Genomic DNA, 144,179 nt, shown 5'->3' on the forward strand with positions numbered 1-144,179 from the left:
ATAAATTTACTGTTATAATTATTGTTAAAATTTGTACAGAATTCAATTTTTAAAGAAAAGTATGCTAGAATGCCTTGATTTTAAATAGTTCCCTCCCTGAAATTCAACATAGTTTCACTTAGTAAATTTTTGAAATATTGCTATTAAGAAGTATTTTAACACTATTATTTTAACATGGGGAAAACAGGCAAATGACTTGCCAAATTCATTTAATTTTTAAGGTATAGGGATAGGACCACGTTATTAATTTATTTTTCAATTAGTTTACTTTCAATTTTATTTTGTATTGGTTTCAGATGTACAATGCTGTACAATCACACACTTTAGACAATCACACACTTTACAAAATGATTCCGATATTTCCAGTGCTCACCTGGCACCATACAGAATTATTACATTATTGACTATATTCCCTAGGTTGTATTTTACATCCCCTTGACTATTTTCTAACTACTAATTTGTACCTTTTCTTTAATTTTTTTTGACAGAAAGAGAGAGTCAGAGAGAGGGACAGCTAGGGACAGACAGGAAGGGAGAGAAATGAGAAGCATCACTTCTTTGTTGCGGCACCTTAGTTTTTCAATGATTGCTTTCTTATATGTGCCTTGATTGGGGGTTACAGCAGAGCGAGTGATCCCTTGCTCAAGCGAGCACCTTGTATTCAAGCCAGAGACCTTAGGCTTCAAGCCACTGACCTTTGGGCTCAAGCCAGAGACCATGGGGTCATGTCTGTGATCCCATGCTGAAGCCAGTGACCCTGCGCTCAAGCTGGTGAGCCTGCACTTAAGCCGGAGACCTCAGGGTTTGGACCTGGGTCCTCTGCGTACCAGTCTGAAGCTCTATCCACTGCGCCACCTCCTGGTCAGGTACCTTGTCCTTAATTTTTAAGCTCTTATCCCAATACTTTTTTTTTTTTTTTGTATTTTACTGAAGCTGGAAACGGGGAGAGACAAACAGACTCCCGCATGCACCGGACTGGGATCCACCCGGCACGCCCACCAGGGGCGATGCTCTGCCCACCAGGGGGCGATGCTCTGCCCCTCCGGGGGCGTCGCCCTGCCACGACCAGAGCCACTCCAGCGCCTGGGGCAGAGGCCAAGGAGCCATCCCCAGCGCCCGGGCCATCTTTGCTCCAATGGAGCCTCGGCTGCGGGAGGGGAAGAGAGAGACAGAGAGGAAGGAGGGGGGGGGTGGAGAAGCAAATGGGCGCCTCTCCTATGTGCCCTGGCCGGGAATCGAACCCGGGTCCCCCGCACGCCAGGCCGACGCTCTACCGCTGAGCCAACCGGCCAGGGCCTCTTATCCCAATACTTTTAAAAACTACTTGCATTCAGACTGTCAGCCATGTTCTCATGGCGTGGAAAACAAAATACTTAATTCTTTTCAAAGCAGAAACAATTATATTTAAAAAGTATAAATAGTGCTGAGTACTCAGTACAAATATAGAGTTACTTTGTCTAATCAGTGTCAACTTGATTCCTTTTCCCCACTATAACCTGTCTTCTGTCACAGCGCTTTTACTTTTGATGCCTATTCCACTTCTAGAGAATTTCAGACCTTCCCTTTGCAATTCACTCTCAAATGTAAGTGAGCTCATACTTCAATGATTCCTCACTTGATCTTGAGAATTATGAACTACTTCCTCAAAATATTCACACGAAACATTTACAAGTTTGAGTTTGCTAAGCAATCTGCCTTCTCAAGGTCATTTGTGTACCCCAGATTATGAACCCCTGATCTCTGTGTCAGTCACCGATTATCTCAGTTTCATTTCCATGACCACCCTATGTGAAGGTTCTGTTATCACCATCACCCAGCAAAGGAAACTGGGCCATATCAAGTAGTAAAGCTCGAATCTAGTCAATGTGTCTTACCACCCCTAGATTCTTTCACTTACATATTCTCACAAAATAGCCTCCAGTCCCTTTCTCCTGCCCAAACCTGGGGCTTAAGCCACTCAATCAGCTTCCTCCACATGCCAAAACTTTTTACCATTTTCCTACTCACCTAAGACAAATCAAGTCTAGGAAAGCTGCCAACCCCTCAGGAGGCCTATAGAATTTTTTTAATTGCCCTCTTGCTATATGGTTCTGGAGGCAGCTTCCTAAAAACCAGCCTAACTTCTAGGGTCACTGGTGAGGACAGGTTCCTTTTTCCACAGCTTCTGTGAAAGTCAGGCTGATGACAATCAGCCTTGTGGCTGAGCAAGGCTTTCTAAGTTCTCAGCCTCCTCCTGGTTCATCTACCTTCCAGGTGACAGTCTCCTCATGTCTAGAACTATTCCTGTGCCGTTCATCCTCTCTCAGCACCAAACAAAAAATGAACTATATTATATAGTAATCAGACAGAATTTGGAACAACTAGTTATACATAACAAACTCAGGCAGGTAAAAACATTACTTAAACCAGGCAGTTACTTTTTAAAGATCTGTATGTCTAAACGTGAAATAAAAAATTTACCTCCTTGTACTTCAATGTACCAGCAGCCAGATGGACCAATTTATTCTTGTTTGTCTGTTTGCTCAACTGATTATTGAAGCAGACGGGAGAATGAATTAAAGTCCCATTAGATGAATTAAACATGGGCACATTAAGATTTTGTGGATCCTGAAACAAATAATTGGTGACTCCTTCTAAGAAAAATATGTAACCATATATATAAAATTAGGTTAAAAATGAGCAGTAGAACTTAAAAGCAACATTGAAAACACACCAATATCACAAAACCCAGAAAAATAACATATTTTTATTAAGTGACACATCTCTGGCCCAGTACCTCGTGACATGATGCTGGATGAGTCAACACAGTGGGAGTTAGGTATATTCCAGAAGCCAGTACAATACATGAGTGACAGAAAAATACTTCACATGCTCCATAAAACCTGAACGACATTATCTGTAATTCAACTTCCCTGCAGCTGGATAGCCCAGCCACTCCCAAACCACCCTAGAAGCAGTGCAAGCGAGGGGAAGTCTGAGTTTGAGTCTGCCATTGTAACAACTGCCAATTTTGCAGAGAATGTTAAGATTGAAAGAGATCCAGGAAAACAGTGGCGACACTTTCCTTCCTTTTACCTAGTAGCAAATACCGGTTTCCCCCACGTGTAAGACACTCCCATGTATAACACGCACCTTAATTTTGGGGCCCGAAACTTGAAAAAAAAAGTATTACATAAAGTTATTGAACTCAAGTGTTATTCATCATAAAATTCATACAACTCCTCATCCACGCAAGAAAGCGGGAAATGCAAGGAAAAATATCTTCAACCATTGTATAAGATGCACCCAGTTTTTAGACCCCAAAGTTTTTGAAAAAGGGTGCATCTTATACGTTGAGAAATACGTTAATTACCTTCTGAGACCATCACGTGGCATCTGCCATGGGCCTCAGTGTGGACCTGCTTTTAGACTGTCACTCCCTGCAGGACAGAACTCATCCCTTCCTCTACTCTCTATAAAGCCTATCTCCGGCTCCTCCAGCTTAGTCTCTGGAGAAATGTACACTCTATACCAGGGGTCTCAAACTCAACTCAGCATGTGGGTGGGCCGCAGAGCAAGATCACAGCCTTTGGGCGGGCCGCACTAGGTCTACAAAAGGCAACTGTTACGCAACACTTTTCTCACTGCAGTTGAAAACAAAAAAAATCAGTACAACAAGCATAATCGTACATGCAGTTTACTCAGTGTCACAAAACGACCAGAAACTGTAGTTCGCATCACAACTGCTGTTAACTAAGCTAATATCTAGCTAGGATGCTAGAGAAATGAAAAATACAAGTAGGCCCCTAGGCTTACTTAATTTTATCCAAAATATTTTGAACTTCGTGGATTAGTCTGCGGGCCACATAAAATTGTTAGGCGGGCCGCATGCGGCCCGCGGGCCACGAGTTTGAGACCCCTGCTCTATACGTTTAATGCTTTCTGCTTTGTGTTTCATTAGCAACTACAAAGATAAAGAGTTTTAGCAACAAGACTCTCAGACAGACAATCTATTTTTTTTCCTTCATTTTATGAAGAACCTGCTCAAAGGAAGTATATAATCCAGATCATCAGACTTCTGAAATAGTGGTGTAAACAGTGTTTCTTTCATACTGCTATTCACATATCTAGGATTTCTAGAGTATCTCTTTTCCCTTCAATGTTATTCAAACTGCTAAGTTTGAAGTTTCTCCCTTGTTACTCTTAACATTAAGAGTATTGATAACTTCTAACATCGTGATTTCTTAACATTCAGCCACTCAGGTATAGAAACTCCAACTTTCAAGGCAGCTTTTGTCCTTCATAAAGTTCTCTCTATAAATCAAATTTGCATTAATCCTTAACAAAGCATTTACCACACTGTATGACTGAGTCAATTTAGGGCACAGACTCTCTTGTTCACAGCACCCATTACAGTGGCAAACAGTAACCACTAAATGTTTGCTGGGAAAACTAATGCCCATTTGAATGAAGAATACACATCACTAACAGTTAGTTTACGTAGGTATGACTATCAATAAGAACACGTGGAACTTTGCCTTGCTTTTTAAATGCAACTGTTACAAGGCAATAGCAGTTGCAGAAGTTGATGGAGGTTTAAATTACTTCCTATAACCTCAAAAGTTGAGTCAGTGGAACTTCTCTTGTAATCTAGAAAACACCCCAACTCACTTTCCCCTAAAATAAAAACCCATGATGAACTCTTTGGGGTTCCATTATGAATAGATTTCTCCCCAACTTCTGAATCCATTGCCCTGAGGGTGCCTTACTCTCCTGGGTCTTTTTTTTTTTTTTTTTTTTTTTTACCTCACTGATAAGAAAACATTGATGGTTCTTTTCTTGTATTCAAACTTCGGAAGCTACTAGCACTTCCCTTTGCCCTGGATGCCAGAGGAGGCTGGGAAACTTTCGCCTTCATTTTACTCGGTTGTTCTGTTTTTACTGCCTATGCCCGTGGATGCCAGTTAGTATCAGGAACCTATGTAGACTTTAAAAAATATGTGGAGGTAGATTTAAGAGAAACACCATAAAACAATATTGTTTTGGCTCTACTCACCAGGAGTAGCAAATTTCTGAAAGTTTTCAGAAACTGAATTGGTAAAGCTGTGGTTCTCAGGCTTTTTTGATTTCAGGACTCAATAATCAACTTATTATTGTAGTATAGTAGTCGAACAAATCTACTATTAAGAACATTTCAAAGCAAAAGACATTTTAACATCACAAACTCCAGAAACAACCTTAGTGTAAAAGAACAATCCTTCCAATTGTATCAATTTAGCTTCATGAAAACATGTCCTATTCTCCTTATCTTGCTACAGAAGAGCAAATATTCCATTACATTCAGAACCTAAGAGCTCTATTCTATCTCACTGAGCATTTCAGGAGGCTAATATTTACACAGTTTTAATAACCTGTAGATAAACTTCTCATGCATTTTTAAAATAAACTTTTCCGTTTAGAATAGCTTTAGATTTACAGAAACATCGCATAGTCCAAATAGCTCTATGTACCCATTGTCATTGCTCCTACTAACATCTTACACTAGTATAGCACTTTTATCACTAATAACCCAATATTTTGTTTGGATTTCCTTAAAATTGACCTAATGTCCTTCTTCTTTCAGGATCCCATCTAGGCCCATTTAGGGTACCACATTAGATTAGTCATGTTTTCTTACTCTGCGCTAGGCTGTTTCTCAGAATTTCCTTTTTGTTTTAATATAAAAAGTTCTGAGAAGTACTGGTCAGATACTTGGTAAAATGTCTCTCGACTGTCATTTTCCTAACACTTCTCTCATGATTTGACTGGTGTTAAGGGTTTGGGGCAGATAAACCACTGTGGTAAAGGGGCGTTCTCACAGTGTATTAACATAACTTACTGTCAATGCTAATCTGATCACCTGAGGTCAGGTTTGTCAGATTAACTATTTCTTTCCCTTTCCATGCTGTTCGCTTTGTAATAAAGTCACTATGCATGTATTATTATCCTGAGTCGCAGTCCATCATATACACCTACCAGTGTGTTTATCTATTGCTGACGGGACGCTTGGGCTGCTTCTAGTCTGGGGCTGTTATGAATAAAACTGATATAAATATTCTTAACAAGCCCTTTTGTGAATGTTTTTTTTTTTTTTTACTTGTAAACAAGTCTAGAATTGCTGGGTTCTAGGCTTAAGTGTATTTTTAGTTTCATAAGAAACTACTAAGAACTTTTTATAAAATAATTTTTATCATTTCCAATGATAAAATGAAGTGAAATTCCAAGTTTGAGAGTTCTAGTTTCCTCAAATCCTCGTCAACATTTTGGTGTAAATTTTATTTTTAGGCATTCCAGTGGGTATAAAGTGGTACCTTGTGGTTGTAATTAGCGTGTTTCCCTGGTAAATAATGTTCAGTGACACATCTAAAACAGTGCATGGAAACCTGTCTCTGAACTGACTCTTGGTGGGGAACGAAAAGTCTCTAGTCAATTAATACCCAGAGCTGCGGCCTTCCACTTCTAGCCAAGGTGAAGTTAATAGGGACCATCTAATAGAACTAAAAAATGGAACAAAATGTAAGGAACAAGTTTTCAGATAATGAACAGGCAGCACAGAACAGTGATGCCTGAAAGAAGGGAAACTGAAGTGAAGTCTTGATTTCTCCAGCTTACTGACTGAAGTATCCAGGCCATAGCACAGAGAACTGCAATCGAGCCCAGTGTCCTCTTGAGTTGAGAGCCCAGTTGAGAAGAGAGATCAGAAAGGGGACTCAGAGAGAGAGAGCTCTGAGATGCAACTGCAACTCCAATGCTGGGAAAAGAACCTCCAGGAAGGAACAGGTAGAACAATCCTGGGAATGAGGTGGGGAGAGGCACCAGGCAGAATGAGAAAACTTGTCAATACATGGGGCAGTGGTGGAATACTCAGAAGGGCATTTCTTCAGTAGTGGGCAATACTTAACTCAATTAAAAGCTGCTCTCATCTTCAGAGCAAGCCTCGAGGGAATCAAAACTCTTTCATATGTAACCTAACTGTATTACAGAACAAAGCTCAGGAATATTTTAAAAAAATACAAAAATATCCAGTACCTAACAAGGCAAACTTCAGTGCCTAGCATACAAAGGTTTTCAGGAATACAAAAAAGCAGGAAAATAAAACCCACAATGAGAAGAAAAATCTGTCAATAGACACAGTTCCAAAATGACAGAGAAGATAAAATTGGTAGACAAGGACAATGTATCAGCTATTATACATATATATCTTCTATTGAATATGTTCAAGAAAGTAAAGAAAAGTATAAACATGTTAAGGAGAAAGATGAGTAAATAAAGACATAAATTGAACTACTAGCAATTAAAAATAAAGGTCTCAGATAAAAAATACACTGGATAAAATGACCACCAGATTTGATACTGTTAAAAAAAAAGAGTGACTTTCAAGATATAGCAATAAAAACTATCCAAAATGAAACAGGGAGGAGAAAAACAGAAAAAAAAGGTGAATAGATTCTTAATGAGTTGTGGTAGAAATTAAATTTAGTGAGATAAAAATCTTTTAAATGACAAGACCAGAAAGTGCTAAAATGCCACCTAAAATGCTAAACTAAAACCCACTGCTTCGGCCAAGCCCTTTTGATATTCTCAAGCATAATCAAAAAAAATTTTTTTTTTTTAATGAAGCTGGAAACGGGGAGAGACAGTCAGACAGACTCCCGCACGCGCCCGACCGGGATCCACCCGGCACGCCCACCAGGGGGCGATGCTCTGCCCCTCCAGGGTGTCGCTCTGTCGAGACCAGAGCCACTCTAGTGCCTGGGGCAGAGGCCAAGGAGCCATCCCCAGCGCCCGGGCCATCTCTGCTCCAATGGAGCCTCGCTGCAGGAGGGGAAGAGAGAGACAGAGAGGAAGGAGAGGGGGAGGGGTGGAGAAGCAGATGGGCGCCTCTCCTGTGTGCCCTGGCCGGGAATCGAACCCGGGACTTCTGCACGCCAGGCCGACGCTCTACCACTGAGCCAACTGGCCAGGGCCAAGCATAATCAACATTTAAAGAGGCAAAAAAACCTACTATCAAATTTATTGTATGTCTGATTATGTAATTAGAAAGCTTTCTATGTTTAATCTAGTTAATTCTATCATTTAACATTTTATGTAACCATCTAACTTTTAAAAATCTAGCACCCTTGGCCCTGGCCAGTTGGCTCAGCAGTAGAGCATCGGCCTGGAGTGCGGGGGACCTGGGTTCGATTCCCGGCCAGGGCACATAGGAGAAGCGCCCATTTGCTTCTCCACCCCCCTCTCCCTCCTTCCTCTCTGTCTCTCTTCCCCTCCCGCAGCCAAGGCTCCATTGGAACAAAGATGGCCCAGGCGCTGGGGATGGCTCCTTGGCCTCTGCCCCAGGTGCTATAGTGGCTCTGGTCACGGCAGAGCATCGCCCCCTGGTGGGCAGAGCGTGGCCCCTGGTGGGCGTGCCGGGTGGATCCCGGTCGGGCGCATGCGGGAGTCTGTCTGACTGTCTCTCCCCGTTTCCAGCTTCAGAAAAATACAAAAAAAAAAAAAAAAAAAAAAAAATCTAGCACCCTTCTCTTTCACCACATTTTTCTATAGAAAGAGCTGTCAAAAAATCCAAGAATGCATTGCAACTGCATTTTTACTTCTTTCCTCAGAATGGAAAAATTAGTCTTTCATGCAACCTGAGATAAAAACCAAATAATCTAAGAACTTCAATGAACTTCTACACGAATAAAAGAAAACTGTAATAAGAAGGATCACTGTATTAAAATTACTGGAGGCCGAGCACCTTGTATTGGGCTTTTTGGTCAACTGTGAACTATCTATTTAAATTTTTTGCTCATTCTTTAATTTGTTTTTGGTAGCTCTTTGTATATCCAGAACAAGTTTTTTTTCTCTCATGTTTTCCAAGTATTTTATCCAAAAAAATGACATCTTATTTTCTTAACAGCTTTATTAATGAGCAGAAGTTTTTAATTTCTATGAAATCATTTATTATTAAATTTCAGAATTATTGCTGTGTCTGAAGATACCTTTGTCAATGCCTAAAGTTACCCAATATTCTCTTATAATCTCTAAAAACTCTACAGGTTTAGCTTTTGCAATGAGATATATGGTCTTCACCCTTGAATTAATTTTTGTGTATAGTATGATTTAGGGATTATTGGAGGTCAGAGCTGGGGGGTTGGGGATGGTGGTGAGATTGGCAAAAAAAGGAAAGATAAAAACTCATGGACACAGACAACAGTGTAGTGGCTGCGAAGAGGGGTGCGAGGGGCCGTGGGGAGGGGGTGGAAGGGGGGAGGAAGGTAAAGGGTTTAAGTGGTGATGGACAGACTTGACTTGAGGTGGTGAACATGCAATACAGTGTACAGATGAAGTGTTGTGGAATTCTACGTCTGAAACCTGTATGTTAACCAGTGTCGCCCAAAAATTCAATAAAAAGGAGAAATAAATTAAAAGAAAAGTAAATAGTTTGTGAGTACTCCTTAATTTAATAATATACGATAGTTGAGAGCACCAATAAATGTTCAATAAAGAAAAAATACTGTGAATGTCCAACTAGTCTTGTGCCAATAGTTAAGATGACTCTGTTGCAATGCTGTTTTTAAAATTTTATTACTAAATTTAAAAAATTTTAATAATTAAAAATTTTAAATAAAGCTTTTTGGTTTGTATCTATAATTCAGTTCTTTCCCGAATGTTGTTATTTGGTTTCAACAGACTATTCAGTTGACAGATTATCAATTTCAGACATCAGCCACTTACCCAAAACAGGTATGCTAACCACTTACTATAATAATAAAAATTTAAGTATGTGGAAAAAAAATCCACTTCATGCTCCAAGAAACTGTTAAAAATAGAAAAAAAGAACAAATAAATATATATAAACATAATTACAGTAATTCCTATCTATATCTTATCATTGCTATTTATCTGAAGTAATTCCAATGTGTGTTCACTCCCCCAAGTCAAGTCTCCATCCATCCCCATTTACCCCCATCCCTCCTCCGTCGCCCTCCACCCCTCATCACACCGCTGTCCATATCCATGAGTATGTTGTTCTTTTTTACTCCATCCCTCCACCCCTCCATGCCCTCATACCCCCCCAACAGACAGCAATCGGCCTGCTCTCTATGGGTCTGTCTCATTTTTAACGTTTCAGTAATGGGTACTTAATATACTAAAACTGTCACAGAGTTAAACTGTTGACGTTATCATAATTTGTCCTCAGCCATGTTATCCTTTGTGTAATTATCTTTGCATAACAGATTATTTGACAGATTAAAGAGCAGTAGGAAAAATCTGTCTGCCAAATAGACATATCATATTAACCTAGGTGTTACAACTCTTTTAAAACTGTTTGAGTCTTTCAACTTTCTACTGAAATAAAATAAAATGTAAACATGTCCAAATAAATTTAAAAAGTGAGATTATACTTGTTGAACGTTTTAGCAACCAAACAGCACTTAATTCAAAGGTTCTCATCCTTCCTGTCCAATAACCCAACCGAACAGAGGATCATACATGGGTGGGCAAAAGCAGGTTTACAGTTGTGAATGCATGAAACACAGAATTTATTCTTGTATTATTATTTATTATTGTAGTATCTTCCAAACAAATAACTACGAACCTACTTATGCTAATCCTGTATATCATTTATCTTTTAAAAAAGTCCTTTTGTGACTTCAAACTAGCAGATTCCAAGCAATTCAGGGTATTCTGTTGACCAGTGAACTACCCTATATTTCACTCACATATATTTTTGTTTAGTATCTGCATTCACTCACTAGATTTTTAGTTCCTGGAGGGCAGGAATTTTCATGTTTTATTTATTGTTATATCTAGGGAAGTTTCTGGAACATGATAGGTACTCAAATATTTACTGAACAATGATAAAATGAGTACAAACAAAAATATTCCTTGAAAAAACTCTTTGTGAAGTTATTTTATTTTATTAAAAATAAATGTCTTTAACGTGATCTATAACCATTCCTGAAGCCAAAAATAGTTATTCCATTTTTCTCATGGTAACACAAGGAGAAATCAACAGCTAATATTGAAATATATACCCTTATATTTAATGAAAACTGTATTTTAACATGATGAAACTGAGGCAATAGTGATAATTCACTTCTATTTAATTAGTATAGGTTGAATACCTAGTAAGTGCAAAAAGTAGCTAATTGCAGGCAGAAATGAGATACCTGAGTCTTAACATTGTCTACAAAATTATCCTGCTACTTAGTTTTATAAAATGTAGTATTTTGCCAAATGAGAGAAAAGAAGGGAATAACCATATAGAGACAAAAAACCAACCAACCAATCAACCAACCAGCCAATGGAATAAAAAAATACAAATTCTCTGACCCACTAAAGACAGGCCCATCCAACATAAACAGTTTATAATTAAAAGGAGTCTCTCAGCAAGAGAAGACAAGCATATATACAAGCTATGTCTGGAAAAGAAGAAGTAAAGGTATCACTTTTTGCAGATGATATGATCCTATACATCGAAACCCCCAAAGAATCCACAAAAAGACTACTAGAAACAATAAGCCAATACAGTAAGGTTGCAGGATACAAAATTTACAGAAGTCAATAGCCTTTCTATATGCCAACAATGAAACAACTGAGAACGAACTCAAAAGAATAATCCCCTTCACGATTGCAACAAAAAAAATAAAATACTTAGGAATAATCATAACAAAGAATGTAAAGGACTTATATAATGAAAACTATAAACCATTGTTAAGGAAAATCGAAAAAGATATAATGAGATGGAAGAATATACCTTGTTCTTGGTTAGGAAGAATAAATATAATCAAGATGGCCATATTACCCAAAGCAATATACAAATTTAATGCAATTCCCATCAAAATTCCAATGACATTTTTTAAAGAAATAGAGCAAAAAATCATCAGATTTATTTGGAACTATAAAAAACCCTGAATAGCCAAAGCAATCCTAAAGAAAAAGAATGAAGCTGGGGGCATTACAATACCTGACTTCAAACTATATTATAGGGCCACGACAATAAAAACAGCATGGTATTGGCAGAAAAATAGACACTAAGACCAATGGAACAGAATAGAAAGTCCAGAAATAAAACCACATATATATAGTCAAATAATTTTTGATAAAGGGGCCAACAACACACAATGGAGAAAAGAAAGCCTCTTCAATAAATGGTGCTGGGAAAACTGGAAAGCCACATGCAAAAGAATGAAACTGGACTACAGTTTGTCCCCCTGTACTAAAATTAACTCAAAATGGATCAAAGATCTAAACATAAGACCTGAAACAATAAAGTACATAGAAGAAGACATAGGTACTCAACTCATGGACCTGGGTTTTAAAGAGCATTTTATGAATTTGACTCCAAAGGCAAGAGAAGTGAAGGCAAAAATTAATGACTGGGACTACATCAGACTAAGAAGTTTTTGCTCAGCAAGAGAAACTGATAACAAAATAAACAGAAAGCCAACTAAATGGGAAATGATATTTTCAAACAACAGCTCAGATAAGGGTATAATACCCAAAATATACAAAGAACTCATAAAACTCAACAACAAACAAACAATCCAATAAAAAAATGGGAAGAGGACATGAACAGACACTTCTCCCAGGAAGAAATACAAATGGCCAACAGATATATGAAAAGATGCTCATCTTCGTTAGTTATTAGAGAAATGCAAATCAAAACTGCAATGTGATACCACCTCACACCTGTTAGATTAGCTGTTATTAGCAAGACAGGTAATAGCAAATGTTGGAGAGGCTGTGGAGAAAAAGGAACCCTCATACACTGTTGGTGGGAATGTAAAGTAGTACAACCATTATGCAAGAAAGTATGGTGGTTTCTTTTTTCTTATAAAACAAACAAACAAACAAACAAGAAAAGTGAGAACCTTTACCATTTGAAAGAAGAGAAAGATTTGCATTAGCCTTTTCACTATCCTTAGAGCAGGGGTCCCCAAACTATGGCCAGCGGGCCGCATGTGGCCCCCTGAGGCCATTTATCCGGCCCCTGCCACACTTCTGGAAGGGGCACCTCTTTCATTGGTGGTCAGTGAGAGGAGCATAGTTCCCATTGAAATACTGGTCAGTTTGTTGATTTAAATTTACTTGTTCTTTATTTTAAATATTGTATTTGTTCCTGTTTTGTTTTTTTCACTTTAAAATAAGATATGTGCAATGTGCATAGGGATTTGTTCATAGTTTTTTTTTTTATAGTCCGGCCCTCCGACGGTCTGAGGGACAGTGAACTGGCCCCCTGTGTAAAAAGTTTGGGGACCTCTGCCTTAGAGTATCCATGTCAGAGTACTCATGGCATACAACCAGCTCAACTATAAACCCAAGGTACAGACATAATGAGATGAGGGGAGTTAAAAGATGACAAGATATTGGGTTCAAGCTCTAGGATCACAAGTGTGTTTAAGTCTGATTCTTTAAGTCAGCTGGAGCTCTGTGAGGACACAAGATGATACACATTCAAAATCACTTAGTTTTCTTTTGCTGAATAGAGCCATATACCATGGTAGACCATTTTCAATTATGAGATGGCTCAGAAAGTGTGTATGAATTCAGAGAATGTTGAGACCATATGCTTTCCAGTACTGAGAATTTAATCTTTCACTTGAAAGAATAAACTCTATCCACTAAAGTTCCATTTATATTTCATAATGAATTCTAGTTATTGCTTCTTGGACCTATCAATTCCATTAATGGATGAATATCTTTCTGAATCATAAGTCAAGAAAAAATGTCGGTATTTTATCAATGACACTTATATCAGAAACATTAATAAGACAATGAGCCCATTCTACCTAAATGCACTGGTCGTTTAGATATAGCAATTGGAATTCTGAGGAAAATACCAAAGATAATCCATATGCATACAGATATTAGGGTAAAATTATATGCTTTTCATTTCAGACAAACCAGGGGGTTGGAGGGAGAACAGAGCTCAGATTTTTATAGTGAAATGGGCAGGGAGGGGGAAGAAAACTAACAAATTATCAAATAAAATTCCATAAATCATATGAAATAAGATTATAAAGATTCTTAGTTAATTTGGGAAAAAAGTATATACTAAAAGTAACTCTCTGTTGAAGCATATTACATTGACTAGAGCCTGATATAAAAAAATTCTACTAAATTCTAATTTAGGCTATTAAAATATTTGGAATAATTTTGCAATACACATACATATATCAAATCATCATGTTGTAGACCCAAAACTAATACAATATTATATGTCAATTATATCTCAATTAAAATATATTATTTTATTTACACAAAGTACAAACCCTTTTATACTTAACATCATTATTGGTGCAAAGGCTAAATGCATATAAACAAACAAGTTAGTAGCTATAACCATCATTCTCTTCAATTTGCTTTGAAAGGCTAATAAAAAAGAAAGAAAACTAAACCAAACCCATTACTTAATGTCCAGCTTATATAAAATCAGTATAGTCAGGGAGAATTCAAACTTAAAAAGAGTATATGAATAGTATTTTAGCCTGGCCTGATCAGGTGGTGGCTCAGTGGATAGAGCGTTGGACTGGAACTTGGAGGAACCGGGTTTGAAGCTGTGAGGTTGCCAGCTTGAGCGCAGGCTCACCAAGCTTGAGTCACTGGCTAGAGCCCAATGGTCTCTGGCTTGAAGTCCAAGGTCGCTGGCTGGCTTGAGCAAAGGGTCATTTGTTCTGCTGTAGACCCCTACCCCCGTCAAGGCACATATGAGAAAACAACCAAGGAACAACTAAGGAGCCACAACAAAGAACTGATGCTTCTCATCTCTCTCCCTTCCTGCCTATCTGTCCCTCTCTCTGTCTCTCTTGCTAAAAAAAAAATTGTATTTTAGCCTGACCCATGGTGGCATAGTGTATAAAGTGTTGACATGGGATTCTGAGGTCCCAGGTTCGAAACCCTGAGGTCGCCAGCTTGAGTGCAGGCTTATCCTGCTTGAGTGCAGGATTGCCAGCTTGAGCATGGGATCAATTGATGAACAACTAAAGTGCCGCAACTATGAGCTGATGCTTCTCATCTCTCTCTTCCAGTTTCTCTCTCATACAAAAAGAAAGAAAAGAAACAAAAAAGAAAATAGTATTTTAGAAACACGTTATTCCACCCAATAATGAATGCTATGTCTTTTTTACCACATAAATCCATTGTACAATCTTTGAAACTCAAAATAATAACTTTAGTAACAATTTTTAAGATCTAGTTCTTTAATAAAAATGGCTATTTATACCAGGTGAGATTCAAGTCCAACATGTGAGAACTTTCACTACAAAATAAATGTTATACTTCGTTGTAATATTATTATAAGATACTTCTTTTAGTGATGCTAATATATCTCAAGGTACATGTGGAATGCTTCTTTTAGAAATACAAATTAAGTCATTAGGCTATATCCACAATTTATGTCAACTAAAGAGTTTTATCCAACTTAAGCACTTCTTATTCAGTCTTTTAAAATATCAGCTATTTCCAAAGTATTTTTTTAAGATTTTATTTCTTTCTTTCTTTATTTATTTTTTACAGAGACAGAGAGTGAGTCAGAGAGAGGGATAGACAGGGACAGACAGACAGGAACGGAGAGAGATGAGATAAGCATCAATCATTAGTTTTTCATTGCGCGTTGCAACACCTTAGTTGTTCATTGATTGCTTTCTCACATGTGCCTTGACCGCAGGCCTTCATCAGACCGAGCAACCCCTTGCTGGAGCCAGCGACCTTGGATCCAAGCTTGTGAGCCTCGCTCAAACCAGATGAGCCCGCACTCAAGCTGGCGACCTCGGGGTCTCGAACCTGGGTCCTTCCGCATCCCAGTCCGACGCTCTATCCACTGCGCCACCACCAGGTCAGGCTATTTCTAAAGTATTTAATCTACACTAAAATACAGAATTTTTCTGTACTGAGATTATTCAAATGAAAGTGAACTATAAACTTTGAGAGTTATTCCAGCCTGACCAGACAGTGGCGCAGTGGATAGAGCGTCAAACTGGGATGCGGAGGACCCAGGTTCGAGACCCCGAGGTCTCCAGCTTGAGCATGGGCTCATCTGGTTTGAGCAAAAGCTCACCAGCTTGGACCCAAGGTCGCTGGCTTGAGCAAGGGGTTACTCGGTCTGCTGTAGCCCCATAGTCAAGGCACATATGAGAAAGCAATCAATGAACAACTAAGATGTCGCAACAAAAAACTAATGATTGATGCTTCTCATCTCTCTCTGTTCCTGTCTGTCTGTCCCTAACTATCCCTCTCTCTGTCTCTGTAAAAAAAAAAAAAAATTCCAAAAGAAGTTTCAAAATTGCTTTCAATAGTAACAACAGAACTGAAACATAATATATAGCCTCTAAAGACAATTATGTGAAAGAATATTTATTTATAAATTCTACTATTTGTTAGAAAAAAACAAATCTATTTATCTCATATTCATTCCCTTTATAACTATCAATATAACACTTCATTTTGGGTTTTAGACATAAAAAGCATTAAAAATAACATTATTATATATTATTTTCATTTTGTTTAAATTTTCAATCAAATCACCCCACTTTTTGATCTATAAACTATAAAATAAAAATTTAACATTTCTAAACATTTCTAATTCTGGACACTAAAAATGTAAAAGAAGTCCCATTTAACACAGATTTAATTCTAGACTTGTTTAGAGTGGGAAAGATTTTGAAAATGACAGAAAAAGAAATTTTCATTTGGGAGAAATCTCCTAAATATTTATAAAATATAACTACCCTCATACAGACAAAATAAATAAATTGCTTGCTCTAATCAACTTTCAAAATGAATTTTAATCTCATTCCAAAAAGATAATTTCTAGATACAAATACATCTTATTCAATAAGGTTTTAATATACATTCAGCAACTTAAAATATTATAAGGATCCAATATTTTCATCTTTTATAATTTCAATATATTATATATTTAATATATAATATATATAATACATACAGGGTAGTCAGTAGGATTACAAAGTAAATTTTTAAAGTCTGGTCAATATTGATAAATATATTTAGATTATTATACAGAACCATTTAGGATCATAAAATAAAATATGGGATGCCCAAACCTAACAGCAAGATTGCAAATGTTCATTACAGCCAGTCCTTTTAAAAGATACCTCAAGTTGGATAAAATACATTTGAAAACAATACTCTTGCTACTCTCAAGCAGCAGTACTTGTAGCTATCAAGCATGTACATCTCCATTAAATTTAAAATTACTATGCAGCTTTCTTTACTGTAATATACAGCAGCAATTTCTTCCTTTCTGTTGGATTTTTCTGTTACTGTTGTTTGAAGAGTGACTAATATTATTACCAACAGAAGCAACCTTAGCTCCTTTACATCCTCTAAAACATGGCTCAGTTTGAAGAATGTTCTATAGGCAGCCACATGAACAGTAACAGTACCTTAATGCCATTAAGAGCAATCAATAACAAGTCACGTGAAAAGTTTCAAAGACTGTCTCAGAGGTTTCTGTAAACCAAGGTAATCAGAAGTATTATCCTTGTAGATAGCCCTCTCATATCAGTTAATACAAGGAGTTAAAATTTCCAATGCCACAGTATAGCAGTTAACAATCTATTGTGTAATTTTACATAGTATACCATTAATTCACCCTGAGAATACAGAGGAAGCATTTCAAGCAAGATATTCTGATATGTTTCCTTTTCCTTTGTATTGGCTTTCTTCTGTTTTATTTTATTTTTTTATTTTTATTTTTTGTCAGTCCTTCAAGGGCACAACCATTTGAATCCAAAGTGTGGCTTGGATATCCTTTTTTTCTTAACCGAGATTCATGCCACAGTGAGATACTGGTGATAGAAAAGCCCAAAAAGGCTTGTAGAAAAGAGGCAAGCAGCAATCCACCAGGTTAGAAAAGACAGAAGTCCTCGAAAAAGCAGGGGAGTGAAAATGTTCTTTAAGCTGCTCAGTGCCACTGTGATTTGTGTAACAGTTACCTTCATCTTCCCGTCAGCAGATGGCAATTCCGAATGAACCGAATTGGAGGGTACATTATTATCCACTGGCAAGGCAGAGAGAGATTCTGGATAAACACCCCAGGAATGATTACCTAGAAATTCAAGACACAAATAAAAGTTGAAGAGCAACTGAGTCCAAAGCTTCTTCTTAAAAATAATAAATTCTTTAACTTACATTTGGAATTAAAAACAAGAATTTTAGTGACACAATAAAATATTTTGTTAAAAATACAGTAAAAAATAATCTTTTGACATACCTAATAAAAATTTTATTTAACTTGACCAGATTATAATCTGCCCTCATCATTAAAGGTACACATAAAAGCTACAAGTCTAATTTACTTTTAATAATTGCTCTAAAATCTTCTAAAATAATAAAAGCAATTTTTCCTTTATATAATACATGAATCAACTATCTCCATGGAGTGAGAGGGACAGACTTAATAACTTCTTAGAAATCTTTTCTTCCTCTAGAATATCAAAATAAATTTCTCAGAAATTATCTATGATTTCAATGTGAGAGGCTATATTAATAGCTTCAAGAAATGTTTTCATCATATACTGTCCAATGCTGAATACGATCTGAATCACATCATCTACAACTGAGCTATTCTGCCATGTTCCATAGGTTCCTAAAGGGCACTTCCATCTCTCAGCTCTATGGCATCTACTAAGCCACCCAAATACTTTTAGTTCCTTTAGTTTCTTACATCCTCACACTGGCACCAAGGAAGAGGGTCGATACAATAATGGGTAATAATGTTCTTGAACAGCACCGCACAGGGACTGGGCACCATAGTAAACAGACTTATAGAACTTTGTTCTTCCATGCAGAACATAAGCTAAGTTTCAACATAAGTTATCTATAAAATAGACTCACCAAAAGGATTCTGTAATTCATGTAAGTTTACAAGTATCCTGTAATAATTTCAATGTTAGGCACTAAAAAAACCTTAAAGAGTCCTTTCATAACACAAAATAACTAAGATCAGCAGTGCTCACTCAAGTTATTCAGTAAATTTGGGAATTAACCTTTAGTAAACAGTTTTTATAAGTAAAGCATAACATAAAACCATATGGGCCTCAGTTTTCATAATAAAAATGAGAAATCCAGTTCTAAAGCTAAGTTTCCCATGTTTCCTCTTCAAACTTTTAAAGAGAGAAACAATTTTAAGAATATTTCTTTGTTGGTACTAGAAGCATTAGTTACAGGTAGAAGGTAAAACGACCCTCCCAGTTGCCAGGGCATGCCTACCTAGTGTTTTCAAAAGCAGAGTTGTGTGGAGCAGCATGACCAGAGGTGCCACATACTGCAGCGCAATGACACAAAGGTAATAAAAGACTCGAGCCACCTGCAACCAACAACATTCTTAAGTGTCTAATATGGCTGACATATTATGAATGAAAAAAACTTTCAAATAATTGTCAAACTGAACTGTTTAAGAGTAAGTAATCCTTTCATGGAAAAGAAATTAAATAGTAAGTTTGTAAATTATAAATGCCCCTAAACTGACTTCAAAAAGGCTCAATTTAAATATAAGTATTTTGAAATGTGAAAATATTAAATAATTTCCTTTATAAAACTCTTGTGATAAATATAAATTAGAAAAATAACCACTAAAATTCAAATGGTATATATTCACATACATTCCAAATATGTATAAAACAAAATGATAAAATAAAGACAGACATCTAAAAAAAAAAACTAACAATAGCAGGTGGGTCACATAAGTGCATAAACCCTGAATAAATAGAAGTATTAACTCCCCATCTATATGAACATATTCAACTGAGGTCATACTATAGAGTATGAAAATATGTAAGAGGAAAAAGAAAAAAAGTTGAATCTTGATAAACACTCCTGATTTATAAATCAGAGTAAAAAATAGGGGACCTAATACCAAATCTCTAAAAAAATATGAAATAAAAAATAAAGACATGATCAGGTGCCCTGGCTGGATAGCTTGGTTGGTTAGAGCATTGTCCCAAAGCACAGAGATTGCTGGGTTAGGGCCCACTCAGTAACATTTTGATGTTCCCATCTCTCTCTCTCTCTCTCTCTCTCTCCCTTCCTCTCTCTAAAATCAATAAAATAAACATTAAAAAAATAAAAGACATGGCCAGGCTAGGTCCAGTCCACTACAATGGTGTATGGATTCCTAGCACTTTCTTTCTCTGTAATCCCCATTAAGTTAAATATTCATTTTTCATGTTCAATTCTTAAAATAATATTAAATAGAATAAATGTAGTCACTAAAATCAATAATTCCTACTCCTTAATTCATAAGGGCTGGACAACGTATTGTAATGTCTTTCAAATCAATCAGGGGTCTCATTTTAGCAACAGCAGGCATACCACAGCTTCACACCACACAACTTTATGAGACTTAAAGTACTGAAGGCAGGAAGAAGAACTAAGATTTTTTCTTCATTTAGCACCAAAATCAGATCAAGGGCTCTTTGATGTCTGTATAAAATTATCCCATTTACTTACAATAAGAAATAGAAAATAAAATTACAATCTGTTAAAGAAAAACCAAATTCTTTTTTGTCTTACAGCACATTATTTACCATTTTTCATTTTAACTACAGTATAAACTTACCATTTTCTGTAATTCAACCATACTTATGCGCCCTGCTTCTTTCTTCATCTGATCCACACATTTCTGGGCTAAGTTTAAGTAAGCTTGCAGGTGACTACGCATCATGGCCAACCGTAATGCACACAGCAGGATTATTAACCAGAGTCGAAGAGTATCAAATGTAGCTTCTGTCATTCTACAGATCAAAAAGTTGACACAGTCCTCTCAAAGATCATATTATGCTAGCAAGCTAGTTATATGCGCTAATGTTCACCATATACACTATATTTAGCTACAGCTGGAGTTATATAGCAAAAGTACCCCACTCTGCCATAGACAAACCTATGTAATACTTTGATTTGCACAGTAGGACCAGATAAACAAATGCATCATGAAAAGCAAAGTAGTAACAGCTATCTAGAAGAAAAAAAAGTAGAGCAAAGTTGGCATCTTTTCCTCTATCTTCCCGCCTCCACGGGGAAAAAAATGGCTGTGAAATAAAAAGAGAAGTTGGGTCCTCTCAACCTGGACGCTAGGAGAGAGCAAGGAGGAGACCACTGGAGACTGACTGCCTGTGGAGCCAGCAAGTCACGACTGTGCACGGGGTGCAAAAGCAGAGTTACAGTTATTCACATGGAAATAACAAGTACTGTAATTAGTGATGTAAGAATAAATTGTTTCATGTACGCACAACTGTAAACCTACTTTGTCCCACCCTGTATTATTGGCTGAGTTTCCTCTGATATATTTGAATAAGATCTTTCACTCTGCTGAGTTCGTGTTTGAAATCACTAAAAAAATCAAGGTTCTGATACATTATGAAGCAATCAGATGCCTCAGATTCCTCTCCAATAAGCCATTTTACCAGCTATATGCTGAAGCTGGCTCAGTTTCTAAGCAATTCCTCAAGGCTAAGGTTAGAACTCCAGTTCAGATGAACCCTTAGGACATTTTTTTCAAGAAATTAGGCTACTGGTGAGGGTTCCTTAAAAGATTTTAAAAAGAAGGGGTAATTTCTGATGGACTTTTGGGGTTTACTATTTATAAAAGACCATGATTTCTGCTTTGATAAAGGATCACATTGTAAATAACCTCAAAGCAATGACTAGAGCATACTGGGCATCTATTCTAATCTCTAGGACATACTGGGCATTAATCCATGACTGTTGAAATGTGTGGAGTGATCTTCAAGGTAGACTCTGGACTGTACAAGAGTCCCCCTCCAATGTTATGATGATGGAGGTCGAATAAATGACTGTTAAACAAAGCACCTTATAAAACTTTCCCCCCAAAACAGATTCCTATACCACCCCTTCCATCCAGTTTAAACACCTAGAATAGGAACCAAAACTGCAATATGGGAGAAGTTGCCTGGGGAAATAAGTTAAAGAACAGTACAGGAAACAGAAAAGGCACAGATGTGTAAGTGTACAGTTTTGTTTGAAAATTGATGAAATGGAGATCATAAGTGGGGATGGAACAAAGGCATTATGTATGCTCTCTTTTGGTTTCCTCTTAACAAGGTCATAAGTGCACTTGGATATAAAAATCCCAGTGGAAAAGATTAGGAAGAATAAAGGAATAACATTTTATCTACAAATTTCCATTACTATGAACAATGAGAGTAAGAAGACAGTCATCTGAAACTGACAGAACACAAGATGCAAGCCCATTCACAGCCTTGAACCTTTCCAGGGGGCCAACAGACAGCACTCTGCTCCCTGAAGTTCTGCAACAAGGAGGCTTGACTTGTAGCATCCTGAAGACAGCTACTGCACAGACTTTCAGGGGGACAGATAATGGGAATGAAGGGCATACAATAAAGCAGTGAATCAAAAAAATATTTGCTCAGTTTATGAGTTCAGTATTTAGGGTAACAGTCATTAAGTAGTACCTCCTTCTTCAGATTATTTGACTTCATAAAGCTCTGGTAAGTTGATCTAATGGGGTCAGGAAGAACCCAGAGATGGGATAAAATATAATATATAGGTAAATAACAGGCAGAAGACATTTCTCCAAATTCCTGCAGTTATTCTAAATTTCACTGTATATAGTCTCCTGGTTTTCTTACAAGGTCACAGCTACACACAAACTGTTTGCTTGCATCTTATTTTTATTTATTTTTTTATGTTAAATCAGAAAACATGGGTGAATTTAAATACATTTCTGGAATGAAACTGCATTATAACCATTTTTGCTTCTGATTACAAATAAAGACCTTTCCATAACAATTTAGTCCCTATAACAGGTAAAATACCTGTCACTTGCTTTCTTCTTTGTCACGTTTTCTTCAATTGATAGGCAGACATTCTTTCTCAATCTATCACATACATTTTGAATTTTAAACAAAAATTAAAAATTTTTTTATTTTTGTTTGTCAGACCATAACATTAAATGAGATGTTACAGTCTGACAAATAGAAAATAAGATGGAGTAGAAACAAAGCTGCAATTCTGTTTGAATTACTTAAAAATGGGTAGAAATGGGGTGGAACAAAGGGAAAAAAGCTATAGGAAGAAGATCTTTGGTCATCATGCATAACACATTTTTCCTATAATTTAATATACATACAAGAAAAAATTCTTTATCTCCATTTTTTTTGTATTTTTCTGACATGAAAAGCAGAGGCAGAGAGACTCGCAGCCCGACCGTGATCCACTCGGCAAGCCCACTAGGGGGCAATGCTCTACCCATCTTGGGCGTTGCTCCATTACAACCAGAGCCATTCTAGTGCCTGAGGTGGAGGCCATGGAGCCGTCCTCAGTGCTTGGGCCAACTTTGCTCCAGTGGAGCCTTGGCTGCGGGAGGGGAAGAGAAAGAGAGAGAGAAAAGGGAGGCAGAAGGGTGGAGAAGAAGATGGGTGCTTCTTCTTGGTGCCCTGACTGGGAATCGAACCTGGGATGTCCACATGCCGGGTCGACACTCTACTACTGAGCCAACCAGCCAGGGCCTATTTCCATTTCTTTTAAGCATGGTATTTGCTACTAACCTGCACCAAGTTTAGTTAAGCTAAAAGTGACACATGAATGTTGGCATAACCACTAACTGCTTTATATACACCAAACTGACTGAATAACCTTAGCCAAATTATTTAACTTCTAAGTCTATTACTTCATCTATAAAATGAGATGAGAACAGCAATCACAACAAAATTATTGTAACAGTAAGAGATAAAATATGTAAAAGTATCAATACTTAACATAATAACTAATATTTGATGGATACATCAAAAATGCCAGTTTCCTGATTCCTAATTAAATTAAGAAAATGTAAAATCAGAGAACATAGTAACAGAAATTTAAAATCAAACTTCTTTGACCAAATTTTAAAGAAAGACCCGGAATGCTTTCAGCATAAATGACATGAGTTAGAAGTTTCTCTCAGATTCTGTCTAGAACCCTAGATCTTAAGATATATACCCCCCTCCACCAAATACAAGCGAAGTTTATTTAGAAAGACACAGAGGTAGAAGTGAACCATGGAAGAAGTGAGCCAGCTGGGCTGAAAGCGCTCAGGGAGTAATTTACAGAGGCACATCTCCTTTAGACTTAGAGCTTAGGAGGCATGCCTGGGGGAAGAAGGAAGGAAACTGGAAAGGCTCAAGCACGCTCCAGAGAGAGAATGAGTCAGTTTTAAGTACTGAGTGAATCTGTTATGTTAAAAATTACCACTGAGGCTTACTTCTGCGGGGGAGAAAAAAACATTGTAACTTCTGTGGATACTTCCCTAGCTTAATAAGATTGATTAACTCTTTTAAAAAAGTTATGGTCATCAATGGTTATATAATTCCAAGACAAATATGTACCAGGATGTGAAAGAAATAGATAAAATACATACTGTGGAGTCAATGACTAGTCAAGGTTTTCTATTTTACTTTTGATGAAACAAAACAATGAAAGGAACATTTATTAAGCACTTAATTCATCTAGCTGCATTACATGTGTTTTCATTTAATTCTAATGATAACTTTATGAGATAGATGCTATTATCTTCATTTTCCAGATGGGGAAATTGAGGCTCAGGGAAGTTAAATAATCTCCCTCAAGTGACAGTTTTAGTGGAGATCAGAACTGGGGTTGAAACCAACTCTGTATAAATCTTTCTATTACTGTTAACATCATTTTGCAAGGCTGATAATGAGTTAATATATCAAGTACAGTTATTAATGCCTTTTAATAAATTGTTTCTATGTCTTCCTGCCATCTTCTTCTGTTAAAATATATTTGTCTAACTATGGAAATGACTTTATAGTAGTTAAAATGTTAAAAAATTATTTTTAAATTTTGATAGGTATGATGATAATATTGTTATATAGAAAAATGTCCTTACTTTTAGGTGTACACAGCACATAGGAAAAAATGTTATGCTTCTAATTTACTTGAAAAACCACATAAAAAAACCCAAAACAAAACAAACAAAAAAAGGTGAAGCAAACATGGAAAATGTCAAATAAAATAGAAGCTTCATATATGAATTTCAACTTATACTTAAAAGAATTGCACAAGTTATCTTAACAGAAACAATGACACGGCAATAGAAAAATGTCAGAAAACTGGACAGTAAGTGAAAAAGGAGAAAAACCTACCTGTATATAAAATAATTTTAATGCAGGGTAATAATCATTCATATTCATTAATAAAGATCACAAGAGATTAAATGATAACCTATAGCTTCAATTTTATAACACCTTTTAGCATTTCTATTGTTTTAAAAATAGCGTCCTGATATTCTCCTTAAAAACTTAAATACAGTAGATAGCATTTTTGATTGTATAATAAAATAAAAATTTTACCCCCAAAATACCCATACTTACAAAGGGACACTTTCTTTCCCCAATGGTGGGTTCATAATGTAGTCTTTGGTGATTGGTTTTACCCAGAGCAGAACCATAAACAAAGGTGCCAAGAAGTTGATATGAAGTAATGTTCTGAAAGAATGTAAGAAATAAATATAAAAAACCAGAAACAAAATACTCCGATAAACTACAGAAAATTAGACTTACAAAATGAAGACAAAACTTATTTGCAATATTCTATGTACTTAAGATTATTTTATATTTATCATGATCGCTTATCACTGATTTGAGCCCTTGCAAAACTACTTCATTTTCTTAATTTTTCAGATAAGAAAATTTAGATCCAGGCAAATTGAATGACTTGCTCATGGCAATATTACTGACAAGAGGCAGAACTAGCACTAAAATCTAATTCTGTTCACTTCTAGTGTTAACAATCCCCTCCTACCTTCCTGATTTAATACAGTTACTTAAATGATTCTCTGACTACATAGTCATGAATTCAAAGAATTTTCAGTATGCAGTGGTCATCTTTTGATACTTGCAGTGTAGGTGAAACAAAATGCCTCATTATTTCCAAGTAAGAGATAGTGATTAGCAATGTCCATAATACCAGAAGGCACATGGCAGATGAAACATATTGCAACAACCAATAACTGAGGAAACTTTCAATATGTAATGATCATGTATATTGTTCTGATTACATTGTTAAAATCATAAATGAATCACATATTTTTATTTCTTCTTGGAGTATTATAAACATACATGAAGTTAATTTTCCTATCCTTTACTAACTAAAAAAATTTACATCACTCCTAACAAGGAAATATACCTCAATACAGCAAAATGTTTCAGGTATGAGTTATTACTTCACTGTCACCTACTGTCTCAAGTTTGTTCCTTACAGAGATAGATGACTAGTAGGGATTTTTCTTATTTTAGAAAAAAGACAAAGCCTTCAGATTATTTAATTACCATGTACTGCTTTCATTATTTACCAGACTGAAGGTTAAACTGGAGGATTTTAAACACACATACACACGCACACACACACACACACTTGAATATACCACTGCAGTGAAAATGACAGTAATGTATGTGTGGAAGCAGGGCTGGGGCTGGGAACCATGAACACCCAACACGGAGAGGTGGAACTCGGGCTCTGAGCTCTGGCGTGTAAACAAATACTAGTAGGTGGCCACCGGTGTGAGGAGAATGCTGCTCTTTGGGCCAGTCATGCTACTCTTACAACAGAACTCGACTGCCCACACCCCTGTATGTGGTGAGCGCTACAACACAATGCGGGAGAGCGGGTGCTACAATAAAATGAAAATAAAACTCCAAATCACCAAAGTTAAAAAATCTTAAAGAGAAGCCATGCTTTAGTGAAAAGGAAACTAAAATGTGCCTCCACCGACCCCAAACCAGAAGGAAATGTTTTAAATGCTTTTATAAAGTGATTCGTCCATCCCACAGGCTGGGTAAGCCACTGGGGATGGGGGAAGAAAGCAGCAGTACTAACATGCAGTGTTGCTAGGGAACACTCTAGTAGTCAGGAACAGCCCACAGCAGTCTCAGTAGCTAATGAAGAATCCCCATCCACCCACCCTGTCAGCTTATTTAAATCATTAAGACTGGGGGGTTAGTGGACTGAAGTGTAAGTGTTGAGAAGGGGAGAGAGCCAGGTTTTGTTTTAAAATAAGCCATTAGAGAGACTGATGGTGGGAGAAAGGCAGGATGTAGCCAAGAGCATGCTGAGTAAGAGGAGGGAAAAGAGAAATGAAGGAGAGTGGACTGGGAGGTGAGAATAAGTAAACACACACGGTACTATGCAAAAAATGGAGTTGAGGAAACCAGAGTCTCTCAAAAGTAAATAAAAATGACACAGGTAAGAGAGCTATAAATGTAAAAGGACTAGAGAATCAGCATCATTATGTTTGGGTTTTTAAAGGCAGAAATGTTAGAAAATTATCACTCAGAACTTAATGCCTATATATGCATATATCAATAAGGGCTATTCTTATGAAAACATATAAGGACCATACATCAACATGGGCTTCTCCTGCAAAGCAGAAAGATGAGATGGGAATCTGGATGTAGGTATGTCCTGGAAATATAACCCTGTCATTCTGGCAAGGTGTTGACATCAACAAAAAACCATTGATGACAACCACAAAGAATACAGTAAATGGCCTTTGAACTTTATCTATATTTTCAAGTATGATTTCTCCATTTGAGAATTAAAATAGAATTTGATCGTTAAAAGCAGTCTATGATATTTGACACTATACAGTACTAACAATCCCAAAATAAAACAATGCATCATTTTAACAAGTTGTACAAATACTTACATGTGCAGATTTTACTTTCAAAACTTTTTAAAAAATTTTAAATAATATTAAATTTTAAATAAAATTATTTATACAAAATTTAAATAAAATATTCCATAGATTCTTTGGTTCAGTTTTAGAGATTACAGTATCATAAATTGACCTGAGTTAAAAAGAATTAACATAAATAATGACATTTCCATTTTAAGTAGGTAAAACAATTTAGCAACTGATGTTAAATTTTTTTAAACCAGGACTTAAAAACTAGAAGTGAATAAAAAAAATTTGCTTATAGTAGAAAGAGGAAGTAATGTAATATCAAATGGTTATTTATTAATTTTCAATATAATATGATTTCATTACAATAATATACCTTCATTAAGATGAAAAACATATATTTATCTGCATGTGCTTATGTACATTTTCCGCTTACTGTGTAATTTTTTCTGTTGCCAAATTCAGTGCATCCAGATGCATTTGAGCCAGCCGTAATCCCGGAAATGTCAAAAAAGCCCCAATGAGTGAACAGATAATAGCCAGGAAAAATTTGAAAGTAAGTTTTGAAACAGGACCCCTAAAAAATAAAAATTGTTTTAAAAACTCTTAAGTTTTTAAAGTTAACTTTCTAGGAATATTTATTTTCTGTAATCAACCATTTAAATAGCCACAGTAACAACAGTAATGCACAAAGAGTAAACTTCTACAAAAAAGACTGTGGTTATTCAATTATCTATAATAGATTTTAGCAAAATAAAAATTAAATCAGGATCTCTTTAGCCACATTTGTAACAATCCAACCTACATTCAACTTAGAATTTGATATGTGACTCAGATATAAACTTGGTTTAATTTCTGGTGACAGAAGAAATAAGTCAAGTCCAATTAAAAAATAAAAAATTCTATGTAAGATAGTAATTTTATACAAATGTAATAATTATAAGAATATTTCTAAAAGTGATGGTCCTACTTAAAAATAAAAACCTCTTTTCATTGATTAAAAAACAAAGAACCGGCCCTGGCCAGTTGGCTCAATGGTAGAGCGTCAGCCTGGCGTGCAGGAGTCCCGGGGTTTGATTCCCAGCCAGGGCACACAGGAGAAGCGCTCATCTGCTTCTCCACCCCTCTCCCTCTCCTTCCTCTCTGTCTCTCTCTTCCGCTCCTGCAGCCAAGGCTCCATGGAGCAAAGTTGGCCTGGGCGCTGAGGATGGCTCCATGGCCTCTGCTTCAGGTGCTAGAATGGCCCTGGTTGCAATAGAGCAATGCCCCAGATGGGCAAAGCATCGCCCCCTGGTGGACACGCCGGGTGGATCCCAGTCGGGCGCATGCGGGAGTCCGTCTGACTGCCTCCCCGTATCCAACTTCAGAAAAATACAAAAAACAAAAACAACAAAAAAACAAAAACAACAACAAAGAACCTCTTATAATGCTTGATTGAAAAAAACTTACTGAGATTCTAAACCTTGCTTTTCAAGAAACTGCATCGCACTGTCTGAAAAATTTGTAAACCCTGTAGGGAAAGAAAATTACTCTTATCAGTGGGGTAAAATACAGTATATTTCTTTGGAAATAAAATGCTAGAAAACAGAGCATTTTAGATTTTGAAGTGACTAGTTTTGCTGTTTCATGTGCTAATTAGTATGCCCTAATGCAATAAAATTTGGTTATTAGCAGGAACAGTCTTTGGAAACATCCCTTTGATATCTGTATATTCCATAAGTGTGCATAAAATTTGCATTAAGATTTGCATCTTTATGGATATGAGTAAACTTTAGCATTACAGAAACTCATTTAACTATAAGAAAAAATGGGGAAAGAGTAGCATTTCTAGAGAAAGGTAACAAAATACTTAACTAAAGCAAAAAACAAAATAGAAGATCTTACTTTGGAATAATAAAGTTAATTATTTAGGACATTACAGAATATGCACCTCTAACATAATTTTAAAAACTTATCTGATGTAAAACATATTTAAATATTAAATTAAAAATATTAACACTAGATAAAACTGATTTTTGAAGTTGTATAAAATTTTTACCTGTTTCGAGTCCAAATTCCAGATAGTTTTCTGTTACAATCAAGACTGCCATTGCTTTAACGAAGAAAAAAAATCCAAAGGTAACACAGACTGATTTTTCACCACCATCTTTTACTTTAAAATAGTGTGTAGTTAATGAAAATAGAACTTTGCTGCAGAAGGAAAAGTTCAGGAAAAAACCACAAATAACTTTGTGGGAGTTAAACACAACCCATCTTTACAGAACTTGAATTCCAATAAAATTTGACTACATTTATTTTGATTTTTTTTTTGACTACATGCTTATATACAAGGTGCCCTCTGGAAAGAGATAAAAAAAAATAATGAAAATCTGAATAGTCCTCTAGGATATAGTATTTAAAAATATAAAGCAAATTTAAGTGAAGTTCATAACTAATGAAAAATGCATATACACACATTAAGTTGTAATTAGAAAAAGATGTATTTCTAGTTTTTCTGACTCAAATTTTACGAGGAAGTTATTATAATAATTTTATGACAGGTTCTCAGTGACATGAAAAGCCAAGATAGAGGTTATATTAGGGAACTATCTTTTATTGGACATGTTTATTAAGTAGTTTATATTTAGAATTATACACAGAAACACAAATCACAGGAATCAGCTGTAAGTCACTCAATAACTCAAAATTTGAGAATTCCTAATGCCCACTGATAAGCTGTGGTACAAAACTAAGTATCAGGTTCAACATATCACTGTTTGATTACACAAGAAAATTCTAGAAAACAAGTTCCAGTTGAGTACTCAAAAACAGACCTATTAAAAATATTAAAATATTTTCATTTTATATGAAAAAAATAAAGAGATTTTATCTGAATTCCCCCTCACTAATTAGTCAAATCAAGATTATATCAAAGGACAATCCAAACTAGACTGCAGATTTCCATTATACCAAATCAATCTCCTTGAAAGCATAAACCCAACAAACAAAATAGGTGCTTGGCAAAAAAATATAGAAGAGCATCTATTACATAAATGATAAGTCAAGCACGGAAAACAGTAACAACTGTCACATAGTACTTGCTAAGTGTGAGGCATTACCAGTTAACTCATTCCATCCTCACTTTAGCTAGCTATTATCACTACTTGACAGATAAAAAAAAAAAAAAACCCAAAACTGGAACAGATAGGTGAAGTAACTTGCCCAAAATCACACAGCTAGATTAGAGGCAGTTGGGTTTTTTTTATCTAGGCAGTCTGCATCCAGAGTCTGTTCACTTAACAACTTATTATACAGCTTCTTCCAAACTGTATGCAGCATATAAGTAATAATGATAATTTAGCAGTCACACATGAAATCTTTTAAAATAGAGCTCCATGACAGAAGCAAACAGTTCAAATATTCTCATAATCAGAAGAATCCTTATTCAGGAAAGGCTGGGCAAGAATAAGGTCGCTCACCCTTACTCTTTAAAAGAAAGCTGTCCTTTGTTGCTGTATTTAAAAACCACTAATATAGTTATTCCCATTCTCCATTATTAGATACTATGTAGGATACTGGATATAAATCTAGAATCCCAGCTTATCCAAGCTAGCACCTACCCTAAGTTAGCCAACTTGAAGGTTTTAAAGGTGGATGACTTTTTGGCATCTTTCAAATGGAACATAAAAACAGAAATAAATCACTACTAGAATGTAAACTCCACTATATCAAGAATTCTTGTCTCTTATTCACTGCTGTAGTTAGAGCACCAAGAAGAGTGCCCGTCACTCAATTGGTGAATAAATTTTGCCACACAAATAATGTTTTACACAGTAGTTTTAGGTAAGCTTAAAGAGTCCTAATTATATGCTTTAATGGTAAATAGACCTTTTTAAGAACAATATAAAAAACTGTTTCTCTGGGACAATATACTCAAAGTAGAAAACAATATAGAAAACATTTTTGTCTAAGATCTTTTATCGTTGGTAATAAAAATACAAATTATTTTCCACTCATAGTTATACATTTAAAAGATTTTCTGAGTTTTATAAAGACTAAAACTTGGATAGATAGTTCCCCCTTTAAAATGTCAACGACAAAAATTCAAAGTACAGGAATAGCTCTTCCTGACCCACCTATTCCTGGGGCATCCAGGACCTCAGAACCCTGTGTGACTGTGATAAGAAGATCTTCACTAACCTCTGTTAGTCAAGTACGTGATTTTTTTTTAATTGAGAGAAAGGGAGGCTGAGAGACAGACTCTCGTATGTGCCCCAACCTGGATCCACCTGGCATGACCCCAATGGGGTGATGCTCTGCCCATCTGGGGCTGTAGCTGTGTTGCTCAGCAACAGAGCTATTTTTAGCATTTAAAGTGAAGGCTACTGGAACCATCCTCGGCACCCAGGGCCAACTCACTCAAACCAAAAGAGCCATGGCTGCAGGAGAGAAAGAGAATGATAGAGAGAAAGAAAGAGAGAGTGAGAGAGAAGGGAGAGGGGTAGAGAAGCAGATGGTAGTTGCTTCTCCTGTGTGCCCCGATTGGGAAATTGAACCCAGGACATCCACATACCAGGTGATGCTCTACCACTGAACCAACTGGCCAGGGCCAACACCTCAATTTTCAGTGAGTATCATCATTTACCTGCCTTTCAATTTCCTCGCCTTGTTTAATTCCACTCTAATTAAGCTCTCTATCACACAAATATCTCTACTTTTTCAGATACCATGATCTAAGATAGATACTTTCTCAAGTTTGTTTTCATAATTAGTATGATGTTCTTTGAAAAAAATATGATCTTGTATGCTACATTATAGACCAAATAAACTTTCATGGGCTAAGGGGGTCATTTATAGAATTATTTTTCTAAGAAGAAAAAAATCATTTAATTTCCAAGCATTTCAAAATATAACCTAAATCTCACTCATTGCCTGAGGGCCCAAAACCCAGGTTGAGAAACCACTGCTCCATTTTTACTAAATATTGATAACAGAATCTATAAATGTACAATTCCCAACTCATTTACTTACACTAAAAAGCAAAATAACATCTTTAGACAAAACTGGTATCAAAAGACCAAAATGAAATTTCTCAAAGATGATACCCACTACCAAACTTTGTTACTACAGTAAAAATTTTAGGCTTTGCGGGCCATATACAGGCTCTGTAGCATATACTTCTGTTTTTTAATTTCTCTAAACAATTAAAAATTTTAAAAACCATTCTCAGCTCAAGAGCTGTACAAAAACAGAATGCAGTTCACAGCAAGCCAGTTTACCAACCCCTGTACGAAAGCCTAGCCTCTTATATAAAGGACGAGACAAAGGGCAAGGGGGGAAAGTCACTTCGAGAAAAGAAGGATGATAAAGACAGCAGAATTTATCTCCCATATATATAGATATACATGTCTTTTGATACATAAGCTATCTACATGTTATACAGGAGGTCCTTGGGTTACAACAGTCTTGACATAATGATGTTTCGAGTTTACAACGCTCACTCTCATAGAAACTTATAAAAATTTGAGACGTGTTTCCGTTTACGCTGTTACCGTTGTACTTACAGACTAAGTGGGTGAACTAGTTTGGTTGTGTGTGGTAGAAGAATATGCTGTAATGCGACGTATGAGTGAGGAAGCTGGCGTCCCCTAGTACACTTACCTACACCATCCGTTTGTGTTGTTTTGTTTGGCAACTTTTTGGCCCTTATCATGGCTCCTAAACTAAAGTCAGAGTCTTCAGATGGTAGTGCTTTGAAGAGGAAAGCCATCACGATGGAAGTGAAATGAGATATTTTAAAGAGATCAGAAAAAGGAGAATCAGCCACATGCTAGGCTTTAGCTGCCCTACCGTAGCCACAATGATCAAGGATAAAGACCATATATATCCTAGAGCATGTAAAGGGATCAGTCCCTATGAAATCAACTGCAATTAGTAAACAGCCAAGTGGCATAATGATTGAGATGACAAGATTGCTAGTTTTCTGGCTGGAAGACCAGCATCAGTGGCATATGTTAGTTTAATGTTGATTCAGGAGAAGGCTAAAAGATATTTGAGGCAAAAAAAGTTAAAAGGGGGAAGAGTGAACAGGGGGAAGAGAGTGAAGAGTTTGTAGTGAGTAGGGGTTGGTTCATGTGTTTCAAAGCTCATGCCAGCTTGCATAACCTGGCATGAGGTGCAGGGTGAAGCTAGTGGGGATGAGAAAGCAGCAAGCGAATTTCCTAATAGGTTGGCTGAATTAACCAAAGAGGGGGGTTTCTGTGCTAAACAAATGTGGAATGTTGACGAGAGGCCTTTTTTGGAAGCGTCTGCCTAACAGGACCTACATCACCAAGGAGAGGACAGCACCAGGCCATAATGGTGGCAAGGAGAGGTTGACTTTGCTTCTCGGAGGGAATGCTGAAGGGGATTTCGAACTCAAGCTGCTGTTGGTGTACCAGGCAGAGAATCTAAGGGCACTACAGGGCAATTTGGAAGGGTCCACTGCCTGTCGTCTGGAGGTCTAACAAGAAGGCATGGGTGACGCTTCAGATTTTTGAGTAGTGGTTTCCCAGACATTTTGTGTCAGCACTGTTAGCAAGAGCCAACCTTTTAAGGTATTGCTAGTGCTGGACAATACCCCTGGTCACCCTTCCCACATGAATGATTTTAACCCTACTGTCAAGGTCGTTTACCTTCCACCTAATACACTGCCCTTTTACAGCCCATGGACCAAGGTGTCATTGCCTCTTCAAGGCCTGCTACCTCTGGAGGACATTTTCTGTGGCCCTTAATGCAATTGAAAAGGATAAGAACACTCAAAGACTTTCGGAAGTCTTAAAACATTTACAATGCTGTACAAAACATTGCTTTTGCCTGGAATGAAGTGAGGTGAACAAACTTAAATGGTGTGTGGAAAAAACTGTGTCCCCAGTTTCTGTATGACTTCCATGGCTTTGAGGAGTGGTGGAGGCTGTTACAGAGGAGGCTGTTGCCATGGGTGACAGCTTAATTTGGAGGTAGAGGCTGAAGATGTCAGAGCTCCTGGCGTCAAATGGAGAGGAGTTATCTGCTGAGAACCTCATTCAGCTGGTGAAGCAGCTGATTGAATAGGAAGAGACAGAAATCCAAGAACCCAAGAGATTTACTACCAAGGGTTTGGCAGAAGGATTTTCTAAGGTAGAGGATGGGTTGGCAATATTTCAGGCTGAGGACCTCAGCAATGACAGACTCAGTAAGGTCTACAGAGCTGTATGGATGCCTTGCAATGCTATAGGCAGATTTTGGAAGAGAAGAAGTCATTAACCTTCCAGACTAACTTGGACCAATTCTTTAAGAAGGTAGAGAGGCCTGCATCAGATCCTGTACCCTCTATATCAGCTGCTTCTCGAGATGAAACACCTGTAGTACAGGTAGAATCATCTCCAGCATCTCCTACATATTCTTTAGGCAATCCTGATTCCCCTGACCCAGTATCCCCAGCTCCTTCTGCAGGTTCTCCTGCCTCTCCAGCTTCCTCCTCCCAATAGGCCACTCTCTCCCACCTTGCAATGCCCCTTCCAGTGTGCAAGCCAGCCACAAGAATAAAGCTTTTTTTTTTACACTTTTTTTGTAATTTTTTTGTTATTACAGTACAGTATACTTGTCCTTTTCCTTTTCCTGTGGCTTAGTTGTGTTTTTATGTTCTAGATAATGATTTTACAACTGTGTTAGTTAAGATAGGTAAGTGACTTAGGCTAGGGTGTGTTTTGACTTACACCAAAATTCAGGTTATGTCACTGTTGTAGGAATGGAACTATGTCGTAACCTGAGGACCCCCTGTGCATCTATATTTCATAAAACTAAAGATAAATTTATCTTTCACACAAGCAAGATGCTACAAAAAATAAATGGTTAGATATAAAAAATAAGCTCAAAAATTAAGAATAGAATAGGCAAAATTTTTTAAACTAGATTTGAAATATACACTTGAGCAGAAGTTCCATCAAGCACAAAGGGTATTAAAATGAGAGGACCAGTCCGGGGAGTTAAACTATCTGACTATCAAGAAAGAGTAAGAGAAGTGGAGTGGGTGAGATTACAGAAGGAAAGAAATTATCAGACATGAAAAGAAACAATTTCCAAACTCAAAGTTTCCAAATTAAAAGAGCCTACCAAAAGCCCAACACAAAGAATGAAAAAAAATTTCCAACAAGGTACATAATCATGAACCTTGAGAAACTAGATAGTTAAAAACTTCCTGAGAAGGAAAACAATGCAAAACAAGTCACACGCAAAAGATTAAATATCATGACATTGTATTTTTTTTCTTTAAAAAATTTTTTTAATCAGTTTTATTTATTAAGTATTCAATTTTCAGAGAGGAGAGAGAGAGAGAGAGAGAGAGAGAGAGAGAAGGAAAGGGGGAGGAGCAGGAAGTGTCAACTCCCATATGTGCCTTGACCAGCCAAGCCCAGGGTTTCGAACCGGCAACCTCAGTGGTCCAGTTCGACGCTTTATCCCACTGCGCCACCACAGGTCAGGCTATGACACTGTATTTTTTAAGAGACACTTTTGAGGTAGAAAACATTGGAGCAATATCTTCAAAATTATGAAGAAAAGTATTGACAACTTAGAATTACTGATGCAATAAATGAAAGTACGTAGAGCATTTAGGCATTTTCAAAACTGTGAAGTCTAAAGCTAGTTAGTTACCTTACTTGCACACTTTGGCCGAAAGCTCCAAAACATTTGAACAAACCAAGATACAGAAAAACACTGAATCCTGAATAAGGCTATTGGAGACTGAACTTGGAAGAAAAAGAAAGAAAGTCCTACACTGACAACAAAAGTCAGCCCCAGGAGGACAGTTGTAGAGCAGGCCCAAAGAGCAACCAGTCCAGATAAAAGTCAGAGAAATTGAGGTCTCTAAGAAAAGTACCTCAATAAAAATTAAAAAATAAAACTAATCCAAGCTATAAGTGACTTTGAGAAAAATTTATTGAAAAGCTAGTGGAATTAATAACAGTAAAAAAAATAAGTAAATTTATAAAAACCATTAATTAATGAAAAAATTGCAGAAGCTATAATAATACCTTATACTGCTCACATATATATTTATGTAGGGATAGATTACTAAATACTGATTTTAGAAAAAATTGTGAACTAACTACATTAAAAACATAAAGGAAAAGAAGCAGAGGATGGCACTGTTTAAGAAAGAAAAATCCTGTGCTGTTCAGGTAGCTCAGTTGGGTAGACTAGAGCATCATCCCAATATGCCAAGATGGCGAGTTTGATCCTCGGTTAGAATCAACCAAAGAATGTATAAATAAGTGAACAAATCGATGTGTTCCTCTCTACCATAATTGATGAATTAGTAGTATAAGTATTATATTTTACTTATATTTTTTTATTGATTTTAGAGATAGGGGAGAGAGAGAGAAATACTGATTTCTTGTTCACTTCCTCATGCTTTCATTGTTTGATTCTTGTATGTACCCTGACAGGGGATCAAACCCACAACCTTGGCATATGAGGACAACACTCTGACCAACTGAGATACCCAGCCAAGGCAAACATTACATTTCAAAATATGTAGATTTTTAAAAAGATATTATTTATTCATTTTAGAGAAGGGGGAGAGAGAGAGAGAAAGAAAGAGAGAGAGAGAGAGAGAGAGACAGAGAGAGAGAAGGTGGGGAGGAGCGAGAGAGAAGGTGGGGAGGAGCAGGAAGCATCAACTCCCATATGTGCCTTGACCAGGCAAGCCCAGGGCTTGCTTGCATTTTTTTTTCTTTTTTTACAGAGACAGAGAGAGGGATAGATAGGGACAGACAGACAGGAACGGAGAGAGATGAGAAGCATCAATCATTAGTTTTTCGTTGCGACACCTTAGTTGTTCATTGATTGGTTTTGCATATGTGCCTTGACTGTGGGGCTACAGCAGACCGAGTAACCCCTTGCTTGAGCCAGCGACCCTGGGTCCAAACCAGATGAGCCTGCGCTCAAACTGGCAACCTTGGGGTCTCAAACCTGGATCCTCTGCATCCCAGTCTGACACTCTATCCACTGTGCCACCACCTAGTCAGGCAAGCCCAGGGCTTTGAACTAGTGACCTCAGTATTCCAAGTTAATGCTTTATCCACTGTGCCACGACAGGTCAGGCTAAAACATAGATTTTTAAAAGCTAGCTAAACAGGATCGGAAGTAGCAAGGGGGTAGAGAAGGAAACTTTAAAATTTTAATATAGCCCTTTCAGTACTTTTGTCTACATAAGCTATATATACACATTATTTAATAAAAGATACCATTTTAGAAAATTCAAAACTTATATTATAATAAAGTTTTGCTTTACAATGTTCCCTGCAATCTGGATAAAAGTACATTATATCCTGGAGTTTAACAGAACCTAAAGTATGTACAAATTCACTAAGTATAAAGTACGTCTGTATCTCATACTAATCTTTTCAAACATATGTACTGAGATTTCCACATCCTAAGAATTAAAAGATTGAAATGTTAATGACAATTAATGTTAACCACCTACTAGAACTGTGTTTTATGCTTGTGAAACACTACTAACATAAAAATGTAGTATTTCAATACAGTTTAATCTTCCACTTGCAAAGACCTGATCTATAATACGCCCAGAACAGAATAGAACAAGTATTTAATCTATTTTATAGAGAAGTAAACAAGCAGTTCTTCCAAGAGTTATATTCTCCCACCAGAAGGGAAAAAATCTGAGTATTTTTCAGCAATAACCCTAGTGCCTAAAGGATTATTCCTAGCCAAGAAGTTAAACAAAGATTTACTGAACCAATTGAAGTCTACTTTGGGATTTTATTTTGCAGAACTGTCATCACATTTCAACTCAAAACTCAACTACTTGCTCTACCAAACTTTTAGAGCAACATGTATATTATTCCATCTATATGAAGCCCAAATATATAGTAGTACATGCGGTGGACTTCTAAAAAAAATTGACTTTTTTTAAAAATTATGTGAGAGACTGGGAGGCAGAGAGACTGACTACACCCAGACTGGGATCCACCCAGCAAGCCCCATACCGAGATATGCTCTGCCCATCTGGAACCGCAGCTCTGTTGCTAAGCAACCAAGCCATTTCAGCGCCTGAGGTGAGCCCATGGAGCCATTCTCAGTGCCAGGGCAACTTTGCTCAAACAATTTGAGCTATGGCTGCAGGAGGGGAGAGAGAGAGAAAGAGAGAGAAAAAGAGAGGAGGAGGAGGAGTGGAGAAGATGGTCACTTCTCCTGTGTGCCCTGACGGGGAATCGAACCTGGGACTTTCACACGCAGGCTGGCGTTCCACCGCTGAGCCAACTAGCCAGGGCCAAAATAACTTTCATTAGCATTAGATATATCATATTATAATCTGGCTCCCTTTTTTACTCTTTTTTAAATGTTTATTTATTTTTATTGATTTTAAAGAGAGAAAGGGAAAGAACAGGAGAGAGACAGGGACATCTGTTCCTGCATGTACCCTGACCAGGATTGAACAAACAACCTCTGTGCTTCAGGATAATGCTCTAAGCAACTGAGCTATCCAGCCAGGGCTAATCCGGCTTCCTTTTTAAGAAACAAGAGAAATAACCACACTGTGGTATCCCATCTGGAGTCACTCACTGACAACTATGGTTAACTTTATTTTGAAATCACTTGTTGAGACTTCCTGTACTAGCTAAGATAGTAACACAGTTTCTTGTTGAGCTATTTATTCAATTTCTCTAATACCTACATAAGAATTTTTTTTTTTTTTGTATTTTTCTGAAGCTAGAAACGGGGAGAGACAGTCAGACAGACTCCCGCATGCGCCCGACCGTGATCCACCCAGCACGCCCACCAGGGGGCTACGCTCTACCCACCAGAGGGCGATGCTCTGCCCCTCCGGGGCGTCGCTCTGTCGCGACCAGAGCCACTCTAGCGCCTGGGGCAGAGGCCAAGGAGCCATCCCCAGCGCCGGGACATCTTTGCTCCAATGGAGCCTCGGCTGCAGGAGGGGAAGAGAGAGACAGAGAGGAAGGAGAGGGGGAGGGGTGGAGAAGCAGATGGGCGCTTCTCCTGTGTGCCCTGGCCGGGAATCGAACCTGGGACTTCTGCACGCCAGGCTGACGCTCTACCACTGAGCCAACCAGCCAGGGCCAAGAAATTGTTTTGAAATAATCAAAATTCTTTTATGTTCTAATATCATAAATATGCTTACTAACAGTAATAAGTTATTCACATAGAAAAATAAACTATACCTGAAATACTATAGGAATTGATTTCTAAATAAAATTTCTCTGGCAGCTATTTCCTTTGAATGTGTTTCTTAAAAATCTGTCCACAATTTCCAAATAAATTAGACAGGATCTTTTCCCTCTTATACATAAATATAACATGATAATGTTAACATTTGATAATATACCAAACTAAGGCTTCTATATTTACAGACATGTATAACAAAAAAACACTAAGTAAAATTATGGAATTTTTTTATTTATGCCTTTGTGGAAATAATGGACAAGTAAGTACCTTCACTATGAGTAAACTCTCCCCCCACCTTTATCCTTCTATTATTATTTTCATAGATCATTCCTAAAGAACATACTAGTAAATATTCAAAATTGCATATGCAAATAGTCATTTTCTTTTTAATAATTTTCCCCTTTATTAACTCTTCAGTCCTAGTTGAATGGACCACCTACTTTAAGTGCTAACTTATTTTGCTTTATATTACAAAATCTCAATCTTTAAAGTAAATGGAATGTTAGGGGTAAAATTAATTTTTTCTTCTACATGGCTAATATTTTTAAAGTTCTAATATATCAATGTATTTTTGCAATTTGAATTTAGCCATAAAATACAAAAACTATAATAGAAAAAAAATCATGGACAGTCATTCATTAAAAAGTACTTTAAGTTTATTTATCTTTGAGGTGGAAATAAAAGCTCTCAAATCATCAACAGGATTAATTTTTAGTTCTAAAATGGCAAATTTCTCTCAAATCTAGAATAACAAATAAAAAATACTTATGAAAGCATTAATATATTTTAACTTAGTATTTACATTGCTTGAGAGACCCAATTCTTGTATTAAGAAACTGTCTTCTATACCTCAATATTTTGAAATTATTCAAGATATTTTATCAATGCTTTTTTGAGAAAGAAACAGAACAAGATAATATTCTAAGAAATATTTTGTTGCCAATAGACAAATCTATAGTCTCCTAAGGAATAAACACAGAGGTTTTCAGAAGTTTCTCAAAATTGCACAAAATTATCATTAAAATAGATCACGTTTTGACTCATCTAAGTGATATTCATGTAAACTGAAAGTTTTTCTACAGTTAAAACTTATATGCTTGTTTTTGCTACTACTAACAATAAAGAACCTGTTTAACCTATTCAAATGGTTAAACCTCCCACATCTATTTTTCCATATGAAAAGGCAACCAAAATACCAAAATGAATTATACTAACATGCATTCTCACCACAAAGAAACTATACCAAGTATCTGCTATAGTACGTACATTGAAAAGTAGCAATTACATCAATCATTATGATCTAGCAAGTAAAATCATTTTAAAAACAATCTGATCCTGTTTTCCAATATTAAAAAGAACAAAACAACTAACTTGGATAATTTTTAACAAAAATTTTCTCATATTTTCTTTGAGATAAAGGTTTAATTCATATATTGTTAAAAAAAAAGAAACAGAACCTAAAATTATCTCAATAAGCCAAAAACCACTATACATATATGTAAAACTACTTTCCACAAGAAGCATATAGCCAGCCAGCCTCAACCTAGCCAGACTTCGGACTGAAATAATAGCCAAAGATTTCTGAAAGCATAATACATATGCTTTATTTAAAAATAAAAGCAAGCAAACAAACAAACAAAAAAACAACTATTATCTAATCTTCTGGATTGAAATAAAGCAAAATGACAGAAGTTATTTTTAAATTTTCAGATTCAGAAGGAAAATGATCACTTTGAACTAAAAGAAAAAGTCATACTTAATTATAAATTAACAGAAATGTAATCCTATCTCCCAAGTAGGTTCCCTACATACTGATAGATTTCTAAACGGTGAATTAATTTTGCAGCATTAATGTCACAGAAAATCTTCAGAAGTTTATAAAAGAAGCAAAGTTTTCACACCACATGCTAGGTACAAATTTTCAAGACTGAACAAGTAAGTACCTTGGCTCAGATTCAATAGCTTTGACTGTTTCTTACTAGGAGACTTGATATTTTATGTAGTTCACTTCAGGGTTTCCTGTGTTTTGTTTTTCTTAATCTAAAGCAGAATATTTCTGTACAGTAAGAATACAGTAATTTAGAACCTTTTAAGGATAAACTTAGAAAAGGTGACAAGCTTGCTGTAGTTGATTTTTCCCCACAGCATTTAAATTACAGATCTTTAATTTACAAATCTACATATAGAACTGAATATTTAACACAGAAAACCTTAGACTTTACTTCAATTTAAGTCATTCACAATTTTTTGCTTTGTATAAAATTTGTATGACTGGAAACCAAGGCAAATTAAAAATTTAATACATTGCCTTAAAACATACATAACAAGGTTTTGTACCTTAAACCATACATTGTAAAATACAAGCACTATGAAAATGTGACTAATGATCCAGTCCTTTAACCAAATATAATAGGAGTATTGAGAAGCTTTATCACTTTGTGGAATAGCTTTCTTCTCACTCAAATCTACATAACATACAATATTACTCTGTGATACAGCTTATTCATAAGAAAGGGATCTTTAAAAAGTTGATTGTAGAGAATTTTAATTTTTAAGTTTTACACCTACCAAAATGTTTTCTTCAAAAACTAATTTCACCTTTTTACTTTTCCTTAATTCCTAAATTAAAAAAAAAACCCAAAAAACTTCACATTATAACATCAGTGTCTTCAGTGTCTAAGACTTCATGGGTCATCGTACAAAAAAGACATCTGTTACACCTGCTTCGCCCCCACTGTAAGGCTTGCCTTACTCTTGACCTTTCCCACACCATGTAACTGGGCATAAATGGAATCAGAACACACGAAGACTTGGTGAACTAGACGGTTAGAACAAATGGGTAGGAGAGTATTAGCTATTAGCTTGTGTTTGAAGTAAGATTGGAAGAAGGTTGATAGTTGAGATCCATGTACAACTCACTTGAAGCAAAAAGGGCAGGCAACAAAAGGTACTCTGTGAAGTTCAAGATTTTAGTGTGACACATTAAAAAAAAACTCATGAGTTTAGAAGTTCAATTCTGTAAAAATTCTAATTGTTATACATAATTATGTCAAATAAAACTGATGGGGGAACAACCATGGAAATAAAACATTTTCTTCCTCACTTTTAAGAGAATCATTTATTTAAGTTATATGTGTTTAATTTGGGGAGCACTTTAACAAAGGACAAACTGCAGAGAATTTATGAATCAACTGATGTATGTGTGTCTAGACCTATGTAATCAATGGAGGCATGTTTTTAACTAGTAAGTAGGCACATAAAATAAAAACATAAAGGGAAGCTGGATAGAGGTCACTGCAGCTAGACTCTGTTCACGGGCTATAAACAGAACTCCTCCTTGATGTTAATCTGGATATCAGCATTTAATTCTGGTTTTCTGCATGTTGTTAAAGGCAGTAGGTCGTTTCTCATTTGGTACAAGTCTGAAGGAAAATCACATACTCAAGCACAGACACAATTCTACTTTCCTTCTACTTTTGTGAGGGGTAAAAGTTGGCAAAAAATAGCTTAGATTCTAAAGCCCGTCAGCTCTTTCTGTCTTCTCTGGGATGGAGGGGTACCAGCTCCTAGATTCTCGCAGGAATGCTATTATCTGGAGCCCTCCACAAGGATACTTCTTGAAGCCAAGCAGAGCCAGTGTCGTGCTGAAGACTGTGTGGGCCCTGCTCTCACATTATTAGGCACTACTGAGTGAAATGAAAGATGAAAGTTATTCTCATAAGCAATCATTAGAGTAGTTATTAAGTACATTTTTCTAATTTCTCTTAAGCAGGTACCAAGGGCTGTGTATACATTAAATAAAACTGAGTATTAAGAACATGTATTTCTATGTAAATATCATCAATAGCATTTTAATAGAGCTATAAACCATGAAGAAAATGAAGCAGAAATGAGAATATTCTGTAATAAACAATATTTTAGACCATGAGAATTCAAAGTATGAAAAAATGGACATATATAGTCAGCTAGTGCTAATTATCAAGTTAAAATATTTTGTGTGTTTTATGACTTGATGTGTAGAGATGGGTCTTTATTCTGACCTGGTATTTTCACATATTTAATAATATAGAATTAAAGATAGTATTTTAAATACTTGAATTTAACTTGCCCTTGAAATTAGCACCACACTGGATGTTTCCAAACTGACAAACATGATCAGTACTTCTATCCAATACAATTTACTTTGTGAAGATGCTTACTCTTCAGGCTTTGTTCTGACTCTTTTTGTCTCAATCATACCTAAACCAATCCAAAAGAGTCAACAGAGAAATAGAACAGTGATGTTGAACGTGAAATCATATGATTTAAATAAAATCTACTTACAGCTTTAAAACTGGGTTAGCAGTCTCTGGTTGAATATAAAAGATATAAGAAGATATGCATTTACACTGCTTACTCCCAAAATATGACTGAAAAAAGCATATAAGAAGTAAATGTCCCCAGAAACAAAGAACAGGAAAAAAGTGACAATAGAAAAAAGATTTCAACAACATTTGGATGGACAAGCAATAACTGATGTAGGCTTCAGCTTTCTCTGCTGGGTCTTCAACAGGAGGAACCCAGTAAAAAGACAATTCACTAGTATTATACCCTGGAAGTCAGGAATTTGAGACAGCAGGCACCTCTGAAGGCAGGCTTGCAGAGTGGATGAAAATGGAATAATTGGCTGAATGTCCGTATGGAGTAATAATTAGACTACCCAGATCTTCTGTCCTGCCTAGTCATGTAGTTTACATGATGGCCCTTCCCCAACTCTGGCATAATCCAGAAGAACTAATGTTAAACCAGAGAATACTGGTCTTGGGAATCCTAACAAAAGAAGGTGATGATGAAGAGCTGGAAACGAGAGGGGGTGTGTGTGTGGGAGGGGGAGCGGTAATACACAGACTCGATTTAAGTTATTGCCTGATCGATGACTGCTGCTGAGTCTCTGAGTCTCCTTCCCCAATCAGCTCCTACAACACTGACTGTCAGACTTACACACCACAGATAAGAAAATGAACAGTCCCCTCTGGAGAAAACGAGAGGCTCAACAACCGGAAGACACTGATGTTTAGAGGTTCCTCCAAGAATGCTGCCAGGTCTCTATACATTATAAAAGGCCCACCAACCAATAAGCTCCAGCCACTTGCACAAAATTTCCTACTACCCTTTTGAATATAAACAGATACTCAAAGACCATGAGACATTTGAGAACAATTTTAATATGTGATTAAAGCAAAAAGGAGGCAAGGGGGATGCTAAATAAGCAATTCGAGGTTCCAGTTAAAATTTAAAAGATATTAATATCCTTAGAAATAAAAAGGTATTACAAGTCTATGACACATGAACGCTATGAAAATGGAACATTAAAAAAAGTTTTAAAAATAGAAAAATAAGTCGATACAAAAATGTCCATACAAGGATTAAAAGAAAATTAAGAGAAAAGTCAAGAATATAGTATAAAGCAAATAGCAAAGAGGAAATAAAATATTAAAGAATCATTCAAAGAAATCAAATACCTCACTAGAGTTTCTGAAAAAGAAGACAGATTTTTACGAAAGACAATATAAACCTACAGATAAAATTAGCAGATTGAGCACATCTACTTACTTTTGTCCCTTCTCTCCAATCCACACCTAAACGACAGTAAAGCATTTCTTCTCTTTTTAAGTACATAAATAGAGTGACTGACAGAAAAGTGGTCAATGACTAAACAGAATGAGGAAGCTCAATCAGAAAGCCAGGACACAATCTGCTTTTACTGCAGAACCGCCAGAAAGCATAAGAAACTGGTCAAATTGAGGCAAAAGTCTGAGTCTGTCTCTTGTCGGTGATATTAGGAGAAAAAGCACCACTAAAAATAATTACTTTACATAAAAGTTAAAACTCTCTCCACCGGAAAGCAGTGTGGAGATTCAGCTTTGGAGAGAGTGAGACGGGATCTCGGGCCTCCCCAGACGGTTCAACACTTGCTCAGAGCTTCTTTTCAGTCTCTTAGTGCCTACACTCAAATATGAACAGGCCAGTATCACCAGCTCTCTCTAAGAAAAGTCTTTAACATGAAAGACAGCAACCAAACCAAACAAAACCAACTTGGAGTAAAAAGATACTTGGCATAAAGAAAACCGTTACATAATCTAAAAGTGTCTCAAATAGACACAAGACAATATAATCACAAAACAAGTAGGATTACATAAAGGTGGGAGAAGAAACAGAAAAATTAGCTCTTAAAAATAAAAAATTATAGCAGAAATGAAATACTCAACTAAAGGGTTGGGAAGATTGAGAAAACCTACCAGAAAATTAAAAAATCTAAGTATAAACATATACATGAAAGATGAGAGTCTTAGAGAACCAGTCTAGGAAATCCAGTATCTGAACAAAAAAGCAATGCAGAAACAGAAAAATGGAAAAAAGAAAATCACAAATAATTACAGAAAAATGTCTAGAAGTTAAGACCACAAGTTTCCAAACTGGGTGAAGTCCTAGCACAACAAATGAAAACAGATTCGCAACCAGGAACATTATAATAAATTTTAACACAGTGAGTGGCTAAAAAAAAAGATAGTAACAATTCACAGAAGAAAAATATGGGACACAAAAAAATCAGAAATCGAATTGGCAAATTGGAATTCTTTTTTTTTTTAATCTTTTTTTAAACATTTTATTTATTCATTTTAGAAAGGAGAGAGAGAGGGAGAGACAGAGAGAGAGAAGGGGGGAGGAGCAGGAAGCATCAACTCCCATATGTGCCTTGAGCAGGCAAGCCCAGGGTTTCGAACCAGTGACCTCAGCATTTCCAGGTTGACGCTTTATCCACTGCGCCACCACAGGTCAGGCGCAAATTGGAATTCTTAAAGAACAAGAATGGAACTTCAAAGACCAAATAAATCTGACAAACTATTTTTATTTAAAACTTAAATTAATATTCAGGAGAAACAAGAGATAATTTGATCCAAAAAGAGGCACAGGGAATTCTTAGAAAGACAGTGAAGAAAATTCTAGGATTAAGAGCTATGTAGGATGTTTAGAGAAGTGAGGGCTCTAAATATTTAAATATTCTCTCTAAGAGGATATTTCCACTGGAAAAAAAAATAGAAATGATGTATCAGAACTACTGAAGTTTAGAAATCTGTAGAAGAGTTTAGCTTTTACAAAACAAGAGTAAAAAATTGTTCAAAAGAGGTAATAAGACACTATAATGCTCAGCTATAAATATTTTTATAGGTATAACTAAACCCAACTACTGATTTAATTTTAAAAGTCTCTTTACTTTCTTGAAATGGAAGAAAAAGAAAGAAGGCAAAAGGTGCAATAATATCTAAAGTTAAAGAAATGCCATTAATTAACATTTAAACATATGGAAGAAATAAAAAGAGGTAAAAGTAGCTCCTCTGTAATATAACATGAGACTCAGGAAAGAAAAGGCAGAAAACTGGCAACTTTCCTTGTATTTTAGTTTTTAAACTATTTTGAAAATTTAGTAGTTTAAAACTAATTTAAAACAAAGTAGTTTTAAACTACTTTGAAAATTTTCAATTAAATAAAAAAGATTTCAACAAAGAAAAATTCTCTAATGATCTAAAATCCTTTTTCAACTCAGAGATGGGATCTGATGGTGTTACCTGAAGAAGGAAAAGAAATTCATAAATTATACTGATGTTTTGAAGGATACACTGCGAAAGACAAAACAAGCAGGCACCAAACTAAGCTGATATTCATTTCCTGTGTGGGCTTCATAAAGCTGTAGTAGACTTCAGTCACTAGGTACACAACTGTAGCAGCCACTGTGAAATCCACCAGCCACTGGTATTCTGGAAAGTAATGTAATGCTGAAAAATAAAGGGTAAAAAAAAAAAAGATTTAAACTTTCATAAACAGCATAGAAGGGTTTATCTATTATTAACTATAAACATGCTAGACTTAATCTGATGATTTACAAAGCAAAAATTACAAATATGAGAATCTAAAAATGCAGGAAACATATCAAGAATGCTGGCATCCAAAACTAAATTTTAATACCACATAAATTAAAAAATTAAAATAAACCTGAAATAATTACCAACAATTATTTAAATTGTTAAAAATATGATTGTAAAATGAGTTGGTATCATCTTAGCTTATTACCTATTCTTTAGAGAAAATATAATTCAATACATTTTTATAGAATCTGAGCTATACTTTAGAAAAATGGTTTTCAATCTTTTTTAATCTCATAGCATACATAAACTAATTTAATTACTAAAATTCTGTGGCACACCAAAAAATATATTTTTTCCGTAACAAAAAAATAGGTATAATTTTGATTGATTCACACCAGACAGCTATTGTGTTGGCTCTTGTCACTTTTTAATTTGACAATCTAAGGAGAAATAGGTCAGTGCCCTGACTAGTCAGGTATTACATGTTTTAAAAATTCTTGTGGCACTTGTTGAAAATCACTGCTTTAAATACAACCTAATGTAGACAACTACAGTTTTACTTATATTCATTTGTGAAGAATGATAAACTGTATTTTTTTAAATTTATTTACTGATTTTAGAAAAAGAGGAAAGGAGAGAAAGAGCCAGAAACATTGACCTGTTTCTGTATGTGCCCTGACTAGGGGTCAATCCAGCAATCTTTGTGCATAGAGATGACACTCGAACCAACCAAGCTATCCAGCCAGGGCAAGAATGTATCATTTATGTCACAGTTATTAACTGCACTAATAGAGGGTTAGTAAGGTTAGTAATTTTCAGTTACTGCAGATTAAAATAATAAATTAAATAAATCTACTTTTTAATACATTATCTGCTCCTGCAAGAAAAACTGATGAAATTCCTGTCGATTTTTCCTTAAAACCACATCCTTTCAACAAAATATTCTCTTCTTAAGGGTTTACATTAAAATTGGCATAATCTGAATGTAAATATGATTCCATCTCCCTTTTCATTTCAGATATTCTGGTTAACTTATGCCAAAGAGTAGTCCAAAAAAATCAACATCATTTTGTAGAAGGCCTCCAAAATATGTGAAAACACAGACATAACCATTAATTTGTATGTTCTTATTGGCACATTACTTTGAAAAAATTTTAGTTGTAAAATGTAATTACTGAGGCTATTTTAAAATCACATTTTTATTAAAAAAGTATCTTAAAAATACTACTCAAAGTTAGAGTTATTTAAAATATCAAAACCGCACTAACCAAACTTACATCATCTCTATGAGTTGATGCAAAAATTCCAAATCCAAATTAAGTAAATTTTTTTATTTGCAGTAAGTTATTTTAATTCCTTAAGCTTTTTTTCTGTGATGTACAGCTTCTGAACATCATTATGAAAAGCTTGCCCTAAAATGGCTGCAAGATTCCTACCCTCTTTCTCTTCTAAAATTATCCAGTTAAACCTTTTGAATAACTTTCTGGAAGGAATTTGGGAAATGGATGAAACAGAGAAGTGTCTGTATATCTAAAGGTTTTCGATTTTTATAACCACAATTGAAGTAAACGTTCTAATTCTTCTTGTCAGCCCACACTCTTGCAGGTCACCTACAGGGAAATTAATAGCAAACTGCCAAGCAATATTCAAATGTTCCTATGTTCTTTAAGAGGAACTTATATTTAATAGCTGATACAAATTGAGATATACTTTTTAAGAGAATATTCAGATACCATAATATATATTCAGCAAAAGTACAAATTATACAAATTCTTTGTTATATATTTAATCCAAGTATTATATCCTTTTTGTATTCAATAATATATTATAATTATAGCCCTGCCTTTTTCAGAGAATACTGGAAACAAAAGAAAACTAAAGAGTTTATCAAGCCCAGTAATTTCCATTACGCTCCTCAGAGTGCTTAATGTTCAGGCAGAAAACTACTTTTACCTAAACCCACATACATAGCAGACATTCGCAAATAAATATGTCAATATAAAAATAAATAGAACATCTCCCTGTTACTCTGATCAACTGAAATGCTCTTGAAATTCTGTGGCCAGTTGTTAAACTAGTATCATTTGCTCCTCAAAATTGTACAAGTGAAACAAAACATTGATTAAGCTGTGTACTGAAGCCACATTACCCTAATTTCAATTTTTAAGATCATAATAGCCTAGTTCTCACTGAATGTCTCTAACACATTAGGTGTGTTATCGTGGACAAGTTATTTAAACTCTATCTAATGAGTTCTTTTCTGAAAGCTTGATAATAGTTATATACCTCATAGAACTGTGAGGATGAGTTAGAGGATGAGTTAATACAAGCAAAGCACAACGACTGATAAATATGGAATTTTAAGCTATGAAAACCAATTAGATGATAATCTTTCAATAAACATTAGTTATTAGTAAAAGTAAAAATAAAGTACGAGAAATCAGGGGATATATATGTATATATATTCTTATATTTATACATCTGTGAACATTTTATATAAACCATTATTTCTGAAGGCTGCTCCAAATTAGAACCACTTGGAACATTTTTAAAATTACAAATTCCCAGAACTCATTTTATATTTACTGAATCTCCAACAGTAGGTATGATGATTCTTTATTTTTAAAGAGCCGCTCAAGTGATTCTGAGGTAATGCCAGGTTTGAAAACCTGTGTTTTAAATAATATCACATAAAATGACTTTCTCATCTAAGACTGAAATAATTTCATTTTAAATTTAAAATCATTATAGTTATTATGCAATTATAAACATTGACATTCAGGAAAAAATACTGAATGACTTATCAGAGATACCCAATGGGTAAAAGTAAAACTTGAACAAGTAAAATTTTCTTTTTCTTAATCAAGTTTATTATTCTAAAACCACTTTTTCTTCTATTAAATATGAGCATAAAGTTGAATTATTATAAATACAGGGAATTCAATACAAGTTCATTTCTGCAAGCCATAGAAATAGACTGGGACTGATGGCAAAAAGTCTGGAATTTGAAACAATGAAAATTGACTCTGATCTCAGCATAGACAGAAACTAACAAACTTGTATAAGTCAGCCTCTGCTGAAAAATGCAAAAAATAATGCTTACTGTAAGTTAGATGAGTAAAAAAAAGGGAAATTCAATTCAAATGTAGTCATTTTGAGCTTCTAAGCTCTGAGAAAGATTTCATATTCTCTGTATAATGAACTTAATGATTACAAAAAAAAAAGTCCAGCCGCAACACATAAAATGAAAGTTCAATAGCATAGTATAAAACTGAGATTTCAGAACACTTTACCAAGATTTCCCATACCTAAGGTATCCACTTCTGTAATTGACTTTGTTTCTAGATGGAGGTCAATGTCCTTTGGAATGGTTAGTGGCTTACTTTCAATGTGACCATTATATTTCCTATAAAAATCAGACAAGTAACACAAAAAACAAGTTACCTACACTGTTATCCGAGTGCTTATATAAAACTAATTTTAGCCTGACTAGGTGGTGGTGCAGTAGATAGAACATCGGACTGGGACGCAGAGGACCCAGGTTTGAAACGCCAAAGTGGCCGGCCTGAGCATGGGCTCAACCAGCTTGAGCGCGGGGTTGCTGGCTTGGGATCATAGACATGACCCCATGGTCGCTGACTTGAGCCCAAAGGTCACTGGCTTGAAGCCCAAGGTCCCTGGCTTGGGCCTAGCGTCACTGGCTTGATGAGCAAGGGTCACACACTCTGCTGGAGCCCCCGTCAAGGCACATATAAGAAAGCAGTCAATGAACAACTAAGGAGCCACAATGAAGAATTGATGCTTCTCAGCTCTCTCCTATCCTGTCTGTCTGTCCCTATCTGTCTGTCTCTCTGTCTCTGTCACAAAAGAAAGAAAAAAAACTAATTACAAATGAAATGTTATATTTCACAGTGAGAAAAAAGCAGAATTTCTAATATTTCCTTAAAAAGAAGGTAAGGTACACAAAAGTAGTTTGTAGAAGGGGGATGACAAAAATATGGATGTAAATTATTACGTCAATACAGAGATTATCAGGAAAAGAGTTACAAACATTAGTTACAGGAATAAAAATCTTAATTGGTATCTTAGCATATTACCCCATTTTTCCTACTGTTTCCTCTGTAAAGACAGTCTAACATCTCTTTCTTTAGGGACAAGAGTAAAAGCAAATGAAGACTTAATTGAACCTGAATTTCTCTTTGAAATTATACATGTATGTACATACACTGCTCACAAAAACTAAGAGATCAGAAAATGTCCAGATACCCCAGTACTTACAGCCTTTTGTACAGTGCATTTTCACCAATGAAATAAAAGTTGGTTTTGCATCTCATTTGCATAATCAAACAATTTTCTTTGACTTGTGTTTGCTTTTCTGATGTTCTTGTTTAATTAAAAAATATCAAATGCTTCTTTTTTAAAATTGCTTCATATTCACTGGAACGTCCTCAATGTCCCAAGCCAATGCTCTATCCACTGCACCACCACCTGGTCAGGTACTTTTATTCTCAAATAATTATAAACTTGGAAAACTTGAGTAAAAATATAAATTCATGTCAAAAAATCAAATAATAATTATAACTACTAGGAACAACACTGTGTCACTTAGTGCATCTTTTTGTAATTATTAAACATTTTTACCAAATAAAATACTGTAAGAATAACAAAATTACTAACTATATATAAGGCATACAATAAGAATTAAATGTTAATATTAATACATTATATAACTAAATTTTCACAAATGTTAAGCATGGTAGCTATAAATACAAAGGTAGAATAGTTACAAAGAAATAGTTAAGAAAACTAGTCTAAAAACTAATCTAGATTACAATCCTGACTCTTAATAGTTATGTGAACAAGTCATTTCTGATCAACTTACTCATTAATAAAATATAAATGAAAATAACAGTTAATCTTTAGGGAGTATAGATTTATTTAAACTATTTAAAAGTGCTTTGGAAATTTTAATATTAAACAGGAATATTTTATTAAAGAACATAACTACTGAAACTCAGAGGAGGGTTTACACTTAATCTTCCAATGAGCTTCAATGTTTATTTATAATTATAAGTGAAAAAGAGAATAGCAGTAAAATCAGAAAAGAGAATATTTTCAAATTTTCAATTAATGCTAAATAATCACTGTTTAAAGAATTTTAAAAAATTTGGTGAGTTTGTTCTCACTGATATTTTACAATATATTAGAATAACAGTTTTAGGTCCTAAGAAGTCCTCCCCTTGCCCAAATGAGGAATTTAAAACTAAGACCCATTCAGAAAGGCTAATTAACAAGCAGTTTCCTTTAAAATTCAGTTCAAATAGAGAGAAAAATTTAAAGCTGAAGGATCCTTCAAAATTAGTTTCGTTCTTCCATTTAACAGATGAGGCTGCTGTGATTCACTCAGTGAGGTTCAGTTAAGTTTTCTTCATAAACTTTAAATATCAAAATAATATACAGCAGCTGAATGGGACCTAAGAATTTATATATATTGTCCATGCCTTTTATTTAAAAAGGTCAAATCAGAAGAATTTGTCCAATAACATAATGAGTGATAGCAAAATAGAAAAGAACCCAAACAAACTGATACTTTTAAATGACATGGACTATGGGCTTCCCCCATCAACCCTCCCACTGAATTTAATATGATGGCTATTTGTTCTCATTACTGAAACACGAAGAAAATTACAGTTGACTATTCTTAAGTAAAATAATCACTTTTGTGCTTATGTATTAGATTACTACACATGGGATTTTCTTAAAGGGTGATCCAAAATTATTTTATTTTAGATCATGGGTTTTGATCTCCATTTATCAACTGTTGATAGTATAATTGGTAAACATTCCTTAACTAAAGTCCAAAAATATATTTAACATAAATTGTGTCAAATATTTAACACTTTACAAACTCAACAATGTAACTTACCTATCTTTTTTGCTTTTCCCTTTTTGCTGCTTCCCTGCAAGAATTCTTAATTCTTCTTCTGTAGGATGTTGATACCACCTTAAACTAAGAAAAGAGGAATCCTTTAAAATGAAGTAATTAAAATTACCAGAATATTCATTTATTCTACAAGCATTTATTTTCTTATCTGTGTAGACACTGCTGGGAACAATCAGGTGAAAAATTCTAATCTGAAACAGATACTACTGCTTAAGCCTTAAAATGATTTATTTCTATTCAAATCCAGCAAACAAGCACTTACTAGATAGATCCCAAATCCTGAAATACTGTTTGTGGTTGTATTTCTTACAACTAACAATGTATTAATATACATAAAGATGAGACAGGCTTACTGTTAAAAGTAAACAGAGTAAACTCTTCAGGCAAGCTGGCAGCAGCACATTAAAATTCTCCACCCATCCCCTCATTTACACAAAATGAACCTCTATGTGTCATAAAGAAGTCCTTTGAATGCACCCCAAACTACAAATAGTCTTCACTTTACTTTCCTTCCTTTAATTTAGTTGGAGAACTTTCAAATTTTATTAGTGTAAATCATCATATTTAAAACACTCTCAACTCTTAGCTATATGTAACCCTCTTCAGTTAGGGCCACACCACCCAGCGAAAACATCCAAACGTCATTTATTCCCTCCAAAGCTCTCGGGTTCAGTCTCAATTTCCTGTCTCATCAAAACTTCCTATCAGCTAGTCACCTAAATTTGAGATTCAGGTTTTATCTTCAATGTGTCCTCACCACATGTTAACATTAATCCTCAACTCTTAATATCCTAACTTGCCTGCTCCCCTGCAAGAACCTCAGTTCAGACTTCTGTTCAGCATCTTTCTCTCTAGCTCTATGGCAAAACTCTGTCTACTTACTTTCCCTCTGGACACTCTCTCCTAAGAACGTTCTGATCCCACCTTCCATTATCTTTTTATAATGCAAACCTTAAGATATATGCCTGTTGACACATTTTTAATAACTCCTCACAGAGTAAAGCAGTGAAGTAAGGCAGCTAGGGAAAGATTCTGACCAAGTTTCTATTCTCATAAAGAAAAAACATACAGCTGGTATTGCTATACTTTGCACTTCTTCAATTATAAAACCCTAGATTAAGGTGAAATATGCCAATAAAAAATATAATATTGCCATGGCCGGTTGGCTCAGCCATAGAGCATTGGCCCGACATGTGGAAGTTCTGAGTTCGATTCCCAGCCAGGGCACACAGGAGAGGCAACCATCTGCTTCTCTGCCTCTATCCCCCCCCCCCTTGTTCTTCCCCTCCTGCAGCCATGGCTTGAATGGTTCGATAGTTCCAGCAAAGGTTCGATGGCCCTGGGCACAGAGGATGGCTCCAAGGCACCATGGCCTCTGCCTCAGGCACTAAAAATAGCTCTGTTGCCTAGCAACGGAGAAGCCACACAGCTGGGTAGAGCATAGCCTGGTAGGGGCTTGCCAGGTGGATCCGGCAACCATCTGCTTCTCTGCCTCTACCCCCCCCCCCCTTGTTCTTCCCCTCCTGCAGCCATGGCTTGAATGGTTCGATAGTTCCAGCAAAGGTTCGATGGCCCTGGGCACAGAGGATGGCTCCAAGGCACCATGGCCTCTGCCTCAGGCACTAAAAATAGCTCTGTTGCCTAGCAACGGAGAAGCCACACAGCTGGGTAGAGCATAGCCTGGTAGGGGCTTGCCAGGTGGATCCTGCTCAGGGAGCATGCAAGAGTCTGTCTCTGCTTCCCTGCCCTCACTTAAAAAAAAAAAAAAAAAATATATATATATATATATATATATATAAATAGTGTGTATGTGTATACACACATACACATATTAGCAACTCATCTGCTATTTTTAAAAACACTGCAAAACTGACAATCTGAGTTAATAACTGGATATTTGATGTTAAGAAATTTTCTGTTGTAATGTGGTAATAGTAATTTTTAAAACCTCATATATTTTTGAGACATGTACTGAAATATCTATATAAAATATTTGCTACAAATATGTTGGGGGAAAGGAGTGATGAAGGGAAGATAGATGAAACAAACTGACCACCTGCTATTAATTGTGAGGAACACATAGAAGCTTGTGGTATTCATTAAACTATTCTGTCTACCCTTTGTATATGTTTGAAATTTTACATTAAAATTAGAACATATGCTTGAGCATGGGCTCACCAGTTTGAGTGTGGGGTCGCTGGCTTGAGTGTGGATCATAGACGTGACCCTAAGGTCATTGACTTGAGCCCAAAGGATTTCTGGCTTGAGCCCAAGGTCACTGGCTTGAGCAAGGGGGTAACTCGCTCTGCTGTAGGTCCCCACTCTCCCCCGGTCAAGGCACATGAGAAAGCAATCAATGAACAACTAAGGAGCCACAACAAAGAAATGATGCTTCTTATCTCTCTCTCATCTTGTCTGTCCCTATCTGTCCATCCCCCCCTCTCTGACACATACACACACACACACACACACACACACACACACACACAAAATTAGAACATATATTTTAAGGCCCAAATGTGTATAGGGTTTGTGACCCCCAGTTTGCACAGCCTTTCACAATTTCATTACTGTCTACTTCACTGGACGCATATCAACAATTTCCTTCTGGAACATGACATTCTATCTAGACTAAATGACATTTTATTTCACAAACTGTTTCATTTCTTGGTGTTTTGGCATGTACTCTCTTCTCTGCTTGTAAATAAATGCTCTTATCTGGCAAACTCTACACTTACCTTTTACTAATACTGTATAGAATCTACCTGGTTACTGTTCCCAGTTCTTGGCATACAGCTTCAAAAGCCCCTGGTACTTCCTGAGTAATATGGGGTGGTTTTGTTATGTTAATGAGGGAACTCATGGTATGCCTGTAGGTGGCTTCAGGTTGGAGGCTGGTCACCAGAAATATCAACCATGTGAAGGAGAGGGAGCTAGAGATTAAGTTCAACCATGCGGCCAATGGGACCTCTGTGACCAGTCATACCTCTGAAATGGAGCACCACAAAACCTCCCCGACACCTGAGCTCAGAAGAGCTTCCTGTTGGATCAACACACTGATGTGCCTGGAGCATGACACACTTCAGAGAGGGAGACCATGAAAGCTCTGTGCTCCTTCTCAAACTTCATCCCATGTGCAATCTTATAAAAAAATTGTAACCATTACAATTTAATAAGCTCTAGTCATTTTGCAAACTACTGAATCTGAGGGAGTTGTAAAAATGCACGAATTTGTAGCCAGCAGCCGTGTATGGCCAGTAGTCGCAGCCACTGTGGCTGCCAGACACGTGCAGGTTCCCACTGAATTCAGGCAGACAGTAAAGAAACTGCGGAGCCGAAAACTGGTGGGTCATTTCTTTATTCTAGCCTTGCAACCGGCTGGTGAGTAAACACACACAGGGCACCAAAACCCACTCACACATTCTCCGGTTCCACAACCAGGAGAATCTTTTCCAAGTTTTTCCTAGAATCAAAGCCCCCCAGCAGTCTTCAGTCACCTCTGGCTCCCTATCTGCCAATGCGGCTTCTTACTCCTCTCTGCACAAATTGGCTTCTCCTTCGCACCCTGCCATCTTGGCTTCCTTCCTCTCCTTACTCCTTCTTCCTCACAAACTTTTCTTGGCGTGAAAACCCCTCCTCCAGCACACATTAGCATAACTCAACCCATCAGCACACATTAGCATAACAAAGTCCCTTCCCAAGCAGGAAGGTAATTAGCAGTTTCACCTGGCAGCGCCATTCACCTGGGCAGCAGCCATTTTTAACAATAAAAGTGAGCAAACATAAAAATCACATTTTACAAACTTATTTGCCCAACAAGCCGGTTCACAGAAGTACGAATAGACTGGACATACCAAGAACTGCATCTGGCATCTGAAGCCTGGGCATTCTTAGGGAGGACTTTGTCTTTAATCCATGGGGTCTGTGCTAACTCCAGGTAGTTAGTATCAAAATTTAATTGCAGTTGGAACAAGAGCAGTTAGGTTAAAATGAAATATCCCACTAGTTGAAAAATCCCTTGGCCCTTGCCAAGTAGCTCAGTTAAGAGGACATCATCCTGATACACCAAGGTTGTGGGTTCAATCCCTGGTTAGGGCACATACAAGAATCAATCAATTAATGCATCAATAAGTGGAACAACAAATCAATGTTTCTCTTCCCTCACCCCTATCTTTCTAAAAATCAATAAATGAAAATTAGAAAATTTTGAAAATTCTTGGAGTTTTTATGCAAATATATGTATAAACATATATATTAGTGTATACACACACAAACATTATTTTTTGTATATTTCCAAATTAGTGAGGAGCCACTGAGCCATTTCACCCGCAGGTGTTGTAAAGTACCAAAGGCTACAGAATTAATATTAATATTTTAGGAGGCTTGGAGGACATTTTATTAATTTGGGTTAAGGTGTGAAGAGAAATTGTGAGAATAGTCTCTGTACTGTGTGACTGGCATAACCAGGATGGATCTTGCCATTGTATTGTAAATGAAAAGGGAAGGAAAGCATAGATTCCCTGACATTCCACCACACCTGTGGGGAAAGGAGTGAATGGCTAGCCAGGTACAGGAAGGGAAAAGCCAAAATAAACCTTTTCTTATAACTATGAGCCATTTGCGGGCATTTGTTCCCACAGAAACTACCTCTCTTATGTAAATGCATGTGGTTAATACCTCTGACTCTGGACAGAGAGATGGCGGATGAACAACTAGAAAATATAGGAAGGCCTTTTAATGTGTAAAGAGATATCTTTTCTACCATTGTGTTGACTTGTAAATTTTGTTTTCTCCAAAATGATGTATGGTTTGCAAATTGAACGTGGTCCTATCATGTTAAAGGACATATGACTATAACCAATAGCGGTAAGGGGCTCCTAATTGCAATTTTTGCTTCTGTACTTCCCACTTACAAAACTATAAAAACTAAGTAGAACAAAGGGCCAGCGGGCTCTCCGTCAGATTTCTGTCGGAGTTCCCGCCGCTTGGCCAAGCTAGACAATAAAACTTTAATGTGTAAACGACGGACTTTGCTCCTGTCTTCCATATTTCGGGTTCCTCCGAATTTGGATTAACATTTGGTGCATTGGCCGGGAAAGCCGTCGGTCTGCACATTGGAGCTTTATTGTCCAACCCCGGGTAAGTGGAAACAAGGTCGTGACCGTTTTGGTTGCCACGTGCGCTCTGGCTGACGGGCCGGGAAGGAGCCGGTGGCCGGTTTCCCCTCGGACGCGAGGTTCGGAAACTTTGGTGGGGGCACCCCGCATTTAGGGAACCCCGTTTGAGTTTAGATATTCCGAGCTCGAGAGCAGTTGATGGCGCCTATTATCTGTTTTTGCTGTTTGTCTGGGTTTTTTTGCTGTTTGTCTATCTGTTTTTGTCACTGCATTCGTCAGTTTTTAGAGCGTGGGGAAAGGGGGCCACCAGGTGTCCTGGGTGTCAGGGGCTGGCCGTGTGTGGCGGTTTTGGGAATTCCCGTGTGTTTTCCCGGTGGACCTGCCTGTTGCCCGAGGGGCTTCCCACACCCGCTTGGTGCTTGGTTTCCTCCGCATGCGCTTGTTATGGGCCCCTCCCTGCCACGGGTGCCCGGCTAGCCCCGAGGGCGCCTGCTCTCTCACCCCGCGGTTCGGAGGCCGCCTCTGGCATCCCAGGGCTGGTTCTGTGGGGTGCTGGTTCTGTGGGGCGCTCCCCAGGCCGGGGTCGTGAGAGAAGTGCCTTTCGGCGGGTAGGGAAGAGGAAGTTGTGTGAGCAGGCGGCGGCAGGGTTTGGTGGGTCCCGCCCCAGCGAGATTGGACAGTGTTTGGCTGGGGGGAAAAGAAGGGCCTAGTCGGCGTCCTGGGGCTTTGGGACTGGTGAAGCCTTTGATTCTAGGAAATACTGGAGAAGATCTCCTGGTTTTGGAACCAGAGAATTTGTCAGTGGCTTTGGGAGCCCTGTGTGTTTGCTTGTCGGCCGGTGCAAATCTTGAATAACGGTGTTAGGCAGATAAAATATATCGATATTGTGCTCGCTTTGTTAAAGGTGGCACTGCCCACGTGGAGGCTGTTGCCCAGGTGATATTAATATGTGTCTCTGTGGGCTGTGGGCAGGTAGAATTCTTGTAGCCTGGGCTTGGTTTTGGGATTAAGCCTTCACAGCCCTTTTTGATGTGGGGTGGTACAATCCCATCATGTCTCTGATAAGTGACTTTGTGTTGGAGACTTCCCTATTTTGTATATTGGATTAGAGGTATGGATTTCTACACTATAAAATGAGGGCAGAGCAAAGCTTGCTCTCTTGGTTCCTGAGATTAACTTTAGAGAGAGCAGAGAAAGGCCACGTGAAGGAGGCCGGGAGAGGCGGCCAGGATGGTGGAGTGCTGAGTGAAGGGCCGGCTTGTGCAGAGTTTATGCAAAGAGAAGGGAGAAGATGGGGAGCAGAGGTGGATAGGTCTGATGAACTGGAACCTTCGATTCTGGGAAGCTCAGATAGGTCAGTAGCTTTGTGAGCACTGAATGTGAGTGGCTTTTGAAGCCTGGTGTGTGCGTTTTTGCTTGCCCACTGTGTGCAAGCTAGGATTAAAGATGATATTATCCCTACAAATTTCTAATTTTAATTGGAGTAAATATAGTGCGCTCATTTAAATTTAAATTGAATAAAATGTGAATCCTAAAACTTGCTAATTTTGGCCAAACTGCTTCAAACTTCAGGCTGCAACACTTAAAACAGGGTGAATTTACCTAGCAAAGGTGTAGATTTTCATTAATAATATAGAAAAATAATGGCCACTGGAAATAATGTACTGGAATTTTCCAGCCTTATTGTGCACTTTAATTTGCCTGTTAATTAATATAACTGTTTTTAATAAGTTTGGAAATGTTACTTGAAAATGCATTTACTATGTTTTGTTAACATAAAGACAAGTATTTCTTAAAATTTTGAAGTAAAGATATTATAAAGTATACTCAACAAATGCTTAAAAATCTGTGTGGTGACAAGGAAGAAAGAAGAGCCACCCTAAGCAAGGCTCTAATTCCATTGGTAAATACAGGAGAGAGGTAAGATTCTGTTAAAATCTAAACTTGCTTCAGGAGTTAAGCTGTCTGACATGACTACCTCTTTCTCTTTAAAAACCGGTCAAAATTAATCTTTCATGGCACTAAGCTACTGTATCAATTTATAATATCTCTCTAATAGTATTAATACATTGAATACTTTGTTATTGTTATATGGGTTACTTAAATAGATTTGTTTTTGTATTCCTGATAGTATCTCACCGCTGCGTGCATTGTGCAAGTTTGTGCTAAAATTTGTTTTAATTTGTTGGATATTTTAGATGCATCAGAACAGCTTATTTAAATATTTATTCTGAATGAAAGGTCTATGTAATTCTGACATTCAGGGTTTTTTTATGTTTAAGTTTATTACAATAAATCTGTTTCCTTTAGTGTAAAGAAAAACTCTCATTCTTAAAAAGGTGCAAATGTAAAATTTAGGAAAAAAAATAACTAGAACCATGAAAAGAATGTTTACCAACAGGTTTGCTAATTATTTTGAAATTGGGACTTTGTTTTGTTTTGTTTTTAATAGTAATCAAAATAATGCGGTACTAGGAAAGTTCTGGGAAAAGTCAGTTTTACTTTAAAATAAGAATCTGCTATATTTTATTGTTTTCAATAAAACTTCGTGTTTTGGACTTTTAAAATTTTCTCTTAAATACTAATGTACAGGTTGATTCAGCAACTGAGAGACTCTGAAATCCTACAAAAGATGCCAAACTTTTTTCTCTTCCTGCAAACTTCTACCTTCTTTTATTTAGTCCAGCTGATAATGCTGTTTTGTCTTTTTCCAATCAGCCCTAGGTATATGGAAAAAGTTTATATAGGCAGATGGGGACCCTCAAACCCCTCAACGAGATCTGAGCATGGCATTTAAGGTCTATAATGACCAAAAGAGGAACAGAAAAGGCAGACAGAGCCAAAAAGAGATCAGGTAAAAAATACCAGCTCTTGGCATACACCCATAAAGGCTCCAACGCCCTCGAGAGACTTCATAGGACTCCCATTAGGGCCCTGCTTCAAGAGTGGAAAGAAAGGTCATTGAGCTAAAGCCTGCCAGGCTTCTCGGCCCCACCAGGGACATGCCTTTACTATGGAAAAAAGGGACACTGGAAGGTAAGCTGCTCCCTCACTCCTCCAAGGGAGGGTTCAGTCTCTTCTAGCCCTGCTCTGGCTACCTGTGACCTGACCTTGCCAGCCTACTGAGGCTTGCCACTGAAGACTAAAGGTGCCCAGGGCCATCGGCCCCATCTCACATCGCTGTGGATGAGCCTAGGGTATTTCTTCCAAGTAGCAGGTAAACTGATCTCCTTTCTTATGGACACAAGGGCTACCTACTATGCCTTGCCTGAATATTCAGTTTTTTTATTCATCCCTCGAAGATCTCTGTTGTGGGTGTTGATAGTCTTATTTTCTGCTGCTTTGTTTAATATTTAGTGTTTCCTTTATTCCTCTTGCTTCAATGCCCCATGCCTATTTTAGGCTGGGACTTACTCCTAATTTAGACGAACTTACCTCTGCTACCCAGGATAGTGTATCCACAGGTTCTCTTCACCATGCCATAACTGCAGAGCTCCAGAGAAAGGCACCCTGGGTTCACCTCTCCAGTTTAAAGAAAATGAAAGTTCCGTTTTCATGCGTGCTGCAGGTGTCTTTTCCAGTCTACCTGGGTCATTGCCAGCTGGGAGCAGCAGTCATTGGGACTTTGACGCTAACTGCAGAGTGTAGAAGTGTGACGGCAATTCCAGTGCCATGTGGACTTCTCCTGAATGTGGACTCTTCCTGGACTCCTCCTGGGACAGTTTTTGATGGACTGAAATGGGGTTGGGATGCATTTGCAAAGATTTGGAATGGTGTTGGTGCCAACTTGGACTTGATGAACACTTTAAGGACATTACTCTTTTATAGATTCTTGTTGTATTAGCTTAAAAAGTTTGCTTAAAGGCTTTAATCACTGTGATGTACTAGTATACTTGTTTTGGGTATCTGTTAGCATTGGCTATACTAATTTTGTGTTTATTCTGTATTTTTCCAGTCTGCTTTCAAATCCAAACATGGGAATTCAAATGAGTAAGAATCACAACACACAAATTTGAAATTTTAATATCTTTTGGAAACCAAAATATAAGCAGGGTTTTTTTTATATCCAGGGGACAGGTGCTGGGCCTAACCACCCATCTCACCTGCCCAGTTAACAAAGAGAGCAATACCTGATTATTGTTTATCCCACCCTGGTCAAACACCAGCTAGGGGCCATCAACCTCCTGGTCTGCCGATCTACGTTTCAGCCTACCTACCAGCCTCTCCCCTTGGTAGATACCGTGTCTTATCTTCCCATTCAGAGGGGGGAATGAGGAGCCACTGAGCCATTTCACCCGCAGGTGTTGTAAAGTACCAAAGGCTACAGAATTAATATTAATATTTTAGGAGGCTTGGAGGACATTTTATTAATTTGGGTTAAGGTGTGAAGAGAAATTGTGAGAATAGTCTCTGTACTGTGTGATTGGCATAACCAGGATGGATCTTGCCATTGTATTGTAAATGAAAAGGGAAGGAAAGCATAGATTCCCTGACATTCCACCACACCTGTGGGGAAAGGAGTGAATGGCTAGCCAGGTGCAGGAAGGGAAAAGCCAAAATAAACCTTTTCTTATAACTATGAGCCATTTGCGGGCATTTGTTCCCACAGAAACTACCTCTCTTATGTAAATGCATGTGGTTAATACCTCTGACTCTGGACAGAGAGATGGCAGATGAACACTAGAAAATATAGGAAGGCCTTTTAATATGTAAAGAGATATCTTTTCTACCATTGTGTTGACTTGTAAATTTTGTTTTCTCCAAAATGATGTATGGTTTGCAAATTGAACGTGGTCCTATCATGTTAAAGGACATATGACTATAACCAATAGCGGTAAGGGGCTCCTAATTGCAATTTTTGCTTCTGTACTTCCCACTTACAAAACTATAAAAACTAAGTAGAACAAAGGGCCAGCGGGCTCTCCGTCAGATTTCTGTCGGAGTTCCCGCCGCTTGGCCAAGCTAGACAATAAAACTTTAATGTGTAAACGACGGACTTTGCTCCTGTCTTCCATATTTCGGGTTCCTCCGAATTTGGATTAACATTAGTACAGTTATTGGAAGATAGTAAGTGCTTAAAAAGGTTCATTAAATCAAATGAATTCAGTTCTCCTCTCAGTTTAGAGATTTTAAAATAAAATACATATCCTAACCAAAAATCCCTAAACTATACATGTTAATTAAGTGAGGAGGCACTTCCTAAAATTTCTACTGAAGTCCAGAATTATAACAGTCAATTCTTGTTATTTGTGGTAGTTATGTTCTATGTAGTTTCAGCAAATACTGAGCCACTGCTCCTAAGGGAAATACAGGGTTAGGTTCCTGAGAGCCCCTGGTCATAACATTTTCATCAATCTATGTGTAATCTTGTTTTGTGCATGATTCTGTTTACATAGATACCTTATTTAATATATATTGTTGATTCATGTACATTATATCCATAGCCAACACCGCTGTAACTTATGCCGGAACAGAGCTTATCTAATAACTGTAATCATAAGTATTGCATTTTCCTGAGTTCTATAAATACTTACAGCAAATTTTCTCCATAAGGCATATCATAGCTTTCTTTTGCTTAGGAATACTAGACGGCATTTCAATACTAAGCTTGGGGCCATTTTAAATGGTGAAGTCAGCAGAAAAAGCAAAAATGTGAAACACGTGGGACTAAATAGACCACGAAAAGACACCTGTTTACAATATGAGAGGTGAAACACTAAGGCTTCACTTGCTGGGAAAATGGGTACAGGCCCATTCAAATTTTCCCCTACTCTGCATGTCTATAAACTACTTAAAATTATCATAACTATAGATTTTGTGGTATTTTAATGAATAATTTTAAAAATAAACTTTCACAAGTAGGCAAATTACAAAAACAAAATCCACAAATGATGAGAATTAAGTGTATAATACTTAGAAAACACTTAAGCAATAACTCATTTTATAGACTAAAATAAGTTATTTCACTTGGAGAAACAATAATCAGTATAAAAAAAACTCTTCATAGGAAAACTTAGGTTAGATTTAGAGTCCTATAATAATAAAAAATTTTAAGACCCTTATATTTTCTAGGACCCATTTTCTTTATAATCAAGCTTGTTTCCACTTATGGTATGAACCCATTTTCTAAAATGGATTATACTTCTTACTAGACAACTCAGGTCATATTCATTATAAACAGTTATTGTTCAAAGCTAGAACTTAAGGATGCTACGTGTTCTTAGGGCGACTTTGAGTCTGTTGCTCACTCATTAATTCATTCATTAGATATCACAGAGCCCACTGTGGTCAAGTACTCTGCTAGGCAATGGAGATATAACCACACACAATAAGGCCTAAAAGGCCCAAGTCCCTGCTTTCCAGATGCTTATATTCCAGAAGGGGCAGAACTTAACAAGAACAACAAAAATCATAAATTGGATACCACGCAAAAGAACCAAACAAGTGGTGTGAATGAGCTACATAAGCCTTAAGTCATTACATTAGGTTAGGAAAACCTCTCTAAAATCACACTTACCCAAGCGAAAGGATGAGAAGAATGGAAGGGAAGAGCATTCCAGGTGGAGAACAGCATATCCAAAACCACAAAGGCGCGAAACAACACAGCAGTAACCAAAAGGCCAATGAAGAGGTAGCCCATGTGCAAGGAGAAACAAGGGAGGCTGAAGAGATAAGAAGGGAACAGATCATGCAAAACCTTCTGGGTCATGGCATGCAGTTAAATTTTATGCTAAAGTAATGGTCTTAAGGCAGGAAGAAAGACTTGATTTACATTTTAAGATCCTTCTGGGGCTCTGTGAATTAGAAGGAGGCAAGAATAGCAGAGAGATTTTGTACATCGAATCAATAGGCCTTGCCAATGGACTAAAGGCAGGGAGTGAAAAAAAGTAAGGAATGCAGGATGATGTCTACATTTACAATCAAAGGAAGATGGCAGTACATTTTCTGAAATGGAGTAGAACAGGAAAAAATCAAGAATTTCAACATGCTAAATTTTCAAGTACTTATGAGACACCAAGTAAAAATATCAAGAGGTACCTGTGTATTAGAGCAGTGATTTTCAACCTTTGTTTCTCATGCACTCATAAACTAATTATTAAAGAAAAAGGGGCCCTGACCTCTTCTTCTTTAGTAACTAATTTGTTTGTGCCATGAGATGAAAATGGTTGTATTTAGTCAGGGGCACTGACCTTAGTAATTAGTGTGTTTGTGCCATGAAAAAGAAAGGTTGAAAATCACTGTACTAGAGTATACAACTCAGATAACTTGCTGTCATTACATAATTGTGGTTTTTAAATCCACAGGAATTAATAAGATCACCTAAGGAGAAAATAAAACATGGTAGAAGGCTAAACAAACCGTTAAAAAGGAAGTGAGAAGGAAGAGTTTATGAAGACAATGCATGGAGCAAATATGGCTACAAAGGAAATCAAAGAAATAAGCCAAAAACTAAGAAATGGATAAGAGAGGGTTGTTGTTTTTTTTAAGAAAAGGAGGAGGGGTTGTGGCTCTTCTTTATTTGTTGTTGTTACTTTAAATGGGAGTTTTTTTTAAGTGTGTATACCAACAGGAATAATCCAAAAGAAATGAAGCAACTGACACAGAAGAGAGAAATGACCAAAGAAGCAAAGTTTGGATGGAGGTTAGAATGAATGAGGTCCAAAGCCAAGTACAGGAACTGCGCCGACAGAAAGACACTTCCTTCACAGGAAAAAATTAAAATATATTAACATTAAAAGAAAAAGGTAGGGTTTCATGTGTATCTAGCTCTATGGGTTTGATGGTAGGAAGAAGAGATAACTGGCTCTGGTTTCAAGAGCTCAGAGTGACGCTGAGGCAGGCAAGGACAATGTTTCAGGAGGAAGGATTTGGGCTGGAAAAGCTGTCTATGAAGTGGAGCTTACAAAGACTGCCAGGGATTATGGAGTGGCCACCAAAGGTCTTAGATCATTAATTCAAATGAAAACCTAGAACCATAGCTACATAGTGTTTTTCAACAGTCAGTACTTCATACACAGTTTGATTCCATACCATATGGTTCCTATATATACTATAAAGTTCTGGGCTCAGTTTTTAGTCTTTTCCTTTCCTGTTTGTTAGTATGTGTATTTCAGCAAAATGATTTGCAAGATGCTTGTAACTGCTGCATTATCCCTTCTAATAAAGACTTAGAAGACTGTTACAAAAGTTTACTATTTTTCTATGTAGCAGTTAATAATGGTTACAAAAATACAATTAGAGAGAAATGCTTTGTTAATATGTTAAGCAAAAGAAACATGGTATAAAATTACACATACAATATAATCACAACCATGAAGATAAAATATCAATAGAAAAGATTACAAGGAAATATAACAAACTTTATACAGTTATTTTCCTTGTTATCAATTTACCCTGTATTCTACATCAGATATGTATTGTTTTAGTGATAAAAAAAAATGTTTTTAAAAAAATAACAAGTGCTCTTCACCAGCACATATACTAAAATTGGAATGATACAGAGAAACTCAGCATGGCCCCTGAGCAAGGATGACACACAAATTTGTGAAGCATTCCTTTATTAATAGGATCTAACTAAAAAACTGAACCTCTAGCATTTTAGCTAAGTGTGCATTTTATGACAATCACCTTGGTTATTCAGTGGCTCTTTTTACTTACATTCAAATTGTCAGCAATGTCTCAGATAACATTATCCATCATAAAATTATTAAAGTAACTTTTCAATGATTTTTTTGTATAAACCTTATGACAACCTTCCTTACTAAAACAGTTCAACAGCAATGAAAAGCATATGTATCAGAAAACAGAACATATTGACCCAAACTCTAAAAATTTTAAGCAACAATGTCATTTAAAGAAAACCACTTAAAAACTTTTCAGAAGTAAAAATTTCTGAAATTTAAAATGGAAATCTAAACATAAATATAAAATAATTTGGTATTCAGAGCAAGCCAAAAAGCTTTAATATGTAAATAATCATACAAAAATCTATTTCAGGGTAAACAACACAGATCACTAAAGACGGCTTTAGTCTTCATTCTAAATCTCTAAATTTGGATAAGTAAACAAGAAACTTAGGAGAAAACAAAGACCACTTAAAACTTAGAAAAACTTTCAGTACAACTAGCTAAAATATTGTTTGTTATACATATATAGTCTCCTGTTAATAACTGGAAATTTTAATAGAACATCATGACATTCTTGAACTGGAAGTTAAGACAGCGAATGCAAGGAGAGCAGGGACTCAGGCATTCCATAACGGTAGCAGCTTAAAGTTTAAACCTTTCCCTTAGGTCATAAATCCCACCTACTGTGCATTTGAATAGTAGGTTTCTTTCACCAAAGGGAACTTGCAGATTCGTGAATCAGGCAACATGCAAAAAGAGAAGCAAAAAATTTAGAGCAATTGAATATGAATATGAAGGTGCTGTTACAACCTCTTTAACCAATACTGGATTAGACAGATTTCAGAATAAATCCAACTGTAACATTTTTGATAAGGGACATATGAAGGGAAGGAGCAGACAAAAGTGAGAGCCTAGGAAGGCAAAGGGGTAGAGAAAAGTGCATAACACAGCCGTTCTCAACCTGTGGGTCCTGACCCGGCGAGGGTTGAACGACCAAAACACAGGGGTCGCCTAAAGCCATCGGGACAAAAGTGAGAGCCTACGAAGGCAAGGGGTAGAGAAAAGTGCCTAACATTTGAGCTAAACAATCGGGAAAATGGAGAGCAGATTCATCAAAGACGCTATTAAGGAGAAAAAGCCAAACCCTACTATCATGCAAAACCCACTATTCAAATGTACGAAGAATGTAACCTATCACTTACCTCTCCGTGAAAAGAGGGGCCAAGCAAACTTCAAAACAAAAAAGGAACTTTAATTACAAGTAGAATACTTTGGCTACAAATCAGTGGTATGCTGAACACGATACAGAACATCTTTAGGCAATCTAAGCAACTGTTGAAACAAGTGTTCCTTCAGGTAGGAAAAGCAGTTCACACTAAAGTACAGAAACATCAACTTCCCAGGAGTTTTCCTTCTGGGGACGAGGGGAAGTAGGGCAATCTGAGAGCACTAAGACCCTTTGGCTGAGATTTTTTCATGCTCACATATTATGGGTAGAAGAGATCTTACTATAGTACTTAAGTTCTTGTTAAAGTAAAAATCCCTTCAACAAAATCTAATAGTCATATTAAAACGCATGAAAAAAATGTTTTCTAGAAGACAAATATTTCCTACTTAAAAAACTGGAAGAATGTAATACAAAATATAAAATTTAGTAATGTAGAATAAATTTAATCTCAAATGGTGACTGAGAAGTATAATTTGAATAAATGACATTTCTTAAATTCTACTTCATACTTATTATGCTTTTGGTAATCAAAATCAGTGCTGATGTGCCATTTAATTTCATTTCATTTAGGACTAAAGATGGCTATGTAGCTGTAGAGAAGTCATAAAAATACAGTAAGTAAAGAGAAATCATAAACTTCTAAAAGGCTAAGAACAGCTAGAAAAACAGGTCGAAAAAAGACAAGTTTAAATAAATTACTCTGAAATCTGCCAAGAGATCACAGTGGTTGTAGAAAAGTTGACTTCTACCAAATTCAAAACTTGATTTTCAAGTACATATGTCATTTCCAGGATAAGGTCTCCAGTCGATGACCAGGCAAAAACAAATAAATACTACACTTTCTAGGGTAAGAGACCTGATGTGTTTCATTTTTCAGTATGTGATTGTGACTGAAGTTAAAATTTGTGTTCTCATTTGTAAAAATGGAGAGAATATCACTTCAGCAGAGAAGGACTAGACTCTCTAAACCTGCTTTTACTTCTTAGGTAAAATGAAAACTACATTTCCCAGCCTTCCTTGCACGTTGGCCTGAACTAATAATCACAGGGCCCTAGCCTATGTAATACGGGCAGAAATGATAACACCTATTTCTAAGCTTGGTTCCTAGAATCTCCATAAAGATCCATAGGCCCCTCCCTCTCTCTTAACTTGCCAACTGGCACAGCATCTAAGAGAGGACTCGAATGCAGTAGCGTCACAAGATAAGTTTACAATCCCTATGTCACCATCTGAAGGATAGCTGAATCCTTAAACCATCATTTTGTGAAGACTCTACCTGGAAAGCTGCCCAATCTCTTTCTGACTCCCCATTTGACCCTCACTCCTGTCTGAGGAAATTGAATAAGAAACTTTTACTGAATTCATATACTAATATTCCTAATATTTCTGAGGACATAACATACTCCAAATATATCTCCTCTCTTACCTAGCTCAGAGTGCACACATCCAAACAAGAATACAGAAATAAAAATTTTATCAGTATGGAGTTTTACAACATTGTAAAGGCAATGTTAAAAGAATTAAACCAGACTAAAGACTATGCAGTCGTTTGTTTTTAAAAAAAATACAGACCTACAACAGTAATTGCAATATATAAATGTTATTTAAAAAGAGCCAGAAAAGCTAGTCAATGTTTTCATATTAAAAATCACCAGTCTACCCTGGCTAGGTAGCCCAGTTGGTTAGAGCCTCATCCCACAGTACATCAAGATTGCAGGTTCAATTCTTGGTCAGGGCGCATGTAAGAATCAATCAATGAAAGCATAAACAAGTAGAACAACAAATTGATGTTTCTCTCTCTCCCTCTCCCCCTTCCTGTCACTACAAAATCAATCAATTAATCAAATGTTTAAAATAATACATTTTAATAAATAAATATCACCAGGCTGCTAATTTACAAGCAAAAAGTGTTTATTCCTTTAAGGGATTTACTTCTTCAGGAAAATGGCAGGCTTACTCAACACTATAAAATCAGGTGTGGTCTGATGTGTGGAGGCTCAGTGGATAAAGCATCGACCTGGAACGCTTAGGTTGCCAGTTCAAAACCCTGAGCTTGCCTGGTCAAGGCACATATGGGAGGGGAGTGCCTCTCTCCTCTCTAAAATGAATAAAGTCTTAAAAAAATAAAATAACTGTTCAAAAAATAAAATGGATCAGGTGCCACTTAAAACTCTCCATTACAAAAGAAAAAGAGATAGATAAGACATGAACAAAAATTAATGTATAGGATACAAAAAAGAGAAGTCATAATATTAAAGAAAAATATGAATATTTATTTACAATTTGAAGATATACTGCTCACACACATTAGGGGATCAGGGAACGTGCAGATACTCTAGTACTTTCAGCCTTTTGAAATAAAAGTTGGTTTTGCATCTCATTTGCATAATCAAACAACTTTCTTTGATTTGTTGTTTGCTTTTCTGATGTTCTTGTTTAATAAAAAAAATATCGAACACTTTTTTTATCGCTTCATATTCATTTTGAAATATCCCCTAATTTTTGTGAGCAGTATTTATACTACTGGAATTAATATTAAGATGATATATAGGCCCTGGCCGGTTGGCTCAGTGGTAGAGCGTCGGCCTGGCGTGCAGAAGTCCCAGGTTTGATTCCCGGCCAGGGCACACAGGAGAAGCGCCCATCTGCTTCTCCACCCCTCCCCCTCTCCTTCCTCTCTGTTTCTCTCTTCCCCTCCCGCAGCCGAGGCTCCATTGGAGCAAAGATGGCCCGGGCACTGGGGATGGCTCCTTGGCCTCTGCCCCAGGTGCTAGAGTGGCTCTGGTGGCGACAGAGCGTCGCCCCCTGGTGGGCAGAGCGTCGCCCCCTGGTGGGTGTGCCGTGTGGATCACGGTTGGGCGCATACGGGAGGCGCATACGGGAGTCTGTCTGACTGTCTCTCCCGGTTTCTAGCTTCGAAAAAATACAAAAAAAAAAAAAAAGATGATATATACAAAAACTGAAAAGAAGTTTCTTCTGTCATACTCATGATTAACCTATGTGGCTAATACACACCCATTCACTTGAATAGTTTTATTCAATCTAGTCACTCCCAAGCCATCCCATACTAGCAATAATTTAAAAAGTCCTCATAAGCCTCTCCTCTTAAATTCCTTTAAGCATTTTATAGACAAAAGACTGTCCTCTGATCTTTCTTTCTTTAATTCAGCAGCATTATATGGTTTAAAATGCAAAGTGTCATTTCTACTCAATAAATGTTTACTTAAGCAATTTGTAAGTAATTTTAGACTTTTTCAATATTAAAAATTTTATATCCTATCACAAAAGGTTGGTAAAACAATAATTATCCCCAAAGTATAAAATCAATTATCTTATAATAGAGTTAGAAAACAACATTTAGCAATTTCGTTTATGACCTAAAAAATAAAGGATTAACATTTAAAAAAGGCAGATAATATTAAAAACACAGAACAAAATGAAACAAAAAAACCAGGGAGGAAATGTAACTATAGCAGAAGAGAAACTATTACTAGGAAAATTCTGATTAGTATCCTTAGAACATGATTTGAAATTCGAGAGAACATTAACACTAAATTTAATCTGTTTACAAAAGCAAATCAAGAATATTTAAAAAATCAACTTCATGTTTTCTCAAATTATTAGTATGCATATTTGACACATACTGTCAAAAAGTGAGATTTTAAAATGACATTAATCGAATATTAACAAAGAGAATAAGGCTTTTTTTTTCTTTTTTGTGTGACAGAGATAGAGACAGAGAGAGGAACAGACAGGGACAGACAGACAGGAAGGAAGAGGGATGAGAAGCATCAATTCTTTGTTGCAGCTCCTTAGTTGTTCACTGAATGCTTTTTCATATGTGCCTTGACTGGGGAGCTACAGCAGACTGAATAACCCCTTGCTTAAGCCAGAGACCTTGGGTTCAAGCTGGTAAGCCTTGCTCAAACCAGATGAGCGCACGCTCAAGCTGGCGACCTTGGGGTTTCAAACCTGGGTCCTCCACGTCCCAGTCCTACGCTCTATCCACTGCGCCACTACCTAATCAGGCAAGAGAATAAGGTTTTTAACCTTTCAGTTTTACCTGTGAATGTTTTATAGAAACAAATGATAAGACCAAGTTATATAAAAACATGGAAATTGATTATATAGAGTTAAATAAAACAAGACTGCCAAGATAATTTTTTTTTAATTAACAATAATCACACTTTGGATAAACTTCATTGGCTACAAAATTGTCATTGTACAAAGCTGCCAAGATCTTTACAACCAAGAGATCTAGAAGTCTCACTAAAGACATCACAGAGTCTAGAAATGTGCAATCTCAGTAAAAAATAAATGACTTTAATGTATTTTATCGACTTTAGTAATTCAGATTCCATTTATTCAGAATTAATAATAATTTGCTCAGCTGATGTTTCCTCTTTCATGATCCATGGCAAAGGCTTTTGCTAAGCAAGATAAGTAAACAAGATTACACACTCCATAAATCTATACAGTTAAATACTAGTTATAGATGATTGATTTTTCACTTATAAATAGAGCTGGTAGATGCTTTCAACTTTACTAAATCTTCAGCTATTTTTTATTTTGCTAATAAGCAATTTCAAATAACTGTTCTCTCACACTTTACACACACATATATCAGTGTTCAAAGAATTTTTAAGCAGTCTGAATAGTATTTTTTTTACACTGCTCACAAAAATAAGGGATCAGGGAACGTGCAGATACTCCAGTAGTTTCAGCCTTTTCTAGAGTGTATTTTCACCAATGAAATAAAAGTTGGTTTTGTATCTCATTTGCATAATCAAACCACTTTCTTTGACTTGTCATGAGCTTTTCTGATGTTCTTGTTTAATAAAAAACAAATCAAATACTTCCTATTTTATTGTTTCATATTCATTTTGAAATATCCCAATTTTTGTGAGCAGCATATATTTAAACACTGATATGAAAAAAGTATAAGCACACAGAGAAAGAATATAAATAATTAAAACTAGAAAATAAATTCTATGAAGAAAATTTTAAGCTTTGTGGATGGAATGGTCCTGAACTAAAAGGCTTATTATTAATATTGCAGTACATGAAATCATTAGGAAAATAAGAACTATCCATTGTTTTCTAACTTCAAAAGATCTAAACAACCTGAAACAGACATACAAATCAATAACAGAATTTAGTTATTTATTGGAGATGAGTAACTAGAGTAAAACTATAGTCATGGTACCAAATCTATGACTTAGCTTTCATAATGACACCGATTCTGGCATGTCTCTCTGTGTGCAGGTGTCCTGCCTTTGCCTCACTGTATCTCCTACATTTAATTTCTTTACTTTGATTTGATGAGTTCTACTTTGAGTTGATGCTTCCTGCTTCTCCCCCATCTCTCTCTTTCTCTCTCTCTCTCCTTCTCTCTAAAAAATAAAAATTCTTACAAAGTAACTTCTAAATTCTTTGTAGTAAAAGAACCCCTAACTCAGAGTCAACTCTCAACTGAGTCACTAATAATAGTCATGTGAGTCATTTCTTCAAATAACTGTGAAAATATTTAAGCACTTCAATTTCTGGTCTCACTTTTGTTGACCAACTTTTTAAAAAGGTAACTAGAAAAGTTATATAGTATTTTCAGTGACCATGGACCAAAAGGGACAGAAAAGGGGGCAGGTAGGTTCTAAACTCTTGACCATGACCCTATTATCTCTCTGTTAATCAGATAAACTATTAATCTCTCAAGAGAAATAAGGAAGTTAGATTTTTCTCATAACTTTCCTTCGTCATGTTTTAACTACCTCAGAAGACAATCAGCTTGGTAAACTAGAGATTTGAAAGTGTCAATGACAACCAGCATATACTTGACTTACCTGCCATTACAGAGAAGCCATCGAGCAAAAGAATAGTGAGGTATAATCTTCTGCATGACACTGGCCATCACCATGGTAACGACCAGCTGAATACCTATTACACCCTGTGTAAAAGAAGAAAACAAGTTTAACAATAACACAATAAGTGAATTTAGGTTTGAGTACATCACCAGAAAACTTTCTATACATTTTGAAAATGATACTTAAAAAAAGAGGAGTTACTATTAAAATATGTATTATTTTGGCATTTAGGCATTCAAGACCACATATGTTTAAACTTAAAATATGCAATCTCATTGTATAATCCTCTGTAAGTTCTCCAAGAGTCACATCTATGTGGACAAAAGTTAAATGAATTAGCATACACAGTCAAAATTTATTTTCAAGAAATATTCTCAATTATGTACAGGTATCAAAATGAAGTAAAAACTAGTGGGGTTTTTTTTTTCTTTCTCCAAATCTACTCTGTTCAACACACACACAAAATACTAGCTTGGCAAGCTTTAAAAACAGTATGCATTTTTTTCTTTTAATTCTAGGGTGGTAGTGAATGATTAGAGTATTAATTACATTAAGTGTGATATGGCAGAATTTCCCTGAAAGCCATTAGAAAAGAAAATTTAATTCATGTCGTCATCACCAACTTCCAGTGGGTAGTAGGCCTTCAACAATGTTCAAAATCCCCTTAGGTCTATGATACAAAACTTCAAACTTCCTCTATTCACACAGCCAATCTACCTCAAATTTCTAACTCTCCACTCAGTAGAGGACATCTATTTCACAAAGAAAATACACACCATCAAATGTGAACTCTCATTTGCCACAAAGCTCACAAGCACTTGTATCCACACTAGTCTTTCCCACACCCTCTAGAAATAGAATATTTCTACACAAAGCAAATCCCTACACTTGTGCTTGAGAGCCCATCCTCTGGTTATCAGGAGCATAAACCACTGAGTAACTTCCTTCCTGTATCTTCTTTCACCTCTTCTCTGTTTAAATCCTTCCTATCAGCACTGCAATAACTTTAAGTTTTTATCATACTAAAAAATAACAATAATTTTCCCTTACTATAGCCTCCTCCCTCTTCATATTCACAGCCACTTTTCAAAAGACTTATTTTCACTGCTTTTTCTTTCTCATACTCCCCCCTAGCTTCCATTTGACTTCTGCTTTTCAGCCACTGAAACACCTAACATCAAAATCACTTCATCTTGCCAAATTCTATTTCTTTATCTGAAATCTCAGCGGTTTCCCACAATGTCCACCACATCCACTGCTTTGCTCCCACCTTGCTGACCAATTCTGTACGCTCCTTTTGGTGGGGTCTCCCTTCTAACATCCAAAAATAAGGTTGTGTTTGGAACTCAAATCTAATTTACCAAAATTATATTTTTATAAAATATAGAAAATGCTTAAAAAGAAGCAGTGTAGCATATTGATTTAAGAGCATGAATTCTGAACTCAAACTATCTGGGATTCAATCTGCCATCTCCTAGTTTTGAGTAATTTAATCATTTTGCACCTCTATTTCCACTTCTAGAAAATTAAGCTAATAATTCAACCTACCTAATCAAGCTGTGGTTAGGAATTGTACCTGGTACAGAGTAAGTAATGAGTTAGTTCTATTTGTTGTTAACTGTCATAGATATCACTATTATTACAGAAAACATTTGTTTTTAATATTAAGAATAAAGGTCTTTCAAAAATATGTCTAAGATAAGTTGAAAAAATCAAATTTCATTGATTATAACAAATTCTTCGACGAGCTGTTCATCACTGTAACAAAGGTACTACTCTGGCATAGGGGGTCCACAGTAGGAAAAGTTTTGCACATGTAAGGACAGGGGTATATAAAAACTCCATTTTCCTATTCATTTTGCTGTCAACTTAAAACTACTATAAAAAATAAAGTTTATTAATTTAAAAAAATCAAATCTCTACATAGAGAAACAATAGAAACAATGTCAAAGTCTAACTGGGAAAAAGCAGTTGTAACCTACATCACAAATGGATATTTTGCTAATTACATATTATATACAGTTCTCATGAATCAATCAGCAAAAGACCAAATGCCTAATCAAAAAAGAATATGTACAGACTGTTGTCAAAAAAAAATTAGAGAATGTCTCTTAAATAGAACAGTTTTTAAAATGTCTTTTTGAAATCTACCTCAACTATGGTTTTACTATAGATATTTTAATACCTTAACTTTTACCAATTGGTTAAGGCTCAGACCACTTTTATAGGCACCTAATATCAAAAGTTACAATTTTATATTTTCTTTTCTTTTCTTTTTTTTTTTTTGTATTTTTCTGAAGCTGGAAACCGGGAGAGACAGACAGACTCCCGCATGCGCCCAACCGGGATCCACCCGGCACGCCCACCAGGGGGCGAAGCTCTGCCCACCAGGGAGCGATGCTCTGCCCCTCCAGGGCATTGCTCTGTCGCGACCAGAGCCACTCCAGTGCCTGGGGCAGAGGCCAAGGAGCCATCCCCAGCGGGAGGGGAAGAGAGAGACAGAGAGGAAGGAGAGGGGGAGGGGTGGAGAAGCAGATGGGCGCTTCTCCTGTGTGCCCTGGCCGAGAATCGAACCCGGGACTTCTGCACGCCAGGCCGACGCTCTACCACTGAGCCAACCGGCCAGGGCCTATTTTATATTTTCTAACACTCAAAGTTACTCTTTTTTTTAAGCTGAGAAAATGACTTTTTAAAAAAAATAGTATAGTGGGCTATTCATTTTTTATTAATTTATTGGGTTGATGTTAATAAAATTATATAGGTTTCAGGTATACAATTCTTTATCAACTGTATATAGTATGGTGTGTTCGCCACACCAAGTCAAGTCTCCTTCCATCAGCATCTACCCTCCCTCTCTACCTTCCTGTACCTGTTCCAGTGCCTTTTCCCCTCTGGTAATCACCATGCTGTTGTCAGTGTCTATGAGGCTTTGTTTTGTTTTATTTGTTTGCTGTATTTTTCCCAAGTTAGAAGCAGGGATACAGTCAGACTGACTCCGACATGTGCCTGACCGGGATCCACCCGGCATGCCCACAGGGGACGATGCTCTGCCCACCTGGGGTGTTGCTCCGTAGTGGCCAGAGCCATTCTAGCGCCTAAGGCAGAGGCCAATGGAGCCTTGGCTGGGGGGGGGGGGGGGAGGGAGAGATAGAGAGAAAGAAGAGGGCAAAGGGTAGAGAAGAAGATGGGCGCTTCTCCTGTCCCGGAATCAAACCCGGGACTTCCACACACTGGGTCCACGCTCTACCGCTGAGCCAACTGGCCAGGGCTCTAGGAGGTTTTTTTGTTTGTTTTTTTTGCTTAATCCCTTCACCTTTCTCCCCCAGTCTGGTAATATTCTGCCTCTTTGACAATTCTCTATGAGTCTGTTTCTATTTTGTTAATTTATTTTGTTCATTAGATTCCACATATGAATAAAGTCATGTGGTACTTCTTTTTCTGACTGGCTTATTTCTCACTTAGCATAATGCTCTTCATATCTATCTGAGCTGTTGCAAAGGGTAAGAGTGCCTTTATTTTTATGACTGAGTAGTATTCCACTGTGTAAATTTATTACAGCTTTCTTATCCACTCACTAATGAAGAACTTTTGGTATGCTTTCAAATCTTGGCTATTGTAAATAAATGCTGCAGTGAACATAGTGGTGTTAATATTCTGTTGAATTAGTGTTTCGGGTTTCTTCAGATATATTTCCAGAAGTGAATTGCTGGATCATGAAGTAGTTCCATTTTTAATTTGTTGAAGTAACCCAATACTACTTTCCAGTGGCTGCACCAACCTCCATTCCCACCAACAGTACATGAGGGTTCCCTTTTCTCCACACCACTTGCTGTTTGTTGATTTATTGATGATAACCATTCTGACAGGTGTGAGGTGATATCTCATTGAGGTTTTAATTTGCATTTCTCTGATGACTGGAGATGTTGAGCATCTTTTCACATGTCTAATGGCCATCTGTATGTCCTCTTTGGAGAAGAGTCTATTCAGGCAGGTAGGTCCTTTGCCCATTTTTAATTGGATTTTTTTTTAGGTATTGAGTTTTGTTAAGTTCTTTATAAATTTTGGACACTAACCCCCTATCAGGTATATCATTGGCCACTGTTCTCCACAATGGGTTGTTTTTTCATTTTGTTGATGGTTTCATTTTGCTGTGCAAAACTTTTTAGTTTGGTGTAGTCCCGTTGTTATTTTTTTTTGTATCCCTTGCCTAAGGCGATATATCAGAAAAAAAGATTGCTATGAGAAATGTCTGAGATTTTACTACCAATGTTTTCTTCTAGAATTTTTATGGTTTCAAATCTAGCATTTAAGTCTTTAATCCATTTTGAGTTTATTCTCACGTATGGTGTAAGAAGGTGGTCTAGTTTCATTTTTTTGCATATCTCTGTTCAATTTTCCCAACACCATTTACTGACTAGACTATCTTTCCCCCACTGAAGTTTTTCTATGCAGTTTGTGATAGAAGTTCTACAATCTCCATAGAATGAATGCCATTACAAAGCACTCTTTCAGACAGAACAAGGTAAAAAAATATATTAGCAAGTATGTCAGAAGGTTGGTTCATTTGAGATTACACACTTAAGTTGTGTAGACAAAGTGAAACTCAATCTAGCCTTGAAAAAAATGAAAGTATCACAGAATCTTAAGTCATCTAGTACAATATAGTTCACAATGTAATAGTGTGTATACTCCTTAATAGCAAAAATCATACCCTAGTCACAGCTAATAAATGTGACAAGTATTAAATGGCAGTTCCAAAAGACTAATCTAGAAGATTGACATAATAGAATGTGATGTACTGAGGAAGAGAAGCACCCTTGTAAACTCTCACACTCTAACCCCAAATCACTAAGTATAATGAGATATTGCTGATAGACCAACTATTGAACATGTAAACCATATGAAGGAAAACAAACAAAAATAAGCTAACTGGATTCACTAGAATTAGTAATATCAACTATATTTATGCAATAATTTAGACCAGAAATGATATGACTTCACAGTGGTATCTCTGATACTCAGAAGAGAAGAGTTATAAATATATGGTTGCAAAATTCAGAGACTGATCAAATATGGAGGCAAAGAAAGAACTAAAGAGACCAAGACTGAGAAAGGCAAACATCATAAGATAGCTAGCGTACTATCAGCATTGCAGCTGATGTCTGACTAAAAAACATTCAGCGCAAAAGTGTTGCCTCACTCAACTCCTTTACCTTACTATGCCATGTCCACTTTTTAAAATAAAGTTGAAATACTTTCTTAAAACCTCATCCATGTACTATGTTAAATATGTATATAATAGAAGTCTTTCCCTAAATTTCTAATAGAAGAAAATATGTCACTTTTATCCCAATACAGGAATCTTCTTAATCTTTTGGAGAAGTAATGTTTAAATTATGTAAAAATATTTCACCAAGGTTATTCATTTTCATATAGATTTCATATAGAAAATAATTCTTGGAATATATTTTCAAATGGAAATCATTTTAAAGAATTATTTATCTTATATATTATCAACTTAAAACAATACTAAATTTAAATAAACTTTTAAGACATTATTAATTGACAATTACAGTATGAGAGATTAACGTATAATATAAAGTATAAAGTATTTAATTCATTACCCAAGAAACACAAATATTTTTAATTTTAAAACAAACCATTCTAGTAAGATGACTTCACTGCTCAACTGAACATCTATATCTAAGTTTACACAAAAGTGGAATTTTGAAATGTTTAAGTTAAAAGTCAAATTTCCTAAGTATTTTTCATATCTTTAAATTAAAAGAGAATGCTTAGTAAATTAAACCATAAAGATAAATATCACAACAGAGAAATGCTCAACTGGACAGAAATGCAGTGACGCTACGAAGTCCGTCCTGGCTGAACTCTCAACTACACAACCATATGGATCATTGACTTAAATAGCCTTAAAAGTCCTGGTTCAATTCCTGGTCAGGGTCTCCAGGGAGCCATCCTCAGCGCCTTGGGGCTGACATGCTTGAATCAGTTGAACCATGGCTGCAGGAATGAAGAGAGAAAGAGAAACAGAAGAGGGAGGAGGAGAGAAGCAGATGGTTGGCTCTCCTGTGTGCCCTGACCAGGAACTGAACCAGGACTTCCACACAGCAGGTCATCGCTCTACTGCTGAGCAAACCGGCCTGGGCCAGTCAAGTTAATTCTCAGTTGTGAGCATCAGCCCCAGATGGACAGAACATCGACACCAGACAGGGGTTGCTGGGTGGATCCCAGTCAGGGTGCATGCAAGAGTCTGTCTCTGTATCTCCCCTACTCTCACTTAAAAAAAAGAAAATAGAAAAAAAAAATCTTGAGCAAAGAAATCATCAGTTTGGATTAATGGCCCCAGACCCTGAGTCTCTTCATAACTAGAACTGAAGAAAATCATTTATGAAATTTCTCATCAGCACCTAAGAGGGGAAAAGGTGGGAGAATTCAGGTTTCAACCTTTCCCACATCTATTAGCCTGAGGCTGTGAAGAGGAAGGCAAAGCTATTTGCCTCTAGTCTCCAGAAGAACGATCATTTCCATTTTCATCAGTAATCATTTCTAGGTAGGTTAAAAAAATTATTACCAAGGAAAATTAAATAATTCTCTAAGAAATAAATATGTAAAATAGCAATATTTTATCTTGCTGGTCAATATTAAAACCCAAATCCCCAAAACTTAAAATACAAATGATTGCAATTTTAAAATTCAAATTTGGAATTTTGTGTTTTCAGTGGACTTGACATTTTTCTTTGTGTCATTAAACTAGCTCTCCTGCTGACAAACAGAAACAAGGCATACATTGCTTACCATTAGAAAGCATATTTGAAAATATATTTGAGACTCAGATAACCCCAAACAGTTCAATATTATCTCCTGTATAAATCAGAAGGGAGAGAAAGGAAAGAGGGTATTACCTAATGACCTAAAACTATTTACATGTTTTAGTGATAGCCAGACATACTGAGACAGAATTCTTAGAGATGCTCAAATAATTTAAATGTCTAAATTTTATTACTTCAACCTAGAGTCACATAAAACATAGAATTCAAATTTAAGCATTTAAACAAACCATCTCTAAATATTTTACAAATAAGGAAATCAGAATCCAAACAACCAAGATCACAGAACTACCCAGTTAAAGACTTATCCAGAACCCAGACCCCTTAATTTCCAACCTAATGCTTTTTCCACTAAGTTGATTTAGTGCATTCAGTAAACATTTATTGAGCAACAAACTATATGTGCTGAGCATTAGACCACTTGCACACAAGAGGAAGAACCAGCAGTCCCTACCGTCAATGAACAACCATTCCACTAGGAGACAAAATGGACCATCACAATACAAAGTGATGAGAGGATAGGCAGAGGATTCTATGAAAACAAGGCAAAAGGAGAGGGAGAAATCATTAAGGGCAAAATGCTGTGTGAAAGGGCATTCTGGCAGGTAAAGCATGAGTCAAGACCCAGTGGACTCAGCCTGGTAAACATCTTCAAATGGGATGGTAGTAGGTTTGGACCATATACTGAAGGGCAAAACTAATGAGTTTTCAATTTAACCTGAAGGCAACAGGAAACCCACAAAAAGTAGTATGACCAGATCAGTATTCAAGAAAAATCTCTCTCTCTGGATACTGTGTAAAGAAAAGAAGAGGACTAGCCCAGCAGCACTAAGGCATTGCCCAGGTGTCAGAGGAGGATCTGTACTGAAGGTAGGAACGGTACTTTGCAGAAAGGGTTGCAGCCTCTCTTACTTTAGTATAAGAGCTATAAATTGCTGTATATTATGTGACAAATGAGTTAAAGCCTCACTCAAGCAACATTAAAAATCACTGTAAATCCAAATTATGTCACTATAGAAACTATTTATATCTACAGATAATGAAAGCAAATATAACTTTAATTAACAAGTACAGGTTGTCTGCTTAACATGCATTCAATTGCTTGCTCTTATCAGGAACTTGGCAAACAATTTTTGAGTTTCAGTTATATTGTACACCAAATACTTAGCACAAAGACATTTAGAATAGGTCAAAGCACCTAGTCAAAGCACTTTATATTTGCTGAAGAATGAAAAGATGAATGGCATTACCATTAAAGAGTCTGTCTTAAGAGAATATGATAATCTTAGATAACAAATATATATATATTTAGACAATATTGCAACACAATTTTATATGAACAAAGTGTTATAGAAATTCAAATTTTTAAATATGAAAGTTTTGTAGAGTAGATGAGACGTAAGGTGGAAACTGAAATCACATAGTTGGTAACGAAAAAGGAAGGAGTTCCAAACTAAATGACAAATGTGAACATACGGTAACCATGGGAAGCAAAAATGCCTGGCTCAACAAAGGAGATTTCAGCATATGGCAAAGAATTACGAGAAATAAGACAACAGAATTTTAGATTGTTAAATCTTTAAAACCAAGAGGATGCATTTAGCTGATATGTTGATAAAGATCACCTTGAAGACTTCTAAACAGGTTGAGGTAGAGGATAAAATAATGCAAGTAACATATACAAAAATTCAGAGCAATAGTTGATCTCCTGAAGAGAAAAACCTAAGACTAAGGGAGAAGCAGTTGAAACTAGGAAGGAAGGAACATAGATAAAAGCACATCAAAAGAAAACCAACAATCAAACTTTGAGTGTGACTGAATATGAAGGAAAATAACTGCAGAATAAAATGAAGGAGTGCCTCAAAGTTTATTTCAGGACGTTTTAGTTTGGGTGATTGATAGAACCCTAGAAACTATTTAACACAACAGTTGTAGACTGAAAGAAACTCAGGGAAATGAACCAGCAAGCCTCAGACAGTTCTCCCAAGAACAGGACCTTGGTGGCACCCTCAACTCTTCAGAACACATAGAAAACATGCATCTCTGGTACAGTCAGTCAAATGGAACATACTAGCAAAAATCATGTAAGTTTTATTAATTTACCATAAACATAAACTACCAAGTGAATCAATGTTCAAATTTACTGTGTGTTTATTTCAATTACTGTCTTAATGATACACTGGAAGTCAAATTAGTAGCTGGCTGCCAGGTGAGTAGAACTATATATAGCAATGGGCAGCACAGAGAGGCATTTCATCCAGACAGTGCTAAAGACTGTAGAAATATACAAACTAGCCCTCTAGAGCAGCAATTTTCAAGCATTTTCATTTTTTCATTTCACAGTACATATAAATTAATAAAATTCTGCAGCACACCAAAAAAAAAAAAAAACTATTCTTTTACTGATCTGACAGAAAAACAAAAACAAAACAAAGGTATCAGTTTGATTCATTCGCACCACATGGCTCTTGTGTAGGCTGCTGACATTTTTTTACTTGCCATTCTAAGGGAAAAAAAGTCAGTGCTCTTGACTAAAGTTAGGAATTGCATGTTTTAAAAATTCTTGTGGCATACTGGCTGAAAATTGATGCTAAGGAGAGTGTAAAATATTCTGACCCCTAAACAGTTCTGAATAAATATGGACACTTCCTACTATTTAAAATGCATTTAAAAATTTTTTTCATTAATTTTAATTTATTTTGTTAACATGAATTCAAGTGACCCACTCAATATATCTCCCTCACCACACACCCTGTAGACCCCCATTACCCCCCTCCCTTTTCAGATTTACTGTCCTGTTATCTGTATCGATGTGTTATGTATATTTAATTACATAATTTCACTAATCCCTTCACCTTCTCTGATCTCATCCCCTCATCTCCCTTCCCTCTGACAGCTGTCCCTCTGCTCCCTGTGACCCTGCCTCTGCCTCTACTCCATCCTCAGTTCATTGTTTGTTAGATTCCATGTAAGTGAAATATATTTGTCTTTCTCTGCTTAGCTTACCTCACTTACCGTAATAATCTCCTTATCCATCCATGCCATTGCACAAAAGGTGAGATTTCATTCTTTTTCAAGGCCCTGTAGTATTACATTGAGCATAGGTACCACTGCTTTTTATTCCATTTGTCCACTGACGGATACTTGGGCTGCTTCCAGATCTTGGCTACTGTAAACAATGCTGCAATAAACATAGGGGTGCATTTCTCCTTTTGAATCAGTGATTTGGTATTCTTAGGATATATTCCTAAAAGTGGGATAGCTGGGTCAAGAGGCAGTTCCATTTTTAATTTTTTGAGGAATCTCCATACTGTTTTCCACAGTGGCTGCACCAGTCTGCATTCCCACCAACAGTGCAGGAGGGTTCCCTTTTCTCCACACCCTTGCCAGCACTTACTGTGTGTTGTTTTGTAAATGATCACCATTCTGACAGGTGTGAAGTGGTATCTCATTGTGGTTTTAATTTGCATTTCCCTGATGATTAATGACATTGAACATTTTTTCATATGTCTAGTGGCCATTTGTATGTCCTCTTGGAGAAGTGTCTATTCAATTCTTTTGCCCATTTTTAATTAGATTTTTTACCTTCCTGGTGTTAAGTTTTAGAAGTTTTTTTTATAAATTTCAGTTATTAACTCCTTATCAGATGTATTGGCAAATATTTTTCCAATTGTGTGGGTTGTCTTTTAATTTTGATCATGGTGTCTTCTGCTGTGCAAAAACTTTTTAGTTTGATATAGTCCCATTTGTTAATTTTGTCCTTTATTTCACATGTCTGTGAAGATAAATCAGCAAAAATTACTGCTACGAGAGATATCAGAGAACTTACTGTCTATGTTTTCTGCCAAGATGTATAGTTTCGTGACTTACATTTAAGTCTTTTATCCATTTTGAGTTTATTTTTGTGAATGATGTTAAGTCGGTGGTTTAGATCTATTTTTTGCATGTACATATCCAATTTTCCAAACACCATTTATTCAAGAGACAGTCTTACTCCACTGTGTGCTCTTACCTCCTTAGTCAAATATCAATTGTCCATAAAAATGTGGGTTTAATTCTGGGTTCTCTGTTCTGTTCCATTGATTTGTATGCATGTTCTTATGCCAGTACAAAGCCGTTTTGCTTACTACAGACTGGTAGTATAACTTGACATCAGGAAGTGTGATACTTCCCACTTTATTCTTCATTTTCAAGATTGCTCAGGCTATTTATGTTCTTTTTGGTTCCATATAAACTTTTAGAATATTTGTTTTATATCTTTGAAGTATGCTATTGGTATTTTAATAGGAATTACACTGAATCTATAGATTGCTTCGGTTAATATAGACATTTTAATGATATTTATTCTTCCTATCCATGAACACGGTATATGCTTCCATTTGTTTCTATCTCCCTTGATTTCTTTTTTCAATGTCTTATAATTTTCCAAGTACAAACCTTTTATCTCCTTGGTTAAACTTATTCCTAGGTACTTAATTTTTTGTTGTTGCAGTAGTGAAGGGCATTGTTTCCTTAATTTCTCTTTCAGACACTTTATTGTTGGTGTATAAAAATGCCACCAATTTCTGAATATTAATTTTATATCCTGCCACCTTGACGAATTCATTTTTCAGGTGTAGTAGATTTTTGACTGACACTTTAGGGTTTTCTATGTACAGTATCGTGTCATCAGCTAACAGTGATAGTTTTACGTATTCTTTTCCAATTTAGATGCCTTTTATTTCTTATTCTTGTCAGACTGCTGTGGATAGGACTTCTAGAACTATGTTGAGTAAGAGTGGTAAAGGGGGCACCCCTGCTTGTTCCTGATCTCAAGGGGATTGCTTTTGATTTTTGTCCATTGAGTATGATGTTGGCTGTCGGTGTATAATAGATGGCCTTTATCATGTTGAGGTATGATCACTGTATTCCCACTTTGCTGAGAGTTTAGATCATAAATGGGTGCTGGATTTTATCAAATGCTTTTTGGAATCTATTGATATAATCATGTGATTTTTATTCTTCCTTTTGTTTATGTGGTGAATCACATTGATTGATTTGCCAATATTGTACCAGCCTTGCATCCCCAGAAAAAATCCCACTTGATCATGATGTATGACTTTTTTAAGGTATTGCTGGATCCAGTTGGCTAATACTATATTAAAAATTTTGCCATCTATGTTCAACAGGGATATTGGTCTATAGTTTTCTTTCTTTGTAGTGTCTTTAAGTGGTTTTGGAATGAGAATCATGCTTGCCTCATAAAAGGAGCTTGGAAGTCTTCCCTCCTCTTGAATTTCTGAAATAGCTTGAGAAGGATAGGTGTTAATTCTTCTTTGAATATTTGGTAAAATTCGCCTGTGAACCCATCCAGTCCAGAACTTTTGTTTGTTGGGAGTTTTTTGGTAACCGTTTCAATTTCATTTGTTGTAATCGGTCTCTTCAGTTTTTCTGATTCTTCCAGATTGAGTCTTAGAAGATTGTATGTTCCTAGAAATTTATCTATTTCACCTATGTTGTCCAATTTTTTGGCATATAGATCTTCATAGTATTTTCTTACAATCCTTTGTATTTCTGCATTGTCAATTGTTACTTCTCCTTTTTCATTTCTAAATTTATTTACTTGAGTCCTCTGTTTTTTTTCTTATGAGTCTAGTTAAAGGTTTGTCAATCTTGTTTACCTTTTCAAAGAACCAGCTCTAAGTTTCATTGCTCTTTTGTGTTGTTTTTTAGTATCTATATCATTTATTTCCACTATGATCTTTATTACTTCCTACCTTCTACTTCCTCTGGGCTTTATTTAGTTGTTCTGTATCTAGTTCTTTTAGATGACAGATTAAGTTGTTTTTTGAGATTTTTCTTGCTACTGAAGGTATGCCCATAATGCTATAAACTTCCCTCTCAGGACTGCTTTTGCTGTGTTCCATACACTCTGAGTTGTTGTATGTTCGTTTTCATTTGTTTCAAAAAATTTTTAATTTCTTCCTTGACCTCATTGTTAATCCACTTGTTATTTAATAACATACTATTTAGCCTCCAAGTGTTTGAATGTCTTTCAGTTTTTCTATTGTAGTTCATTTCTAGTTTCATGCCATTGTAATCAGAGAAGATGCTTGATATGATTTCAATCTTCTTAAACTTACTGAGACTTGTTTTGTGTTCTAACATGTGGTCTATCCTAGAGAATGTACAATGAGCACTTGAAAATAATGTGTATTCTGCTGTTTTAGGGTGAAAGGTTCTGAAGTTATCTACTAAATCCAGTTGATCTATTGGGTCATTTAAGGCTGCTGTTTCTTTGTTCATTTTCTGTCTGGAGGATCTATCCATTGATGTCAGTGGGGTATTGAAATCCCCTATTATTACAGTATTGCTGTTGATCTCGCCCTTTATGGCCATCAAAATCTGATTTATATATTTAGGTGCTCCTATATCAGGCGCATAAATATTTACAATAGTTATTTTCTCCTGTTGGACAGCTCCCTTTATCATTATGTAGTAACCTTCTTTACTCACTACCACAGCCTTTGTTTTAAAGTATATTTTGTCAGATATAAGTACTGCTACTCCAGCTTTTTTTTCATTTCCATTTGCATGAAATACTTTTTTCCATCCCTTCACTTTCAGTCTATTTGTATCTTTTATTCTAAGATGGGTCCCTTGTAGACAGCATATGTGTAGGTCCTGTTTTCTTATCCATGCAGCTAACCTATGACCCTATGTCTTTTGATTGGAGCATTTAATACATTTACATTTAAGGTGATTACTGATATGTACTTATTTATTGCCATTTTATTCTTTATATCTACAATCTTCTTTTTCTAGATTTTTTTCCCCTATGCTCTTTTTACAGCAGGCCCCATAATATTGCTTGCTGTACAGGTTTAATTGAAATGAATTCCTTGAATTGTTATTTTGTCTTTTTTTTTTTTTGGTCTGGGTATGCTTATTTCTCCTTTGACTTTAAATTATAGCCTTGCTCGATAGAGAAGTCTTGGTTGTAGGCTCTTGTTCTGCATCACTTTTGAGTATTTCTTGTGATTCCCTTCTGGCCTCCAATGTTTCTGTTGAGAAGTCAGATGTCATCCTTATGGGGGCTCTTCTGTAGGTAATTAACTACTTTTCTCTTGCAGTTTTTAGTATTCTTTCTTTGTCTCTTAATTTTGACACTTTAATTATAATGTGTCTTGGTGTAGGCCTCCTTGGGTCCTCTTAAATAGGACTCTCTGTGCTTCTTGAATTGTGTAGTTTTTTTCCTTCATCAATTCAGGGAAGTTTTCAGCTATGATTTCTTCAAACATTGTTTTCTATCCCTTGTTCATTCTCTTCTCCTTCATGAACCCCTATGATAAGGATGTTGTTTCTCTTCATGTTATCACAGAACTCTTAGATTTTCCACTGTCTTTTTAAGCCTCTTTTCTATTTGCTGCTGTTTCCAGCTTTCATTTATCTTGTCCTCTAAATTGCTGATTCAATCCTCTGCCTCATCCAGCCTGCTGTTGATTCCTTCTAGTGCAGTTTTCATTTCTGATATTGTATTTGTCATTTCTAACTGGTTCTTTCTCATTATTTCAATGTCCTTTTTGATGCTTGCTATATCTTTATTTAGGTGCTCATTACACCATCCATTGTAGCTCTAAGATCCTTCAGCATCCTAAAAATCATTATTTTAAATTCTGCATCTGGCAGTTTGGTTACTTCCATGTCATTCAGTTTTTTTTTCTGGGGATTTCTCTTGTTGATTAATTTGTGGTGCATTTCTGTCTTCTCATTTTGTTCATTAGGTAGTGCTGTCTAACTGAAAAATTTTGTGGTGTCTTTATGAGGAAGGTGGCTCAGTGGTGCTGATATCCATGCCACCTCTTTTCCTCGTTCTGGAATACTTCTTGAAGGTACTATTTTCCCTCTTGTTGCATGTGAGTATTACATGCAGTTGGTCCTCTTGTGGGTACGGTTATACCTACAGGTTGGCTGGCTCTAAGGATTAACCTGGATCATGTGTATTACACACTGTGAATGTCTGTTTTGTTGGACGTATTTATTCTCCACAGTGTTTGATGCCTGCTAGACTCCATCTTTGGGCGTGCTGCTTCAGTAGGTAGCTGAGTCTAGGGTTGGTGCTGTCACCTACCCACTACTTGTTGTTTCCGCTCTAGATCTTCTTGGGTTGGTGTCAGCTGTTATTTGTAACCTACTGTGGGCTACCAGTCTGAAACTGCTGCACTTTTCACTGTTTGTGTCTGTGTTTTCTGTGTCTGGGTACTGTGAGAGGGGGCACCCTGTGTATGAGGATCAGGTTTCTCCTGCTTAGAGATGACAGTGGCTCCATAAAGCCCCAAGCTCTGTAAGATTTGTCTCCACTTTTCAGCTGTACCTCCTCCTCTTGCTGCGGCCTGGCCTCCCACAGTCTTCGGTAGTAAGACTGTAGTGTGGGCCCAAACTAGCTTCACCCAACCAACCCCACTACTGGTTGCATGCTTGGTGGGTTAGGGCAACTGAGGTTGTGAATACAACGTTAGTGGGACCCCCTAAATCAGAAGTCTCTTGGTCAGGAGCTTACAACGGGGAATGTGGCCCCTGTTTTAGAGCTTAATCCCTCAGCCACTGCTGGATACTCAAATTTTATTTCTCCCCAACAAGGTGAGCAGCAGGTTCAGACTGAGTGTGGCCAACAGTCCCCTCTACATAAGTTCTTTCAGCTGGTGAGACCCTGTTCTCAGGGAGCAAGACTGAGAGAGTCCTTTCCTGGGGTTGACTGTGACTACCACCCCAAAGGTGGCTAAGATTCTCAACCAGATCCAAGAACAGATTCACAGAGACCCACACAGTAAATGTCCATGCTCCAAGCCTCTCTGCCTTCCCCCTGTGGAATCTAGCCCTGCAAGACAGAATATCTAGCTCCCAGGCTAGCTGACTGTGAAGCTCCACCCTACCCAATGCACACGAGCCACTGTGCCAGTGCTGATCACATAGAGTGGAACTCGCCTCAGCTGGGCCTGGTGTGAAGAGTCTTTCCTTAGGATACCACTCCCACAAGGGTTGTCAGGTCCTGAACCAATGCTTTCTGCAGCTGGCTCCTGGATGTGTCAGTCCTGGGCCTTCCTGGAAGGAACCCGGCAAGGACCAGTGGGAAACACTGCCTGTGAATGGCCTTCTGCATCCTTCTTGGAGCTACAAGCAATTCAGAGTTGTGGCTGCCTCTGCTTGGCCCAGGTGTACATGGAAATACCAAGCTGCACTCCTTGGCTGGCTTTTATCCACACTGGGCTTGGGGGACGGTCCACTTAAAAGGCCAAATTTCCCTGAGTCCCATCTCCTGCAGTCTCTGTCTGCTGGATGCTTGTTGGGCTCGACAATTGAAAATAACCCTCTGCTAGAGTCTGGAGCCTGCGGTAATTCAGGTATTAGGAAGGGTGGTGGGTGGGCCTCCACCCCTCGGTCCCAGGTGTCAGTCTGTCCAGACTTTTTTCACTGACCTCAGTAGGGTGTGGCCACAGGAATCCAGTCCATCTGCCTGCCCTCCGGACAGTTTCAAATGAGTCTCCCCATGAGATGGAAGCACCAGTCCTAGAGCTGGGAACATGTGGGGCAACGCTCTGGTCTCAACACAAGAAAACTGAGCCACTGATGCTCCCCCTGCTTTCCAGCCTCTCAGAACCACTCATCACCATGACTGGGGTAGGAGAGACTCCCGAAGGCAGAGCAGTTGCTTTTCCCCAGGCTGATCCCGCACAAAGGGGATGTTCTGCCCATGAAAAATGGCGACTACAGTATTGGAGAATGATTCGGCACAGGGGTTCCAGTGGCCGTCCCCCACAGTGCCTCTTCCTGGGCCTTCAACTTTACACTTTCCTCATGCAACTCCAGTCCTCTCAGCTCTCCCTCCACCGGAGCCCCAGGTAAGTGGTTGTGAGCGAGATTTTCTATGTGAGTCCTTTAAGATGTATCCTGAGTCTCAGAAAGCCCAGTCTCTTTCTTGCAGACAGAAACCTGGCTCTTTTCACTGCCAAATGCTGTGTGGGTGCATCTTCTATCTAGGCTATGGGGCTCTAGGCTGGGGCTCCAGACCTGGAGCTGAGCACCCACCCTTCTTAGGGTAATCCTCCCACAGTGAGTCCCTTCAGACCCTCAGCCACTGCTCACTTCTGGGAGCCGGGCAGCCCTTTCCACGTCTCTGCCCTTACTACCAGTCTGGGTGTGGCTTCTTCTGTGATCCTTGGTTATAGTGTCCTCTTCCTTTAGTCCAAATTTGGTTTTTCAAGATGATTGTTCTTAAATTAAGGTGTAATCCAATTTGGTCCTGGGAGGTGGCAGTTGGAATTTTTGCCTACTCTGTCGCTATCCTGGACTCCTCTAAACTGCATTATTAAGATTTCCAACTGAGAAAATTACTTTCCAATTGATACACTCTTTCTTTAGACATAAACCTATCTAAAAATTATTCTATCTTTTGATACATAAATATCACTGATATGGCTATAACATGTCTACCTTATACATGAGAACCAATTCATATCTAAGTTCAAGATGAGAGGACAACTCATTTCTTCTATCACGTTCTGATGTTATCAAACATTCCATCTCTTAAAGTATTACCCACCCCCTGCCACCTACAAATAACATGTGTTAAGTAGTATGGTGGAGGTCAGTGCCACTGTTACGGGAGCACTCCAAGAAAGGGAGTAATTAAATCTACATAGGAGAGCTGGGAATGACTAGTTCACAGACATGACAACAGAACTAGGCTTACAAGGTTAAAGAAGTATCCCTCTGTCAGACAAAAAAGGAAAATAAGTTTAGACATATATAATACTTAGACATACAAAGAGAGCAAATGGCATAATCCATGAGCAGTTCCACATGGCTATTTTGGTTGGATTCCATGCAATGGACTTTTCTGCAGGTACTTAGAATTCTAATAAGCCCAGTCACCCTGGTTAAAAACTTAAGTAGAGGGATAAAAGTAACTGGAATCAAAAAATTAAGTTATAAATCAACTAAAATATGTAGCGTGAACTAAACCAGCTTTGAAAACAAAAGTAAAAAGAATTAAGATTTTTTAAAGAGAAAATAAGGAATTACACGAGATTAGTAATTATCTCCACAAGGAAAGTCTCAGACAGAAAGATAAAACTTAGGTGATTATGTGAAGATATGATAGAAATAATGGGTATAATTATTTGTCGGAGAAACTAAGCAATAAGGAGAAAATCTGATGGTTACTACAAAAAAACTATTTTTTATAAGGGGGAAAACATGCATGTGTAAGGCAAATGGAAGGAACCAATATTAAAGAGGTGCTGAATAGTCTAGAAAACAGTTAACTGTGGGAATTTAATCACTTAATCAAAAATAAATAAAACCAAAGGTTTAAGCTGAAAATAAACTTTATAAAACCCTGTCATACTGCCAGTCCAGGCGGTGGCACAGTGGATAGAGCATCGGACTGGGATGCGGAGGACCCAGGTTCGAGACCCCGAGGTTGCCAGCTTGAACATGGGATCCTCTGGTTTGAGCAAAGCTCACCAGCTTGGACCCAAGGTTTCTGGCTCGAGCAAGGGTTTACCCGGTCTGCTGAAGGCCCATGGTCAAGGCACATATGAGAAAGCAATCAATGAACAACTAAGGTGTCACAATGAAAAATGGATGATTGATGCTTCTCATCTTTCTCTGTTCCTGTCTCTCCCTATCTATCCCTCTCTCTGACTCTCTCTGTGAAAAACAAACAAACAAACAAACAAAAACCTGTCCTACTGAATTAAAACACAAATAGGCATACAAATGTCTGAAGTTTTAAAACTGAGTAGTCAAAGTTTGAGAGATCTTAAAGATTAACCACACCAAGGTCAGGATCTCAGCAATATGACTGAGGGGAGGTCCAGAAGTTTGAAAAGATAGATCTGATGAACTTATTCATGTGGATGACTGACAGACCCAATCTGGGTTTCTAAAAATGACTACTTCCAGTGGGTTCTTTAATAGGATCAAGGGCTGTCTACATTTAATCCAGGAGAGAAATTCTCACATATAATGTCTCAAGAGCATAAAGCAATCATGAATAAAGCAAAGGAATTCCTGACCACAGACCACCTCTAGAATCCCATGGTTGATTGTATCTGGTTTTATAACATAACTCCAACTCTTATAAACACTGTAAACAGGCCTGAAAACAAGAAAAGGAGGCCTTTGCTAAATAAAAGATTTTGATGGGAAAGCAGCTAAAGAATATGTGTAAGGTCACCTATATAGACATTGGTTTTATCATATGAAGTCACAGATATTTACTGTTTTGACCTACAAAATGGCAATTTTATACAGTTCAAATCCATACTATATATAGCATTATATTTAAGGTAAAATGAGCGAAAGGAAAACATAAAAACATAATTATCAACAACTATGGTTTTGAACTGAAGTACATAGGTTTTCAAATTTAATTGATCACAGAATTAGTTTGGTTTGCCAGCATCAATGTTTCATAATACAAAAGTACATTTTTAATTTCTTTCAAGTAAAAACCCAAGCAGACGTTTTGTTACTTTCCAAACTATGAACAAGAAATTTAATGTACTTTAAGGTAAATAATTAGACCTACAATATAGTAGAATGCATGAATTTCACATAACTATATTCAAAAACAGCAGCACTAGGCTTTTATCTGGAGATGATGTTAGAAAGCCATTTTTTCAGAGTTTGGATAAACTTAGAAATAAACTTAAGACAACTCCCTCAATATAAACTGATAAGACAAAGTGGAAGAACCACAACAAATAGAGGGCAAGAATACTTTTTCAGTAGAAAAAAGGCATTCTAATTAAATAAAATCACAAAGCACTTTAACATATTAATGTTAAAACTACTAGTTGTGTATTTTAAAAAAATAATTTTCCAGCACAGTAGTTGAATGAATTATGCAATATCTCACTTAAAGTTATACCATGCAGTTACTAAAATGCTGATGAATAAAAAAAAAATTTTTAAAGATCTTAACAAGCAACTTCATCCTATCCAAGATACGAATAAATGTTTCATTATAGTACTAATAGTAACAAACAAAAGGTACAATGGAAGAAGGCATCCCTACATTCTGCCATTCTTCCTTAATTGTATTTTCGGACATAGAAAATCTCCCTACAGATAGATCTATATGCAAAGAAGCTATTAGTCAAAATGAAGAAATCTATACTTGACATTTACAAATCATTTTGTTCAGACCAATTCCATCCTATTCCTCAATCTTCACTTCCTCTATAAAACCTTCCTTGCTAAAAAAAATATTCATAACTCCAAAATGGCCTTTCTCATATTCACTGTAACCACTAATTTAATGGTCTCATCCCACTAAAACTGTATTCATCTAATTTCTCCAGCCCCATTCCCATTACCAGAAAAGTGCTTAGCATGGTAGGTTTTCAATACAAGTTGAATATTTACCTTTTAGATGAAATTAAAGGATAAAGCATAAATATGCTCACTGTTCACTACATTCAAGTTCATACTGTGTGGCAAGCAATAAACTTTAGCATGAAAAAGAAAATTATTCCCTTCAGGATGAAAAGACATTATACATTCTACATATCTCAGAAAAAGAGGCCTATTTTGACAAGATAATCCTCTCAATTTAAAGTAATTGGTATTTGTGTTAAAATACTTTCTTTTAAACAAACTAAAATTTACAACTTTGTTAAACTCGGTAATAAAGCTTTATTAGACAAATTTAAAATAAAAAATTTAGCTTAACTCTATAAACTTTAAACCTTATCCAAAAGCCAAGAAATTTTATGCGCACCCCTAAGGTTAACCACTATTGCTCACAAAAATCAGGGGCTATTTTATCACTTCTATTCGTTTTGAAATATCCCCTAATTTTTGTGAGCAGTATATTAGAAAGTTGCATTCATTATGACTATTTAATATGTTGAATAATTAAACACACTGCGGTCACAGTGCTTCTGCCACTATACAGCAATTAGACAAGCACTCTCTGGACCTCACTCTTTATAAAATGACAAGTCGGCAAATGATCGCCAAATCTTAAAAAGTCTTGTTTATTATTGCAACATTTTAATTAAATACACAATAGATTGTTTGCCTTCACATGTTTACCATTTGTAACTCACCATCAAATCCTGTAATAGGTAGTTAATTGCTAATTGGGGTGAATAATCATCCCTTCCTTAAGGGTTAAATGAACTAACATTTACAGGAGACCTGAATGGAAATCAGAGCTCCAAGTTAATGTAAAGTACACCTAGCCCACTGCCCAGTATTCTCAACTCAATTAGTAGTTTGTGGAAATTTCCTCAGGAGATTTGTGAGTGAGTGGCAATAGTTCTATAGTTTTTTTTGTTTTAATTTATTTCAGATACTAAGCTATTTCTCTCTTATTAAATGGTTCATTTTCTTTCTGATCTGAAAAAATTTTAGCAGCCATCAAGAAAAAGAATTATAATGAATGACCATAAATAGTACTTCTGATATGAATGATTGAGAAGCTCTGTATTAAAAAATCAAGAATAAGAATGTTAACTGAAGTCAAATTAGAAGTTTTAGTCTTAAAGATCGAGTTCTCAGGTAAAAGTATGACTTATATTACAATGAACGTTACCAAAGATTTCTCATCTGTCCCTCTTGATTAGAAAACTTACTTTGTTGACAATTAATTCTAACTCCAATTACCCAGATTCTCTTCTACTTTCTTCTTTGCTTTACAGATTGGATTAGGAAAAGAGTGATATATTTAATATAAAACATCTGATCTACTGAAAGAACTAAGCTGTCTAGTGATAAATGATACAGTGAGGCTTCACTGGCTTAAGGTTAATTAATCTCACAGGGCAAAGGAGGAGGGAGGTAGTAAGCACAAATTTAAACATAAGTTAGATTCTACTAATAAATTTAACCAGTAATAAAAACAAAACTTCTGAGGAAAAAACATCATGATTCTCTCTTGAGAAACACTGTATTAAAAAGAATAATAATTCTAATCATGAAACACTTATATTAAAAAAAAAAAATTCTAATCATGAAACACTTATATTTAAATACATATGTTCATAAACCATAAAAAAAAATGAAACCATTTTCTTTCTTTCTTTTTCTTTTTTTAAGGTGAGAGGAGGGAAGATAGCGAGACAGACTCCCGCATGTGCCCCAACCAGGATCTACCCAGCAACCTCATCTAGGGCTGATGCTCAAGTACCGAGCTATTTTTATGCCCGTGGCTGTCGTGGTCAGACCAAGCAAGCTATCATTAGTGCCCAGGCCAATGCTTGAACTGATCGAGCCACTAGCTGTGGGAGGGGAAGTGGGAGAAAAGGGGGAGAGAGTAGGGAAGAGAAGGAGATGGTCATTTCTCCTGTGTGCCCTGAGAAGGAATCGAACCCAGGAAGAACATATGCTGACATTCTATCCACTGAGCCACCAGCCAGGGCCACCATTTTCTAACCAATCATTTATACTCACCATAAAAATGGCCAAAGCCTTCTTACATTATAAAAATACTCAAAAAACATTCAATGAAGTAAATGAGGTTTTGGTGTAGCAAAACCCCCCAGTATGATTTATTTCAGGTAACAAAAGCAGGAAACTATGTGTGACATTGCTTTTTCTATGTGGGTCATTGCATTCGAGCAAACAATGACCATCAACAGGTTAAAGATAACAAAAATCACCTAAACACTGTGCAAAGGGCAGGCATAGATAATGATATAAAAAATAATCCAGATTAACATTTCAAAAGGTGTATACTACTTATCACAAAGATAAAGTTATTAAACTATTTAAAAAAGAAAAACAGCCATAGCTTTTGTGACATTAACTGATGGCAGTCTATAAAGTCAAATATTTAGAAAATGGAATAGAACAGTTTGTTGAAGGTTCCTTCTTCATTAAATCATTTCTACTGGTGGAGAAAAGTTTCCCTTTCTCTTTTCAATGTCCCTTAGTATTTCCATCTCATCTCTTCTTCACAATCCAAATTTCTCCACTTCCAAGAACCTATTGTAAAGACCCATCATTATCATCTACAGCATCTATTTTTTCTATAAAGGAGCTTCATAATAAGTAAAATAAGGTGAAAGGAATTTGAAGAAATTCTTGTTGTGACTTGCAGTAGCAGTGGCAGAGTTTCTGGCATCTGAGTTAGAAAAGCCAACAAATAGTGCTATATATGACAGTAATAATTTCTCTAACACTATCCAAGATGTTAGGAATTAACTGGATTGGCAAGGATTGTCTAGAAATATAATCAGTAACTATAATATTATTTCTACAAGAAAATATTTTTTAAATTCAATCTTTTCGCAAGTTGAAACTTATCAAAGATAAACAATAAGACTGGCGAACAGTATAGTGTCCAAACAGCCAAGGTTAAAGTCAAATTCCACTAAGCTATATGACTTTGGATGGGTTATTCTAATTTTGCTGTGCCTCCTTTTCTACATCTGTAAAATATGACCCAGAAATTCCAACTGTAGCTATTTATCTGAAGAACTCTAAAACACTAATTTAAAAAGATATATATATCCCTATGTTCACTGAAGCATTATTTACAATAGCCAAGATTTGGAATTAACCTAAATGTACATCAAAGGATGACTGGACAAAGAAGATGCCGTGTACACACACACACACACACACACACACACACACACACACACAATGAAATATTACTCAGCCATAAAAAAGAATGAAATATTGCCATTTGTGACAACATGGATGAACTTAGGGTATTATGCTAAGTGAAATAAGTCAGGCAAAGAAAAATACCATATAGTTTCACTTATATGTAGAACCTAAAAAAAGGAACTAGATGAACAAACAAAACAAACAAATTCACAGATACACAGACACATTTTGTTGATTGCCAGATTATGGGAGGAGGTTCAGAAGAATGAATGAAAAAGGTGAAGGAATTAAGATGTACAAATTGACAGTTACAGAGATATAAAATATAGCCTAGAAAATATAGTTAATAATATTGTAATAATTATGCACGGTGTCATATAGGCACTAGACTTACTGGGGTGATCACTTTGTGAGTTATATAAATGATTAATCACTATGTTGTACACCTGAAACTAATTAATATCGTATGTCAACTGTAATAGAAAAACACATTAAAATAAATTTTAAAAAAGATTTAAAAATCCCCAATATTGAACTACTTCATAAAGATTTAAATAAGTAATATAAGTAGACTAGATATAAACATAAATGTAAATGTAGCTGTTGTTAGTAAGGAAAAGTGAAATTCAAATTCTTACTCATCCAACATACTTTTACTAAAAGGCCTAGTCCAAAAAGTTCTTTATGAAACTCTTCCTGAACTTAATACAAATTGAATAGCCCCTCCTTTGTCCCCTCAATGTACATGCAACTAAATGTACATTAATTATATTCACAAATGCACATTTTCAGAATTACAGAACCTTGAGTCAAACTACAGAGGTCATCCACTTCTAGTTCAAGCACAGTGTTTATTCAAGCTACATATTCATTATACTATCTAGTTCAAGCCATATATTAACTGTACTTCTCCCAAAGTCACTTTTAATAAACGCCTGCATGAGCACATTGGTTTTCACATCTAAAGATATAAATAATAAAAAAAACATTATAATCAGATATTAAGATCTTGAGTCTCAATATCAAAGTATCAAAAGTTGAAACTGTTTTGGGTTTTTCTAAATCTTTTATGTCCAAAATAAGGAAGATATTTAATCTATTTTAACAATAGAATTACCAAGTGTGTTTTATGTAAGAAAATTATATGACTGTAATATCAGGGTATTCTGAGTGGTATAGTCTTTCAAGAAATGTAGTAATTTAAAAAACAAAATATGTAGCACAAAAATGCAAATTATGAAATAAAATATAATATCACCTACTATCTTAGGGGTTTTTTACAACATATTTCTATTATTTTCCTGTTCACTGTTTAGAAAAATGATAATATATAACTTTAGCAAAAGATTTACTACAATAAATTATTAGAGTACAGTTCATAAATATGTACTCATAGGTAACAGGCATATACACAGAACATATATATATATTCCAATGTCACCTCCTTGAGGCTTTCTCCAAATGTTCTATTTAAATAACCATCTCAATCATTTTCTATCCCTTACTGTGCTTTACCTCTTTGTTTCATTTACCTTGACTAACACATATTATGTCTCATGTGATTATCATCAGACTGTCCCAATAAAAGGACTGCCTTTGTTTTATAAACAGTTATACCCTGTTGTCAAAAACAATATCTGACATATAGATTGCACTTAAAAAAGAATCATTTCAATCCAAATCAACACAATATTTATTATAGGACTGACAATTTACAGACAAGTTTATTTCTTCAAAGTTCCTTTGGAGCAAGTTGTACATTCTTGATTTTGTAACATGGGCAAAACCATGGCACACCAGTAAAAATATAACAAATTCTCTCTTGCTCTCTTTTATTTATTTATTTATTGTGAGAGAGAGACACACACAGAAGGGAGAGAAGGTGAGAAGCATCAACTTGTTCCCACTTTAGTTGTGAACTGACTGCTTCTGAAAGGAGGAGGAGAGAGTGAGAAGCATCAACCTGTAGTTGTACATTGAGCTTCTCGTATGCGGGGTGGCGGCGGCATTGTTCTCTTGCTCAAGCAAGCAGCAACCTTCGGCTTTTCACTCCAGCGACCTCTGGGCTCAAGCTGGTGAGCTTTGGGATCATGTGGATCAGGGGTCCCCAAACTTTTTACACAGGGGGCCAGTTTACTGTCCCTCAGACCATTGGAGGGCCGGACTATAAAAAAAACTATAAACAAATCCCTATGCATGCTGCACATATCTTATTTTAAAGTAAAAAAACAAAACGAGAACAAATACAATATTTAAAATAGAGAATAAGTAAATTTAAATCAACAAAATGACCAGTATTTCAATGGAAACTATGCTCCTCTCACTGACCACCAATGAAAGAGGTGCCCCTTCCAGAAGTGCGGTGGGCCGGATAAATGGCCTCAGGGGGCTGCATGCGGCCCGTGGGCCATAGTTTGGGGACCCCTGATGTGGATGATTCCCCCGCTCAAGCTAGCAACCCCATGCTGACCAGCCACACTCAGAGCTAGCAACCTCCCTCGAGGTTTTAAACCAGTGACCTTAGCATTCCAGGTAAACACTTTATCCACTACACCACAACAATTCAGGCAATAAATTCTTCCTTAGAAATGAACATTTTATATTATCTTCTGATTTTTCTAAAATCAACTAAATTTGCTTTTAAGCTTTTATGCCAGAGCAAATAAAAGAACCAAGTTATTTAAAAAGTGGACCAAAACCCAAAGTATCAACTGGTCTTATGATTTAACCTGAATCAACCCAAAAACTAACCAAGAGATTATTCTCTACTCTTACTTGACTAAGCCTCTTTTGGAAAGAAGTATTAAATGAGCAAAGTCAGAGGAGAAGTAAAGATCTGAGAAGAAACCCAAATAACAGCCCCAATGTGATGAACTAATGAGGCCTGACCAGAATCCATCCTTCAAGTTCCACATGTCCATTCACCAAAATAGAGCACATTCTGGGCCATAAAACACCTTACCAAATTTCAAAGAACAGAAATCACACAATGCCTGCTCTCAGATACAACAGAACTAAAATATAAATCAAGAACAGAAAGGTAACTGGAAAATCACAAATTATGTGGAGATTAAGCCTTTCTAAGTACCACATGGTTCAAAGAGAAAATCTCAAGAAAAATTAAAGGTGAAAGAAAAAACACAACTTATCAAAATTTATGCAATTCAGCAAAAGTGTTGCTTCGAGGGAAATTTATAAAATTGAATGCATATATTAAAAACCATTTACAATCAATCACCTAAGGTACCACCTTAGGGAACTAGAAAAAGAGCAAATTAACTCAGAAGTAGCAGGAAAAAGAAATAATAAGAATTAGAGAAAAATTCAATAAAATTGAAAACAGGAAATCAATATAGAAAAATTAAGGAAACCAAAAGCTGGTTCTTTGAAACGATCAAATAAAATCAATAAGCCTCTGGCCAGAAAACCTAAGATAAAACAGAAAGACACAAATTATTACTATCAGAAATGAAAGAGGGTACATCACAGATCCTGTGGGCATACGGCTCATAAAGGAACACTATGAACAACTCTATGCTCACAATTTTAATAACCTAGGTAAAATGGACCAATTCCTTGGAAGACACAATTTGCCAATACTGACACAAGAAACAGACAATCTGAATAGGTCTTTACCTATTAAAGAAATTGAATCAATAATTAATAACCTTACAAACAGAATGCACCAGGCCCAAATGGGTTCACTGGTGAATTCTACTGAACAGTTAAGGAAGAAATTATACTAATTCTCTATACTGTAGTCTCTTTCAGAAGATAGAAGCAGAGTAATAACTTCCTAACCAATTCTATGAGTCCAACATTACCCTAATACCAAAACCAGGCAAAGACATAACCCCCGCCAAAAACAAACAAACTATCAACCAACATCTTTCATGAATATAAAATGCAAAAAATCCTAAACAAAATATTAGGAAATCAAATCAAACAACATTTATAAACAATTATACATCCTAACTAAGTGAGATTTATTCCAGGTATTCAAAGCTAGTTCAACATCCAAAAATCAATTAAAGTAACCCACCATATCAACAAACTGATTACCAGTTTGATAATCATGTCTGATTATCAGTAAGCACAAAACCTCCAATATCTTCATCAAAAAAATGTCTAAATTACAGTTCTCTCAAAGTGTGGTAAAAGAGCCACCAGTTTCAGACTTCACTATAAAACTCATTAAAGATAAGATTCTAAAACTCCACCCACCAATAATGGGGCCTCGATAAGCATTTTTAATCAAACACCATAAGTGAATCCTAAGGAAACTCAAATTTGAGAACTAGTGTCTAACCCACTTTTCAAAATTCAGCTTAAGGAACCTAAGTTAAGCTCCCTCTCCAGTTAGAATTAATTTCTTTCCTCTGTACTCTTTGAGCATATTACATGCATTTCCCCTATAACGCTTACTCCAGCCTGACCAGGTGTTGGTGCAGTGGAGAGTTGGACTGGGACGTGGAGAACACAGGTTCGAAACCCCAAGGTCGCTGGCTTGAGCTCAGGCTCACCAGCTTGAGCGTGGATCACAGACATGCCCCATGGTCTCTGACTTAAACCCAAAGGTCACTGGCTTGAAGCCCAAGGTCGCTGGCTTAAGCAAGGGGTCACTAACTCTGCTAAAGCCTCCCAGTCAAGGCACATATGAGAAAGCAATCAATGAACAATTAAGGAGTTGCAACAAAGAATTGATGTTTCTCATCTTTTTCCCTCTCTGTCTGTCTGTCCCTGGCTGTCCCTCTCTCTGACTTTCTGTCTCTGTCAAAAACAACAACAAAAAACACTCCAATCTCTTCCCCATACCCCTTCTAACCTCCCAAAAGGAAAACTTTCTCATAAACTTTAATACAAAGATTTACAACCTCTTTTTCCCAACAGGCTATATATAGTTCAATCCCAATACTAAAAATTACCATAGGATGCTAATGATCAAAAGATCTACATGATTAAAGTTTGTCTCTAAGTTTCAATAGCTTTATTCTTTCAGTAAACTGTCTACAGACTATACATTTTCTCAACATTAAAGCAACAAGATAAAGAGTGAATACACAGTATTTTTAGTCTAGATCATAAGCCTGTTGTCATTTGCTCACAAAAAGAGAATCTTATTATATGGATAGGCATTTATTGCATTTTGGTCTACATAATGTATCAGAGAATAAGAGAACAGAGTGAGTTTATATTTATTAAAATAAAAATCAAATCAAGGTATCCCAAGGATTTGTTTTCCATTTTGGAGTAGTACTTAAGACATCAGTGAAAAACTTGGCCAAATATATGATGTATAAAAAAACAAAAAGAAGAATGATAAAAGAAATCAAACTTGATAAATCAACACGGGGAAAAAAAGTGGAAATCAAACTAAATCTTATTTGTCAAAAATATGTACCTCTTCTGAAAACAGTCCACAGTGAAGTCATAGAATCATAAATATGAATTAGGTGCTTTATTCCCATCAAGTCCCACCTCTCTTAACTAAGAGGAAAATATAACTCCTATTTTAAATTGGATGATTTTGCCAAATTCATATAACTAATAAATGGGCAGAATCTGGGTCTTTTGAATTCAAGTACCACATTGTTTTCATTATATCATTAGACCAACCAGAGCAAAAGTTTTCAATCCAACTAAGCTGAACCCTAAATAAATTCAATCCTTGTTAACTTCATGGTTATTAGTCAACCCTTTCTTTCAAAGGATTACAAGCATTGACCACACTTAAACATACAGACTTTATCAATTCCATAGCTGTAAAAACTAAAAGGGAAATAAGTAAATTAACTTAGAGATATAAGCAATACCAGAATGGAGAAAGTTAACCACCTGGACCCTGGTGCATCCTCCAGGTGGTGACATCCTCTTAAGTGATATTTTGAGAAACAGCATTAGTTTGTTTACCTTAGCTTAAAACAAAACTACTTTTGTTTTTTAGAGGGTTTCTACCTCTAGTATTGCAGAATACTGGAAATATGTTCATGTCCAACTCTCTGGGATAATAATAAATTCAAGGATTTTAAATACACTCTACCTTAAACTTTTAAGACCAAAGAGTCAAAAACAACTTAAATTTAAAAAATGGAGATCTGAGTTTTAATCCAGACTATGCTCACTACTGTTACTTTAGGTAAATCACTCCCTATTTCTAAACCTCAGATTCTTCCTTCTGTAATACTGGTGGTGGTGGTGGTGGTTGGGCAGTTAGAATAATTACTATCTTTAGTTCCTTCCTGTTTTACTGTTCCTTAATTGTGTTCAATTTCATTGATACGAAAGGAAAAAAATAATACCATATTATTCACTGAGGTTAACACACACACACACACACACACACACACACACCCCACACACAGTGCCCAAAAGAGTCGGAGGTTATTAGTAACAGCATAGTAGAGTGCACTAAGAACCACATTATTTGAAAGTTCTTTTGTTTCACATTCAGTTAAATCTCTACAAGTCATTCAAAAGTCAATCATCATATACAGCTGAACAATGTCAATATTGGTCCTGAAAAAGCATGGCAAACTGCGGCTAAATTCCAAGAAAGAACCCCCTCCAAATAAGGATTTGAAATCTTTTATAAAGTCAAGTAACTGACAATGTTGAATTTTACTAGACCCCTGTGATCTTGGAAAAGAGCAAAAGTTAAGAAATTCCCCCATCTTCACCCCACCCTTTTGTTTTGGAAAAAGGCTTTCTGCAAAGAACCACTGGTCCCCCTAGGACTTGGAATAAAGCTCTTGTTTACCTATGACAGGGCCAGACACAAACCTGCAAACTCACAGTCTTTGCTTTATAAATGACTAGCTGAACTGCCTGTCCCTGTAGATCAATTGAAATAAAATGTTTGTTACCCACATTCTGGTTAAGATCCTCTTCCCCCAAGTTCCTGAACGCTGGCCTACCCTTAGTCTGAAACAGCATACAGCTCCTTAACAGCTCCTTTATAAAATAGGCTGATCTGAGGGAAACATAATCTCTGATCTATCAGACCATAATACCCTTTCATCTCACTTCCCCACACTCGGTTCTTTCTAGCCTTGTTTACTCTCCGCTATAAAAGAAAAACCCCCTTTGCCTAATCTTTGAGACTCTTAACATGTCATGGTCAGGGCATTCTCCCTACTCTAATAGTCCCTTCCCCCACGCCATTGCAATATTCCTTTAGAATCAAGTCTCTCCTTACTAATTTCGGATTTTTTATTTGACATGCTTTCCAACTCCAAAAGGGCTTACTTTGAAAGATAAGCTGGCCTTGTCGTTTCTTTAAGTGATAGGTGTTTGTCCTCTACAATTTGAGGATCCGTTGTGTGCGCCTGGAAAGACTAAAGGCGTTTTTAAGATCTGAAGTTTTTGGCTATAGCCCGGTAGCTAAGAAGGGAGAGGAGGAGATGACCAACCAAGCAAGGTCAATTCTGGAACTCTCTGAGACGATCAACAGGCAAGGTCAACTCTGGGACCACATGCCATACACTGTGAATGGGCCACGAACATTTTGGCTACCTACTCTGAACTCTTAGAACTCAGAGTTGGGCAGTACAGGTGTTGCTTCCTCAGGGAGCCAGGCGCTCGGATGCTCCAAAGCAGGCGGTGGGTCCTGAGGTTCGGCTCATTTCATTGCTCCCCCCCGCTCCCATCCTCAGTTGGGCACTCAGCCGGCTCCCTTCACAGGACCCACCTCCGAAACTTTCCTCCCCACTGTTGTTACTCCAGCCCTCTCAGAAGAACTCACCATGGCGCCAAACACAAGTACTGAACCAGCCGCCCTGGACCGCGACCGTCTCGGACCGCCCGTCTCTAACCTGATGCCGGGAACCTCTGGACTGTGCGAGGGAAAGGGTTTTCCGGCTCTTCCGGAAGTCCTGCCTGTACGAAACAGGAAGTCCCGCCCCTCTCCTGAACGGCAGCGACCCCACGCCACGCAGAGGTGAGGTTACGCAAGACGTCCTCTACTGCCTCTTCCGTAGGTGCTAGGTTAGTCGCGGGAGGCGGAGCTGACCTTGAGAGCGTGGGGGAGGCGCAGGCGCAGCACAGGTAGGCGGGTGCCTCCCCATTGTGGCGCCTGAGAAGATCCTGAGGTAGGTTGGGTGGTTTGGGCAGGAGCGCATCCTCACTCTTGGTGGTGTTGGAGGCGCAGGTTGGTGAATGGGGTAGGAGCTGACTCTAGACCCAGAGGATGTAGTGAGGGATAAAACCTCAGGCTGAGACAGCACAGTAATCGCCTCAGCCCAGCCACACCCTCTATTTTCTGGGGTTTTCTACTGGCCCTTTTTGGGAGACGTTACAGATCTTAAAGAGACCTGTGTCATCTTCGCTGCCTGCTTTAATGGGTTCCAGCTCTCCCCTTCGACAAGACAGTGGAATTTGATTGTGAGAAGTTGCTTCACTATTCACGTATACCAGCTGAAGCCAGAACATCGACCAACAGCAGAGAAACTGGGAAGAGATATTCCGCCTATTTAATCCATCGCAATATGGACGATTTCCTTTTAGTTTAAATATATCGTCAGGTCGAAGATAGTGAAACTCCCACATATCTCTTAATTTTTAGTTTTTCCCCCCACAACCCGTGCCCATCAACTCCTCTGCCTTTTTATTTGGCTCTAATAAAACAGTACTGGAGCCAGGCTTGAAATGGATATGCAGAGCACCTTTATCTCAGAAATGAAGCTACAACTTCGGGATCCTTCCTTAAGTGGAGACCGTATCTGTAGTTTCATCTATGGGATCTCTTTTTGCCATAGTCTAGTTTTGTCATAAAGCTGGAATTAAGGAGGGAAATTAGGAAGCTTTAGACGTTAAGAAGGTTGGGCAGGCAGAGGTGGCTATGTTATGTTTCACCTTCCTTTTCAGATACCTAGAAAGCATGTTATCCAAGCTATAAATAAATATTCGAAAGATCCTGAGAATTGGAGTTCTGAGCCATCCAAAAGAAACATGCACAAGGAAGTTACATTATCCTAGAAAAGGGACTAGAGATTGAGTGTATGTGTTGGGTTGGGGTTATGTTTTGTGGATGGATAAATTTTGTAACAATAAAAATACAGGAATTCTAGATACTAGCATTGAAAACAGGTGAGGTGGGGCTGGGAAATTGTGAAAACAGATACTCCTGTGGATGAATCCAGAACTTCCCTGAGAGTTCCACCTCTGCTGTAGCCGGACAAGTTTGTAAATAGACAACCCCCGGGGCATGTGTACATGGTAAGTGGTAGAGAGGGATTGGAGTCTTCTGGTATATCTGGGAAGCAGCTGCTATCCTTGAGGAAGAAAAGGTGAAGAAGGAGAATGGCTATCAGTTTCAGTGACAACACATCTTGTGAAGTCTTACTCTCATTTCTGACACTGGTTCTTAACAGCTGTCCTAAAGCTGGCAAACTCACTGAGGTTCACAAAGTATATACTGTGTGACAGTAAGACTGGAATTAATGTCAGGGTGGAATCCATTCCTGCCCGAGTTCAACCATGAAAGGAAATCACAGCCATTATTTGTTATTTGCTTATTATTTTTAGTAGATCAAGGAGTTTTATGATCCTTATTTGGTGTATGGCAAGTTGATAACACTTGGTTAATATTTTTTAATGTTCTTATTTCTGTTATTTATTTAAAGATTAAAATGCATACATGTTTTGAGACATCATTTCCCAGTTCTTTTTTAATACCCTACAGAATATTGTAATGTTTTGTATAGGTTACATGCCTTGAAGAGAGAAAGATTTGCTTATTTCCATTACTTAAAATAGATGAGAGTCTTTGACAAAGATATAACAAAGGGAAGAATTATAAAAGGGAAAAAAGATGTGAATGGTGGAGTTTAAAAAGAAATTTGGTAGTTTTTGTCAGGGGAACTAGAAGTCCAGTCTTTGATGGAAGTCCTAGTTGCTTAATATTACTGCTTTGTAATCAGGACTTCCCAAGTGAGAACTGTTCTCAGATACAAGTGAAGAACCCCAACAAAAAGTTACCTCCTCCTTCAACATGGACACCAACCTGGAACATGTCCAACCAGTAAGACCTATCGCTTTTCCAAGTCCAGCTCCATATTCTTTGCAAAATGTTTTTCTGATGAGCTTCTCCTAAGAAATTTCTACTCCTTTTTCAAACAAATATGATTGTTACATGCTTTGTTATGCAGTGCCTTTTTGAACCCACCATGTATATTTTCCTAATTAGGCATAAACACCTGGTAAGCTAGGACTTACTTTTTATATTATTTACCCCCTTCCCTTAAGAAATACCATTTAAATAAATATTATGAACAAAAATGATAGTTGTAGCAATAATTAGGTAAAAAAATTAGGAACAATCTTTAATAATTAGAGATTGGTCAAATTCAATTATGTATATTAATGAAATATACTATAGCTATTTTTAAAAAGTCATTAGACTAGTCTCTAATGGAAAATGTTTATTTTCTAAATTAAAAGATGAGGATGCAAAACTGTGACCACTATGATTGCTTTGGTATGGAAAAAATTCTAAGCATGGAACAAGGAGTAAAAAAGGAAGTAACCAAAATATATAAATCACCACTTCTAGAATTACCACTCTAAAACAACCTTTCTGTGGGATAATCTTTTTTAATTTATTTAAATTTTTTTACTTAAGAACAGATGAAAGGAGCTTTTATTTATTTATATATGCTTTGTAACATATACCGATATTATTCTCATCTTCCTAATTTGGGACAAACATGTTCTTCAGAAGCAAATTGCAATTCTTTAATAATTTAGTAAGGTAGTCTTCCTCCAAACCTTTCCTTTTTTACTCTTACCATAGTTATATCAAGGACTATACCACATACCTGATTAATTGATGGAATCACTCCTATAATTTTTATACAGATTGTACAGTGCACATTTTTATGGTTCACTGACATCCATAAATGGGAACTTGATATCATTTGGTACCATTTTATATCAGGGAAGTCTTTAAACAACCACCAGCAAGATGTAAACATACAAAACCATAAGAAAGTACCTGTTTAAAAGGTAAATAAACTTTACTCATTCACTAAATATTATCTTTTTTCTTGGGGAAATGGTAGTAAATGAACAGACATGGCCCTTACTATAAGGGAGTTTACATATAAAAATACAAGATAGTAATAGCAGTAGGCAGGAAATTAATATAGATCACTATTTTAGATTCGATGACTAAGGAAAGCTTCTAAGAAAGTGCCATTTAAGCTGTTATTTTCCAGAATCCAGCTTTGCAGATTGGGTAAACCATTGCTTGAAGAGGGGACAGTAATACAAAATCCTAAGGCATGAACTAGCTTGATTATTTAAGGAACCAAAAGAAATTCTGCCTGCTTGGAGCATAGTGACTAAAAAGAAATTTGGGGGTAGGAAAGAGCTAAATTATGTTGGCATTGAAAGCCAGGAAAGGGTTTGGATTTTATTCTGTGTGATGGGAAAAGCATATTAACCTGAGGAAATGTACTTGGATTTAAGTCTACTATAATATTTGTTCTTTGTTTCATCTCTCCTATGTTGATTTTCTCCTTTTATGCCTTCTTTTAAATTGATTCTTATTAGTTCATTTCTCCCAGGCTCAAAAGGAGAAATGGACTAAGTAAAAATAATTTGTATTGTATCTCTTTCTGGGCAATGTAAGGAACTGAGAACACATCAACTTAATCTACCACCTCACTACATGTTATATATTGTGTATATTTAATATGTATTAATATGTTTCTAAGCCCTGGCCGGTTGGCTCAGCGGTAGAGTGTCGGCCTAGCGTGCGGAGGACCCGGGTTCAATTCCCGGCCAGGGCACACAGGAGAAGCGCCCATTTGCTTCTCCACCCCTCCGCTTCCTCTCTGTCTCTCTCTTCCCCTCCCACAGCCAAGGCTCCATTGGAGCAAAAATGGCCCGGGCGCTGGGGATGGCTCTGTGGCCTCTACCTCAGGTGCTAGAGTGGTTCTGGTCGCAACATGGCGACGCCCAGGATGGGCAGAGCATCGCCCCCTGGTGGGCAGAGCGTCGCCCCATGGTGGGCGTGCCGGGTGGATCCTGGTCGGGCGCATGCGGGAGTCTGTGACTGTCTCTCCCTGTTTCCACTTTCAGAAAAATGAAAAAAATATATAAAAAAAAATTAAAAAAAAAAAATGTTTCTATATTTACTCAAACATTTACTTCATTGTGCTACATGACTCCTTCAATTTGAGCTTCCATTTGGGATATTCCTTTCTAAAGAACATGCTTTATTTTAGTGCTTCCTTTTGTAACTGCTAGCAACAAATTCAATATTTCTATCCTGAAGCTATTTATTTCACCTTTAATTTGAAAGAACATTTTTACTGAATTAGCAATTGCCTATTTGGGGTTCTTTTGTTGTTGTTATTTTGTTTTGTTTTTTGTATTTTTTTGAAGTTAGAAGCAGCTGAAGCAGTCAGACTCCTGCGTGCGCCCCATCAGGATCTACCCGGCATGCCCACCAGGGGGCGATGCTCTGATGCTCTGCCTGTCTGGGGTGTTGCTCGGTTGCAAGAGCCATTCTAGGCCTGAGGTGGAGGCCATGGAGCCATCCTCAGCACTCAGGCCAACTTCGCTCCAGTGGAGCCTTGGCTGTGGGAGTGGCAGAGAGACATAGAGAGGAAGGAGAGGGGGAAGGGTGGAGAAGCAGAAGGGTGCTTCTGTGTGCCCTGATCAGGCCGATGCTCTACCGCTGAGGCAACTGGCCAGGGTAAGCAGCTGTTTTATACGATCATTTTGAAGATCAATTCTCTTGTTTCTGGCTTCCATAAGTTTTTTGAGAAATAGTGTCTTCTATTTTTGCCCCTTAAATACGTATTTAAAACTGAACAATGACAAAAATACTACATATCAACACCTAGAGAATGCAGCTAAAACAGTACTTATAAGGAAATTGAAAACTTTAAATATTTAAATTAAGAAAGACTGAAAATTAAAGAACTGATAATCTCTCCTAAACATAAGGGATTAGAAAAAGAATAAGGGAAATTAAATGAATGAAACAGAACGCAAATACTTAACACAAAGAGACAACAAAGTCAAAAGTTGTATCTTTTTGTACAAATTGCAAGATATAAAAACAGGAGATGTAAAGTACAGCAAAGAGAAGTATAGTCGATAATATTGTAATAACTATGTATAGTATCAAATGGGTACTAGACTTATCAGGGTGATCACTTTGTACATTATATAAATGTTTAATCATAAAGTTGTACACTTGAAACTAGTGTATGTCAACTGTAATTGAAAAAAATGTATTTTTTAATAATAGCTAACAAATCTTGACAAGGTTACCCAAGAAAGAAAGCAGAGACAAAGAATATTAGAAATGAAAATGAGACATTAGTACAAATTCTGTAAAGATTGAGGATATATCATTAACAATTTTGTTACAATAAATAGAAAAGTAAAAGTGAGATAGTTTTCAAAAGTCATGTAAGAAGAAATAGGATATATGAATGGTCTAATTACTATGTAAGAGATTGAATCAGTAGAAATTTTCCCCAAATGAAAACATGTTGCCCAAAGAGTTTACCAAACATTTAAAGGACAAATTTCTGCCTGACTGGTGATAGCACAGTGGATAAAGCATTGACCTGGAACACTGAAGTAGCCAGCCTGAGGTCGCTGGCTCTGAGCACAGGCTGTCACCGCAGGTCACTGGCTTGAGTTAGGGAGCATTCACATGATCCCAAAGCTTGCCAGCTTGAGCCCAAAGATTGCTGGCATGAAAAGCCCTAGGTTGCTGGCTTGAGCAAGGGTTCACTGGCAAAGCCCTGGTCAAGGCATGTGGGAGAAGCTCAATGTATAACTAAAGTGAAAGCAAATATAAGTTGATATTTCTCACCCTCTCCCTGTCTCTCACACTCTCAAAGAAAAATAAATAAATAAAATAACAAATATCAAGCTTACACAAGCATTCCAGTTTATAGAAAAAAGTAATCTTGACACCAAAACGATAAAGACAGTCCAGTCATATTCATGAAGATAGAGGCAAAAAGCCTAAAAATAACATAGTAGCAAACAGAACCCAGAAAATGTGTAAAAGAGATAATAAAACAAGTTGAATTTAACCCAGGAAGGTACTTTAGTATGTTAAAAGAGAAAAATTATAAGCTTTAGAAAAAAACATAGACATGGATTAAACCTTTTGCCAAAGTAGAATTGTGCATAACTTCCTTAAGTCCATAAAACATATAATAAACATTTAAAAATAACATTTTAGAATTAAGAACCAGTACCACAATGGAGATACCAGCCAGCATTAAAGGCTATAAAAACAAATAAAGGATATAAAGACTGGAAGTGAAAAAACACAATTTAGAGATTATTAAAATAAGAGCTTTGCAAGGATTCTGGATATATCATTATAAAAAAGTGAAGAACTACATACGTCTACTAAAAGGAGCTGTTAAAAATGATTTTTTTTTTAAATTACGTGAGAGGCAGAGAGACAGACTCCCACATATGCCCAACCAGGATTTAACCAGTAAGCCCCTTACCAGGCAATGCTTTGCCCATCTGGGGCCACTGCTCTGTTGCTTGGCAACTGAGCTAGTTGAGTGTCTGAGGCGAGGCTATGGAGCCATCCTCAGCACCCAGGGCCAAATTGCTCAAACCATTCAAGCAATGGCTGCGGGAGGAGAAGAGAGAGAAAAGGGGGAGGGAGAGGAATGGAGAAGTAGATGGTCGCTTCTCCTGTGTGCCCTGACTGGGAATTGAACCTGGGACTTCCACATGCTGGGGTGACGCTCTACTGCTGAGCCAAATGGCCAGGACAGAAAATGATTTTTTAACGGTACTGTTTATTAAATTGTTTTAAAAATATGAATTACATATGAGTAAATTTAAAATTATGGAAGACCTTTAAGAGGAAAATAAAATATTATTGAAAGGCATTAAAGAATATCTAATAAAAAGAAAAATATACCATGGTCAAGTTTTATCGAGAGATGCTAGAGTTAAGATGGCAAATCTCCCCCACACAGTGAAGGCAATTATATATAATTAAAAAGTCCAGATGAATTTTTTTCAGAAACTTGACAAGCTGATTCTGCAGTCTATATGAAAGAGCAAAGAGTCAAGAATTTAAAGATACTCCAGATTTAAGATGAAGAGAATTGACTTGTCAGATAGCAAGAATTATTTTAATTGTATCAATTGGGTGTTTATAATAGCCTAAAGAGGGAAACAACACAAATGTTTATTAACTAATCGAAGAATAAATAAAATGTGTATCCATATAGTGGTATGTTAGTTGGCTATAAAAGGGAATGAAGTACTGATTTCTTTGTGTGACGGGGATGAATCTTGAAAATGTGCTAAGTGAAAGAAGCCAGTCACACACAAAAAAGAAACATGTATTACATGATTCTATTTATGTGAAATTCCCATAAAAGAACATCTATAGAGATAGTAGATTAGTGGTTGCTTAAAGACACTGAGTTTTACAAAAATAGGGGCACAGAGTAGTGATAGGTAAAGGATATAGGGTTTTAGAGGTGATTAGGATGTTACAAAATTGTGGATATAAGTGAAGATACTGAAAACTATTTACAGTGGAATATAGGCCTAGAAATAGACGTACTCTTTGTTTTTAATTTTTTTATCTCGAGACTGAGACAGGAAGGAAGAGAGATGAAAAGCATCAAATTATAGTCTTGTCACATTTAGTTGTTCATTGATTGTTTCTCATATGTGCCTTGACTTGGGTGGGGGAGCTCCAGCAGAGCCAGGGACCCCTTGCCAAAGCCAGCAACCTTTGGGCTCAAGCCAGTGACCATGGAGTCATTTCTATGATCCCATGCTCAAGCTGGTGACACCAAGCTCAAGCTGACCACCCGTGTTCAAGTCAGCAACCTCAGGGTTTTGAAACTGGGTCTTCAGTGTCCCAGGTTGATGCTCTATCCACTAAGCCAGTGGTCCCCCACCTTTTTTGGGCCACGGACCTGTTTAATGTCAGAAAATATTTTCATGGACCGACCTTTAGGGTGGGACGGATAAATAAATCACGTGACCAAAACAAGCATCAAGAGTGAGTCTTAGATGGACGTAAGAGGGAATCTGGTCATTTTTAAAAAATAAAACATCGTTCAGACTTAAATATAAATAAAACGGAAATAATGTAAGTTATTTATTCTTTCTCTGTGGACCAGTACCAAATGGCCCACGGACCGGTACCGGTTCACGGCCTGGGGGTTGGGAACCACTGCACTAAGCTGCCACCTGGTCAGGTGAAGTAGATGTACTCTTACAGGAAATTTTATTTAAGACAGAAATGGCATTGTAGGCCATTGGGAAAAGCAAGAACATTCAATAAATGGTTCTGGATATCCATATGGAAGAAAATGAAATTTTACCTCCTTAATACCATACAGAAAAATCAGTTTCAGGTGAATTTAAGATTTAAATGTATCCCTGGCTGGATAGCTTGGTATGTTGGAGCATTATCCCCAAGTGCAGGGGTTGCAGGACCCCAGAGATTACTGAAAAGTATCCTGCTGGCCAAAGTTGGGACGATTTTAGTATCAGTAAGGACACACAGGTTCACTGAAATTCTGAAGTTCACCTGAGCACGTTGGAACATGTCAAATGCAATAGATTAGAACATACCAAATTGAATAATTTAATAATATCTTTAAATCCATGAGTTTATAATGATAATAAAGCTAACAAAACGCATCTACATTGTTCACAAAAATTAGGGTGTATTTTAAAATGAATATGAAGCGATAAAAGAAAGCATTTTTTTTATTAAATAAGAACATCAGAAAAGCAAACAACAAATCAAAGGAAGTTTGATTATGCAAATAAGATGCTAAACCAACTTTTACTTCATTGGTGAAAATGCACTGTACAAAAGGCTGGAAACTGGAGTGTCTGCACGTGCCCTGAGTGCCGAATTTTGTGAGCAGTGTAGTAGTCAATAAAGGAGGATGCTATGGAATTGATTCATTATTTTGAAAAACAGTTAAAAAACAAGTATTTGTCCTGCCTTTCCTTTCAGAACTGTACCAAAGGTAACTAAATAGTAAGTGAAGGAATGTTCTTTTATATACACATCTTAATAAATGAAGAAAATTTCCATTTTGAAATTCTTAATGAATAAATGGATTTATTCATTTTACATTAACATGACAAACAAGAAAACTATATGCTTCTTAATGAAAAAACACACCGTCACCTATTTAAAAATCTTGCCAAAAAAAATTGAACCTGGCCCTGGTCAAGTAGGTCAGTTGGTTAGAGTGTCAATCTGATACACCAAAGTTGCAGGTTTGATCCCAGATCAGGGCACATACAAGAATCAGCCAATGAGTACATAATTAAGTGGAACAACAATATATTTGTGTGTGTGTGTGTGTGTGTGTGTGTGTGTGTGTGTGTTCCTCTCTCTAAAATCAATTAATAAATACAATATTTAAAAAAGTGAACCTGATACTAGGATATATAGGAAACATGTTAATCAGTGTTGCTCTATTCAATTGGTAAAATTAAATCTATGGAAAATCATTGGACAAATTAATTTTAATCAACAGCTTAGAGGAGAGGGAGAAAGAAGATAGAGAAAATTGTAGATTAAAAGAGGGTTAGTTAAAAGACATATGAATCAATGTGTGAGCTTATATTATCTATTACTGTATGACAAGTTAGTTTAACACTAAAAATATTTATTCCATAGTTTCTGAGAGACAAATCCAGGAGTGGCTTAGTTAAGTATTCTGGTCCAGGGTCTCACGAGTTCGCAGTCAGGTGATTGACTGGATTGCATTCTTCTGAAGAACATAGAAGTCAGGTGATAGAAAATGCATTTCCAGGATGGCTCACTCACAGGGCTTCCTGAGTGTCTTTACAACCTGTCACCTGGCTTTCCCCAGAGCAAGTGACCCGAGAAAGAGAAGTCAAAATCTCTCAAATCAAAATATTACTTCTGTATTCTATTAGTCCCACAGATGATTCCTGATACAGCGTGGCAGGAAACTAGACAAAAACATAAATACCGCAATTTGGCCTTCAAAAATTCACATTCTTCTCATATGCAAAATATATTCAATCCTCTCTCAAATTCTCCAAACAATCACCCCATTATAGCATTTGAAAAAGTCTAGAAATCTAAATCAAGTCCAAGTAAGGATGAGGCTTTTTAGTTGTACTTCCTTGCGCACAGCTCCTTAAATCGAGTTCCTCTTAATAAGAGAACATGTTAACTAAAGACATGCAGCATTTGCTTCCACACCTAACGTGAAATGGGTAAGATAACCGTGTATAATGGAAAAATGGGGATGAGGAACACAACATTTACAGAAACTTGGAAGTTAACCGGGGCAACCTGATGGGTAGTTCCTTGATTCAAGTTCAAAGCCTGCGAGTAATTCTCCGTGGCTTTTAGCTTTGCCTTCTAGTCTCTTGGATCCACTGACTGCATCATCCTCCCTTTTCCATGTTGACAGATGTGTGATTTTCTGTCTGTAGCAACTTGGATGTCCAAAGTTTGTTCTTCTTTGGTTCTCTGTCCCTCCTAGTCCAGGCTGAAAAACAGCCTGCTGATATAATTAATTCTTTTTTTAAAGTATCTAAAAAATTATATTCTGCCAGTATAATTCTCTTATAAACTTGGTGGATCTCCTGTGAAATTTGAGTTCACACCATTAAACAAAGCAACACTTAAAAATCTCTTTCTTATAAACGCTTTCTCCTTCAGGCTTTTCATGCACTTCAACCTTAAACTTCTTAGAAGTCCTGTATTTGATTAAGAGGTTGTGAGGCACACTCTTTATGTCTAAATGAAAATACACTGAGTTATCGCATTAGATATTTTTGAGGTCTTAAAGGGTTTTACAGCTATATCCTCAAATTCTTATTTTCCTGTTAGTGGCCTGGATTTGTTTTTTGTTCTGAACCATTTCTTAATTTTATATCTGTCACCTGGAGAGTCTAGGAATCTTCAAATCTCACAAGGTCTGGCTCCTTTAGAACAGTCCTTGAACTTATTTCTCTCCCAATGTTTTACTATAAGCAACTAGATGGAAACAGGTGACATCTTTAACATTCTGGCTGCAATCTCCTTAGCTAGATCACCCAGTTCATTAGGCATATTTTCTACTTTGCACATAACTACAGGTAACAAATTTGCTAAACTTTTTTGCCACTTTCCTCCAATTTCCAGTTAGACCATTCCAATATGTTAAGACTTTATCTGCAGCCTCTTCAATGTTATCATGCATCTACAAATAGTGTATTTAAGGCTGTTCAGCACCCCTCCCACTCTCCAAGTCCTTCCATCTTCTGCCCTCTGCCACTTCCAAAAGCACTCTTACATTTTAGGTTTTGTTACGTCAACGTGCCACAAAAAAAGAAACCATGCCATAGTTTTGCTACTTTTAAGTACCAAAAACTTACTAGTTTCCTATATCTTTATAACAAATACAAAAGTGGAAAGAAGTAAATTGTAAATCCATGGACATGAATGAATCTAACAATGATAAGCAACAAAGCAATTGACAAAAGAATATTACAGTAGGATTCCATTTCTATAAAGAACCAATAAAAGTAAAAATTACCTTGTTTAAGGGTACAAATGTAAGTAAATCTATAAATTCAAGCAAAAGAATGAGAATGACAAGATCATGATGGTGCGTTTATGTAACTGCAGAAAGAAGGGAATAGAATAAGGACGGAGCACACAAGTAATATGAAAGTGGGATAATTATACAGACTAGTTTAGCTGCAACAGTCTTGGTTTGTCTATTTTCCTGGTATTGTAATAGCACTCTCAGTCTCAAAAGTGTCCTAGTTTGGATAATAAATTATGTTTATTCTTTTTAAAGTAACTTTTCCACCTTGAATCTGAATAGAGGACATATGGATCTTTATTGTACAATTCTTCCTTATATCACGTATTTTACAAATATTCATTTGAAACTGGTCAATAATAATTTAATTTAAAATTTTAGTCACTGACAACATGGTAAAAAAAGTAAATCAGTATGTAGGATAACTGTAAATAGGATTTGAATGAAATCCTCATCTGGGTGAATGTGGAGATAGATAATATACTATGTGTCTGGCATTATGTTAAGCCCTTTACAGATATTACTTCATCTTCATAGCAAGATTTTTAGGTAGGTATTATCTCCATTTTACACATGAAGAATCTGAGGCCCAAATTTAGCCAAAGTTATACTGTGACAGCAAAATTTGAACCCAAGCAATGTGATACCAGAGCACCTGCTCTTCACCATAATTCCAGAGTTCATAATAGACATCCTTAATCTTTTTGTGTGTGTATGCCATGGGTCCATTTGGCTGTCTGATAGAGCCTAAATAATCCCTTTTTAGAATCATGTTTTTTTAAGAATTTTTTTTTAATTTTTTATTTATTCATTTTAGAGAGGAGAGGTAGAGACAGAGAGAGAGAGAGAGAGAGAGAGAGAGAGAGAAGGGGGGAGGAGCTGGAAGCATCAACTCCCCTATGTGCCTTGACCAGGCAAGCCCAGGGTTTCGAACCGGCGACCTCAGCATTTCCAGGTCGACGCTTTATCCACTGCGCCACCACAGGTCAGGCTAGAATCATGTTTTAAATGCATAAAACATGCATAAGATTATAAATAAAACCAATTATACTAAAATACAATAATCAAACTTTTTACAAAAATGTGCTAGACATAGGTTTATTTTTAGGTATGTGATACATATGCTTCTTTATTTTTTATGCATCAAATAAAATCTAGCAGAGGAGCTAATAATACCTATCACTTTTAAGTAGTTAATATCAATTACATCTTGAAATTTCTATAACTTGTAGTAATATGGTGGGAAAATATCTGATTTTTATTGGTGAAGTCACCAGTACTTTTAATAACACTATGTATGGTCTATTACCTGAGTTCACAATTGGAAGAAATGCTAAATTTCATTTTGAAGTTAGAAAAATTAAAGTGTAATATTTTTCCCATTGAAATTTACAATCCTTTGTTTTATGACCTTAATTCATAGACTTTTTTACAAATATTTTACTTCGGAGAGATATTTTCTATCCCCCTTTCCACTTTCTGGTTTGGAATTACACTCAAAATGAGATACACAAATAAGTTTATTAGAAATAAATATTTCTCCATGCAGTGTACTGAGTGGCAGATGAAAAACAAGAATGCGTTAGCCTGACCTGTGGTAGTGCAGTGGATAGAGTGTCAACCTGGAACACTAAGGTCGCCGGTTTGAAATACTGGGCTTGCCTGGTCAAGGCATATATGAGAAGCAATCAATGAACAACTGAAGTGAACCAACTATGATCTCATCCTTTTTCTCTCTGTCCTTGCCTCTCTAAAATCAATAAATAAAATTTTTAACAAAAGGAATGTGTATTATAATGAAGTGTGTGTTCAGGTGAGGGGAAGCTTGGAACTGCTTTAGAGTGTTTTATTTGGTTCCAAACATGTACATTGCACATGCAATTATTCATTAAAAAATTCATTATGGATACCACAGTGAATTGCAATATACTATTTGTCAACACCTGTAGCAATGCAACAATTGAAAAAGAAAATTCAAATAGCTGGACACCTTTTAAAAGTTTCATTGGAATAAAAGAAAAACATCTGACAAGTTTTTGATGCCTTTCTCATGATTTGATGCCCCAGCAGAGCAACTGGGGAACCTAATTCTGACCAACAAGGAGGAATTGCTTAGCTAATTGGAACTGACAGAAACCTTGGGAGAAAACAACCACTTACCAAGGATAATTATAAGAAGGTAACATGGGCCCTAAAGAATAATGTCAAGAAATCTGAAGCCCTCAAATGAGGGGAGACTTGCAAAAAATTCTAAGACAGGACAAAGAACAAGCGTTTTAAAATTCTGATCAGAGCCATAAAATGATGAAGGAAGGGAAAAGCCCATTTGCAGTTTCTAGTGTCAGGTTAGAGCTGATAGAGAAAGCAGAGCTCCCTAAACATTATTATTTTTTTCATTTTTCCGAAGCTGGAAACAGGAAGGCAGTCAAACAGACTCCTGCATGCACCTGACCGGGATCCACCCGGCATGCCCACCAGGGAGCAATGCTCTGCCCCTCTGGGGCATCACTCTGTTGCATCCAGAGCCATTCTAGCACCTGAGGCAGAGGACACAGAGCCATCCTCAGAGCCCAGGCAATCTTTGCTCCAATGAAGCCTTGGCTGTGGGAGGGGAAGAGAGAGACAGAGAGGAAGGAGAGGGGGAGGGGTGGAGAAACAGATGGGCGCTTCTCCTGTGTGCCCTGGCCAGGAATCGAACCCAGGACTCCTGCATGCCAGGCCAACACTACCGCTGAGCCAACCGGCCAAAGCCCCTAAACGTTATTGTGCTTCATTCTCTACCACAGAAACTTAGCAGGTTGACATAGTAGAAAGAACTATGTGTATTCATGGGACCAGGCAGACCTGAGTTTAACTTTGTTTTTCAACATTTAATAATTATATTACCCTGGGTCTCCTTTTTCTCATCTGTAAAATAGAAATAACCGTATCTTTCTAATAGGATTGTTCTGAGTAAAGGAAGTTACAATCCAAAACACTGAGCCAGGCTCAAAGTAGTGACTCAATAAATTGCACCTTACTAATATTACTCAAAAGAGTAGTATAAATATTGACAAAAAGCAATACTTTTTCCAAATAGGAGAAGAAATTCTAGGAAATGTAACAGTTTCAATTTAGATGATATTATCTGACATGAGTAGCTTATATTGAAGGCTTTGTGGGTGGGAGGTGGGGAGTACAAATGAAACCTGAGAACTATTATCCCATCTTTGAGGAAATATGGGAAATAGAATAGGTGCTAAAAACCAAACTTAGGCAAATGTCTGCCCTCAGGGTAAACTGTGCAAATCTAAAACCTTGAATAATTTGCTTTTTGACTCAGTGATATTTTCTCCCATTGATGTAGTATTCATTTGCCCAGGAAAGGGGGAAATCCCACCCCTCAAAAAAGCACCTGAAACAAGGAAATAGAATGGATTTACCAAAACTGTGTTTAATGTGAAAATACAAGTCTTTTTTTGTTTTTACAAATTAAATATGATTTTATTCTTTTACTTGAACTGTATATTATCACTTCCATAAAAAGAGCTTATAGCCAGAGTGACAGACGTTTATGCTCACAATTGACTATTTTTATTTTGCTGTCCCTCAAATACATCAACTTGAAAATCATTATTTCAATAACTATAGATTTGGTAAAGATTTTTTAAAATTTTTTATTGATTTTATTGTGCTTACATAGATTCAAGTGTCCTTCTGAATATATCTCCCTCCCCCCCTACCCCCATGTTCCCCTTGATACCCTCTTTAACTCCTCCTCCCATCGCCTTCTCCCCCTCCCTTCAGGATTTGCTGTCCTGTTCTCTAACACTATGTTATGTATATATAATTTTACTAATCTCTTTCCCTTCTCTGATCCCATCCTCTCCTCCCCTTTCCCTCTGAACGCTTTCCCTCGGGTCCCTTTATCCCGCCTCTACCTCTATTCCGTTCCTGAGTTCACATTGTTCATTAAACTCCTCATATGAGTGAGGTCAAATTATATTTCTCTTTCTCTGCCTGGCTTATTTCACTTAGCCTAATAGTTTCCAGGCCCATCCATATTGTCGAAAAAGGTAAGATTTCATCTTTTTCATGGCCCCATAGTATTCCATTGTATATATGTATCACTGCTTTTTAATCCACTCATCCACTGAAGAAAACTTGGGCTGTTCCCAGATCTTTGCTATTGTAAAAAACATTGCAATAAACATGGGGCTGCATTTTTTCTTTTGAATCAGTGATTTGGTATTCTTAGGATATAATCCTAAAAGTGGGATTGCTGGGTCAAAAGGCATTTTCATTTTTAATTTTTTGAGGAATCTCTATACTGTTTTCCACAGTGGCTGCACCAGTCTGCATTCCCACCAGCAGTGCAGGAGGGTTCCCTTTTCTCCACATCCTCTCCAACACTTATGTGTGATTTTGTTAATGAGCACCATTCTGACAGATGTGAGGTGGTATCTCACTGTGGTTTTAATTTGCATTTCTCTAATGATTAGTGATGTTGAATATTTTTTCATATGCCTATTGGCCATCTTTTTGTCCTCTTTGCAGAAGTGTCTATTCAGTTATTTTGCCCAACTTTTGACTGGGTTGTTTACTTTCCTGGTGTTGAGTTTTACATGTTCTTCATAACTTTTGGTTCTTAAACCCTTAACAGACTTATTGTTAAATATGTTCTCCCATTTTGTGGTTTGTCTTTTTATTTTGTTCATACTGTCTTTAGCTGTGTAAAAGCTTTTTGCTTGATATGGTCCCATTTGTTCATCCTGTCCTTTACTTCACTTGCTCGTGGAGATAAATCAGCAAATATATTGCTGCAAGAGATGTCAGAGAGCTTACTGCCTATGTTTTCTTCCAAGATGATTATGGTTTCATGACTTACATTGAAATCTTTTATCTATTTTGAGTTTATTTTTGTGTATGGTGTAAGTTCGTGGTTTAGTTTCATTTTCTTGCAAGTACCTGTCCAATTTTCCCAACACCATTTATTAGAGAGACTTCCTTATTCCATTGCATGCTTTTACCTCCTTTGTCAAATATCAATTGTCCATATAGGTATGGATTTATTTCTGTGCTTTCTGTTCTGTTCCATTGATCTGTATACCTGTTCTTGTGCCACTATCAAGCTGTTTTGAATACAATGACCTTGTAGTAAAACTTGATCTCAGGAAGTATAATACCACCCACTTTATTCTTCTTTTTTAAGATTGCTGAGGCTATTTGTGTTCTTTTTTGGCTCCATATAGATTTTTGGAATATTAGTTCTATATCATTGAAGTTTGCCATTGGTATTGTAATAAGAATTGCATTGAATTTATAAATTGCTTTGGGTAATATAGACATTTTAATGATGTTTATTCTTCCTATCCATGAACATGGTATATGTTTCCACTGGTTTGTATCTTCCTTGATTTCTTTTATCAATGTTTTATAATTTTTTGAGTACAAGTCTTTAATCTCCTTGGTTAAAAATAATCCTAGGTACTTTATTTTTTTTGTTGCAATAGTGAAGGGGATTGTTTTCTTAATTTCTCTTTCAGACAGTTCAGTGTTGGAGTATAAAAATTCCTCTTAATTTTGAATATTAATTTTTTATTTTGCCACCTTGCTGAATTTATCGGGTCTAGTAGTATTTTGACTGAGACTTTAGGGTTTTCTATGTATAGTATCATGTCATCAGTAAATAATGATAGTTTTACTTCTTCTTTTCCAATTCAGATGCCTTTCATTTCTTCTTGTCTGATTGTTGTGGCTAGGACTTCCAGAACTATGTTGAATAAGAATGGTTAAAGTGGGCACCCCTGCCTTGTTCCTGTTCTTAAGGGAATTGCTTTTAATTTTTGCCCATTGAGTATGATGTTGGCAATGGGTTTGTCATAGATGGCCTTTATCATGTTGAGGTAAGGTCCCTGTATTCCCACTTTGCTGATAGTTTTGATCATAAATGAGTGCTAGATTTTATCAAATACTTTTTCTGCATCTATTGATAGTATTAATTGATTTTTCTCCTTTCTTTTGTTTATGTGATGAATCACATTAATTGTTTTGTGAATATTGTACCAGCCTTGCTTCCCTAAAATAAATGCCACTTGATCATGATGTATGATTTTTTCATGTATTGCTGGATCCGGTTTGCTAATATTTTGTTGAGAATTTTAGCATCTAAGTTCATCAGGGATATTGGTCTATACTTTTTTTTCTTTCTAATGTCTGCCTGGTTTTGGGATGGGGATCATGCTCGCCTCATAAAAGGAGATTGGAAGTCTTTCCTCCTCTTGAATTTTTTTGAAATAGCTTGAGACAGATAGGAGTTAGTTCTTCTTTGAATATTTGGTAAAATTCACCTGTGAAGCCATCTGGCCCAGGACTTTTGTCTGTTGGGAGTTTTTCGATAACTGTTTCAATCACTCTTGGTTCAGTCTGTTTATGTTTTCTGATTCTTCCAGATTGATTTTTGAAAGATTATATGTTTCAATGAATTTGTCCATTTCACCTAGGTTGTCTAATTTTGAGCATACAGTTCTTCATAGTATTTTCTTACAATCCTTTGTATTTCTGCTGTGTCAGTTGTTATTTCTCCACTCTCATTTTTAATTTTATTTATTTGAGTCTTCTCTCCTTTTTTCTTGGTGAGTCTTGTTAAAGGTTCATCAATCTTGTTTACCTTTTCAAAGAACCAGCTTTTGATTTCACTGATCTTCTATATTGTTTTTTTAGCCTCTATATCATTTATTTCTGCTCTGGTCATTATTTCCTTCCTTCTACTTCCTCTGTGCTTTGTCTGTTGTTCTTTTTCTAATTCTGTTAGATGTAGCATTAGGTTGTTTATTTAGGCTTTTTCTTGCTTCTTACAGTATGCCTATAATGCTATGAACTTCCTTCCCTCTCATGACTGCTTTTGCTGTGTCCCATAAATTTTGAGTTATGTGTTCATTTTCATGTGTTTCAAGGAAATTTTTTATTTCTTCTTTGATCTCATTGTTAACCCATTTGTTATTTAATAACATGCTGGTTAGTCCACAAGTGTTTGGATTTTTTCAGTTTTTTTATTGTAGTTGATTTCTTGTTTCATGCCATTGTGATCAGAGAAGATGCCTGATATAATTTCAATCTTCTTAAATTTATTGAGACTCATTTTGTGTCCTAACATGTGGTCTATCCTAGAGAATGTACCATGAGCACTTGCAAAGAATGTATATTCTGCTGCAGTAGAGTGAACGTTTCTGAAGATACCAATTAAATCCAGTTGATCTAGTGTGTCCTTTAAGGCTACTGTTTCTTTGTTAATTTTCTGTCTAGAGGATCTATTCATTTATGTTCAATGGATGCACCAATAAATGGAACAACAAATTGGTATTTCTCTCTCTTCATCTCTCTACCTCTCTTTATAAAATCAATAATTTTTTTAAAAATTAAAAAGGAAAACAATGTAAAATTTTGGTAAGAAAGTGAATATTTAAGATGAGAAATCAGAATGAATTATAAATTTTTAAATTTTATTAAATATACAAGTCTAATAAATGATAGTTCCACAAACAACAGAATCCAGATATATAACAATATTTTAATTTGTTGCCTGAGACACTTCTAAAGTACTTTTCCCCTTACATTTCCTTTCTTACAATTTTGCATTGATGATTATGGGAAGACTAACCCACAAACTGTCTTCCAGCTGTGTATATTTCAAGCTTGTCAACCTCACTATCTACATAACCTCCAGTGCTGGGTACTATGTGACACAGTCACATCAGGACTCACCCTAAGCTCTGCTGCTTTCCTGGGTGAGTCAGCACAATGGAAAGAAGGATTCCTGAAACTGTTCCTACATCAAGTGCTGCTAGCAAAAAAGTTAATTATTTACAAATTGCCTATGAATCACCTAAATATATTCCTCTAAATCTAAACTAAGTGATTTCTTTCATTCAACTGCCCTTGTTGCCAATCCCCTAAACATTCATGACTACCCAATGCCACCTGTCTTTAGAAGTACTAACAGAGAATTCAGAGAGGAAACAAGGTAATCAAATGATTATTTTGATAAATAAACTATTTAAACATTTTCCACTACTTTCTCTTTTAAGGAAGTGTCTTAAAAAGCTAGGCATATATATTAATACATGCATCTATACCTATATATGTAAAAGATATCACTGTAAAGATATTCATAATATTCCCTTATTATCTATTTAATGTCTTTGAAATCAGTAGTGGTACACCTTTTATTTTTCCCTCTGATAACTTGTGTTGCCTCTCTATTTTCTCTTGTGCTCTTAATCTGGGAGTTTTACACTTTTGTTAATTTTTCCAAATACCTATTGGTTTTTATTTTCTTTGTTAATTTTCTGTTCTTTTTCATTTCATTGCTTTTTATTCTTATTTTTATTGTTTCCCTTTGCTCACTAATTTTCAATTACTTTGCTTTTCTTTGTCTAGCTGCTTAACTTAGAAACTTAAGTTACTAACTTTTATAACTTCTTATCTAACATATACATTTAGAACTGTGACTTTTCCTTCAAACACTGTTTTAGCTGCTTCCCATAACTTTTGATATGCTGTAGTTTCATTATCATTCAGCTTGAAATATTTTCTTATTTCCATTATAAATTCTTTTTGACCTACTGGGTTAATTAAATTTGAAAGGTTAATCTCAAATATTTGAGTTTTGGGGAAAAGATCTTAATGATTTTTTATTTAATTTCATTTTGATAAGACAATATATTTTGCAAGACTTCACTGTTTTAAAATTTATTGAAATTTGTTTTATGGCTAAGTATATATGATCTATTTTGGTGAGCATAGTGTGTAGATGAAAATACGAATATTCCTGCAGTTGTCATGTACAGTATAGTGTTCTATAAATGTCAGTTAGGTCAAGGCAATTAGTCATGTTCAGATCTATATCTTTACTGATTTTTTCTCTCATTTTTCTATCAATTGCTAGGAGATTGATGTTAAATCTAGTATAATTCCAGAATTGTCCATTTCTTCATTTAATTGTGAACTTTACTATATGAGTTTTGAAGGTGTTTTATTATTCTCTTAATAAATTGATTCTCTAATTATCATGAATTATCCCTATCTTTGTTAATTTCCTTTGTCTTGAAGTCTATTTTATTTGATATTAATACAGCCACTTTGTCCTTCTTTGACTGTGGTTTGTATAGTTTATATAATGCCCCATCCTTTTACTTTCAACATATGTCTTTTTAAAGTAAATCTCTTTTAGATAACATACAGTCAGGCTTTGTTTGTTTGTTTTTTATGCATTTTGAAAATGTATGTCTTTTAGCTGTTTTTTTTTATTAATTTTAATGGGGAGACATTGATAAATCAAGGTACATATGTTCAGAGAAAACATCTATAGGTTATTTTGACATTTGATTATGCTGCATCCCATCACCCAAAGTCCAGTTGTCTTCCGTCACCTTCTAACTGGTTTTCTTTGTGCCCCTACCCTCCCCAAAACCATTTCCTCTCCTTCCCCCCACCCCATAACCCCTACACTCTTGTCCATGTCTCTGAGTCTCATTTTTATGTCCCACCTATGTATGGAATCATATAGTTCTTAGTTTTTTCTGATTTAGTTATTTCATTCAGTATAATGTTGTCAAGGCCCATCCATGTTGTTGTAAATAATCCAAAGCTTTTTAATCCACTCGTCCACTGACGGACACTTGGGCTGTATCAAGATCTTTGCTATTGTGAACAATGCTGCCATAAACATGGGGGTGTATTTCTTCTTTTCAAACAGTGCTATGGTGTTCTTGGGGTATATTCCTAACAGTGGTATAGCTGGGTCAAAAGGCAGTTTGATTTTTGATTTTTTGAGGAATCTCCATACTGTTTTCCACAGTGGCTGCACCAGTCTGCATTCCCACCAGCAGTGCACGAGGGTTCCCTTTTCGCCACATCCTTGCCAGCACTTATTCTGTATTGTTTTGTTGATGAGCGCCATTATGACTGGTGTGAAGTGATATCACATTGTGGCTTTAATTTGCATTTCTCTAAATATTAGTGATGTTGAGCATTTTTTCATCTCCCTATTGGCCATCTGTATGTCCTCTTTGGAGAAGTGTCTATTCACTTCTTTTGCCCATTTTTTGATTGGATGTTTGTCTTCCTGGAATTGAGTTTTACAAGTTCTTTATAAATTTTGGTTATTAACCCTTTATCAGACGTATTGTCAAATATATATATTCTCCCATTGTGTAGTTTGTCTTTTTATTCTGTCCTTATTATCTTTAGCTGTGTAAAAGCTTTTTAGTTTGATATAGTCTCATTTGTATATCCTGTCTTTTATTTCACTTGCCTGTGGAGATAAATCGGCAAATATATTGCTGCGAGAGATGTCAAAGAGTTTACTGCCTATGTTTTCTTCTAAGATGCTTATGGTTTCACGGCTTACATTTAAGTCTTTTATCCATTTTGAGTTTATTTTTGTGAATGGTGTAAGTTGGTGGTCTAGTTTCAGTTTTTTGCAGGTAGCTGTCCAATTTTCCCAACACCATTTGTTGAAGAGGCTGTCTTTACTCCAATGTATGCTCTTACCTCCTTTGTCAAATATCAGTTGTCCATAAAGTTGTGGGTTTATTTCTGGGTTCTCAGTTGTGTTCCATTGATATATATGCCTGTTCTTATGCCAGTACCAGGCTGTTTTGAGTACAGTGGCCTTGTAGTATAATTTCTTATCAGGAAGTGTGATACCTCCCACTTTATTTTTCCTTTTCAACATTGCTGAGGCTATTCGTGTTTTCCTTTGGTTCCATATAAATTTTTGGAATATGTGTTCTATATCTTTGAAATAAGTCATTGGTATTTTAATCAGTATTGCATTGAATTTATAAATTGCTTTGGGTGATATAGACATTTTAATGATGTTTATTCTTCCTAACCATGAGCACAGTATATGCTTTCACTTGTCTGTATCTTCCCTGATTTCTTTTATCAATGTTTTATAATTTTCTGAGTACAAGTCTTTAATCTCCCTGGTTAAATTTATTCCTAGGTACTTTATTTTTTTGGTTCCAATGGTGAAGGGGATTGCTTCCTTAATTTCTATTTCTGACCGTTCATTGTTAGTGAATAACAATGCCTCTGATTTCTGAGTATTAATTTTATATCCTGCCACCTTGCTGAATTCATTTATCAGGTCTGGTAGTTTTTTGACTGAGACGTTAGGGTTTTCTATGTATAGTATCATGTCATCAGTAAATAATGATAGTTTTACTTCTTCTTTTCCAATTCAGATGCCTTTCATTTCTTCTTGTCTGATTGCTGTGGCTAGGACTTCCAGAACTATGTTGAATAAGAATGGTTAAAGTGGGCACCCCTGCCTTGTTCCTGTTCTTAAGGGAATTGCTTTTAATTTTTGCCCATTGAGTATGATGTTGGCAATGGGTTTGTCATAGATGGCCTTTATCATGTTGAGGTAAGGTCCCTGTATTCCCACTTTGCTGATAGTTTTGATCATAAATGAGTGCTAGATTTTATCAAATACTTTTTCTGCATCTATTGATAGTATTAATTGATTTTTCTCCTTTCTTTTGTTTATGTGATGAATCACATTAATTGTTTTGTGAATATTGTACCAGCCTTGCTTCCCTAAAATAAATGCCACTTGATCATGATGTATGATTTTTTCATGTATTGCTGGATCCGGTTTGCTAATATTTTGTTGAGAATTTTAGCATCTAAGTTCATCAGGGATATTGGTCTATACTTTTTTTTCTTTCTAATGTCTGCCTGGTTTTGGGATGGGGATCATGCTCGCCTCATAAAAGGAGATTGGAAGTCTTTCCTCCTCTTGAATTTTTTTGAAATAGCTTGAGACAGATAGGAGTTAGTTCTTCTTTGAATATTTGGTAAAATTCACCTGTGAAGCCATCTGGCCCAGGACTTTTGTCTGTTGGGAGTTTTTCGATAACTGTTTCAATCACTCTTGGTTCAGTCTGTTTATGTTTTCTGATTCTTCCAGATTGATTTTTGAAAGATTATATGTTTCAATGAATTTGTCCATTTCACCTAGGTTGTCTAATTTTGAGCATACAGTTCTTCATAGTATTTTCTTACAATCCTTTGTATTTCTGCTGTGTCAGTTGTTATTTCTCCACTCTCATTTTTAATTTTATTTATTTGAGTCTTCTCTCCTTTTTTCTTGGTGAGTCTTGTTAAAGGTTCATCAATCTTGTTTACCTTTTCAAAGAACCAGCTTTTGATTTCACTGATCTTCTATATTGTTTTTTTAGCCTCTATATCATTTATTTCTGCTCTGGTCATTATTTCCTTCCTTCTCCTTCCTCTGTGCTTTGTCTGTTGTTCTTTTTCTAATTCTGTTAGATGTAGCATTAGGTTGTTTATTTAGGCTTTTTCTTGCTTCTTACAGTATGCCTATAATGCTATGAACTTCCTTCCCTCTCATGACTGCTTTTGCTGTGTCCCATAAATTTTGAGTTATGTGTTCATTTTCATGTGTTTCAAGGAAATTTTTTATTTCTTCTTTGATCTCATTGTTAACCCATTTGTTATTTAATAACATGCTGGTTAGTCCACAAGTGTTTGGATTTTTTCAGTTTTTTTATTGTAGTTGATTTCTTGTTTCATGCCATTGTGATCAGAGAAGATGCCTGATATAATTTCAATCTTCTTAAATTTATTGAGACTCATTTTGTGTCCTAACATGTGGTCTATCCTAGAGAATGTACCATGAGCACTTGCAAAGAATGTATATTCTGCTGCAGTAGAGTGAACGTTTCTGAAGATACCAATTAAATCCAGTTGATCTAGTGTGTCCTTTAAGGCTACTGTTTCTTTGTTAATTTTCTGTCTAGAGGATCTATTCATTTATGTTCAATGGATGCACCAATAAATGGAACAACAAATTGATATTTCTCTCTCTTCATCTCTCTACCTCTCTTTATAAAATCAATAATTTTTTTAAAAATTAAAAAGGAAAACAATGTAAAATTTTGGTAAGAAAGTGAATATTTAAGATGAGAAATCAGAATGAATTATAAATTTTTAAATTTTATTAAATATACAAGTCTAATAAATGATAGTTCCACAAACAACAGAATCCAGATATATAACAATATTTTAATTTGTTGCCTGAGACACTTCTAAAGTACTTTTCCCCTTACATTTCCTTTCTTACAATTTTGCATTGATGATTATGGGAAGACTAACCCACAAACTGTCTTCCAGCTGTGTATATTTCAAGCTTGTCAACCTCACTATCTACATAACCTCCAGTGCTGGGTACTATGTGACACAGTCACATCAGGACTCACCCTAAGCTCTGCTGCTTTCCTGGGTGAGTCAGCACAATGGAAAGAAGGATTCCTGAAACTGTTCCTACATCAAGTGCTGCTAGCAAAAAAGTTAATTATTTACAAATTGCCTATGAATCACCTAAATATATTCCTCTAAATCTAAACTAAGTGATTTCTTTCATTCAACTGCCCTTGTTGCCAATCCCCTAAACATTCATGACTACCCAATGCCACCTGTCTTTAGAAGTACTAACAGAGAATTCAGAGAGGAAACAAGGTAATCAAATGATTATTTTGATAAATAAACTATTTAAACATTTTCCACTACTTTCTCTTTTAAGGAAGTGTCTTAAAAAGCTAGGCATATATATTAATACATGCATCTATACCTATATATGTAAAAGATATCACTGTAAAGATATTCATAATATTCCCTTATTATCTATTTAATGTCTTTGAAATCAGTAGTGGTACACCTTTTATTTTTCCCTCTGATAACTTGTGTTGCCTCTCTATTTTCTCTTGTGCTCTTAATCTGGGAGTTTTACACTTTTGTTAATTTTTCCAAATACCTATTGGTTTTTATTTTCTTTGTTAATTTTCTGTTCTTTTTCATTTCATTGCTTTTTATTCTTATTTTTATTGTTTCCCTTTGCTCACTAATTTTCAATTACTTTGCTTTTCTTTGTCTAGCTGCTTAACTTAGAAACTTAAGTTACTAACTTTTATAACTTCTTATCTAACATATACATTTAGAACTGTGACTTTTCCTTCAAACACTGTTTTAGCTGCTTCCCATAACTTTTGATATGCTGTAGTTTCATTATCATTCAGCTTGAAATATTTTCTTATTTCCATTATAAATTCTTTTTGACCTACTGGGTTAATTAAATTTGAAAGGTTAATCTCAAATATTTGAGTTTTGGGGAAAAGATCTTAATGATTTTTTATTTAATTTCATTTTGATAAGACAATATATTTTGCAAGACTTCACTGTTTTAAAATTTATTGAAATTTGTTTTATGGCTAAGTATATATGATCTATTTTGGTGAGCATAGTGTGTAGATGAAAATACGAATATTCCTGCAGTTGTCATGTACAGTATAGTGTTCTATAAATGTCAGTTAGGTCAAGGCAATTAGTCATGTTCAGATCTATATCTTTACTGATTTTTTCTCTCATTTTTCTATCAATTGCTAGGAGATTGATGTTAAATCTAGTATAATTCCAGAATTGTCCATTTCTTCATTTAATTGTGAACTTTACTATATGAGTTTTGAAGGTGTTTTATTATTCTCTTAATAAATTGATTCTCTAATTATCATGAATTATCCCTATCTTTGTTAATTTCCTTTGTCTTGAAGTCTATTTTATTTGATATTAATACAGCCACTTTGTCCTTCTTTGACTGTGGTTTGTATAGTTTATATAATGCCCCATCCTTTTACTTTCAACATATGTCTTTTTAAAGTAAATCTCTTTTAGATAACATACAGTCAGGCTTTGTTTGTTTGTTTTTTATGCATTTTGAAAATGTATGTCTTTTAGCTGTTTTTTTTTTATTAATTTTAATGGGGAGACATTGATAAATCAAGGTACATATGTTCAGAGAAAACATCTATAGGTTATTTTGACATTTGATTATGCTGCATCCCATCACCCAAAGTCCAGTTGTCTTCCGTCACCTTCTAACTGGTTTTCTTTGTGCCCCTACCCTCCCCAAAACCATTTCCTCTCCTTCCCCCCACCCCATAACCCCTACACTCTTGTCCATGTCTCTGAGTCTCATTTTTATGTCCCACCTATGTATGGAATCATATAGTTCTTAGTTTTTTCTGATTTAGTTATTTCATTCAGTATAATGTTGTCAAGGCCCATCCATGTTGTTGTAAATAATCCAAAGCTTTTTAATCCACTCGTCCACTGACGGACACTTGGGCTGTATCAAGATCTTTGCTATTGTGAACAATGCTGCCATAAACATGGGGGTGTATTTCTTCTTTTCAAACAGTGCTATGGTGTTCTTGGGGTATATTCCTAACAGTGGTATAGCTGGGTCAAAAGGCAGTTTGATTTTTGATTTTTTGAGGAATCTCCATACTGTTTTCCACAGTGGCTGCACCAGTCTGCATTCCCACCAGCAGTGCACGAGGGTTCCCTTTTCGCCACATCCTTGCCAGCACTTATTCTGTATTGTTTTGTTGATGAGCGCCATTATGACTGGTGTGAAGTGATATCACATTGTGGCTTTAATTTGCATTTCTCTAAATATTAGTGATGTTGAGCATTTTTTCATCTCCCTATTGGCCATCTGTATGTCCTCTTTGGAGAAGTGTCTATTCACTTCTTTTGCCCATTTTTTGATTGGATGTTTGTCTTCCTGGAATTGAGTTTTACAAGTTCTTTATAAATTTTGGTTATTAACCCTTTATCAGACGTATTGTCAAATATATATATTCTCCCATTGTGTAGTTTGTCTTTTTATTCTGTCCTTATTATCTTTAGCTGTGTAAAAGCTTTTTAGTTTGATATAGTCTCATTTGTATATCCTGTCTTTTATTTCACTTGCCTGTGGAGATAAATCGGCAAATATATTGCTGCGAGAGATGTCAAAGAGTTTACTGCCTATGTTTTCTTCTAAGATGCTTATGGTTTCACGGCTTACATTTAAGTCTTTTATCCATTTTGAGTTTATTTTTGTGAATGGTGTAAGTTGGTGGTCTAGTTTCAGTTTTTTGCAGGTAGCTGTCCAATTTTCCCAACACCATTTGTTGAAGAGGCTGTCTTTACTCCAATGTATGCTCTTACCTCCTTTGTCAAATATCAGTTGTCCATAAAAGTGTGGGTTTATTTCTGGGTTCTCAGTTCTGTTCCATTGATATATATGCCTGTTCTTATGCCAGTACCAGGCTGTTTTGAGTACAGTGGCCTTGTAGTATAATTTCTTATCAGGAAGTGTGATACCTCCCACTTTATTTTTCCTTTTCAACATTGCTGAGGCTATTCGTGTTTTCCTTTGGTTCCATATAAATTTTTGGAATATGTGTTCTATATCTTTGAAATAAGTCATTGGTATTTTAATCAGTATTGCATTGAATTTATAAATTGCTTTGGGTGATATAGACATTTTAATGATGTTTATTCTTCCTAACCATGAGCACAGTATATGCTTTCACTTGTCTGTATCTTCCCTGATTTCTTTTATCAATGTTTTATAATTTTCTGAGTACAAGTCTTTAATCTCCCTGGTTAAATTTATTCCTAGGTACTTTATTTTTTTGGTTCCAATGGTGAAGGGGATTGCTTCCTTAATTTCTATTTCTGACCGTTCATTGTTAGTGAATAACAATGCCTCTGATTTCTGAGTATTAATTTTATATCCTGCCACCTTGCTGAATTCATTTATCAGGTCTGGTAGTTTTTTGACTGAGACGTTAGGGTTTTCTATGTATAGTATCATGTCATCAGTAAATAATGATAGTTTTACTTCTTCTTTTCCAATTCAGATGCCTTTCATTTCTTCTTGTCTGATTGCTGTGGCTAGGACTTCCAGAACTATGTTGAATAAGAATGGTTAAAGTGGGCACCCCTGCCTTGTTCCTGTTCTTAAGGGAATTGCTTTTAATTTTTGCCCATTGAGTATGATGTTGGCAATGGGTTTGTCATAGATGGCCTTTATCATGTTGAGGTAAGGTCCCTGTATTCCCACTTTGCTGATAGTTTTGATCATAAATGAGTGCTAGATTTTATCAAATACTTTTTCTGCATCTATTGATAGTATTAATTGATTTTTCTCCTTTCTTTTGTTTATGTGATGAATCACATTAATTGTTTTGTGAATATTGTACCAGCCTTGCTTCCCTAAAATAAATGCCACTTGATCATGATGTATGATTTTTTCATGTATTGCTGGATCCGGTTTGCTAATATTTTGTTGAGAATTTTAGCATCTAAGTTCATCAGGGATATTGGTCTATACTTTTTTTTCTTTCTAATGTCTGCCTGGTTTTGGGATGGGGATCATGCTCGCCTCATAAAAGGAGATTGGAAGTCTTTCCTCCTCTTGAATTTTTTTGAAATAGCTTGAGACAGATAGGAGTTAGTTCTTCTTTGAATATTTGGTAAAATTCACCTGTGAAGCCATCTGGCCCAGGACTTTTGTCTGTTGGGAGTTTTTCGATAACTGTTTCAATCACTCTTGGTTCAGTCTGTTTATGTTTTCTGATTCTTCCAGATTGATTTTTGAAAGATTATATGTTTCAATGAATTTGTCCATTTCACCTAGGTTGTCTAATTTTGAGCATACAGTTCTTCATAGTATTTTCTTACAATCCTTTGTATTTCTGCTGTGTCAGTTGTTATTTCTCCACTCTCATTTTTAATTTTATTTATTTGAGTCTTCTCTCCTTTTTTCTTGGTGAGTCTTGTTAAAGGTTCATCAATCTTGTTTACCTTTTCAAAGAACCAGCTTTTGATTTCACTGATCTTCTATATTGTTTTTTTAGCCTCTATATCATTTATTTCTGCTCTGGTCATTATTTCCTTCCTTCTCCTTCCTCTGTGCTTTGTCTGTTGTTCTTTTTCTAATTCTGTTAGATGTAGCATTAGGTTGTTTATTTAGGCTTTTTCTTGCTTCTTACAGTATGCCTATAATGCTATGAACTTCCTTCCCTCTCATGACTGCTTTTGCTGTGTCCCATAAATTTTGAGTTATGTGTTCATTTTCATGTGTTTCAAGGAAATTTTTTATTTCTTCTTTGATCTCATTGTTAACCCATTTGTTATTTAATAACATGCTGGTTAGTCCACAAGTGTTTGGATTTTTTCAGTTTTTTTATTGTAGTTGATTTCTTGTTTCATGCCATTGTGATCAGAGAAGATGCCTGATATAATTTCAATCTTCTTAAATTTATTGAGACTCATTTTGTGTCCTAACATGTGGTCTATCCTAGAGAATGTACCATGAGCACTTGCAAAGAATGTATATTCTGCTGCAGTAGAGTGAACGTTTCTGAAGATACCAATTAAATCCAGTTGATCTAGTGTGTCCTTTAAGGCTACTGTTTCTTTGTTAATTTTCTGTCTAGAGGATCTATTCATTTATGTTCAATGGATGCACCAATAAATGGAACAACAAATTGATATTTCTCTCTCTTCATCTCTCTACCTCTCTTTATAAAATCAATAATTTTTTTAAAAATTAAAAAGGAAAACAATGTAAAATTTTGGTAAGAAAGTGAATATTTAAGATGAGAAATCAGAATGAATTATAAATTTTTAAATTTTATTAAATATACAAGTCTAATAAATGATAGTTCCACAAACAACAGAATCCAGATATATAACAATATTTTAATTTGTTGCCTGAGACACTTCTAAAGTACTTTTCCCCTTACATTTCCTTTCTTACAATTTTGCATTGATGATTATGGGAAGACTAACCCACAAACTGTCTTCCAGCTGTGTATATTTCAAGCTTGTCAACCTCACTATCTACATAACCTCCAGTGCTGGGTACTATGTGACACAGTCACATCAGGACTCACCCTAAGCTCTGCTGCTTTCCTGGGTGAGTCAGCACAATGGAAAGAAGGATTCCTGAAACTGTTCCTACATCAAGTGCTGCTAGCAAAAAAGTTAATTATTTACAAATTGCCTATGAATCACCTAAATATATTCCTCTAAATCTAAACTAAGTGATTTCTTTCATTCAACTGCCCTTGTTGCCAATCCCCTAAACATTCATGACTACCCAATGCCACCTGTCTTTAGAAGTACTAACAGAGAATTCAGAGAGGAAACAAGGTAATCAAATGATTATTTTGATAAATAAACTATTTAAACATTTTCCACTACTTTCTCTTTTAAGGAAGTGTCTTAAAAAGCTAGGCATATATATTAATACATGCATCTATACCTATATATGTAAAAGATATCACTGTAAAGATATTCATAATATTCCCTTATTATCTATTTAATGTCTTTGAAATCAGTAGTGGTACACCTTTTATTTTTCCCTCTGATAACTTGTGTTGCCTCTCTATTTTCTCTTGTGCTCTTAATCTGGGAGTTTTACACTTTTGTTAATTTTTCCAAATACCTATTGGTTTTTATTTTCTTTGTTAATTTTCTGTTCTTTTTCATTTCATTGCTTTTTATTCTTATTTTTATTGTTTCCCTTTGCTCACTAATTTTCAATTACTTTGCTTTTCTTTGTCTAGCTGCTTAACTTAGAAACTTAAGTTACTAACTTTTATAACTTCTTATCTAACATATACATTTAGAACTGTGACTTTTCCTTCAAACACTGTTTTAGCTGCTTCCCATAACTTTTGATATGCTGTAGTTTCATTATCATTCAGCTTGAAATATTTTCTTATTTCCATTATAAATTCTTTTTGACCTACTGGGTTAATTAAATTTGAAAGGTTAATCTCAAATATTTGAGTTTTGGGGAAAAGATCTTAATGATTTTTTATTTAATTTCATTTTGATAAGACAATATATTTTGCAAGACTTCACTGTTTTAAAATTTATTGAAATTTGTTTTATGGCTAAGTATATATGATCTATTTTGGTGAGCATAGTGTGTAGATGAAAATACGAATATTCCTGCAGTTGTCATGTACAGTATAGTGTTCTATAAATGTCAGTTAGGTCAAGGCAATTAGTCATGTTCAGATCTATATCTTTACTGATTTTTTCTCTCATTTTTCTATCAATTGCTAGGAGATTGATGTTAAATCTAGTATAATTCCAGAATTGTCCATTTCTTCATTTAATTGTGAACTTTACTATATGAGTTTTGAAGGTGTTTTATTATTCTCTTAATAAATTGATTCTCTAATTATCATGAATTATCCCTATCTTTGTTAATTTCCTTTGTCTTGAAGTCTATTTTATTTGATATTAATACAGCCACTTTGTCCTTCTTTGACTGTGGTTTGTATAGTTTATATAATGCCCCATCCTTTTACTTTCAACATATGTCTTTTTAAAGTAAATCTCTTTTAGATAACATACAGTCAGGCTTTGTTTGTTTGTTTTTTATGCATTTTGAAAATGTATGTCTTTTAGCTGTTTTTTTTTTATTAATTTTAATGGGGAGACATTGATAAATCAAGGTACATATGTTCAGAGAAAACATCTATAGGTTATTTTGACATTTGATTATGCTGCATCCCATCACCCAAAGTCCAGTTGTCTTCCGTCACCTTCTAACTGGTTTTCTTTGTGCCCCTACCCTCCCCAAAACCATTTCCTCTCCTTCCCCCCACCCCATAACCCCTACACTCTTGTCCATGTCTCTGAGTCTCATTTTTATGTCCCACCTATGTATGGAATCATATAGTTCTTAGTTTTTTCTGATTTAGTTATTTCATTCAGTATAATGTTGTCAAGGCCCATCCATGTTGTTGTAAATAATCCAAAGCTTTTTAATCCACTCGTCCACTGACGGACACTTGGGCTGTATCAAGATCTTTGCTATTGTGAACAATGCTGCCATAAACATGGGGGTGTATTTCTTCTTTTCAAACAGTGCTATGGTGTTCTTGGGGTATATTCCTAACAGTGGTATAGCTGGGTCAAAAGGCAGTTTGATTTTTGATTTTTTGAGGAATCTCCATACTGTTTTCCACAGTGGCTGCACCAGTCTGCATTCCCACCAGCAGTGCACGAGGGTTCCCTTTTCGCCACATCCTTGCCAGCACTTATTCTGTATTGTTTTGTTGATGAGCGCCATTATGACTGGTGTGAAGTGATATCACATTGTGGCTTTAATTTGCATTTCTCTAAATATTAGTGATGTTGAGCATTTTTTCATCTCCCTATTGGCCATCTGTATGTCCTCTTTGGAGAAGTGTCTATTCACTTCTTTTGCCCATTTTTTGATTGGATGTTTGTCTTCCTGGAATTGAGTTTTACAAGTTCTTTATAAATTTTGGTTATTAACCCTTTATCAGACGTATTGTCAAATATATATATTCTCCCATTGTGTAGTTTGTCTTTTTATTCTGTCCTTATTATCTTTAGCTGTGTAAAAGCTTTTTAGTTTGATATAGTCTCATTTGTATATCCTGTCTTTTATTTCACTTGCCTGTGGAGATAAATCGGCAAATATATTGCTGCGAGAGATGTCAAAGAGTTTACTGCCTATGTTTTCTTCTAAGATGCTTATGGTTTCACGGCTTACATTTAAGTCTTTTATCCATTTTGAGTTTATTTTTGTGAATGGTGTAAGTTGGTGGTCTAGTTTCAGTTTTTTGCAGGTAGCTGTCCAATTTTCCCAACACCATTTGTTGAAGAGGCTGTCTTTACTCCAATGTATGCTCTTACCTCCTTTGTCAAATATCAGTTGTCCATAAAAGTGTGGGTTTATTTCTGGGTTCTCAGTTCTGTTCCATTGATATATATGCCTGTTCTTATGCCAGTACCAGGCTGTTTTGAGTACAGTGGCCTTGTAGTATAATTTCTTATCAGGAAGTGTGATACCTCCCACTTTATTTTTCCTTTTCAACATTGCTGAGGCTATTCGTGTTTTCCTTTGGTTCCATATAAATTTTTGGAATATGTGTTCTATATCTTTGAAATAAGTCATTGGTATTTTAATCAGTATTGCATTGAATTTATAAATTGCTTTGGGTGATATAGACATTTTAATGATGTTTATTCTTCCTAACCATGAGCACAGTATATGCTTTCACTTGTCTGTATCTTCCCTGATTTCTTTTATCAATGTTTTATAATTTTCTGAGTACAAGTCTTTAATCTCCCTGGTTAAATTTATTCCTAGGTACTTTATTTTTTTGGTTCCAATGGTGAAGGGGATTGCTTCCTTAATTTCTATTTCTGACCGTTCATTGTTAGTGAATAACAATGCCTCTGATTTCTGAGTATTAATTTTATATCCTGCCACCTTGCTGAATTCATTTATCAGGTCTGGTAGTTTTTTGACTGAGACGTTAGGGTTTTCTATGTATAGTATCATGTCATCAGTAAATAATGATAGTTTTACTTCTTCTTTTCCAATTCAGATGCCTTTCATTTCTTCTTGTCTGATTGCTGTGGCTAGGACTTCCAGAACTATGTTGAATAAGAATGGTTAAAGTGGGCACCCCTGCCTTGTTCCTGTTCTTAAGGGAATTGCTTTTAATTTTTGCCCATTGAGTATGATGTTGGCAATGGGTTTGTCATAGATGGCCTTTATCATGTTGAGGTAAGGTCCCTGTATTCCCACTTTGCTGATAGTTTTGATCATAAATGAGTGCTAGATTTTATCAAATACTTTTTCTGCATCTATTGATAGTATTAATTGATTTTTCTCCTTTCTTTTGTTTATGTGATGAATCACATTAATTGTTTTGTGAATATTGTACCAGCCTTGCTTCCCTAAAATAAATGCCACTTGATCATGATGTATGATTTTTTCATGTATTGCTGGATCCGGTTTGCTAATATTTTGTTGAGAATTTTAGCATCTAAGTTCATCAGGGATATTGGTCTATACTTTTTTTTCTTTCTAATGTCTGCCTGGTTTTGGGATGGGGATCATGCTCGCCTCATAAAAGGAGATTGGAAGTCTTTCCTCCTCTTGAATTTTTTTGAAATAGCTTGAGACAGATAGGAGTTAGTTCTTCTTTGAATATTTGGTAAAATTCACCTGTGAAGCCATCTGGCCCAGGACTTTTGTCTGTTGGGAGTTTTTCGATAACTGTTTCAATCACTCTTGGTTCAGTCTGTTTATGTTTTCTGATTCTTCCAGATTGATTTTTGAAAGATTATATGTTTCAATGAATTTGTCCATTTCACCTAGGTTGTCTAATTTTGAGCATACAGTTCTTCATAGTATTTTCTTACAATCCTTTGTATTTCTGCTGTGTCAGTTGTTATTTCTCCACTCTCATTTTTAATTTTATTTATTTGAGTCTTCTCTCCTTTTTTCTTGGTGAGTCTTGTTAAAGGTTCATCAATCTTGTTTACCTTTTCAAAGAACCAGCTTTTGATTTCACTGATCTTCTATATTGTTTTTTTAGCCTCTATATCATTTATTTCTGCTCTGGTCATTATTTCCTTCCTTCTCCTTCCTCTGTGCTTTGTCTGTTGTTCTTTTTCTAATTCTGTTAGATGTAGCATTAGGTTGTTTATTTAGGCTTTTTCTTGCTTCTTACAGTATGCCTATAATGCTATGAACTTCCTTCCCTCTCATGACTGCTTTTGCTGTGTCCCATAAATTTTGAGTTATGTGTTCATTTTCATGTGTTTCAAGGAAATTTTTTATTTCTTCTTTGATCTCATTGTTAACCCATTTGTTATTTAATAACATGCTGGTTAGTCCACAAGTGTTTGGATTTTTTCAGTTTTTTTATTGTAGTTGATTTCTTGTTTCATGCCATTGTGATCAGAGAAGATGCCTGATATAATTTCAATCTTCTTAAATTTATTGAGACTCATTTTGTGTCCTAACATGTGGTCTATCCTAGAGAATGTACCATGAGCACTTGCAAAGAATGTATATTCTGCTGCAGTAGAGTGAACGTTTCTGAAGATACCAATTAAATCCAGTTGATCTAGTGTGTCCTTTAAGGCTACTGTTTCTTTGTTAATTTTCTGTCTAGAGGATCTATTCATTTATGTTCAATGGATGCACCAATAAATGGAACAACAAATTGATATTTCTCTCTCTTCATCTCTCTACCTCTCTTTATAAAATCAATAATTTTTTTAAAAATTAAAAAGGAAAACAATGTAAAATTTTGGTAAGAAAGTGAATATTTAAGATGAGAAATCAGAATGAATTATAAATTTTTAAATTTTATTAAATATACAAGTCTAATAAATGATAGTTCCACAAACAACAGAATCCAGATATATAACAATATTTTAATTTGTTGCCTGAGACACTTCTAAAGTACTTTTCCCCTTACATTTCCTTTCTTACAATTTTGCATTGATGATTATGGGAAGACTAACCCACAAACTGTCTTCCAGCTGTGTATATTTCAAGCTTGTCAACCTCACTATCTACATAACCTCCAGTGCTGGGTACTATGTGACACAGTCACATCAGGACTCACCCTAAGCTCTGCTGCTTTCCTGGGTGAGTCAGCACAATGGAAAGAAGGATTCCTGAAACTGTTCCTACATCAAGTGCTGCTAGCAAAAAAGTTAATTATTTACAAATTGCCTATGAATCACCTAAATATATTCCTCTAAATCTAAACTAAGTGATTTCTTTCATTCAACTGCCCTTGTTGCCAATCCCCTAAACATTCATGACTACCCAATGCCACCTGTCTTTAGAAGTACTAACAGAGAATTCAGAGAGGAAACAAGGTAATCAAATGATTATTTTGATAAATAAACTATTTAAACATTTTCCACTACTTTCTCTTTTAAGGAAGTGTCTTAAAAAGCTAGGCATATATATTAATACATGCATCTATACCTATATATGTAAAAGATATCACTGTAAAGATATTCATAATATTCCCTTATTATCTATTTAATGTCTTTGAAATCAGTAGTGGTACACCTTTTATTTTTCCCTCTGATAACTTGTGTTGCCTCTCTATTTTCTCTTGTGCTCTTAATCTGGGAGTTTTACACTTTTGTTAATTTTTCCAAATACCTATTGGTTTTTATTTTCTTTGTTAATTTTCTGTTCTTTTTCATTTCATTGCTTTTTATTCTTATTTTTATTGTTTCCCTTTGCTCACTAATTTTCAATTACTTTGCTTTTCTTTGTCTAGCTGCTTAACTTAGAAACTTAAGTTACTAACTTTTATAACTTCTTATCTAACATATACATTTAGAACTGTGACTTTTCCTTCAAACACTGTTTTAGCTGCTTCCCATAACTTTTGATATGCTGTAGTTTCATTATCATTCAGCTTGAAATATTTTCTTATTTCCATTATAAATTCTTTTTGACCTACTGGGTTAATTAAATTTGAAAGGTTAATCTCAAATATTTGAGTTTTGGGGAAAAGATCTTAATGATTTTTTATTTAATTTCATTTTGATAAGACAATATATTTTGCAAGACTTCACTGTTTTAAAATTTATTGAAATTTGTTTTATGGCTAAGTATATATGATCTATTTTGGTGAGCATAGTGTGTAGATGAAAATACGAATATTCCTGCAGTTGTCATGTACAGTATAGTGTTCTATAAATGTCAGTTAGGTCAAGGCAATTAGTCATGTTCAGATCTATATCTTTACTGATTTTTTCTCTCATTTTTCTATCAATTGCTAGGAGATTGATGTTAAATCTAGTATAATTCCAGAATTGTCCATTTCTTCATTTAATTGTGAACTTTACTATATGAGTTTTGAAGGTGTTTTATTATTCTCTTAATAAATTGATTCTCTAATTATCATGAATTATCCCTATCTTTGTTAATTTCCTTTGTCTTGAAGTCTATTTTATTTGATATTAATACAGCCACTTTGTCCTTCTTTGACTGTGGTTTGTATAGTTTATATAATGCCCCATCCTTTTACTTTCAACATATGTCTTTTTAAAGTAAATCTCTTTTAGATAACATACAGTCAGGCTTTGTTTGTTTGTTTTTTATGCATTTTGAAAATGTATGTCTTTTAGCTGTTTTTTTTTTATTAATTTTAATGGGGAGACATTGATAAATCAAGGTACATATGTTCAGAGAAAACATCTATAGGTTATTTTGACATTTGATTATGCTGCATCCCATCACCCAAAGTCCAGTTGTCTTCCGTCACCTTCTAACTGGTTTTCTTTGTGCCCCTACCCTCCCCAAAACCATTTCCTCTCCTTCCCCCCACCCCATAACCCCTACACTCTTGTCCATGTCTCTGAGTCTCATTTTTATGTCCCACCTATGTATGGAATCATATAGTTCTTAGTTTTTTCTGATTTAGTTATTTCATTCAGTATAATGTTGTCAAGGCCCATCCATGTTGTTGTAAATAATCCAAAGCTTTTTAATCCACTCGTCCACTGACGGACACTTGGGCTGTATCAAGATCTTTGCTATTGTGAACAATGCTGCCATAAACATGGGGGTGTATTTCTTCTTTTCAAACAGTGCTATGGTGTTCTTGGGGTATATTCCTAACAGTGGTATAGCTGGGTCAAAAGGCAGTTTGATTTTTGATTTTTTGAGGAATCTCCATACTGTTTTCCACAGTGGCTGCACCAGTCTGCATTCCCACCAGCAGTGCACGAGGGTTCCCTTTTCGCCACATCCTTGCCAGCACTTATTCTGTATTGTTTTGTTGATGAGCGCCATTATGACTGGTGTGAAGTGATATCACATTGTGGCTTTAATTTGCATTTCTCTAAATATT

At 36.1% G+C, this 144,179-nt stretch overlaps 1 protein-coding gene and 1 non-coding gene across 4 annotated transcripts; one reads left to right on the forward strand and one right to left on the reverse strand.

Moving 5' to 3' along the window:
* Positions 1 to 16,833: 16,833 nt before the first annotated feature.
* TMEM161B (transmembrane protein 161B) lies at positions 16,834 to 105,895 on the reverse strand. 3 transcript variants are annotated; one of them, XM_066381803.1, is made up of 12 exons: positions 105,774 to 105,895; positions 74,556 to 74,659; positions 53,726 to 53,809; positions 51,108 to 51,205; positions 47,553 to 47,709; positions 29,727 to 29,878; positions 29,138 to 29,198; positions 28,125 to 28,265; positions 25,380 to 25,493; positions 20,588 to 20,762; positions 19,240 to 19,336; positions 16,835 to 18,076 (listed from the first exon to the last, which is right to left on the reverse strand). In XM_066381803.1, exons 1-12 carry the CDS (start codon positions 105,774 to 105,776, stop codon positions 17,799 to 17,801), a joined length of 1,464 nt encoding a protein of 487 aa, XP_066237900.1. In that variant the 5' UTR covers positions 105,777 to 105,895; the 3' UTR covers positions 16,835 to 17,798. The 3 variants fall into 3 exon arrangements, with proteins under 3 accessions (XP_066237901.1, XP_066237900.1, XP_066237902.1); XM_066381804.1 differs by lacking the exons at positions 74,556 to 74,659; positions 105,774 to 105,895 and adding an exon at positions 65,378 to 65,517 and having other exon boundaries at positions 16,834 to 18,076; XM_066381805.1 differs by lacking the exon at positions 19,240 to 19,336 and having other exon boundaries at positions 17,828 to 18,076.
* LOC136404626 (U6 spliceosomal RNA) lies at positions 67,320 to 67,424 on the forward strand. Its single transcript, XR_010751347.1, has one exon. It is a non-coding gene; the product is annotated as a U6 spliceosomal RNA (small nuclear RNA).
* Positions 105,896 to 144,179: the final 38,284 nt, after the last annotated feature.

This window comes from Saccopteryx leptura, chromosome 4, assembly GCF_036850995.1.
Source record: "Saccopteryx leptura isolate mSacLep1 chromosome 4, mSacLep1_pri_phased_curated, whole genome shotgun sequence".
Lineage (NCBI taxonomy): Eukaryota > Metazoa > Chordata > Mammalia > Chiroptera > Emballonuridae > Saccopteryx > Saccopteryx leptura.

Bases quoted from the DNA above. Each gene is read 5' to 3' on its own strand.
- TMEM161B (XM_066381803.1), bottom strand. The intron at 19,337-20,587 runs GTAAGTTTATAC...TGTTGGTTGCAG, and splicing joins TGGTTGAATTACAGAAAATG to GTGGCTCGAGTCTTTTATTA. The intron at 18,077-19,239 runs GTAGGCATGCCC...TTGAATTTCTAG, and splicing joins TCTGCTTTTGAAAACACTAG to GTAATCATTCCTGGGGTGTT.